The sequence below is a fragment of the Monomorium pharaonis genome, chromosome 5, assembly GCF_013373865.1.
Source record: "Monomorium pharaonis isolate MP-MQ-018 chromosome 5, ASM1337386v2, whole genome shotgun sequence".
NCBI lineage: Eukaryota > Metazoa > Arthropoda > Insecta > Hymenoptera > Formicidae > Monomorium > Monomorium pharaonis.
The window spans coordinates 14,376,674-14,489,675 of record NC_050471.1 but is presented as its reverse complement, the minus strand read 5'-3'; the positions used below and the strand labels follow the sequence as shown (position 1 = coordinate 14,489,675).

Here is a 113,002-nt window from a genome sequence, read left to right as displayed (position 1 = left end):
GCTCCTTTAAAAATTTTGGCTTAGACTATTATTTACTAAATTTTTAATAAATAAAGTTGATCAATCAAACGGCGCGCGGCCGGCATACGCAGCAGCGTAGCGTGCCATGTGGCTCCACGGGCTCTCCACGCGCTTGTTACACATTCTCTTACTTAAAACTTTATTTTTATTTTTTATATTAATGAATAAATAAATAAATTTAAATTAATAAATAAATAGAGAAATAAATAACTAAGTAAACTAATAAGTAAATAGATAAAAATAAATAAAATTAGAAATTGTTTCAATAATTTATTATTTTTTATTTTTAGTTGTTAATTATTTATTTGTGTACTTGTATTTATTTAATTATTTAAAATATTTATTTGATTTAATTACTTAATTCTCATAGTTGATTTGGCAGCAATAGACAAAATTAACTACGGAGAGTGTGTTATACAAAGGTATAAAAAAAATTGTTGATAAAAAGTATTAAAATAAATTGTTAGTAAACAATTTGTTTAAACAATTTTTTAAAGAATTATTTCAGCATGTGTTTTTTTTAATTATTAGAGTGATTTTTTGTAGCAAAGGAGCTATCAATTTTTACTTAAAAACAGTTTTAAAAAGAATATTTAAACAATTTCTTAAATAATTTCTTAATATCGATATGCATCATGCGTTCCTTATGCAATTTTTCCCGTAGAATTCGGTGCTATTATTTTAAATTCAATTAATAAAAATAATTCGTATTCTACCATTTTTTATTTTTTTCTTATTATTTGAAAACATTTTTTAAAGAGGAGAGGAAGGAGTAAAATAAATTAAAATTTTTTTTTATTTAAAAGTAAAACATTTTTACGTAAATTGCGGCTAAGATTTGTTCCACGTTTTAGGTTTTTGTGGCCCTAAAAACACATGCTGAAATAATTCTTTAAAAAATTGTTTAAACAAATTGTTTACTAACAATTTATTTTAATACTTTTTATCAACAATTTTTTTTATACCTTTGTATAACACACTCTCTGTAGTTAATTTTGTCTATCGTTGTTAAGTCAACTATGAGAATTAAGTAATTGAATCAAATAAATATTTTAAATAATTAAATAAATACAAGTACACAAATAAATAATTAACAACTAAAAATAAAAAATAATAAGGAATTGAAATAATTTTTAATTTAATTTATTTTTATTTATTTACTTATTAGTTTACTTAGTTATTTATTTCTTTATTTATTTATTAATTTAAGTTTATTTATTTAATTATTCATTAATATAAAAAATAAAAATAAAGCTTTAAGTAACGGAATGTGTAATAAGCGCGTGGAGAGCCCGTAGAGCCACATGGCACGCTACGCTGCTGCGTATGCCGGCCGCGCGCCGTCTGATTGATCAACTTTATTTATTAATAATTCAGTAAATAATAGTCTAAGCCAAAATTTTTAAAGAAACTTTTAGTTTAAAATTTTATTTTCTTTCACTCTGTAAAATAAAAATTATTCATTCTGGGACACCCGTATAACAAATGATTGTAAAGTTAGATTAGGTTAGGTTAGATTAGGTTAGGTTAGGTTAGGTTCTTTAAGCCTATAGCGTTAAATTAAGGTATATTTATAGAAGGAATTAATACAATAAATCAGCGTTTTCAATTATGCTTTATGTGAATACACAGTACTGCGATAGGAAATAATATTAGACTTTTATAAAAGATTATTCTTAGGTTCTTAAATTTCTTTAAATAACTTATTAATGTAAAGGAGTACCCACAGGATTTGAGTACTTGGTGTCCTTTAGTTGCGATAATTTAGGAATACACAATAATAGGAGTGTAAAATAAGAACTTATTAGTTTAAAGTTTTATTCATAGAATTTTTCTTCCTGATTAATAATTCTATAGTTTTAAGATGTGCGAATAGTCAAAGTTGTGACTAAATTATTAAAATAAGGTACTATACATAAGTTCTGCGTAATAATTCACTAATATAAAGGATTACTCACAGGGTTCGAGTATTTTGAGTTCTTTAGAGTCACCGCACAAGCTTTTTCGTAACACGTTACGTTACGTTAAGTGCTCCATAAACCTAAGTTGTACTTAAAATTAAACTTACATCAACGCACAAAGAAACTTTTAACGTAAGTTCTTAAGTTCTTACGTTAAGGATTTCTTTGTGCGTTGATTTAAGTTAAATTTTAAGTACAACTTAGGTTCGTATGGAGTACTTAACGTAACGTAACGCGTTATGGAAGAGTTTGTGCGGTGGCCCTTAGTCGCGTTAACTTAAGAATACACAATATTATAAGTGTAAATAAGGCCGGTATTCATAGTTGGGACTTATATTTAAGATCATCTTAAGTACTGTCTTAAGATGCCATCAACCAATCACAGAGCCGTATTAGCATCTTAAGACATTGCTTGAGACGATCTTGAAATAAGATTTGACTATGAGTACCGGCCTAAGAATCTATTAGTATAAAATGTTATTCATAGGATTTTCATTCTGACTAATAATCCTATAGCTCTAAGACCCGGTTCCACAACTCACGGTTAACTGCTAACGGAAGATTAAGCGACTACCTATCTTTCTCTATATTATTATCTAAGGAGAGACAGAAAATCTATTAACCTCCCGTTAGCAGTTAACCGTGAGTTGTGGAACCGGGCCTAAGACTTGCGAATGGACAAGGTAGTGAGTTAACTATTAGAATAAGGTGTTATACATAAGTTCTGCGTAGTTTAAGCTCTATTTAATGACGCACATGAACATCCAATAATTAAAGACCTATAATCAAAGATGCGCTAATGGTCCGCCACCATGACTGCTATCCTTTGAGTATATATACATGGAGGAGGAATGCCAGCACTGAAAGTGTGTCCAAGATCTGTGCGAGAGAGAAAGGTACCCAATAAACATTTGGATGACTTTTGGAGGACTTGTAAGTTATCTTTTTTAAGAGCTCTTTAAGATGTCCATAAAGTTGTCAATTTGACATCTTTTTGACGTCTTGCATGCAAAACTTAACTTTTTGATCACCTTTGAAAGATGACTTTTTTGACGTATTAAAAAGTGATCTTTAAAGACATCTTTTGTCTTCAAGTTGTCCAATTACAGAACTTTAAGACATCAATTAGAGAACTTTGCTCACTCGAGTTTTCCGAACGCAGCTCGAGAGAGGGTACTGCACAACATAACCTAGAAAAAATAAGATATAAAACTGCAGTCATCGAGTATTAAGTATCGACAGTCATCGTGTTTATACGTGAGATATTAATTTAATAATATAATTATGTTGAAAAGGAAAGGTGTCGAAGACTGCATGAAAAAACATATCAAAAAGATTAGTAAGTATAATTGTTTAATATTTGCTCTAATGTATGATACGTATCGTGTATATTATATTTTTAATGTAATTTTAATAAATATTTTGTGCATGAATTTTTATTAATATTTTGATACGTACATAATTATCTTTTTAATAAATTATTTATTAACACGTGCATTATTATATGAGGTAAATGTAATTACGTATTTATTTACGTATTCTAACCTGTACACTATACAATTTTGTGTTTATATATATATACATAATTAAATTACATATTAGTTCATAATTACACATTTTTATATTTCAATTTTTTAATTAATTTATTAAACATTTTTTGTAACTTTTACTATAATTGTAATTTACAGTTGAGTATACGTGTATGTAAAAAATTAATAAATCCTCTTCACAACAGATGAAATCACAATTTGTAATGAGTTATTTATTTAAAATATTTAAACGTATTAAATTTTATTTAGAAATTTTAATTATGTTACGTTTTAGGAAGCAAAAATGATTACCGTTGGAGGCGATAATTTCGACAAAGCTATAAAAAAATGATGTCAGTGATTATGACCGATGAGTTAGCAAGTCGATGTACTTGGATTATTAAAAAACCTAACAAAACCAAGATTTCAAATTATAATTTTCCAAACATAATAAGTGGTAAGTTACCTTTAATTTTTAACAAATTTCTTAACCCTAGAATGGCTTACCGAAGTATTTTTGTTATGCAACGCGAATTTGAAAAAAAGTAATTTTTACGATTTTTTCTAATTTTATTTTGTTTAAATTATTTTTTCACATGTTTAATAATAATTAATATTATTGCCGATTACACTATCGTCTTCGCTATGAAAAGACAAAGAAATTCATGTAGCATAATGATGATTTTAGTTTATCTCTTCAATGCATACTACGTTTGGGAATCAACGGGGTACATTTTTAACCCAGTAAAACGTTAATGGTTGAAAAATATAGATATACCATTTTAAGGTTAATTTTGTACACGTGCGTGTGTACATAATAAATTTACATTAATTTATATTATTTTTTTTTAGCTTATATCACGCAAAAGTTTTCTACTATGGATGAAATAGTGAGAAAACGAATACAACTTTGGCTGCAAAAGTATAGTGATCGTATAAGTTATTTTGTTTAATACGCTTATAATTTTCTAAATGTGATGTTTTTGTAATGTGTAGACATAGTAAATATTGAGTATTATACATACAAAAGCGTAACCGCTCACTGAGCTGCTATAAGTAGCAATTGAAGGTGATTTATTGGATTATATCTTCAAAGGTATACCTTTATTACTTATTTATAAATAATTACTTATTTATCAATAAGAACCAGCGACCTACAATTGCTATAATACTATAGCCACTTAGTGAGCGATTATGAATCTGGATGTACTCAATATCAATGAACTAATCATATTTAACGTTATATATGATTTTATATTACTTTATTTTGTTACTTTATTTTTAATATTTTTGAATTTTTGATATTTTGTTTTATATATACAAAAATAATATTTTACTTTAATTAATATATCTATATATATATATATATATATATAAACTTGTAAGAGATATAAACTATGTTTATATAAACTTGTAAAGTGAAACTTTACTCTCACTCTAAAGCAGGCGCGCGCTTGCCCATCGCAATGCTCAGTCCATTCTATATGTCGATGGTCTTTACCAATAATAGGACTATGCGATACTAACTTACTAATATTAAGCATGGTACACAGGTTTGTGGTTGGTTGAGTTCTGCTTTATCTGTGTTATGGATACGTGACTCAGGCTTAGTTTACATCGTGCATTTGATACGCGTATCAGGTACCATATTTGTATCAAATTCGTACTAAATATTTAGTACGCACGATGTAAACGCTGCCGGATCAATTTGGTACGAGCGTATCAAGTAGGAGTATCGTACTAAACTGATACGCGTACCAAGTGATACAAATGTCGATGTAAACGCATAAAACGCATTTTAGAGAGAATTTAGCAATTGAGCATAACCTCAGTGCTAAAATCTAAAAACCGGTGTGAAAATGTCTTAGTAGGAGACATCAACATGAATTAAATTTGTATTATATTTTTCACAGTACATGCCTAGTACATTCGATGTAAACGCGCCCGTACTAAGGCTTTGGTGCGCACCAAACTTAATACGCGTACTAAGGTTTTGACGATGTAAACTAAGCCTCAGGGAGTAATAATATAGTCATACCATCAGGTACGACCGAGATAGTTTTTCCATAAAACAAGACTCCCTATTGCCGGTTAGTGTTTACACGAAATTGGTGTATTCTTGCTATTTCACGGCCCGCAGTGGGGGAGCCACACTTGCTGGACCTGAGGTATTTGATGCTTTAATCATTAAATATTGTGACGTCCCGTCGCCCCAACCCCTCCCCTTTTTCTTTTTTTCCTATTTCTATATTTTTACTTATATTTATCCTCTATTAACCCCATGGCTTTCCCTGATACTTATGCATACCCGCAAAATAAGAATTAAGGTCCATTTGAATGTGACAAAGTACAGACTACTAGAGTAGTATTGAACTGACTCAGCGTAACAATCTGAGCAGACCCCAGACCCTAGATACTTATTCTTAAATCATACTCGGGGAGCCATCTAGCGTACTAGAAGTAAACTAACAAGTGATTCAGTCCTATATTACTGACACCTTTTCAATTTTACTACTCATGCTTATCTTAAAATTCTGAATGACTGCTTTCCGCAATTATGATGGTTATATCAAGATTAATATTGTTTATGAGGAAATCAAAATTATAAATATTTAGTCTCACTTAAAATTTTGTAAACTCGATACCTCCTGAACCAAGATTCCTAAAATTATGGAAACACCACAAACAGAACCAGTACGTCTCGCAGTATCCAAGTATACAAATTTTATTTTAATCTTGAAACTCAAAATTTAGACTTCGAGATTTTCAAAAATCCAGAATAGCCACTAGAAGCGCTCTTAAAACAGAATTTTTGGCGCAACCTAGAATCCGGCACCTTAAACCGTTTCCGAATTATAAGCGATCCAAATTGGGAAACTGCCCCCCCCACAAATGTAAATATGAGCCTTCCTGATGATACTGGTACTGTTCCGCCCTCATTCCGATACCTGATTACGAGATATAATAATTTAAAGGTTTTGCTCGAAAATACATAAGCAAAATATTAATTAACGAATGAAAATCGTTATTAAATAAATTAATTTTACTAATCCTACCAAATTAAAATAACTACTTCAAGGTTTATTATACCAACTTTCGTGAACCTAACTATTAATTATCTAATTGTTTATTGCTAATGAACAATTAAAACTTATAAAAACTAAAGGTACAACTAGTAAAATTAATGACAAATTATTGCGCCGACCATGTGCGAATAAGAATTATGTTTTATTAAATAAGAATTAAATTTTATTAACTAATTATTCCATTAAGCTTTAAAGGGTATTGCACCAGCCTTAAACAATATAAGTCATTGTTATAATCAATCTAACTATGAAACATTGAAATCTTATAAAACTTTATCTCTTTCTGACGTGAAAGGTCTCACTCAAAATAAATCTTGATTAGCTCTATGGTCTATGAATGCAATTATCACAGATATAATTAATTAAATAACAATCACTTTTATTATACTATCCTGCGAATCTTATATTAATACCGAAACTCTACTATAAGTTAAGAACAAATTTTGAGGCTTCTGCAAAATATTCGACAAGGCGTATAAAATTGTTAAGGCGCATACAATTGTGAATATTAATTAAGAATAATTTTAATGGGCCGGAACATTATAATTAATAATGTGTATCGGCACATATTGCTTATAAATCGGCATTACTCTTGAAGCCTGAGAAATAGTAACTATTTGAGAAATCATCCGCGCCAATTTGAAACATGGTCAATCCTAAAATCATATTGAAACAAATTCCATTAATAAGACTCGAGAGAATTAAATAATATTTTCTATTAAAAGGCTTCCAAGAACAAGATGCTGCACCGCGACAGGTGATGCAATCGATGATACATACTTTAACATTGAAAAATCTGACATCGAGACTGTTTAGACTATCTGATAACTTTGATATCGATATGCCGCCGATTTCACCCTACTCATCTATGCATCGGAACTAGGGCAACCGATGCAGGCGCGGGGGCGGGTAATTAATATGCATTATAATATAAAAGACAGTACCTTATCCCGGCGCGACACTCTCCAGTATCGTTACAGTAATATCTCCGTAACAGTCTCAAGTAATCGCGATATTTCGGAAAAGAATTTTGGTGATAGTTCGGAATTCCACAAGGAACAAAGTCTCGGCGATCTGTCGGAATCCGAAAAAGGGAAACAAGGTCTTAGATTGTGGCCCTTGCGGACCCAGAGTCATCCGTAAGTACCAGCAGTCTCATTTAAATTAAAAGTTATTATTGTTAGTGTGACTTTATATTGTCTTGCGAATTTATTGCTCGAACCTCATATGCGATTATATATATATGTGTGTAGAACTTATATCTCAGTGATTGATCAAGTTATCTGTGCAAATCAGAAATAATCTTAAATTTTGTGAAGTTCAGAACCTTTCAACTAGAAGATAGTAATTAATCATGCCCAGCTTGAATTTAACAACGAAACTATTAAGGTATGATTAATTACACACCGTCTAGAATATTCAAATTTTGATAAAATGACCATTAATAGTTAGAGTTAGCAAAATTGACGACTATTAAGTGATATAGTATTATTTTGATATGAACAAGAGAAATAATCAATTCTATACGATCTTGATCGATCATACCCATTATTGTGAATTATTATTTCGTCGCATGCACTTGCGAACTGTCTTGTCGTACGTTCTTGTGAATTTCTTGTTTTGCCCATTATTTGTGAATCTCTATTTCGTTTGTAGACGCTGAACTTTATTATTATTCTGTTATGCATTGAATATTTTAGTGGTCTGTAAATCGTGAATTATTGCTGGTTGTCTTATTATATTAACCTTATCGAGAAGACAAACAATGATGATGAATTAATTATTACTCGTGCGCGATACCTCGTAAAATTATTAATTATCTTGACGATACCAAATTTCTTTGCGAATTATTAATTTAGAGAACCAATCATTTCGGTAATATTAAATATTGTTGTAATTTATGATGTTGAACAATTTCTGTTCCGGAAATTATTGTAAATAATTATGCTAAACGTTTTTATGAAATTATTACTCATCTCGTTAATATATTATATTGAATATTTTCAGAATCTAATTGTTCTAATAATATTGAATATTTTCCCTAAATTAGTACATTAAATATTTCACTGAGTCATTACTCGTCTTATTAATATAGAATATTAAATATTTTCGTGCTTTGGTAGCTCGACCCTATCTTAAACTTATCGTTTAATTACTCTTGCGAACCTATTATTCCTGTAGCATCGAATTTATCCAAATTATTATACCCAAAATATTGTTAAAATTATTGTTACTTAAACAATATTTCCCTGCGAATTACTAGTATGATAATTATCTAAAATTTATTGTAACTTTATAGTATAATTATTATAAATTGTTTAACCTTATTGAATACCATCACAAATAATTATTTTGAATAATTCTTGTGAACCTCTTAATCTCCGTCAAATTAAACGTTGCTCTGATTCTATTTCGTTGAATTATTACTACCGAATATCCCTGTATATCATCATTTAGAATATCATTCCGAATTCAACACATTAATGGCAACACCTTTAACCATTAATTATTCAACGTCTTTTCCGCATCCCTGCCATTATTCAACCTGAGTCCCTCTTAGTCCCCAATAAATTCGTATTGCTTGAATTTTCCTGCAACCTTGTTTGAACGCTCTTTATCATCCGATGTAGATAAACATACCCAATAGCCATACTATTTGTCTTAAAGATTCCGCAACTGTGGTAGTAACGGAAAACAGGCCAACGTCCGAACGCGAGACAAAAAGCCTTGTGTCCGTAGTCTATGCAGGTCCTCAGGTTTGCATGTGCTGAGAGACCCCGGTAGAAACGCATCCGCCTATAACCGAATAGTTGCTTGCGGCAAGCGTAGATCGGCATAGACAAAGTTGTGAATCCTTACTTCTGCTAATAGTATGGGCTTACGCGAATAATAACAACTATTAAGAGCAAGACATAAAAGTCCTTCCGTCTCCTTTCCCTACAAAACACTAAATCATTCAATTTTATCTCTCCTTAGGACAGCAAGCTCATCTATCATCCTAACTTTAGTCAAGACAGGGTAAGGTTTCGACTATCCTTATTCAAATCCAAGTCCATTCACGAAGTTCCTCATTTCTTCATTTATGTAGATGACGCCACCAGCAGACTACACGCGGAGAAGGCGCTTTTTCCGCCGCTACGAGCAATATGTGGGGGCGCGCTCGCGCATTCTACGCCTAATCCGTTCCATCGATTTAGATGTTCCCCACTTATTTAATCTAACTCACCAAGCCGCTCAGATTCAAATAGCGTTAAACTCAAGTACGAGAGCCTGCTTTGGGTTAACCCCCGTGGAGGTGAATGAACGCCAGGCCACCAACCCTCAGCCCCCCAAACCTCAGACGCCAGCACCTCAACAGACGACCTTCCCTTCATCGATTACTCCCCCCTTGAAGCCCTTTCACCCCTAACGCCAAATGACTTCGACGACCTAATAGGCTCCCTTGTAAACCCCGACCCTATCACGGAATAATCATATGAGCATCGCACATGTACCCCTACCCCCCCCCCCCCCCGCTTTTCTTCATTCCCCTTTTATTATAATTTGTTCCCCCTTTGGTAGTAAACAATAAAGAAAGTAGCAGTATAAAACAAGAGTAATTGCCATAAAAGTCATTCTATTCGCCTACGCACTAATCCTCCTATACCGATCCTAGCTCTCGACATCCCGAGGTATTGCCGGCCCAGCAGGTAGCCTCAAAAGCATAGAGAGCGCCACTATTTTCAGCGACTTAGGTACGCCGGAAGTAGGAAGGTCCGTCCTCCGGGACGTGACAATATAAACAATCAAAATGAGTAATATAAAGGCAGACTCCAATGAAGCGGTAAATACCCCTTCCAAATTGAGTGCTCAAAAACACAATCCTAAAAGCAAGAAGGAATTGATACGTGAAGCAATTACTAAACCAACAATAGTCTCTATCGAGAATATAGAAATAGATCCTAAATATAAATATAAGCTAAGAGCGTATGTCGATAAAGACAGAGTTGACGCTCATAAAGATCAAACCGGATATACCTCACCCATTGTTCTTCTTCTCTTCTTCTTCTTTACCCTTTGGATTTCTGTCCCAGCGGGACAGGGGACACAGTACCAGAATTACCAATTTTGTAAGACGATGACCGTTGGGGTAAGTCACGTCTTGAATATTTTACTTTTTCTTCTAAGGATTTTCCTTTTGCTTGGGAGTCCTCTCTCCTCAGTTACATCTGCAAGGTAAGTCCCTTGGCAACAGCTCAACATTAATATTAACTAACTCTATCAAATCTTAATATTACTTGCATCCACAAAGTTGACCATGGCTTTAGCTATATTTTTATTAATAACAGACATTACATATTCAATTGAAAACGGAGTCTGGCACTTATATTTTAAAAGTTTTCCGTATAGAATTCTTCTTGAATCGTTATAATTAGGACATGCCCAAAATAAATGATTAGAGTCTTGGACCTCAAATCCACATTCGTATTCCATTGATTCTCTTAAACCAAATTTCTTTTTGACTGAATTAGTATATGGGTAACCCGTAATCATTCTTATTAATATACACTGTTGTTTTCTAGATAAACCAAATTTGGATATTGTATTGACATTAATATTCACAAAGCCATTCATATAATAATTCCCCGTTCCGATATTAATACTGTTCGTATAATTCGAATTAATTTGTGCGTAACTATTTTTTAATGATGAGACAACTTCAGAGTATGTAATTTGATTATCTACTATTTCACCTATTAAAGCGGCCTCTTTAGCCGCATTATCTGCATTCTCATTTCCAATAATATTTTTATGTGCAGGACACCATGTAAATCTTATTGAGCCCCCCTCCTTAAAGCGCATGATTCTCGCTCTAATTGCTTCAATTGTGGGATTGAGTTTTTTAATTGTGTTTCTATAAATTTCAGAAGACGACCCAATGATATCTAAATTACTCTGGGAATCCGAACAAATATTAATGTGTCTCCACTCGTTTACAGTTGCTAAATCTATTGCTTTTTTAGTGGCTATTGATTCTGCAGAAAAACTACTTGTATATGAGTTAAGCTTATATTTAAAAAATAAATTATAATTATTTATGAATAGACCGCTACCAACTAAGAAGTTCCCATCATTTAACTCCGTACGTGATCCATCTGTATATATTGTTATCTCATCTTCAAATATACAGTTAAGATTGATCAGATTGACAAAGGCATTATTTGGATTATTACATTGTAAAGACAAGTAACCTGTTCTGACATCAACTTCCACTTCTTCTAACTCAGGCTGGAAAGGACAGATATGTATAGGATGAAAATCCCATTTAGCTAAGAATTTTTCAAATGACTTGATCACTGGCCACCTTTTGACTATAAATGGTATATTTCTTTTAGCTATTTGTTTAGTTTGTGTTACTGTATGGAAATTCTTAATTTTATTGATTATGGCGTTACTTTTCAATTGAATTAGTTTACACATATACTTATCTGTTTTAAGACTAATTCTATTCATGAGACATTTCTGATTACTGAATCTCCATGCTACTCTATTCGGGGTCGACCTGGGAAGACCGATGGCTATCTTAAAGGCATTACATAATATTTTATCTAGAACCCTTACATTGGAACAGGCAGCACTAATGAACCACATGCTTCCCCAATCTCTCCAATGCTCCTCCAACTGTGCTCCAATGGTAGCATTTGCGAAACTTAAACTCTGACGCAGATTAATCCCCCAAGAAGAACCAGCTAACCATTTCAAAATGTTATTGTACTTCAACGTTTTAACTCTAAGTGATTGAATATGATTCCTCCATCGCAGACCCTCATCCAGTGTCATTTCTAGGTACTTATAGCTACTTTTTGTAGTTTAAGTGATCTTGTATCTAAAATTAATTCCCCTTCATTTAGAGTTACCCTTTTCCTGTTGAATATAATCGCTTGGGTTTTAGAGATTGATACATCCAATCCTAGGGAATTAAGCCATTTTTCTACATTTAAGAAAGCTGTTGTCAAAGAATTTTTAATTCTATTTATATCACCATCTGTACATAGTATTGCTATATCGTCTGCAAACTGAATTGTTTTACAATTATGAGGAATTTGCCAGAGAATGTCCTTGACATAAATATTGAATAGTACTGGGCTTAGTGCAGAACCCTGAGGTAACCCCCTTTGGATGCATCTATTCGCTATCCAACAGCCTGATTCATAGAAATCCATACTTAGGGTATAATAATTTTTTATCCTCCTATCATTTTCCTTTCTGAGAACGCTTTATAAATCTCCAAATTAACCAATGCCAAACAGTTCTCGCAGGATCTGCCTCTTCTTAGAGAGACTATAAAGAGAGTGAAGCGAATCACCGGAAGTCGCCAGCAGAAAATGGCGACTTTCGGTCTTTTAGTAATGGGCGGGATCTTCAACCACTTAGATGGAGTGGAAATGTAAGACGTCAAATACTGATTACGTCACCGATGAGATTACATTTAGAAGAACCTAAAAATTAGAAAAAAATGTTTACTTGTTTAATCGAAATATTTGAAATAACGGAAAAATTTTGTAAGATATATTTTCTATAATGTTTTATTTACATTAAATGTAAAAAAAAATAAAAAATGTTAACCTATTAAAACAAATATGCGATCTTATTCTAAGATAATACTATTAGTATTTATAATAGCAATTACTTATTTGTAATTACAAAATGATACATTTATTAATTAAAGTCTGTTGATATATTTATTAAATAATATTTTTTGAATGCATTATTTACAATTACGATTAATTAAATATAAGTGGATAAAAAATGATAATTATACGAATTAGATTACAAATGTCAGTAAAAGAATGTTTTATATTTTTATTCTGTATACTTAATATGAAAATATAACTAAATATACATATTTATATTTCCATATACTCATATTTTTTATATATACATATTTATATTTACAAAAGTGAATAATGATAAATTAAATACGTTTTGCTAAAATAATAGAGATATACATAATTAAATAATTGATTAAATTAATAATCGATGTAACTTATGCTAATCAACTTAAAATATCTATAAATATAATTTACTAATAATTTGCAAAAAATATATATTTATACAAAAACATTATTAGGCCACAATGATGTTGGTTAATCAAAGATAATATTTTTGGAAGATCCACACTCAATAAGTTCAATCACTTATTACTGTTCCACTTATTGTTTAAATTGTGTTTGTAGTGAATGCATCAATAATTCTTTCATGAGAATTGTTCCTTTTACCTGAAACAAAAAATATACAATAAAATGAAATAATGTAATGTTATGATAAATCTACTGATTAGAAATGTTAGTAATTAAAATACATAAATAAAATAACATTTTCTTGGAAAGGTTAAATTAAGAAAAAATTAAGAAACATAAGATATTTATTAGTTACCAAATAATAGAGTAAGTTACAAAACGTTAGTTACAAAAATAAAAAACAGACATTTTACGATAGTAATATTATAAATAAATATTAATTTAATAATAAAATACAAATCATTATGTGCAATAAAAACAAAATATAACGTTTACCTTTAATAAGTTTTATATTACTAGGAATATCACATTTAGACATATCACATAAATAATATTATTACTAGTAATACCACAGTTATTGCACATTTGTTTGTAACATATAACATACATTTCTTTTTAATATATGGCTAAAATTAATACAAATATAAAAACTTATTCGATATTATGCATAGCCATTGTTTTACTTCCGTAATGCTTAACTTTTTTAACGCACATTTTTCTTGAATTTATTTTTAATCTAAAGGTTATAAATCTTTTTATAATATAACTTTTTAAATTATGACACGGTGGCACAAAGAAAATAATGTCTTGACACTTTAAAACAAAGAACTGTCTTTTATTTTTACTGCTACAATTTTCAATAAATGCGCGAAATATTTTCTCCATTTCAATAAAAAAGTTATAAGTACGATCATTAACAAAAAAGAGTGTATTGGTTGTATTTGTATAACGTCTCAGAGATGTTAGAACATTGTAATTAGTTAAATTAGTTTTATAAGTGCCTAAAGATGATATGCATTGTTTACATGTTTTTATATTTTTCATCATACTAGAGATTATATAACCGCTTATGTGATGTAAGATATTTAAATCTATATTAGTTAATTGAGCAACATCTCTTTGTACATTTTCATTTTCAATATTGCATAAACTTTTTCTTTTTTTCCTGATTTCTTGAATTGAATTTAAAAAATCAGGTAAAAAATCGCTACCATCATATGAATAATTGCTAGAAGAAACTTCTTTCATATAATGAGAAATAGCGACTAGTCTTAAATTAGTTTTGAATTGTAGAGCATTCAACGTAGAATTTTTTAAACGTAAAACCGAAAATAAATTCTCAATACAATCTTGAGTAAATCGACTTGTTAAAACAAAACAGTAATTTCTTTTTTCAATTAAATAAGTGACTATTTCGATTATTGACATAGTAGATAAAACAATACCTTTCTGAAATGGCTTCCAAGCATTTTTATCGTTAAAATGTATACCTGTCATAAATTCAATAAACTCGTAAAGAAAATCGATTGTTTCGTTAAATTTTTGAACATTTTTTTTACTTATCGCCATAGAAATATTTCTTGAGGTTACAATTTAAAACCATCGAGATATATATGCAGTTAGCCATGCTGTTGTTTTATATTCTGGTTTGGAACATTCTTTACTTAAAAATTCTAAAGCTGTGCTGACTTCGTGGCTTAAGACGTTTGTAGCACTTGAAACGCGCATTTTTTGAAAATGTTTCGATCTATCTAAATAATCATATTTCAATTTCGGTGCTAATAAAAAATGTGTATCTTTTTGTTGATCAAGTAATTCATGAAAATGCTGAGCGTCAGCTTTATTTGAAGGTAAATTGTATTTTTTTACAAAATTGTCTGGAATTGTAATCGTTTTATGATTCAACATACCTTCTTTAAAATTTTTCATTCCATGACAAACGTCATGAAAAAAGTACAAATATTTATTATTGCGAAATGGATGCACGCATTTATTTTGGATTTTGGAATGACGAGAGACATTAATATTAAATGTTTTCCACATAGCTTGGTTTGGAGCTCCCATATCAGAAACAATACCATTAACAAATAAACCAATATTTTCTGCTTTATTTATAATTTCTAGAATTATTAATTTTAATTTACTTCCATCAGTACTGTTTCCTGTAAAATAATATGCAACGATTTGCTTCCAACGATGAGAGATGCCTGCTAACATGAAAACCAGGCCATGTGTAGCAAGCTCTCGACTGTTATGACCAGGTAATGTAATATAGCCAACGTAGTCAGCAACATTAGCATCATATTGAATACCTGAAGTTATGCTTATTTCATCTAAAACAATTAAACAATCTTTATCTTTATCAGATTTAAAAGAATTTACTTTTAATTGTAGGAATTGAAAAATTTCATCTGAAATGCCACTTGTAAATTTCCAACCATCTAACTTTTCAGTTAAGGTTCTTAAGGAAGGTAATGGAAAACCTTGCTTAAGTAATTCACGATAACCAGAATATCCGCATACAAACTTCAATTTGTAACCTTGAATTAGCGCTTTGTCACACCACTTTGGCATTCGTTTTACTTCTCCGAGCATATACCTTATTTGATCAACACTGAAAATTTTAAAATTTGTTATCTTTTCATTAGTACGTACTTGTTGCTCTAATGTTTTTATTTTCCGTTTAAAAGCCATTTCTTTTTGTTTATGTATTCTTTTCATTTGTATTTTAGATTTTTCGCATTTTTTATACAGTTGTTCAAATTTGTTACATTTTGTACATTGGCCTTTAACAATTTTGTCATTTAAAACGTGTGTTTTTAAAATTGAAATGCTTCTTTTTTTTTCACATTTAGAATTTTTTTCATTGCATGTAACGACGGTCGCCGATGTAGAAGTATTTGCCTCTTGTGGAAAATAAGCATTTTCTTCAGTACGTTGAACTACATTTACTGATTCCATCAATGGTTCTACATTTACTGCTTCTGTCATTGGTTCTACTACTGAAGTATTTGCCTCTTGTGGAAAATAAGCATTTTCTTCAGTACGTTGAACTACATTTACTGATTCCATCAATGGTTCTACATTTACTGCTTCTGTCACTGGTTCTACTACTGAAGTATTTGCCTCTTGTGGAAAATAAGCATTTTCTTCAGTACGTTGAACTACATTTACTGATTCCATCAATGGTTCTACATTTACTGCTTCTGTCACTGGTTCTATTACTGAAGTATTTGCTTCTTGTGAAAAATAAACGTTTTATTAATAAATAAACAAAACATACAGTATTATCTTTTGTAAAATTTGTAAAATATTCTAAGGCCAGTATTCATAGTTGGTTCTTATATTTAAGATGTTTATAATCATAAGATGTTCTAAACCAATCACAGAGAACTGTATTAGCATAACTGTTTTAGCATAGGCATTACTTAAGACAGTGCTTGAGCCTAGTTGCCCTTTTCGAGCCGATTCCCGAACGCGCCGCCTCCTATGCCCCCACTACCGCGCGCGGCCTTGACGGCCGAGCCGCCGATCTCGCCCGTACGCTTTGTCTCAGGAGCAGCTATGTATAAGAAATAGTGCCCTGCACCACAAAATTCATTAAAATTACTTTAAGTAAATAATTTTTGTTTTTATAAACAAAAAAGTACTAACTTTTTTATTACTAATTTATTTTATGTAGTACAACAATATGTAAAAACATAATATGTAAATTAGAATTTTGACAATAGTTTTCCACATCACCCGTGAGATACTATTATTGATGCGTTTTTTTTTTAAGTGGTTTCCCCAGTAGGCCTAATCCACTAAAAGATGAAATATAATATACAGCTTGGCAGAAAAACAAAATTTTATTTATTGTAAGATATATAAAAACGACAGGAAAATTAGAAGAATGCCAAGCTATATATTATATTTAATCTTTTAGTGGATTAGGCCTACTGAAAAAACCACTTAAAAAAAAGCATCAATAATAATACCTCACGGGTGATGTGGAAATTAAACTATTGTCAAATTCTAATTTATATATTATGTTTTTACATATTGTTATACTACATATAAAATAAATTAGAAATAAAAGAGTTAGTACTTTTTTGTTTATAAAAACAAAAATTATTTACTTAGAGTAATTTTAATGAATTTTGTGGTGCAGGGCACCATTTCTTATACAGAGCTGCTCCTGAGACAAAGCGTACGGGCGAGATCGGCGGCTCGGCCGTCAAGGCCGCGCGCGGTAGTGGGGGCATAGGAGGCGGCGCGTTCGGGAATCGGCTCGAAAAGGGCAACTAAACTCAAGCACTGACTTAAGATAATCTTGAAATAAAAACAGACTATAAATACATTATATTTTTAATTTAATTATTTTAGTTAATTTTACCTATTTTTTTTTTCTTTTGTATTTTCTGTTGATTCGTTATTTGAATGACAAGGTTTCCAAAAATGGTTGGAATTGCATGTTGTTTTAATTTTTTGGTTCCATCTACTCGTTCTTTCTCAAATGCATCTATTGCAAAATGATACTGAAAAAATAAGATATAAAAATTACTGCATTATTGTAAAATACTGTTAGATTTGAAAACAGCTTAAATATTTTTTAAATAAATTATTTTCTAAACAATAAAATATCCATTATTAATACTTAGACCCGGTTCTACAACTTAATTTAACCGAAGTTTAACTAACTGTATCCAACAGATGAATTTGTTTTATATGAAACAATATCTCCTATTAGATACGGTTAGTTAAACTTCGGTTAAATTAAGTTGTAGAACCGGGCCTTAGTATAACAATATAAAATAATAATAAATAAAATACAAAAAAAACAATAAAGAAAATATATCTTGACTGTTTGAATTAAACATTGAATCAATAAAGCAATCGAACCTTGAATTGATAAATATAAGCCTTAAACGGTCGCAACTGGATCTTTTATGGATTTATTATTTTAGCTTTAGCTTGTAAAATTTATACAAGTATTTTATTCCACATAAAAGATTTAGACGTGACTGTATGATGTTTCTATTTATTAACAATAATTGTACAAAATAAATAATAACACAAATTTGTTATACGTAATATCTCTTATTAATAACGTTACTTTTGGATATATCCCACACAGCACTTTATCCTGAGAATATCCCCAGGTCATCCGGATATCCAATTGGACATATTGTGATCCTATGGATGTCCTACGGCGATGTCCTATAGCGATATTCCTCGGATATCTGGTGGATATCGCGATATCCTGTGCTGTGTGGGATGTATCATTTAATTTGCATTATTTAATTATTATATTACTGCAATTATATTATTTAATAAATTACATATTAAACTAACTTATATACTTTATAAATAACAAATCATAATTAAAACAAATTACCTCACATAATACTGGACGTTTCTTTGAAACCCAGTTTTGTTGCCCAACTTTATTTATCCATACAGCTCTTCGATATGGGTCTGAAGGAAAGCAAAACATTTTTACTCCGTACTCGCTTTTATTTTTGCAGTTGTTTGCTGCGCAACCTGTCATCTAAGTACAAAATAATATATATAATTGATAACACTGTGTAATGTAGATAAGTCTGTATAAAAAAAAGTTTAATGTTATTTAATAATTTTGTACAATATAAAATATTAATGTTTATTTTTTAAACTACAAAAATTATAGTCAGATGAATTACTACGTAATAAAAATTCGTAAATGTATGAATTTATTTAAAATAAAACCAACATTTTAAGGTTAGGATTTTGCGTATACAATGTACAAAACAATGTTCTTTATAATATATTAAATACTAAACTTACCTTATATAATATTTATTTTCTTTTTTGTATATAAATACTGGAGATATTTGAATGTCTTTCACATTATACACTATTATTTATAATTTATATTAATACCGCGGAGACTTTCGTAATTTGACAAGCATTTCACGCTTGCACAACTTGTATTGTATGGATGTGTATATATATGTATATACATATATATATGCATATTCCGGAAGTATTCAGCAGGAAATGGCGGAACCAATCAGAATAGGGAACACGATCCGCTTCACTCTCTTTATAGTCTCTCTACCTCTTCTAAAACCAAACTGACATCTGGGCAATATTCTATTAACTTCAATGAATCTATCGAATCTTTTCAGTAGCAACTTTTCATATATTTTGAGAACATTAGAGGTTAGTGAGATCGGTCTAAAATCATTATTACTTGGTTTCGGAATCAACGTAATGTCTACATTGAGCCATTCTGTTGGAAATGAGCCGTCATCAATTATTCTATTAAATATAAGTAACAAACATTCCATAACCTCTTTTGGAAGGCATTTTAATAATGGATTATTGATCAGGTCAGGACCCGGTGCGCATCTATCTCTAGTCGCAAACACAATTGATTGCATTTCATGAAGTCTTAATGGAAGGTTCCAATCATCTTCATTTTCATTTTCAAAGGCATTGGTTTCCTCGAACCTTTGATGTGTCCAAGGAGGAGTAACCCAGACAACACGCATGTCTAAAAGACATCTTTAAGACGTCTTAAAAGAGACGTCTTTGAGACTTTATTAAAAGACGTCTTTATGATGTCTTAAAATCGTCTTATTTTAGACGTCTCTCTTAAGACGTCTAAAATACGTCTTTTTAAGACATATTCTTTGAGACGCCATTTAGACGTCTTTACGACGTCTGAGAAAAACGTTTTTAAGACGTCGAATGACGCACATAACCAAATCTGCCGTGTGATGCGATCAAGTCGATCGACGTGCTTATCCCGTATCAATTTTTGAACTCTTGCACGTATCGCGTGTGTGTTGGGACGTTTTGTCCCGGTTTGCTGTGTAACGCAGCCGAGTGTGGATACGTTAATACAACACAACTTTTTAACTCTCGTACGTATCGCGTGTGTAGGCTGTTATTGGAAATAATTAACCTTTCTGACAACATTTCTGACAACAGTTTTTGACAATTAATAAACCGGACGATAATAGTGTTGCGCTTAAGTTGCTGTAAAATATGTGACTGAATCCAGTATCTCTGTAAAATTCTGTAATTTCCAATTACGAAAACATGAAATAAAATTGAAATATATAATATAAAATTTTTTATTTATAAAAAAACTTATCTTAATAATAAAATAAAAATAATGAAATATAAATATAAAGTATTTTGTTTAAAATAATAAAAAATAAAAAATAATAAACCTAGCTTTTGGAATCCTTGGTGGAAAAATTTTCTACAAAATTCTAAAAAACTACAAAAATTTACAAAAGTGTGTTTCAAATTTAGCATTTTTCTGTAAAAACTACAAAAAAATGCCAGAATTGGAATACTTTTGTAAATTTTTGTAGTTTTTTAGAATTTTGTAGAAATTTTTTCGCCAGGGATGTCTAAAATAATTTTTATATAAGACGTCTCAAAAACGTCATAAATAAAAAAAATTAGACGTCTTTTAGACGTCTTAAAAACGTCTTAAATCGGGTCATAAGACGTCTTAAAGTCGTCTAAAAGACGTCTTTCTGATAGTTTTATAAGACGTCTTATAGAAATATAAGACGTCTTTTAGACGTCTTTAAGACGTCATAATGTTCTCTGGGAATGTTGTTGATCGTGTTCCAGATCTTTATTTTCTTATATGACTCTGGTGGTTTAATTGGATTAAATGTAGCACTTTTTTTGAAAAGATTAACAGTATTCCAGAAGTTTTTTTATACCCACGTTTGAATTAAGATTATTAACCAAAGTTTTGAAATTCTCACTTTTTCTTCTTCTGATTGTTTTCCTTGTTTCTTCAGCTACTTTTCTATACGTGGCGAGATTAAGCCGCGAATAGTTGTTTTTAAGTAAATTAAATGCTTTCTATTTTCAACAGCCTTCTTGCAGTCATCATCCCACCAGGGTTTATTCCTATTCCTCCTATTAATCTTCTGCTTACTATTCTTAAAGTTGTTTGTTTTTGAGTCAAACGTTTTGATACTACCTTTGCCATCAATGAGTTTGGCACCTGCTCTTAGTGCTTTATTTATAATTTCATTATACCAATGGGTGTATGAATCTTTTCCTGACATCTGAAATTCAGCTATGTTTTTTATGTCTTCTACCATTCCTTCGATCAAGAGGTCCTTATTCATATTTAGGGTGTCAAGTTTTCCTCTAGTTCGGTTACTTACATCAATATCTCTCTTATGTGAATAATTCATATTACCAATTTTGATTTTAAAATTGATCGGCAGATGGTCGCTTCCCATTGGGTCCATATCTGTAGACCACTCAAATATCCGAAGGCTTTCAGAGGCCAGTGTTAAGTCAGGGCAACTAATATAATCAGGATTCGCTGATATTCTTGTGGTTGAACCGTTGTTTATGATGATAAATGGTGAGACATCCACCACCTCTCTCAAGTATCTTCCTACCACATTAACCCCATAAAGGATTATGTGCATTGAAATCACCACATATGCAGAGATTAGAATGGTCAACTGAATTGATTATGCAATTAAAAAGTTCAGTCCACTTGGCCTTATTGGTGTGTATAACAGGAGGTCTATAAAACGATATAATTGTTAATTCTTTATTTTCTTTCCCCTTATTTAATATTGAGATAGCTGTATATTCAAAACCTAATTCCTGAGGGATTAAAATATTATGTTTTTTAACTTCTAAGTTTTTTGATACTAGAATAGTCATTCCACCTCCAATAGCATTATTAGGTCTGTCATTTCTAAAAGTGAAAAAATCAATAAAATCAAACTTATGTTTATCCGAGAGCCAAGTTTCCTGAAGGCATATCACATCAAAATTGCTCACCAGGTTGGAAAATTCAAGCTTTTTGCCAATGATACCCCTACAATTCCACTGTAATACTTTGAAAACGATAAAGAGAAATCAAGTACAGGACATGCCAACAATTAAATAATCAAAAAGAACAGTTACTTGTTATTAAAACCTTCCTGAATTGCATTTATATAATAAATTAGTTCCCTGACTTTGTTTTCATTAGATTGATCCGCATATATTAACTTTGTGATATCATTCATTATTATATTTGTATTTAAGTTTTTATTATATAATGGCTTAGTTTACATCGTCAAAACCTTAGTACGCGTATTAAGTTTGGTGCGCACCAAAGCCTTAGTACGGGCGCGTTTACATCGAATGTACTGTGAAAAATATAATACAAATTTAATTCATGTTGATGTCTCCTACTAAGACATTTTCACACCGGTTTTTAGATTTTAGCACTGAGGTTATGCTCAATTGCTAAATTCTCTCTAAAATGCGTTTTATGCGTTTACATCGACATTTGTATTACTTGGTACGCGTATTAGTTTAGTACGATACTCCTACTTGATACGCTCGTACCAAATTGATCCGGCAGCGTTTACATCGTGCGTACTAAATATTTAGTACGAATTTGATACGAATATGGTACCTGATACGCGTATCAAATGCACGATGTAAACTAAGCCAATGAAGTTTTAGATAAACGAGCTCTGGTGAGATCTTACAAAGACAAAGAACCAAATTTGTCCCTCGATGAGATTGTGGAAATCTTCGACGCTTGCGATCCCCTGCGGGAACTCCACCCTGTGGAAGATTCAACTCTTTTTCTGAGGTCGGATTATCCATATTACTTTCAACTTGCGTTAGGTATGTAATTCCTTCACGTGATTGGATAGGAAGCTCACTACTTTCTTGCATTGGAGATTCAAAGTCTATATGAAAGTGTCGATTAATAATTTTTGACCTTTGTTTAGATCTGCTAATAGGACTTCTGTTCAAATTTGTCAATCCTTTATTTTTCGTTTTACTATCCTTAATCAAGCCATCTGTATGACTCTGAAGAGACCATCCACTATAAGTTAAAGATCTAAAAAGATGCGGTATTTGAGATACATTTGAGATACTTTTGGATTTAATGAGCCTTTTCGCATTATACAGAGTACAATTTGCATATGCCATAACATAATTAATCAGCTGATGATAAGTGAAGGCCATACAGTTCTTATCCAACGAAGAATGCTCTCCTCCGCAATTACTACATTTAGGGTTGATCACGTTACAGCCAATTGAATCGTGCTCCTGGCCACAATATTCACATCTCTTTTTCCCCCTACACGTTCTCGTCGAGTGGCCCCATCTGCTACAATTATTGCATTTTCGTACTTTATTTATGTACGGAAGAATCCTATATCTAACCTTGTATAGATAGACAAACTCCGGAAACAAATCAGTTTCAAAAGTAATTTTCACTGTAGATGAATCTCTAAGTATATTGTCCCTCTTATCCATGTACTTGAGTCTTTCAATATTCCTGATGTTTATTTTACTTTGGTGATTCACATTAAACTCCAAACTTTCATATATGTTTTTTATATCAAAGTCCAAAGAAACATTTCTAATAACTCCAGTACGAAATAACTTGAAATTCGGAATGTATGTCAGCCAGTCCATTGGAAGAAGTTCCTTATTATCCAAAAAGCTATTGGCCTCTTCGTAGGACTTAAAGCTAATACTCACGATATTCTTCCCTTTCTTTCTTATATTCAAAATGTTGTTATATAGTTGTTTCATATTAACCTCGCTGGTTTTATTAAATATCATTTGTCTTATACTCATTGGGTGCAAGTTACCTATGTTTAATCCTGAATTGCCCCTCAGAGTCTCAATGTATATCACATATGGACCAGAGATACATGATGAATATCTATTGTTCCAGGCAGAGTTTATAAAGGCAATTCTGTTCGCTTCCAGATCGTTGTCTTGTGCGGTCAAGATGGGTTCGTTCTCGTTGGAGATTATAACCTCTTGGACTGCAGTGGTCGGAAACTGCTCTGCTTGGTTCTGATTCTGATCCATAGAAGGAGATGGATCCAAAAAGTATGTCTCTTTACTCAGAACATCTCTGGTTGGAGAGCCCTGAGTGCGTTTCTTACTTGATCTACTTTCTTTGTTTGATACAGCTCTAACACTTTTACTCATGCTTACAGAAGAGGATTTGCTGGCGTTTCTGGTTTCTTGTTTCGACATTGCGAACATCAGAGACAATTGGAAGCTTTTTTAAAAACCCAAGACAAATATTCAAGCCTGACTACCCTTGTCAATCCCACTCTTAGTGCCTTTTAGGTTAAATTCTAATTTGAATAAATCACTACATGAAAAAAACAAAAAAAAACACGAGGTATTAACCTAAACTAAATTGAGCAGAAATTACTGCTTCAATGGTATTCAAAATAATACTAAATAAGATTATTATTTGCCATTATCTTCTTTTTTTTAAAAACAGTGTGACAGTTCAGCTCGACTTCAGCCAGGATTTGAGGTTCAAGACTACTAACCCGTCTGAATGAGACAAGCTCTCGCATATATATATGAGCTGTAATCTTATGACATTATAACAAATAGATTGATTCTCCTCCTAATTTAAATTGGTATGCAAAATTATTATGTACAATTGTGAAAAATATAATTAATTTATTCTAAGGACTAGCTTCTCGTATAACGATTATTAACTTATCTGCTAAGAAGATACTTAAACTAAACGAATCAGATTTCCATGACATAAATCACCATAGTTCCAAAAAAAAAATTCCAGTTAATTTACTACCCAAATATACAATATTTATTAAAACTGTTGGATTTTTCTTAGGTAGCAGATAGCACGTCACACTATATTTCCGTGTATATAATTGCTATGTATTTCAAGTAAAAGATTACACGAATCAAAGATAGGTTAACACGCCGCGTGATCCTTCTCGTGCAGGATGGTAGAGCGTACTGACTAGCGACAATGACGACTAGTGACAAAAAACAAAAGGAAGAGAGCGAGTATAGACAGCGCGCTAGTGGTACCCGGTAACAGCCATGAAATAAAACAAAGAAAGAAAAACGCATAAAAGGACGCAGCATATCGCAAACACTGGTACTGAGTTAAGAAAGAGAACGACCTAAATACTTTAATTTTCCAACAAAAACCATAGTTTCTTCAGTGTAACAATCATAGGTCATGGACCTTGTCTCAATATAATGATAGTTAGATATTGAGAGTAAATAAGTCAACAGAGAAACAATCTTATTACAAAACTAACTCTTTTGACCTTTTATTATTCTATATATACTTATTTCCTTTAGTTCAAATAAATCATCTTATTAGATCTCCAAAATGATATATATACTGTTTATCAAAGTATCGAGTGGTGAAATATCTTTTTTTTTAAGTGTTTTAATTACTTATTACATTTAATTAATAGACACTCTTAATATTAAGATTTAAAACAGAATATCACATACATATAAATAAACAATACTGCAAATTCATGTATTGTTCGATACATCACATTAAAGCTATAAATAATAGTATCACAGATTGAGTTATATATATCAGGTACGGTTTCGATCAGGTAGGAAATTGAAATTATATCGAAACAAGTCTCAATTCAATTATCAGTTTAAATGTGTATTTTTTTTTTATTTATTCAATTGTCACTGTTATTCCAAAAAACATATAATGTAAGTGATTGTGACAAATCTACATTAGTTATATGCGAAAAGAGTCATAAAAAATAATATAATATTAAATTTATAAAAAGAGAGAAAAATATTAAATATTGGCAATCCTTTTTTTTTATTTTTTAAATCTTTAAGTGTTTTAATTACTTTTTATATTTATTTAATAAACATTCTTAAAATTAAAGATTTAAGGATTTAAGCAAAATGTCACACACAACCTTAAGCAAAAAATCACATATACATTAATAAATAACACTGCAAATTCACATATTGTTCGATATATCGAATTAAAGCTATTGCATGTATATTAGCATCACAGATCAATTCATATAGATCAGGTACGGTTTCGACCAGGAAGAAAACCGAGCGTATATCAAAGTGAGGCCAAATTCAATTACCAGGTAAAATGTATGCTTTTTTTTTAAGAAAAATTATTATTATTTTTTTTCAATTTGCACTATTATTCCAAATAACATTTGATGCAAGTGATTATAACAAATCTGAGTTCATTATTTTTAAAAACAAAAAGAGTAATATATGATATTAATTTATTTGTGAAAAGCTTGGAATATTCGTTGGATAATATCTGATTCTCTCTGAGCTCAATGTTCAACCTTGGTCACAAATATGAAAATATTTGTACATGTACTTAACATGGAAAGATCACTTCACAACAGTGTGGTTATTTACTATTTATGTTTTCCAAGAGAAGTATGATAATCTATTAAGTACATCACACATACTTTCAACTTAGGAAATTAAATACAGAAAATTTTATAAATTTTATATTTATTTAGACCAGTGCTTGAGTTTAGTTGCCCTTTTCGAGCCGATTCCCGAACGCGCCGCCTCCTATGCCCCCACTACCGCGCGCGGCCTTGACGGCCGAGCCGCCGATCTCGCCCGTACGCTTTGTCTCAGGAGCAGCTCTGTATAAGAAATGGTGCCCTGCACCACAAAATTCATTAAAATTACTCTAAGTAAATAATTTTTGTTTTTATAAACAAAAAAGTACTAACTTTTTTATTTCTAATTTATTTTATATGTAGTATAACAATATGTAAAAACATAATATATAAATTAGAATTTGACAATAGTTTAATTTCCACATCACCCGTGAGGTATTATTATTGATGCTTTTTTTTAAGTGGTTTTTTCAGTAGGCCTAATCCACTAAAAGATTAAATATAATATATAGCTTGGCATTCTTCTAATTTTCCTGTCGTTTTTATATATCTTACAATAAATAAAATTTTGTTTTTCTGCCAAGCTGTATATTATATTTCATCTTTTAGTGGATTAGGCCTACTGGGGAAACCACTTAAAAAAAAAACGCATCAATAATAGTATCTCACGGGTGATGTGGAAAACTATTGTCAAAATTCTAATTTACATATTATGTTTTTACATATTGTTGTACTACATAAAATAAATTAGTAATAAAAAAGTTAGTACTTTTTTGTTTATAAAAACAAAAATTATTTACTTAAAGTAATTTTAATGAATTTTGTGGTGCAGGGCACTATTTCTTATACATAGCTGCTCCTGAGACAAAGCGTACGGGCGAGATCGGCGGCTCGGCCGTCAAGGCCGCGCGCGGTAGTGGGGGCATAGGAGGCGGCGCGTTCGGGAATCGGCTCGAAAAGGGCAACTAGGCTCAAGCACTGATTTAGACATATAGTGAGTGAATACTTCAATATTCTTGAAATTTAAGAGTATATGAAACTATTTGAATTATAATTTTTTTCTTTTTTTTAATTAGCTATACTATTCTTATCAATCACTGATCATAGAAAAAACATTTTTTTTTATTATTTATTATTCTTTTTTTTTAAATTAATCTAACTCAAAATAGAAATATATAGAGTAAGCCAATGTCAACTTGTGTAGATAAGCAAAAGATGAATAGTTCTCTCATCAATACTTTTCATATTTAAAATCAATTATTCAGAGTCTAAAAACTGCTGAGCATGCTACCTTTGGGAACTAATCTTTTCGATTTTAGGTGTGAAGAATCCTTGTTTCGTCCTTTATATGGATTGGATTTTAGTAATAAATTCTTCTCTATATATCTTGTCTCTCAATTTTTGCTTCCTTAAAGATGCTGATGATAAGATTCCTCTCCTCAGAACAGATTTCAAGATATATATTCTCCATGCGGTAGCTTCGTATTTCTATCCATACAAAATGACCGAGAAATTGCGTTTTGGGAGCCTCGCCTGCCTCTCCAATAACAGGCGTTGCAATGGCGGTGATGGATGAGGTATCGCTTAATCCTCAAGTTATGTAAGTACTCGGGCGCCAAAGAAGATCGGATTAATGAAGCCGGAGATCTTAGCTTGAGATATTACCGACTTGTATAATGATATTAACACTTGTAATATATAAATGACTGGAGAGCGAGAGCGGACCACGTCCTTCCAATACGGCAGCCCAGAACGAAGTCCACCTAGAGATACTAAAACAGAGATTCGCCAATGTGTTAACGATTTCTGATTGGCTCCCGTCGCTTGGGGTATAACCGGAAGTATGAGAGAGAAAGATAGATATAACTGACAGAGAAAGCCTAGCCGATCTAACCTGTCACCTGTCACCTGTCACCTGTCAAAAGAAAACAGAGTGTCTACCAAATAGAATATAAAATCAGAGAGAAATCTGAGGTTTCTCTCTGATAAAATAGAAAAAAAAGAAAACCTCGGGTAATTAATTGTATCGTGTTTTATAAAAAGTAATTTATATATAATTTTTATTTTTACTTATATAAAGTGAAAGTATATAAAAGTGTTAACACTTGCGTATTTCCAATGTAATTTCAAAAATAATTTTGTTTAAAATAAAATAGGTGAATGAATCAGAAATGCCTAATAGTTGCTGTGCTGGTTATTGCACTAACACAAATAAAAAAGGTTATCAAATGTGTCGATTTCCAAAAGATTCGGAAAGAAAAAAAGTATGGATCCAGAATATAAACCTTACAGATTGGATTCCAACTTCAAATGCAAGATTATGTGATGTAAGTTATAATCAAAAGCAAACTGTTATACCAAATTGTTTTAATTTGTGCTGAAATAAGTTTTGTAAAAATATTTTAAATTAAAAAAAAAGTTTAAATATACTAAATCGAGACTAAATTGACTCTGAATATGATGAGAAAAATATAATTGCACATTCAAAAAGTTATATATATTGTCTGTGCAGGTCCATTTTGCCTCTGATATGTGGATGATAAGAAAAGATGGCTCACGCAGATTGAAATCTGATGCAATACCAACAATATTCGGTGAGAATTTGTCAACATCTACAACAAGGCAGAACACAATAATCGAAGCTACAGAGACTGATGTGTTTGAAAATATTTCAAATGAAATGGAAGAAAAAATTGAAATCAATGAAGATATTACCGAAGAAGAAAGAAATGTATTAAGCATTTCATCTAATACAACAAGGCAGAACACAATAATCGAAGCTACAGAGACTGATGTGTTTGAAAATATTTCAAATGAAATGGAAGAAAAAATGGAAATCAATGAAGATATTACCGAAAAAGAAAGAAATGTATTAGGCATTTCATCTAATATAACAGAAACTTCAGATCCATATGTTTTAAAACGTTTGGAGCAATTGGAAATGCTTTGGAAAAAAAGTGAACGTTTAAGACTGCAAATGAAGAGAAAATTACAATACGCGAAAAGGAAAATCAAAAGACTTCAAATTGAAGTACATAATAATAAGGTACTTTCTAATATAAATAAGATTTTTAATGAAGATCAGTTAAACTTGTTGTCTGGAAAGTATACAAAAATACCAAAATGGTGCAATAGTACGTTGATAAAAGCTTATAAGTTGAAATTTGCATGTGGCACTGCAGGTTATCAAGAATTGTTAAAAGCAAATTTCCCTCTTCTTTCTATGCGCACTTTAAATAGAAAGTTAGAAAATCTTAAATTCAAAAGTGGGATAATTAATGAAGTTTTTGAATTTATGAAAATAAAAATTTCTGTATTCGAGAAGGAGATTGATAAAGATTGTACATTAGTGCTCGACGAGATGAGCATTACCGCTGGTACTTTTTATGATGCATCAACAAACACGATCATTGGCAACGTTACATTGCCAGATCATGATACAAGTATTATTGCTACTCATGGTCTTGTGTTTATGTTAGCCGAAATTGCTTCAAGATGGAAACAAGTGGTTGCGTATTATTTAACTGGTAATAAAGTAAACGGCGAAAAATTGAAACCTATAATTGAAACAATTATAAAAAAAGCTGAGGAAATTGGTTTAATTGTTCATAATGTCACTTCGGATATGGGACCAAGCAATCGAGCAATGTGGAGAGCGTTTGGAATAGAAGTTTCAAATATTATAATTAAAAATAGTTGTAAGCAACCTTGCTCTAATGATAGGCTTTTGTACTTTTATTCGGACGTACCTCACGCTTTAAAAAATATTAAAACTGGCTTTATAAATAATGAAACCATAACCATTCCAGATTATTTTGTTAATAAGTTAGCATTACCTACAAATGTAGCTAATTCTAGTCATTTAAACGATGTTCTTATAGCTGATAATAATTGTGATATTAAGTTAGCTTTTAAGTTGAAATCTGAATATTTGTCTAGAAATAATCATTTCCAAAAAATGCGAGTGAATACGGCTACAACAGTATTTAGTAATCAAGTAGGAACAGCTCTTGAATTGTTAGCAAACTTAAACGATGCCAGGATAACGACTGCTTGGTTTATTAAATTTATTACTCGATGGTTTCAAATAATGAGCGGAAGAAATTTATATTTAGCTTTAGGATTTAATAACATAGAAAAATTAGAAGAAACAATCGCTTTTCTAAATGAAGTAATTGAACTTTTCAAAGGCTTAAAAGTAGGACAGAAGGGAAATTGGAAACCTTTTCAAACAGCTGTGATAATGTCTACAACGACTGTTCTTCAATTAACTTCATTTTTATTGCGTGATAGAGGTTTTAATTACTTTTTACCTTCGCGTCTTTCGCAAGACTGTATTGAAAACTTATTTTCTGTAATAAGATCAAAAAACGTTATTCCAAATGCATTTCAGTTCAAAAATAATTTAAAATTGATTAGTATTTCTCAATACATGAAGAATATATCCAATAGTAATTATGAAAGTGATGATAGAGAATTTTTTTCTGAGTTTTTAGATATTTTAATAGAAAACAGCAAGTCTGTGAGCAAATCTGAACAAGTACAAGTCTTTTCTAATATGTCACAAAAAATTGTTTTTAATAAATTAGAATTAAACAAAATTTATTATGTTGCCGGATATTTAATAGCGAATATTATGAAAAATCAAAGTGTATGCCAGACTTGTATAAATGCAACAGGATCAATACAGTCAAATAATTATTATTACAGTGCCTTAACACGTTTAAGATGTAAACATATAAATACTTTGTTTTTTGTAAATCCTGTCACGTTTAACTTTTTTCTTCAAATGACAAAAATATTTAAAACTTTTTATCCTCATATTCGAGTACAAAAACATATAAACCTGAAAGAATTCTTTATAAAATTATGTAACCAAAGCACTTTTTTTCTACCTGCATGTCACAATTTAAAAGAAAAAATTATTAAAAGGTTTATAGCATTTAAATTAAAAAATTGTTCGCAAGCAATAACTCCATGTAATAAAAATGCAATATGTGCGAGCAAAAGTATGGTAATGCATGCATATATAAAATAAAATTTTGTTCTTATAGATTTGACCTTTTCTATTCTTATTTTCTGTTATTCCCATGCTACTTTTACTTTTATTGCTTGCATACTTTTTCTGATAAATATTTCTAATGAATTTCAATTTTAAGTACAATCATCATCTGATATACATCCAGCTATTAAAAGAATTCACTTTCATCCTTATAAATAGGATACGAGACACAACTGCAATTAAAATAACAAATTTGGGCCTCGGACAATCAGATCAACACAATATACATTTTCTCAGTCAAGTTATGTATTAAACAAAATTGTACATAAGTAAATAGAAACGACAAGAGATAAATAATAAACAATTGTAAAAATTACATTCAAAAGTTAATTAGAAATAAACAAAATTATTTACATATTTTTTATTACCTAACCTTACATGGGAAAATTAATGAAATATGTGTGTAAACCTTTTTTTTAAATATATTGTGTTTTAATATTCATTTTGTTCGATTATTAAATATTAATAACTACAAATAAAAAAATATATATATATTATATTCTTGCATTTACAATCAAAATAAACCGCCATCGAAAACGTCATATCCGATATCCGGTTTTACCCCAAGACGGCACATTGGCGAATCTCTGTTTTAGTATCTCTAAGTCCACCCATTGTTCTGAGTGAGGAGGATAGTGAAGATAAAGATATAGTTGAGGACCTAACTACTGAAACTCCTAAGAATAAAGGACCCAGAGGCCCCAGGTGGGGCAGTAAAAGTCCATACACCAAAGTAGTTTCATCAAAAGTCCTTAGATGAAAAACTGATCTAAAGAATGAACATTGGGAATATGCTGAAAAAACTTCGGATATTGGCAAAAAGATGAAGAAAGAAAGTCATAGAGAAACTAATGATGAAATCAAGAAAGTCAAACTCAGCAAAAAGAAGAGAGATGAGATTCAAGATAAACTAGCGCAATACCAGGAAATGACTGCCAACCAGTTGGCCGTGGAGGCCTTTCATTTATTTAAAAAAATGGAGGATGCTCGCGCTAGCTCCTCAAATTTACAAGGTCGTATAAGTGGCGAACTAAAAGATAGCATTTTTTATATTAAACATTTAGTTAAAAAACTTGCCATAAGAGCCACGGAAATCGGTGATTTAGACTATTACAAACAGACATACTTAAGACTTACCAAGGAACTTGAGGAAAAGAAGAAGGAGATCTCTACTAGCCAATATCGTAAGAAGAGTAACTCGGATACGATATTTAGAGAAAGGCCGAAAGGAGGCCAGAGAATAGAATCATCGGAAGATGAGCAATCACCTGGTACGTCTGATATAACCAAAGGAGCATCTTCGAGAGATAAGATGATCGTGGCTGATAATATGTATAAACAAAAGAAAGATCATACTGACAAGCGTAAAGTCACCATAAATGAAGAAGCTAATAAGGTAGAAGAAACCAATTATGAGGCTTATCATCTCCCAAGGGAGGAGAATATATGGAGAGAGGTCAAGAGTAAAAAGAAAGATAGGCGGGAAAGAAGGAAATCATTTACGTCGAGTGCGGAGAGTGATTATGAGGCTCTCGTCTCCAACAAGGAAAAAAGAATCCTAAAGTCAAATATAAGAGAAAATAGTAATCTCCCGAGGAAAAGTCCTTCCAAATCTGCGGCGATTACTATTAATTTAGAAGACAACGTCACCTCGTTTGCAAATATTATGAGAAAGGCTAGATCCGAAATCTCACTGGACGAAATTGGGATTAATAATACTAGAGTTAGAAAGTCAGCTACGGGTGGAGTTATTATAGAACTCCCTGATGACGACATGGAAAAAAAAGCAGACCTATTGGCGGCAAAACTCAAGGTCTCACTTAAGGATGACAACGTAATAATAGGCCGCCCGGTTAAGTCTGCCGAAGTAATTATCTATGGCATGGACGATTCTATTACCCCAGAGGAGGTTAAGGACACAATATCTAAGAACTAAAAGAACTAAATGTTCTGCATTAAGCATAAAAGTCGGCGCGATACGATACAACAGAGACGGATTGTGCTCAATATGGGTTAGATGCCCTTTAGAGGCAGCAATCGAATTGGCGCAGGCGAGAAGAATCAGGATGGGAAAATTGATAGAAAAGGAAATTGCTTCCAATGTGGTGAGATTCGTCACAAGATTTATCAGTGCACCAATAAACCTCACTGCCCGCCTTGCGCGGAAAAAGGGCTACAGGCGGATCACAGGGCGGGAGGCGAGGGATGCGTTCCCCACTCCCCGAGAAGGATTTCTTTTAGTAATAAGAGGATCTTATCACCTGGATCTCCTGCGAAAGCAGGGAAGGGGATGAATAATATGGAACCCAGACTAATTAAAAAAGGTAAGAGGATCAAGGTACAGGTAGATGAGGAAGATTCATTGCCTCAGGATACTGCGGATGAGACGCAAATCGAACAAGAGAGGATAATTATGAATGAGGATAACCTAGAGGAGGAATATATACATGACCCTATACAAGAACACATGGATTTATCGAACGAACCTCTCAACCTATCATTGAAATCCAATGATAGTTCAGGGAATAGAGATTCCTTTCTAGATAATACAATTAGAGAGAATATAAATTCTGACAAGTCAATATCTAAAAAAGAAAGAATGGAGCATAGTATCAATAGAACCTCGACGCCAGAGACGTCTATGGGAACAAGTGAGGAACTTAAGGCAAATATGGGAAAAACATCATTGGAGGAAATGAACGAATCAACGGAAGAACCATCGAGGATGACGGAGGACATTCAAATAGTAAATAACATTCAAGAATCTAAGAATTAAAATGTTGCAATTAAATTGCAACCATTCGTTAGCGTCTCAAGATCTGGCATTAAACAAATTAAGAAACTCAGACATAGATGTTTTAGTCCTACTGGAACCTTATAAAATTTTAAATAAAGATAGCTGGTTATATTCTACAGGAGATAAACCAGACGTAGCCATAACCTGGCACGGACCTAAAAATAAAAGTATACAAGGCCAGTTATTGGTTAGGAGTAAGAGTTTTGTAGCGATTAAAATGTTTAAAATTATTATTATAGGCGTTTATTTTTCACCCAATAGAAAACTTACAAAATTTGACAATTTCCTCACAGAGCTATCCACGATCATCAATAGATACAGTAATGAGCCAATTATAATTATAGGGGATTTTAATGCAAGAGCATTGCATTGGGACGTGAATATAAATAATAGAGGGAATCTAATGATCGATTGGTTACACAATCAAGACCTAACCGTGGTTAATACGAATAAAGAATTTATATGTTTACACCCTAGAGGAAATTCAGTTTGTGGACCTAACAATAATCAATAAATTAATTAATGCTGACGACGTATACTGGAAAGTAGACAGAATAGAAGACTTATTGTCTGATCATTGCTACATTTATATTAACGTTATCTTAAGCCAGTTACAACCGGCGAAAATTATAATGGAGGCAAGATAGAGCCTAACCTCGTTAAACAAGGAAGACATGATGGTGGCGGCCTATGTATTGGGATGACCTACCCCGGATTTGGATGGGCCCGCCAGACGTCAAGCCAAAAGAATAGATGGTCTCCTTAAGGCCATTTCAAATAAATCAATGAGAAAGTTTAGTACTTATAACAATAAACTAGTATATTGGTGGTAAGAGGAAATCGCCAGATTGAGAACTAATTGCAACAAGGCATGGAGGAAAGCCACTAGAGCTAAAGGTAAAGTATCGGCGGAACTACAAACCCGGCTTAACAATATTCTAAAAATAGAGAGGAAAACCTTACGAAACGCAATTAAAAAGGCTAAGGACGGGATTCATAGACCGATCTTAAACTCAAGCATTGTCTTAAGTCTAGCTTCGAGCCGACTTGAGACTTACTTAACCAATGAAATAACAGCATTGACGTCTCAAGATCGTGCTTAAGCTGGAACTTGAATAAGGGTGCGTTCCGTTTCTTGCATGAAATGCATGAGTAGCAGGGCAGGGCATGGAGTGTAGAACCCGTTCCGTTTCTTGAATGCACTACATGCGTTTCTGGTAACGGAACAGATTTCATGCAGCTCATTTTGTTTAGATACTTCAAACATGGAGAATCAAGATTTAAGATTGAGCGAATCGGAATTAATTTCTACAATTGCTACAACATTTTCTTTTACGATAAAAGAAGAAGACTCATGCATGTCAAGAAGTAGTAGTAGTGATGAAAGTGATGAACTTTCGAGTGATGAAGAGGAAGATACGGAAATTTTATACGCTATTCTAATGGTGCAAAACACAAGAGGAGTGACTATTCCAACTGAAAAATTATCAGATTATATAGAACGAGTTGTGCCAGGTTATTTACCACAACAATTCAAGGAACACTTTAGGTAAGTTGTATAATGCAATATTATTATTACACAAAAAGATAGTCTTTTTTGTTGATTCAGAGTTCTTCTTTGTCATTAAAATGTTCATTTTTATTACTAGTGTTACTTGAAAAACATGAGTTTTTTTAATCATAAAAAAGAATGTAACAGCAATTATAGAACTTAATTTCGATTTAGTTAATCTTAAATTGTCATGTTTATTATTTGTAGGATGTTTCCTGAAACATACAACATGATATTGCATTTAATCGGACCAGCTTTATCTCAAACGACAATTGGAAGAAAACAAATAGACCCAGGAAAACAACTGTTAATAACATTATGGTTTTTAGCTACACCAGACTCTTATAGGTATTTTTTTATTCTTATAATAATATATAATATTTCTTGTTATTTTTTGATTGTGTCAAATCATATTTATTTTATCTTGACAGATCAATTCATGTTCAATTCGGAGTTGGCAAGGCAACTGCATTCAGAGCAGTAAGACGGATAACGTATGCTTTACATTGTCTCGCACCAAGGTTTATTCAATGGCCAAAAGGTGAAACAGTAAGATGCACAATTAACGAATTTTCAAAAATAAAAAATTTTCCAAATGTAATTGGAGCTCTTGATGGTTCGCACATTAAAATCAGAGCTCCAAAGGAAGATGCTGCTTCATATATATGCAGGAAACAATTTCATGCAATTCATTTGCAAGCTGTGTGTAATGCAAAATGTGTGTTTACTCATTGTTACGCAGGACATGTCGGCTCGGTACATGATGCAAGAGTTTTTAGAAATTCTACCCTTGCTCATTACATTGAGGTTCCAAATGAATATTTTCCGTTTGACACTCATATTGTAGCAGATGCTGCATATCCAATTCATCCGCATGTGATGGTTCCATTTAGAGATAATGGTCATCTCACAATATTTCAAACAAATTACAATACTCGTTTGTCTTCAACTAGGATGGCCATAGAGCGAGCTTTCGGATTACTAAAAGTGCGGTTCCGTATTCTACTAGATTGTTTACCTTTGACTGATGTAAAAAAGATACCGCAAGTTATATTAGCTTGTTGTGTTTTACATAATATCTGTATGCTAAGAAATGACGAGTTTCCAGTTGTGATATATCCAGAAGAAAACGCTGTACCTGATGTAATAAGAGCAGAGGCAGAATTAGGCAACATTAAAAGAAACCGAATTATGTATGATTTAAGAATGTAGCCCGGATTCATAAACATTTTATGCACATTGTAAATGAAATTCAATAAATTTATATCATGAATATATAACACGTGTAATTATAATATAACCTAGATTAGATAAGATAGATAATAGAATAGAAAATAGAATATAAGAATAATAAAATATATGTATATAATAAAACCAATTCATACATAATAATAAAATAGATAATAAAATATAGAACAAGTACAAAGTATAGTGTGTATAGTATATAGTACAATAAGTACATAAGCAAAATTGCATTTTATATCGTAAATACAATTACATTTATAATAATTGAGGAATGTGAAGTAAGATGGTTACATGGATAATTATGAGCATTTTATTCATGTAAAAATGATAGTTTTTTCATAATACAAGTTATGAATAAAATAAAATTACATAAAATGACAAAATCACATCACAAAACATATGAAAATAATATAAATGTTTTATATTTTTTTTAACTTTATAATATCGATTAAGCGGATATCATTGCAAACAGTTTTCGTATTTAAATAAACTAACTTAAAGTTGCAACTTTTACGATACATTTCAAAAATCTAAAACTTAAAGTTTAGAATTCACTTACTTATAAATATTATAACATACATAATTAATATTAGCAAACACAATACAAAATAAAACTTGAGATCAGATAACTTGAATTAAAATTAGCGATTTGGTTTTTTATGCTTATAAAAAAATAAACTTGTTTAAACTTACAACTGTTTCAATCTATTAATACATCTTTGGCATAAAAATAAGAATATTATTTAATATAAATAAACTTAATGAATAATAGCACAAGTAAAACTTGAGATAGCACTTTCATTGTTATAAAATGGTTTTTCTATATTTAAAAAAAAAACAATTTTAATTATATATTTATAACAATTTTAATTATATTATTAAATATATAATCATATATAACTTACAACTTATTTGGATTCGTTCTGTTTCTCTACAAGTTTACCTAAAAGGCAAACCAGAGATTTTTGAATTTCTGTTGTTTCTTTATGCATTTCCTTTTTTTCTTGCCTATAAATTTTCCATCTTTGCTCTTTTTGTTCATCCCTTTCTAATCGTTCTTTTCTTCTTTCTTCTTTTATTTCGTTTCTGTTACTTTTTAAATCCGATATAAAAGATTCCAAGACGACTTCTACTTTCCTTTTCTTAGTTTTTGGTTCAAACGACAAGTTATCTTGCAATTCAGAACTATCCATGGGGGATAAAGAATGAGATGTTGAAGATGTCGACGAAGATGATGATGCACTAGGTGCAATTGGCCCATCACTGCTGGCTGTAGCTGGGGGATTTACCCAACCTTTATTATTAAATAAAGAATCCATTACAGAATAATATGCCCAAGAACTATTATGGTTGCCACTCTTAGCATTGGAATCCTTAATTTTTTTATACGATCTTTTTAAACTCGACATTTTATTTTGTACTTGTACAGCAGAAACATTGTAGTTAGAGTTTTGTAATTCTGAAGCAATCTCTGCCCATATTTTATTATGGCGTTTTAACCCAACAGTGAATTCCTGTTGTCTTTCACGATATAATTCGAAAAAGAGCATAACAGCTTTATCTGGCCAATTAAATGACTCTGTTTCGCCATCATCATCTTTGTCGTCTTTGTTTACGTGACTTTTTAATGATATCGTAGTTTGTACATTCTTCAAATTTTTATTATTAGTATTTATAATTTGTTGGACCGCAGTAGTACTTCTTCTTTCATTTTCTTCATTAATTAATCGTTCAAGTACCTTGTTATCTAAAAAATCAATAAAAAAACAACTATTAAATGTCTTAAAGAAACAAAAACATTTAAATGTATTATAGTAAATGTATCATAGTAAGAATCATAATGATCTTAAAAGCAATTTTCTCTTTTTTTTTAATAGATTAAGAAAACTGGATTTTATTCCTATAAAAAATTTGAAAAGTTATTAGAAGTAGAGAAAAAATATAGATTAAAAAAAGAATTTTCCTTGTCTCTAGAAATTTTATTATAATATTAAAAAAACTTTTATTAAGACATATGTACGTATTCATATTCAGACCTTATATTTTAGCTAGACCTCTTTAAGTTTACCTTTAGATGTTCTACGAATCTTTTCATTGGCTACAAAGTATCTAAAGATGAATTTAAGTAAGACCTTAACTATAAAGCCTGTCTATGAATAGTTGCATTTTTTCTAAATATGTTAAAAAAAAGAACCATTTAATTTTGTTTAATAACAGTACATTATAAGATTGATAAAGATAAAATGCATTTCATTTATAAAAGAAAAACATTAATAATCAATTTACCTCCTTTAATTATTTGCTCATATTCTTCAGTTGAAACAGTTAGTGAATATAATTCTTCATTTTCACCGACAAGAACTGAAATGTCCATTGTATTTACCCTTGAAGTCATCACAGAGAAGTAATTTATCACAATCTACACAATGCATATGAATGTTTTGATTAAATTTAATTTGAGAAAAAATAAAATGTAACCTTAAATTGTAAACCTAGCCCCAAACTTAACTCATTAAATTTTGATAATATACAAATAGAATTTTTACACTTCACGCTTGATAAAAGAATTGTAAAATTTGGATCCTTTCTATCATATATTTGGGAAAAAGTATCAATTATTTACATTTTCGTCTTACCGTTATCTATTTCTTTCGAAGCGGTCTCTATTTTTTGAAATACGTGCTTCAAAAAGCAGTACTGCATGAATTGCATGAACTGCCTCACCTCGCGAGTTGAGGCACTCCATGCAGTCTCATGCACCGGAAGAGGCGGAGCATACGGCTGGGCTATGCACGCATAGAGTGTGCATGAAGAGAAACGGAACGAATTTCCATGCACCTGTGCGCATCATGCAAGAAACGGAACGCACCCTAAGATTCGACTATGAATTCCGGCCTAAGAATCAAGCCTGGATAGAGCTATTAGATTCCTTGAAAATCGACCCATGGGGCCGACCATTCAAGATAGTATTAAATAAGATTAAAGGACTTAAGGCTCCTTTAACACAAACCTTGGACAAAAAGATATTAAAGGTCATTATAACGTATCTGTTTCCGAATGGAAATACAGTAAATGCTCCAGGGCTTCCCCATAATTGGGACGACCCTTACGGAAAAAACACTTTAATTTTGAGAGTTTACACTCAAAATTGAGTGTTAATACTCGATTTTGGGAGTTTACTCTCAAATTTAGGTGTATACGCTCAAATCTTGAGTATTACACTAAAGATTGAGTGTTTATACTCGAACATTGACTGTGTACACCCAATGATTGAGTGTTCATACTAAAGTTTGGATTTAAATACTGAATATTTAAAAGTATACTCTCAACATTTGGATATAACACAATAAATGAGTGTATACTTCCAACATAAAGTGTAAACACTGAAACGTTAGATGTACACTCAACATCTATCGGTTGAAGGTATACACTTAATATTGAGTGTGTACTCTCAAACATTGGATTAGAAAATATTAAATAAAAACAAAAGCAAAAAAAGTTCAACGCTCAACCGAGATTAAAATTAATCTGCATTGGTAAAAATGGACATAAAACGAATATCTAAAATAAACATTCAATTAGAGTGTTCAGCTGGCTTTGAGTATTAATTTGAGTATTACTTTCAACTTGGATGTTTGCCACCTAATTAAGTGTTAATTTCAGTGTTATTCTTAAATTTAGGATTAACATTGAAATTAACACTTAATTAAATGGCGAACATTCAAGTTAAGAGTAATAACACTCTAATTAAAAGTAAATTAAAGAGCGAACACTCAAGTTGAGTGTTTACACTGAATTGAGTGTTTACCCCTTGTCCCAAATTACACTCAACTTGAATATTTTTTTAAGTGTTATTTTTAGTGTTTTTTCCGTAAGGGGATAACCTTGAGATTACTGATGAGGAACTAATAAATGTAGCCAAACATACTAGTAACAAAAAAGCCCCTGGACCAGATGGCATACATGGTTCGATTATAAAAAAGACTCTAATACCTCTATCAGGACATTGGAAAATATGCATCAATGCATACCTGAGGGACGGAATTTTTCCGAATTACTGGAAGAGTGCTATGCTTACCTTGATTAAAAAGCCAGGCAAACCAGATGGTACGCCGTCATCTTATAGACCTATCTGTCTAATCAGCGAAGCTGGCAAGTATCTAGAAAGAATAATTAGTAACAGAATTATCACTTACCTTGAAAAAGCAGGGGAGCTTTCAGACTTCCAATATGGTTTCCCGAAAAGAAGATCCACAATAGACGCTATAGGAAGAGTCAAAAGTATCATAGATGAATACACCTCAGAGGATAAAATAGTATTTATGGTCAGTCTTGATATCTCAAATGTCTTTAATTCTCTCCCTTGGCAGAGGATTCATGAGGCGGCTAAAAACAAAAATCTGCCGACATATTTGCGCAAAATGCTATTCGCATATCTAAGTAATAGAGTACTAACCTACTATAATTCTGACGGAAAGAAAATGGAGAAAAATTTGACATGTGGAGTGCCACAAAGATCTGCATTAGGGCCGGTTCTGTGGATAATGGCTTTCGACAGAGTTCTAAACTTTACCGGAGGGGGTCAGTATCATATGCTTCGCGGATGACACCCTTGTGTTGATTTCAGACACGGATACAAATACTGCCAAACGAAAAGCAGAATTAGCGTTGGATATGGTATACTTAGAAATAACCAGGTTAAGATTGAAGATTGCGACCAATAAGACTGATGTGGTGGTGTTCGCCAAAAAACAGCCGCAGGAATACGTAGGTATAAAGGTTAGGATTGGTAATACATATGTCAAATCTGCTAAATGTATGAAATACCTTGGCATAACAGTAGATTATAATTAATTCTTCGTGGATTATTTCCAATTGGTTCTACCTCGGGCGGAAAGCGGAGTGAGCGATGCCGGCGTTTATACGCAGAGATTGCTCACTCGGTCCTAATGTATAGCGCTCCTATCTGGGGAAGCAAGATATACAAAGACAAAAAGATAAAGCAGGAATTCAGAAGGCTACAGCGTTTACTCGCAGTAAAAGTAGTGGCGGGATACCACACAATAGCGTATGACGCAGCAATAACATTGGCCAGATTACTCCCTGCAGACATACTGGCCAAGAAATTGTGTAGCATATACAATAGAATACAAGCAAATAGAAATATAGACATTGAAATTACTATACTAGGTAAAAAGATGATTAGAGAAGAAGAAAACAAAACAATAGCGGATTGGAAATCTAGGTTAGAAAAACTAGGACCTAATGCTCCTGGGCGAAGGATACGTGAGGCGATTCTACCCAATATTGAACTATGGTATAATAGGGGTGGTGGAGACCAGTTAACCTTCAGGTTAACGCAAGTCCTAACTGGTCATGGTAGCTTCAGCCATTTCTTGTTTAGAATAAATCGCAATGTTTCGCCACATTGTAGGCATTGCGGAGCGGACATAGACGATGCTCACACTCTAACGTCGTGCAATGAGTGGGATGAGCATTGTTCTGAATTAAAAAGGGTAATAGGTGAGGACTTAACCCTCCAAACAGTTATAACGGCCATGTTGACTATTGAGGATGGCTGGAGTGCCATGATCCGTTTCAGCGAAGCGGTAATGTCTAGTAAAGAGGAGGAGAAGAGAGTAAGAGAGAGAGAAAGAAATATGATAATTGTTCGCACGTGCGTAGGGTAAACGCGATCGCACGGGGAGAATTGCAGGGATCCGTCCCGATAGAGACGCGAAGTGAGTGGTCAGGAATGCGGGAGGTTCACGGGAGGTGACAGGAATAAAAAAGAGGCGTTGGTCTCACTCACACTTGATTATTTATTTCACAAACGAACGCTCGAAGCGAGGGGCGAACCGTATCTTTTACAATGTGTCGGATATCTTGATATTGCGCTGCCTAATCGACGCGGAAATCTTGCAGAGCCTCGAGATCGAGGCCCTCGCGAATCCGGAAATCTTGCGCGCGATCCGACGGAGATCTTGTGCGCGAGGCAGAGGACGTTCGCGGGAAAGATACGGTCACCTGCGCACGGACGTAATACACTCACAACATTCACGCGGATATGAAAATTAAGAATTGCTTGGCAGGAGCGGATTAATTAATAATTCACTCGCACTATCACGGCGCGAATGATAGGGAAAAGTGGAAGTGAATCCCCGCAGCTAGGATCGGCGGAAGACGGGAGAGATCTGCTGGACGATCTAATTTCGGTGCCGGGCTGCGAGAGACTGACGAATTATGCATCGTAAAACAATTACGATCGGAGGCGAGAAAAGGGGCGGTAGAGAATCGATATCGAGACTTATTTGGGCATGGATTTGGACGTGCCCTTTTTTGGGCATGTTTATTTGCATAGTTACCGAGATGCATAGTTACCGGCGATGAGAGCAAACGAAAATCGCGCGTGTGAGGAGTTAGTGACAGCGCCGCGTGACTCGGTGCATCGAAGAAATGAACTATAAGAAACTTGATGGCTGTCAGGAGCTCTCACTACTCGCGGATAAAAAAGAACCAATAAAGAGGAAATGCTAAAACTCTAAAATAATTGTTATAGTCTCGAACAATAATGTTAAATAAAACACGTAGATAGGCAAATGTTAATTTGCCATTTTTGTGCAGGGGAGTATGGATCGTTCGTATCTGGGGCTTAGCGCTCTCCCACTCCCGAGCTACCTTAAGGATTGGCTGGTCTCCGTTACCAACACACATAAATATAACAAGATTCTTGTGAGCATCGGAGGGGCGGACTGGACGCGATGGGGCACCATCTTGGTCCCGACCAGCCCTTTGATGACTATTTAAATAGTTGTATATAATGTAAATATACTGATAAGGTAATATAGCGCTTGAAATCCCGTTGCGGTCAGTTAAGAGGAGAATTTGTTCTCCAAGGATCGTTTCTTGGGGGGTTTCTACTGATGAAATGGCCAAAGCCAATGCCAGAGAAACCCCTAAAACAAATCCGAGGTAGAGTAGACGACTGGGTAAGGGTTTTAGTGGGTAGGCTACACCGGCACTGGTTGCGACTGGGAACTGGTGTAGAATACCACACTACCTGGGAGTACGGGCTCCCGGGTGTCTTTTGAAGATTTCCCTCATCCGCGCAAAACAAAAAAAAGGTTAGGTTAGGTTAACCGTCAGCATTTCCCGGGTGTCTTGGGCCTCCTGGTTTCCTTGCCGTGCGGTGATTGGGGTTTCTGTCACGGGCGGTTCGGACTCCTGGATGGCCCTTTATGAAGATTTCCCACTTTTTCGCAAAACAAAAAAAAAGGTTAACCGTCAGCATGAATTCTTCAAACGTGAAATATTTCATGTAAACTTTCAATTTGCTTGAAAATAGTGTCAATTTTCATGGAAATTTTTAACCTTCACGCCAGGTGGTTAAAAGTGAAAAAAATGTAAATACAATATATCTAGTAACTTTAATCTTACTACTAGTTATATGATGGATAAAAAAGTGATGTGTAGAACTAATTAATATAAAAAGATCCAGAGAAATAAGACTTTACTGATAAATGTTTATTGATATTTTATTATGTTGTACGACAGAATGAGTAATTTTCACAGAAATTATAAAGTGAGTTTGAGAATATAACAAATTTGTTAAATTTTAATGTTTTTTCTTAATTTACATGCTTATCAAATTAATTACTCCATTACTATAATTTCTTATTTAACGTCACTGTCAGTATATATCATATTAATTTACCATGCTGAGTGAAAAATTATATTTATGCTATGTTGTATGATTAATTGCAATATACTAATGTAATATAAAAAAATAAAATAATATATAAATAATTATTCATAACAAGATGGCAAAGATACATAATAACAAAATGACAAACATACATTTGTCTTGATGAAAGATTATTGTTAGATTTTTTTTTAAATTAACATTTTAATTTATAATAAAAGTATTTATTACGTAAGACCAATAAGTTAACTTTAATTTACGAAGAAAGTCGGACTTTTTTTGTCAAAAAGTATGCAATAATACATAAATTTCTATTACTTAATTGTACATATATTAAAACATTTTTTCCGGAGTATCGAACGAATTTTGCGTGTTACTATACGTTACCCATATAGCACAGAAACCTTTCAGAGATATTTCAGAAAAGTTTCAAGTGAAAAGTGAAACATTTCAGAATCGTTTCCAAATGTTTCTGAGACAGCTCTGAGACAGCTTTGAGATAGCAAAATGTCCGCAATGCTTGCACTTGAAACATTTTTGAAAGTGTACTGAAAGATTGCTGAAACATATCTGCAACTTTTCTGAAAACATTCAGAAATGTTTCAAGTGCAAGCATCGCGGACATTTTGCTATCTCAGAGCTGTCTCAGAAATATTTTGAAACGTTTCTGAAATGGTTCACTTTTTACTTGAAACATTTCTGAAATATCTCTGAAAGGTTTCTGTGCTATATGAGTACTACACGCAGAAAAAGGATTCGTTACCAAAGCTAAAATTTTTAGCCATGACAGATGTGTCTTTAAGACATAACAATAAATACTACGTAGGCCCTGAGAGCTCACTACGATAGCATAGGTTGATCCGTTTTCTGTCACCGTGCTTTATATAGCTTTTGGAGTGTGAATTGCATTACGAGAAAGGTGCCGCGTGCGTCACCTAGTGACGGTCCGCGAACAATATATGTGCTGGATTATTTCATAAAAAAGTTTTCAAAGATATAACTCGACTGAAAGTTTTCAAGATAACATGTGAATAAGAAAGTGTGAAAGATGTGAAAAATAACTCAACTGAAAAATTTATTAAATTATTTTATGTGAAAGGTTTCAGAAATAACTTTCTTGAAAGTTTTCAAAATTTATATCATGTGAAAGGTTTCGGAAATAACTCAAGTGAAAAGTATGTAAAAATATGTCAAATAAAATGTTTTAGGGATAACTCAACTAAAAGTTTTAAATTTATTGCATGCAAAAGATTTCAGAAAAAACTTTTTTGAAAGTTTGTTAAATTGTTTCATGTGAAAGGTTTCAGAAATAATTAAACGGAAAGGTCTGTAAAAATATTTCATACGAAAGGTTTCAGGGATAACTTGTACTGAAAGTTTTGACAAATTCTTTTCATACCGAAGGTTTCAGAAATATTTTTGTTGAAACATTTTAAATGACATATTACAGAATTCTTTCAGAATTGTTGCACATGAACTGTGAAACCTTTCTGAAAGCTTTGTGAAACAATCTGTGCTATATGGGTAATATCTTTCTTGTTACGCCGAAATTATTTTGATTATTATTTTGATTTTGATCGTTTTGGTTTTAATATTTATTAAAGAATAATAAAAAACGCAGTTGCCATGTTAAACAATACAAATTAATGTCGATCTTTTTATTTTTTACTGATTGAGGTTCAGGGTGCCGTCACATGCGGCGTAACTTGCGTAAGCGTAACCTACATTTTCTAGTAATTTAAAATTTCTAGCATAAAATTTTCGTCGCAGTTACGCCATTCTGAAAATTCGCATTCACATGGAGCGTATTTCGCGGAATTTCGAAAAATGCGTAACTAATATGACCAATTACTGATAAGAATTTCTGTTATACGCTATAACGGAAATATTAAACAAATTTTTTATTAGCTTTCGTAACCTACGCATCTCGAAAGATACGCTTCATTGGGAACCGGTACTGTAAATACGAGTATTTGTGAGAACATAATAGGTTATTATAGAAACAAATTCTGATATAATATTATTCATCATATGGAAAAAATGGAAAAAATGGAAAAAGGAAACACTTCAAAAGCAGAAAATTAGGAAGCGTCAAATACTAAAATTATTTACCATGTGGAAACTGATGACATACAAAGAAAAAGTTTGTCGCAGAATATGGGTACGACCGATATTTACAGAAAGACGAAGGTTGTTACAGGATCATAGTGACAATCTTGTCAAAGAAATGGAATTGGTAGACGAGGAAATGTTCTACAATTATTGCAGAATGTCTGTAGAAATATTTAATCAGTTGTTAAATAATGTTGGGCCACACATTGAAAAACAGTATGTTATTCGAGATCCAATTCCAGCCCGAACACGGCTTTTACTATGCTTGCGTTATTTAGCATCTGGGGATGCTATGGCTTCAATAGCTTATTCTTTTCGAATTGGAATAAACACTGTCTCAAAAATAATTTCTGAGACATGTGAAGAATTATGGAATACTCTCCACGAATCAGTTTTTCTTAAAATAAATAAAAATAATTGGTTGACAATTGCGAATTATTTTGCGACTAAGTGGGATTTTCCGCACTGCATAGGTACGATTGATGGGAAACAAGTACAAATTCAAGTAAGTTGCTATTTAAATAATACATTTAATATTTATATGTAAGATGAAAATAATCATTTTCTGTTTCAGTCACCTCCTCACAACGGCTCAGTTTTTTATAATTATAAGGGAAACCATAGCATTAATTTATTAGCGGTTTGCGATGCTAAATATTGTTTCACGTTAGTTGACATTGGTGCAGAAGGCAGTGATGGTGGGATCTTTGCACATTCAAACTTTGGTCAGCAATTCGATAGAAATGAAATGGATTTACCACAACCAAGACCAATTAAAGCTTCTGGGCTCGCATTACCATTTGTCTTAGTAGCGGATGAAGCATTTGCTTTGACATATTACATGATGCGACCATATCCACGTTTAAATCGCCAAAGAAAGGTATTAAAATACAAAAAATAGGTTTTTATAATATTTGTATGTATTTATGTATTTATTTTAAAGGTATTTAATTACCGCCTTAGTCGAGCACGAAGAATGATCGAAAGTGCGTTTTGCATTTTGACATCGAAATGGCAAATTTATCGTCGACCAATAATCGCATCTGTCTCCACAGCAGTTAAAATTATACAAGCAACCGTGTGCTTACACAACTTCATCATACAAAATGAAAACAAATTGTCACTTTCCAAAAGGCATTATATACGTATGATTAATAAAGAAGTCGTGAATAACGCATTACAAGAAATAAGTAACGCTGGCAGGAATGGCCATACCAGATTTGCCTCTAAAATCAGAGATGACTTTGCTTCGTACTTTGAAAATACCGGGGCAATACCTTGGCACTGGGAAAAGGCTTTGCTCAACGATTTTTAATTAATAAAAATTCAAATTTCTTTAATTTTGAAATATAAGCTCTACGTAATATTTAAATCATGCGTGCTCCAGAAAATTTGTAGTAAAATTTAAGAACCACAAAATAGTAATAAATATTAAGTTTTCCAATGAATATTTTTATACAATCTTATAAAAGAAAAACTAAAATTATTTGTCATGTTAAATAATATCCAATTAATAAAAATATGCACAACAAATAATGTTTTATTTTTATTTAGATTATTTATTAATAATCTTTTAAATCGATTGTGATTTTTTTACATATTCTTGTATTAATAGTATTAGTAACGTAATTTTAAATATTGTATCACAGTCTTTCAATTATTATTTTAAAAAATACATACATTGCGAGTTTCATTTATAAAAATATAAACACTAAAAGTTTAAATATACATAAGTAAGTTTAAGTAAGTTTAAGTTACATAAGTAGGTTTTTATATATTTAAGTTTATTCAAAATATGCGACGTGTAACGCGCTCAGTGAAAAAGCGGCTTAATAGCCTTAATGATTTTATATATCATTTAGATCATTGTTAGTACAACAAGCCTCTTTCTCAGCAAGCAACGTTAAAAACTCTATTTCTAAACGAGCTCTGACTCGATATGGCAACCTTCGCATGCCTTCTCCCAATCGTGCTAAAAAATCATCTAGCGGATCAGTTGTCTGCCCTATTGGTTCTTTCAATGCTTCTATTAAAGCTGTTTGCAAATCATCGCTCTTTTGTTCTAAAACATAATGTATACTTTAAATATATTAATCAAATTGTGTTATGTAGACTGTGTTCCGATATAGTGTACGTAACGAAAACTATAGATTTTCAGTACTGGCAGTAATATCGGAACACAATTTATATTCACGTAAACACATAATATGTAACTACAAGTGTATAATATATAAACATACCCCTTGCCACAAACACAAAATATAAAATATTAAAATAAAAAATTTTAATAGACAACTCTCTGTATGCTTAATCGCACTTTTATTAATTTTGATTCATTATTAGTAAAAGCGACTTGTCGGATTTTTTACTCGCAATAAATAGATTAATAAAATTAAAAATCGCACGGTATAATAGTCATTGAAAGAATAAACTTTTTATAGAGCCTTTATATTTATTGCTATATTAGATCTTTTCAGATAATTTTTAACAAATTAAATCGCGATAACTTACTTTTGATAGGAATTAGCCGACGAGGGGTTATATCTAAATTATCAATATTTTGCAAAGGTCCTGAAAACAAATAATGTTATAACGATACATATTTTAGTAACTAGTAAAGTTATTATTATTAAAAGGAACTGGAAGAACATATTAATAAACTACTAACTTTTCGAATTTGTAGCTGGTATATTATTGAGTGTTGAAGTTTGCGGAGAAACGAGAGTTAATGTGGAAGAAGAAGAAGCATGGGTAGTAGTCTGTGTTGGAGGAGAAATGTCGGACTCCGAAAATGAAGTTACATCATCTTTGTGTTGTTTGGACTTTTCATATATTTCATTTTCAATGACATTGTCCGTTAATGAACTCACAGTCCTGGAATAAATATATTTATTTATACATACAACTTTATATGGTTAACATAAAACAACAATAACAATAACAATAACAATATACACAGTCTGTTTTTATTATATTATTATTTTATATTTAAGTTTATTTTAAGTACAGATATATAACATTTAATATTAAATTAGCATTAAATTTCAAATCACATTAGCATTTTAAGATAAAAAAAACACGCTAAATTTAATTTTATGATGGAAATAGTATAACTAGATTTCAATCTGTTAACTCTTCTAGATGTAAATGAGTTGAACATGAAACAAACTGTCTTTAATATATATTGTCCTTGACAAATTGATTAAAAAAATGTTCAAATTTTGAATTAAAAAAATTACTGTCGCGTCTCACAAATGTCGTTCAAGAAAGTCATGATATCATAAAACCTGAACTTCGATTTTTTTACATTAGCGGCGTCGACTGCTGATCCACTGAGAATGTAACTTTTAATTTTTTTGCGAGCTTTTATATAATTATCTCGCAAGTATTTCCAGCGAACTTTAGCCTCCTCTGAAGTAAGAGCTCCTAACAAATTATAATTGATTCACAATGTAAAATATTCACATATGTATTTATAAATATAAATATAGATATACTCCTAGAATGTTAGAAACCTCCTAGAATGTTAGAAATTTCGATCCACAAAGCATTTTTACGTAATGTACTTCTTTCGGAAGCAGGTATACGGTAGTCATAGAGCGCTTTCCTTGTTTTTACCGCTCCAATTAACAATTCATCTAAGGTATCTTTGCATAACATCTTTCGTAGTTGTTTCCTTTGTGCCTTGGATTAATAAACAAATAATTGGATTATTAAACAAAATACATTTAATTATTATAATACAAAAAATATGCATAAAGAATAAAAAGGAGTATCCCAGATGCCACAGTGTAAAACGGATACCACCAATCAGATTACTGTTTTAGTTAAAGTTAGGGTAAATTTATAGAATTTGATTAGTCAAATGTTGTCATTTTGCTGTCACTTATTCCCTATTAATTTGTGAGCGTCCCAGATGCGCACAGTAATAAACGGACACAGCAGACTGAGTGAAACGGACACAGTAACAAACGGACACAGACCAAATGCGCACAGAGCGAAACGGACACAGTAACAAACGGACATAGACCAAGTGCGCACAGAGCGAAACGGACACAGTGCGAAACGGACACAGACCAAATGCGCACACTGCACGTGCGCACGGACCAAATGCAATCCATGTATATTGCAAGCAGAGTAAAGTCCACATAGGTTAGCGACTTGGACGGGGTGGGTGCGGGAGGGGGGCCGAAGGCCCCCCTTGCACCCTCCCCCCGTGTGTGTGTGTGTGTGCGTGCAAAGCATTCACTGCATCACATGGATTTGCGACTTTCCGTGTATGCATTTGGTCTGTGCGCATGTGCAGTGCGCGCATTTGGTCTGTGTCCGTTTCGCTCTGTGCGCATTTGGTCTGTGTCCGTTTCGCACTGTGTCTGTTTTGCTCTGTGCGCATTTGGTCTGTGTCCGTTTGTTACTGTGTCCGTTTCGCACTGTGTCCGTTTGTTACTGTGTCCGTTTGTTACTGTGTCCGTTTCACTCAGCTTGCTGTATCCGTTTATTACTGTGCGCATCTGGGACTCACTCATTAATTTTATTAAACTAAAGCCAAGGTGTTTCCACAAACTGTCTGTTGTTCTAACATCATGTAAAATTCTTCATTAGAATTCAACAAATTGATGGCAAGTTGTCAACATGTATACACAATTTGCTATTAATGTGACAAGTTTATTATTCCTCATGAAGGTTATTTGCCCTCCTGATGCTAAATTTGTTCACGTTAAATTACAATGACAGCAAATTGTGGGCAAGTTTACACCAATACATACAGTGCATTAGTTTGCCCGATATGTTCAATCTCACTTGGCTATCTGGGCACAGAGTATGATTCTATCTTTGGGTGCTTTTCAACAACGACACAGTATATCATTCTATCTTGGTTGTTTACTGGTATTGAAAGAAGATAGAATGACATTTTGTGACACACTGTGTCGTTGCTGGAAAGCACCCAGCGTCTCCCCGAACCCAGTCTCACTCGAATAAAAGAATGCAGAAAAGAACATACATATCGTAACAACATTATTTTCATCTATGTAAATCTGATCTTCATCCTCTGTATAACACTTAAAGCATTCAAAATTTGTTGTAAATTTAAAAAGCCAACCACAATAACCACATTTGTGCTGAAAGAATTCCAACATGCAATATGAATAATGTATTAAGATAGTATAAAAAAGAAAGGGCATTTTGGTATGCATGTGCAAACTTAATTAGTACTTCCTTAATATTATGTAAATCTGACAAACTGACAATTGTGAAAATCTTATATCTTCCGTTTTATATTTTTTAATTTTTATAATCAAATTTGATATTAAGCCATATGCTTTTTGTATAAATTGTTGATATTAATGACACACATTGTGATTATCACTCTTATCCATGTATCACTAACTTTAGATTCATTCGTGTTGCTTGTGATTTTCCAAATTTCAAAAATTCATGCACAGATAAATATATATAAAGTATTGAAAAAAACAAATTCCAAAAAATAAGCAACACACGCAAGCAAGTCTATTGATATATAGCTATAACTTTAAATTTTGTATCGATATAAGTAATGAATATGGCAGAACGTTATTGCAGTTATAATAAATTTAATATAAATTACTTCTTAACTTACCCTAATTTAATCTTTATTCATTTTTCCTTTTAAAAAATTTATAAATATGTAATATATCAATCTCACTTGTGATTTCACAATGCTGCGGTCTACTCATGGTGGAAGAATACAAGGTGTGCTCTTGCGCATATGGGTCTAATAACCAATAAGAAATGTGCTCCAGATACCGCCATCTTGTCGCGGCAATTTGAATTTGGTATACGTATTATTATTGGTTTAACTTATTTTTGTGTTTAAATTGTGATTGTTTCGTTATTTTTACTATAAGATAATTAAAAAAAAATTACGATATTCTAATTTAATATAAATAATGCGTTTTAAAATGACTTTCTAATTTAATTTTACATAACTTTTGATAAAGTTGGTTTTTTGTTCACACAATTTTTAATGTAATAAAATTAATTCTATAAACTATTAACTATATTTAGTTCAAAATTTTTTAATTTATACTCAATCTTGATATTTAATAATAAAAAGTAGATTAAAATATACATGTAAATTATAAAAAATAATCATAAACTAATAAAAGTACCCAGACAGCACCAGATATCGTACGAATATTATACTCTCATACGTAATGTACTGTGATCATACCGAATATACGTAAAACATTCATATAACGTCTCAGTAGAATGTCATTTTGATATATCCTCAAGATAAACTTAGAATATAGCGACTGAACTTCGCAACTCCTACTGAATATACTGAGATTATATCTAATATACTCAAAACATCCGTAAAATATCCTATGATATATCTCATGTATATCTATCACATATTTCCGTAATATCGAAAGTGAATCATGTCAACGCTATCTATGATCTGTAACGTTACGCATTTTCGTCTGCCGTGTGATGCAGACACGTGGTGAAGTGTAGGGTGTGAACGTGCGAACACGAACTCACGGACAACGTGGTTTTTTCAGGAATTACGCCCAGATAACTCTGGTATGCACATAAGATATAATATAGTAACGTAAACTATAATAATATATATATATATATATATATATATATACATATATTATTTAGGTTATAACCTACAATTATCTGAGCATAATTTCCCAAAGCACCTCAGCGTATTCAACAGATATTACGCTTCATTTCTCGCGATAGCTTCCTGATGTGCAAAATGATTAATTCCTCTTCTTATTTCTTCTTGCTAATTCTGTATGTTTAATTCCTTGTTCCTTATTCCTCTCATTATGCATGAGCCCATATAATGTGAACATACTGTAGACATATTGTGAATATACTGAAGATATACTTTAGACATACGTATAACATTCTTAAGATATATTCGGTATATTCTCATAAACTGCCAGCGAAATTCTATGGGATAAGGCAACGCGGACATAGTACGTTATGAGTATATACTCGCCATATCACAGACGTATCTCTAATATTATACGAATATTGCAATATACTTTTGCAATATCCTATTATCGTTCTCATAATCTACATGTGCTGTCTGGGTAATTAAAAAAAAATAAAATTATCTAATTTTATTTGCGACTTTTTGTAGTAACATTTAATACATTTTTTATTTTAATTTAATTAAGTAAAAATAAATTGTAATAGTAGAATTAAAAATAGTAGAAAAAAGTAAAAATACATTTTACAACAAACAAAATATAAACGAATCTAAATATTTGAATTAAATTTCAAATATTTAGATTCAGAAATAAAATAAACATAAAAATAAAAAGATAAAAGTATTTTATTTCATAAAGAAGTAAAAATTATACAAAATTCAGAGGAATAAATATTCAAACATAATATAAAGGAACTATACAAGTTATACAAAATCTTTGTAAAAATATTCTTATACATATTTCTATGTATTTTATGGTTTATCATTATAAAAGGATTATTTTTTTAAACAAATTACATTTCAAGGTCTGCATTATATTTTTATATTTGTAATTTTTCTCATCTTTTTTTGTTTCCACTTCATAATGCAACCTCACGTGAATAAGAATAACTTGAATTTTAAGATAATGGAATAGAGATTAAACTTACTTCAGCCAGAGGAAAACATATGGCACAATGCTGACGAGATTTAAGAAATATTAAGGCCGAAGGCAGAGAACGAGACGTAGGTGTCGTAGTCGTAGTCGTAGGGTAAGGCAGAAAAAAACGTAAGTCGTAATATACTACTACTCTAGAGTCTAGAATAGTATACTACAACATGTACGACTTACGTTTTTCTCTGCCTTACTCTGCCTTTCTCTGTCCTGGAGATGCGGCAGCATACGTAACATACGCAATTTTATTAATTACGCGACGTGCAACATGTGTGACGTGCAACGTCCGACCATGGGCGGCATGGGCGCAGCCATGCCTGTGACGTTGAAATATGGCCGTACCTGGTACCCTGCGCAGAACTATCCCAAATTCGTCTCAAGAACGAACACACCTTACATTCTTCCACCATGATTTGGTGTAACCCAGCGTAACCAAGTTTGGGCGTAACAACAATAGCGTAGACTCTACTCAGTACGCCGTAGAGAACATAAAAATAACTAGGCGGAAGCGGATGTTCCAATAAGACGATGTCATTGGTCGACGCAAGTTACGCTTACGCAAGTTACGCCGCATGTGACGGCACCCTCACTGGGTGTTTACGATAATGGCTATCCGAGTAATTTTCTCTAGGACCGAAATATATGATAAGCACAGCCATCTACTACCATCATGATTCGTGACAACTCAATGCTGTCTGGTATAGGCTATACCAGAACAGGTTCGTATATTTACGAACCTGTTCCCACACGAAAAAAGGCAGAATATATCCACCTGTCGATTCTCCCCGCGCGCATCGCGATGCACCAAGGCCCCTCCATTGATACAAGCTCTATGACTGCTGCACTAGTGCAATAAGTTATATGGTTTGTTTGCGTCGCCATGCTCCGACATGCTCCTACTTACTCCAACGCATTCTAATAGATTGGCGTCATTAGAATCGACGTATTGGAGTGCGTTGGGGTGAATACCCAGTGAACACAGTAATATAGTAGCAGTGTAACAGCAATGTAACCGAATATAACAGGTTACGTTACTCTGAAATTACACGTAACTTACATGTAAGTTACAATTTCCGACTCAGCAATATAACATGTTATAATTACATGTTATCTAACCGTCACACAACAGTTACAAAGAAAAATAAAATAAAATAAAAATTCATTTTTTTAAAATTATTTTTATCAACAGCACATACTACATTTAAATTAAATTTTTATTAATTAATTAAATTTAAATTATGTAATTTTTTATTTTATTCTTACTTGCCGCTGCTAGATTTGAACTCGGGACCTTAGGATGACGAACCTTGTACTCTACCTGCTACGCCAATTTGACTCATCGATATGGGTACTTGTTATTGTCTACATATACTTATATGTTATAAACTGACGCAACTATATAATTTTTTATAAAAGCAATTAAATTTTGCAAAACATATTAAAAATAAATACCATTAATTTATTTACTTATTAATTTCATTGTTAAATTTATCTTTTTCCATAACCTTAATAATTTGATGGAAATTGCGATCTATTTAGCACTTATCTTTGAAGCGTTTAAATGATTATTAGATGGTTAACTATATAAATCGTAATTCTAAAAAAAATTGAATAGTATACATTTATTATTCTGTTTTTGTTTAGCACATGATGAATTTTGATTTTGTGCATTTTTTGTGCGCAGTAATTGTAGACAAACCGTTATTTTTGAAAACATTATCTTTATAATAATTTTTTTTATTATCAAATAGATCTATCATTCAGGATGTTATAATGTTGTCTAATTTCTGAGTCAACTACGACGCATCGTTTCGTAATAACATTGATACGAACGTGTTATGTTACGATTATACAATTTTTGTTGAATAACTGTAACGCCAAAACGATGTATAACAGTTATATTAGTTGCGTATAACAAATATTACGTAACAGGTTATTTCCATGTCATATAGCACCTACATATCACAAGAATAACAATATCAAATTACATGTAACTTCCATGTTATATTGCCGCTATAAAACGTGTTCACTGGGTAGAAGCATGTTGGGGCATGTGACGCGAACAGAACCATAAGGCCCCCGCACACACTTTTGCATAAGCCCGGATCTACAATAGTGTTGTAAGCCTTATGCCATAAGGAATTAACCAATTATATTCGATTATTCTTCTCATATTCGATTATAATTGGTCAATTTCTTATGGCATAAAGCTTACTACACCTATTGTAGATCTGGCCTAACGCATAACATAAATGCATAAAAAATTTGATTGGTTAGATTTCTTATGCACTTTGCTTATGGACCAATCAATTTACTTAAGTACATACGTTATGCGTTGTGCAAAAGCGTGTGCGGGGGGGCCTATAGTTTTCGATTTGTTGACTCGACCTGACTCCGGGTCAATGGTCTGTTCCTTTTATCTTCATTTCTTGCATAGAGCTTGTATTAAGGCACTATAAAAGTTAGTAGTCAATAATCTTTGGGAGCACCAAACTTTATGCGACAATGAAACAAAGACACAATATTTATGATCTTGAGACTGTAAAGGTTATTGTAATGTATTATATATATAAAACATTATGTTAGTTACTTGCTAGTTTGAAGAAAAATAGCGGACATGAGAATACCTACTTTTCTAGTGCTTTAGTAAGAATACTTACTTTTCTAGTGCTCTACTTGTATTAATGGAGGGGCCATTGCTAAATGCCGGAGTACGCACCAACGTATTCTTAGCAGACAGATAAAAGATTATTAAAAGTTACCTTATCCAATCGTTTGCAAATCATTTGGAAAAAGCTTTTTAGAATTTGGAAAACCATAGAATAATCAGAATTAATTAAAACAATTAATCGTATAGTTAGCAGAAAATGTCTAAAAAATTTTTTTCTTTAATCCAATTGCTCCAGAATTATTTGGAAAAAGTGTCGGTATAATTTTTATTATTTGAAAAACAACTTTATTTTAATAAAAATTAATTAAAAGTCAATATTTAGTTTGTCTGCACTAAAGTTTGCACTATAGTGCAATAAAGTGTATTTTTCTTTACTACAATCCATTTTGCAGTAAAACTTGATCATTCTAATCGTTTCCAAACGATTCCTAAACGGTTAGGGCTCCCGCACAGACTGTTGCATAACGCATAACATAAATGCATAAGAAATTCAGGTAATTATTTATAATTATTATATAGTTTAGACACTCGTATACAAATATCGACGTAGATGTGTTTATTCGATGCGGTTTTGCTTCAAACGAACAAATCTGGTAGAAAAAAGCGTCGCTCTGCCCCGGGAAGCCAAATATTAATTATTATAGTTGAAGAATATTCAGGTTAAAAAATCTGTAATACCGACAAAATGTAATGACATAAACACCTTTCGCGGCCATGTGTGCATGCTCTACGATCATATGTGCATGCTTTGCGGCCATATACGCATGCTCGGCGGTCATGTATGCATGAAATAAAGGCGCGAATTGAAAATGTGTGCGCACTTGTAATGATTTCCTTGTATTCTATTAGTAACTAATAACAAATATACGTGTTAAATCCTTGCATAGGGATCTTGCTAATCTTTTGCGTGGAAAGTCGCAAACCTATGTGGTGTAGAGAATGCTATGCGCCCCCCTACACACACACACAGGGGGGGTGCAAGGGGGGCTTTCGGCCCCCCTCCCGCACCTACCCCGTCTAAGTCGCTAACCCATGTGGACTTTACTTTGCTTGCAATGTACATGGGCAACTCATGTACATGTGTGGGCAAAGTATTCTCTGCACCACATAGGTTTGCGACTTTCCAAGCAAAAGATTAGCAAGATCCCTATGCAAGGATTTAATACGCACATTTATTATTAGTTACAAATAGAATACAAGGAAATCATTACAAGTGCGCATATATTTTAAATTCGCGCCTTTATTTCATACGCACATGGCCGCAAAGACTGTTCATGTCGCTACATTTCGTCGGTATGACAGGTTTCATAACCTGAATATTCGTCAACTTTAACAATTAATATCGGGAGCGTCCCAGATGCGCACAGTAATAAACGGACACAGCAGGCTGAGTGAAATGGACACAGTAACAAACGGACACAGACTGAACAAACACAGTAACAAACGGACACAGTAACAAACGGACACAGACCAAATGCGCACACTGCACATGCGCACGGGCCAAATGCAATCCATGTATATTGCAAGCAGTCTACATAGGTTAGCGACTTGGACGGGGTGGGTGCGGGAGGGGGGCCGAAGGCCCCCTTGCACCCCGCCCCGTGCGCGCGCGCGTGTGTGTGTGTGTGCGTGCTTGCGTGCAAAGCATTCACTGCATCACATGGATTTGCGACTTTCCATGTGTGAATTTGGTCCGTGCGCATGTGCAGTGTACGCATTTGGTCTGTGTCCGTTTGTTACTGTGTCCGTTTGTTACTGTGTCCGTTTATTACTGTGTCCGTTTGGTCTGTATCCGTTTGTTACTGTGTCCGTTTATTACTGTGTCCGTTTGGTCTGTATCCGTTTGTTACTGTGTCCGTTTCATTCAGCCTGCTGTGTCCGTTTATTACTGTGCGCATCTGGGACTCACTCTTAATATCTCGCTTCCCGGGGTAGAGCGACGCTTTTTTCTGCCAGATTCGTTCGTTTGAAAACCGCATCGAATAAGCACAACTATATCAATATTTGAATACGAGTGTCTAAACTAAATAATTACCCGAATTTCTTATGCATTTATGTTATGCAAAAGTCTGTGCGAAAGCCCTAATCGTTTAGGAATCGTTTGGAAACGATTAGAATGATCAAGTTTTACTTCAAAATGGATTGTAGTAAAGAAAAGTACACTTTATTGCACTATAGTGCAGACTTTAGTGCAGACAAATTAAATATTGACTTCCCAGACGGCACCTAAGACTAAAAGATGACGAAAAGTTGACATTTTTAAGTCATCTTTTCGTCAAAGCTAAAAGACGTCAGTAAGACATCTTTTCGGAAAGTTGAAAAAGACAACATAAAACGGATATCTTTTGTCATCTATTTTTTATGTTTTTGGCAAAGTAAAAAAAAATAATAAAAAATATTTTTTACTAATCTGAAATAGGTATTATTTTATATTATTATTTTAAATGTATATTTAACAATAAAATTATTCAAAAAATTAAAAAAATATTCCATCGTGCATGTGCTTACAAAGATAATATAGAATTCACTTGTATCGACCGAGTACTTTGAGCCTGACGATCTGAAGAAAAAGCAAAGTGTAGCAAAAATATTAGTTCTATCTATGGTGTAGTCTAGCGGAGAAACCCTGTCGCGTGGTTACCCTTACGGAAAAAACACTCTAATTTTGAGAGTTTACACTCAAAATTGAGTGTTAATACTCGATTTTGGGACTTTACTCCCAAATTTAGGTGTATACGCTCAAATCTTGAATATTTACACTAAAGATTGAATGTTTATACTCGAACATTAAGTGTGTACACCCAATGATTGAGTGTTTATACCAAAGTTTGGATTTAAATATTGAATATTTGAAAGTATACTCTCAACATTTGGATATGACACTCAATAAATGAGTGTATACTTCCAACATAAAGTGTGAACATTGAAACGTTGGGGATGTACACTCAACATCTATCGGTTGAAGGTATACACTTAATATTGAGTGTGCACTCTCAAACATTGGATTAGAAAATGTTAAATAAAAACAAAAGCAAGAAAAGCAAGTTCAACCGAGATTAAAATTAATCTGCATTGGTAGAAATGGACATAAAACGAATATCTAAAATAAACATTCAATTATAGTGTTCAGCAGGTTTTGAGTATTAATTTGAGTATTACTTTTAACTTGGATGTTTGCCATCTAATTGAGTGTTAATTTCAGTGTTATTCTTAAATTTAGGATTAACATTGAAGTTAATACTCAATTAGATGGCGAACATTCAAGTTGAGAGTAATAACACTCTAATTAAAAGTAAGTCTAATTAAAATTAAAGAGCGTACACTCAAGTTGAGTGTTTATACTGAATTGAGTGTTTACCCTTTGTCCCAAATTATACTCAACTTGAGTATTTTTTTAAGTGTTATTTTTAGTGTTTTTTCCGTAAGGGTAATTTAAGTCTTTCGGGCGCGCGAGTGTTTACGAACATATTTAAAGCCGAACAAATTTTTTAACGTGCTTTTTTTGGTACAATTAGTAATGACATAAATTACTCCGGAGTTTGCGTCGTTATGTGACTTTATTCACTCTGCCATGGGAAACATTGAAACCGTCCACCAGGATCACCCAGCACCCCAGGCCATCGACGTCGGCAGAGGAACACGGGGAAGGCACGGATAAAGTATTCACAACAGCGAGACCCGAGAAAAAGGTGATCCAGGGGAAAACCGTGGTCAGCGTCGTTCTGCAACGCGCACAAGGACGCACGGACGAGGAAGGACGAAAACAGCAGCAGACCCCACCCCCCTAACGCGCCCAAGCAATAAAGCGCATTAAAAATTATATTTTTAGTTTCCGCGTGTTTACCCCTTTATTTTAAGTTAGTTATAAACGCGCGTTCACATTACTTTTTTTCTTTTATAAATACATATATTAATCTTGTTGATATTCTATAGTGTGCTTACATAGTCTTAAATAACACATTTTATAACCTAGTATTTAGAGCAGTGCTCGGAATTAGTTGCACATTTCGCCTCGATTCCTGAGGCACCGCCTGCTATGCCCCTACTACCGCTGTAGGCTCGACGGCCGAGCCGCCGAACGCGCGCGTGGCCTTGTGTCTCAGGAGCGTTCTACGATAGATATGCCTGGTCCATTCGCGTGATTAAAAAATTTTCTTGCGCTGTGAATAATTTTTTTATTTTTACAAACAATTAAAGTTATTAATATTATTTTTACGTTTATAAACATATTTGTATATACATATAATGAGCATAATATAACACAATGTAATAATTTCAATTTTGTCAATTTCCACATCACCCAGGAGGAAAAATATTATTAATAACTTTAATTGTCTGTAAAAATAAAAAAATTATTTACAGCGCAAGAGAATTTTTTAATCACGCGAATGGACCAGGCATATCTATCGTAGAACGCTCCTGAGACACAAGGCCACGCGCGCGTTCGGCGGCTCGGCCGTCGAGCCTACAGCGGTAGTAGGGGCATAGCAGGCGGTGCCTCAGAAATCGAGGCGAAATGTGCAACTAATTCCGAGCACTGATTTAGAGAATGTCTTACTTACCTATAATGGTTATGTTTACGTTAGTAATTATATTGCTATTAATTATTCTTGTCATTATTATAGTTTTCCAAATTATTCATAAAAAGAGTTTGTATTGAGTCCTATTACCTTTTATACTACGTAGTATACCGTTTTATACTACGTGCCCAGTGAACACAGTAATATAGCAGCAGTGTAACAGCAATGTAACCGAATATAACAGGTTACATTACTCTGAAATTACACGTAACTTACATGTAAGTTACAATTTCCGACTCAGCAATATAACATGTTATAATTACATGTTATTTAACCGTTACACAACAGTTACAAAAAAAAATAAAATAAAATAAAAATTTCATTTTTTTAAAATTATTTTTATCAACAGCACATACTACATTTAGAATAAATTTTTATTAATTAATTAAATTTAAATTGTTATTTTTTATTTTATTCTTACTTGCCGCTGCTAGGTTTGAACCCAGGACCTTAGGATTACGAACCTTGTACTCTAGCTGCTACGCCAATTTGACTCATCGATATGGGTACTTGTTATTGTCTACATATACCTATATATAAACTGACGCGACTATATTATTTTTTATAAAAGCAATTAAATTTTTCAAAACATTAAAAATAAATAGCATTAATTTATTTACTTATTAATTTCATTGTTAAATTTATCTTTTTCCATAACCTTAATAATTTGATGGAAATTGCGATCTATTTAGCACTAATCTTTGAAGCGTTCAAATGATTAATTAGATGCCCTAATAGCAAAATGCTAGCAGATAGCGAGCAGATTGGCAGCAAATTCAATCAGATACCCATTGCAGATCCATAGCATTCTGTGTCCGCATTAAGCTCAGGATTTGTCAACAAAGCCTGCTGGTATGGCATGCCAACAGATTGATTGCAGAAACCAAGCAGGATTTGCTGACATAATCCTGACGACAGATTGGCAGCAGAAATCAAACAGAGCCTGCTAACATGCTATGCCAGCAAATTGGTAGCAGAAACCGAGCAGGGTCTGCTGACATAACCTGACAGCAGATTAACAGCAGAAATCAAGCAGATCTAAAAGATTTCTTAAATCGGATATCTTTAAAGTGCAACTAAAGATAAAAAAATAAAATAAAAATTTTATTTTTTTTAAATTATTTTTATTAACAGTACATACTAAATTTAGGACAAATTTTTATTAATTAATTAAATTTAAATTATATTGTTTTATTTTATTCTTACTTGCCGCTGGTAGGTTTTGAACCCGGGACCTTAGGATAACGAACCTTGTACTCTATCTGCTACGCCAATTTGACTCATCGGTATGAGTACTTGTTATTGTCTACATATACCAATATGTTATAAACTGACACAATTATATTATTTTTTATAAAAGCCATTAAATTTTGCAAAACATTAAAAATAAATAGCATTAATTTATTTACTTATTAATTTCATTGTTAAATTTATCTTTTTCCATAATAATTTTATGAAAATTGCGATCTATTTAGCATTAATACTTTGAAGCGTTTAAATGGTTAATTAGATTGTTAACTATATAGATCATATATTCTAAGAAAAATTGAATAGTACATCTATTATCCTGTTTTTGTTCAGTACATGATGAATTTAGATTTTGTGCATTTTTTTGTGCGCAGTAATTGTAGACAAACCGTAATTTTTGAAAACATTATCTTTATGATAATTTTTTTTAATATCAAATAGATTTCTCATTCAGGATATTATAATGTTGTCTGATTTCTGCTACGATGCGCATGGATGGCTCAAAAATCGAACAGCATTGTGTGATATCTTTTATGAGACATTAAGCTGATATCATTTAGCTGATGTCATAAGGATAACATTTTTAAGAAACTTAAATGAAACTCTTCAATAAGATATCTCAAAGACCTCTCTTAGATATCTCTGATAAATGTTACCATTTTGACATCATTTCCAAGATATCTAAATGTTTTCTTTAAAAAGTTCTCTTAAAGTTTTCTGACAAGCGTATTGTCTAGGCTTTTTTAATTTATCTGAAATTCTTTTATCTGTATTATTTTCTATTGGTTGCCGGTATTATACATATACTTTAAACTTATGTATAATACAAGTAACCAATAGGAAATAATATAGATAAAAGATAAATTCAGATAAATTAAAAAAATATAGCTGCCTAATACTTTTGGCCAAGCCTGTATACATACATATATTTCTATATAATTAGGGATCGTAAGGAAGTAAAATTATTATAATTGTCAATACATTTTTAATAAGAGTTTAGGCATCATTTCTGTTATTTCAAATTTACCGTTATCGCGCGGTAGCCCAATATAATAAAGTACCTAATCTTTCAATACAATGTATATATATATATCGGCGAGAGAACAATTAAACTGTTATTAAAAATGTATTGACAATTAATAATAATTTTATTTTCTTACGATCCCTAATATATTAGAAATATATGTATGTATACAGGATTGGCCAAAAGTATTAGACAATGATATAATTTAATTTCTCAATAATTTCTACTGCCGCAACCTTTTTTCTTACGTTTTTTTCTATAGAAACATATTAATGCAAGTTTTAAATTGGTATTTAAATGGCAATTAAGATTATACAACGGATTATATATCAGATTATATAACGGACATACTGTTCGATTTCTGCTGCCGATCTGCCTACAGGTTATGTCAACAGGCTTTGCTCGATTTCTGCTGCCAATCTGCTGTCAGTTATATCAGCAGGTTTTGCTCGATTTCTGCTGCCAATCTGTTGTCAGATTATGTTAGCAAGCTCTGCTTAATTTCTGACAGCAGTTTGCCGACATCGTTGGATATTACAGACTCTGTATAAAATTTGTTGCCATTCTGTCGTCAAAAATTGATAGCATGCTCTGCTTAAAATCTGTTCCTGCAGGCTTGGCTATCTGGGTGGTTAACTATATAGATCATAATTCTAAGAAAAATTGAATGGTATACATTTATTATTCTGTTTTTGTTCAGCACATGATGAATTTCGATTTTGTGCATTTTTTGTGCGCAGTAATTGTAGACAAACCGTTATTTTTGAAAACATTATCTTCATAATAATTTTTTTTATTATTAAATAGATCTGTCATTCAGGATGTTATAATGTCTGATTTCTGAGTCAACTACGACGCATCGTTCCGTAATAACATTGATACGAACGTGTTATATACGATTATACAATTTTTGTTGAATAACTGTAACGCCAAAACGATGTATAACAGCTAGATCACTTGCGTATAACAAATATTACGTAACAGGTTATTTCGATGTCATATAGCACCTACATATCACAAGAATAACAATGTTAAATTACATGTAACTTCCATGTTATATTGCCGCTATAAAATGTGTTCACTGGGTGGTGTAAACCTGTCATTTAAGAATGTTAGAAGCACGACTTGTGTGCTACCATTTAATTTTGGTTAATATAATTATTACTAGATTAAACGCTACATTCCTTATTTCTCATGCCTTTTGCTTATTTGTAGCCGTTACATAAAAATCCATCACTTAATACGTACTCGCATGCATAAAATCGGTTTGCACCTTAAGTGTAATCCGATTGCACTTTAAGTGCAATCTTAATAAAAATAGATATTGGTACTAGGAGTGCCCGGAATGATTCCCGGGGCTCCCTGGCACCATGAAAATCACTCTCCCATTGGACGAACGCCATCGAGTGGGGGAAACCCAGCGTCTAGCGTCGGGCGACAACAAGGTGTCGCGGGATGGCGCGTGCGGACGAGTGGGAGTAACCCCAAGCGATCTCGGCGGCGGCGCACGCAGTAATGCGCGGATTGGCGCGTGCGGACGAAAGGGGGTAACCCCAAGCGATCTCGGCAGCGGCGTGCGCAGCGATGCATCGGGATTGGCGGACGGCGTCGGAGGGGGAAGGACTCGCTCTGCGAGTATAAAGACGTGCGGCGAGAGCTCTCGACAGCTTTCGCGCGTCTGACATCTCAGCGATAACATCACGGAAAGTAGTTGTACAAGTTTCGCGCGTCAGACAAAGGGCGTTTCCGCCGAATGCGAGTAGGCGAGTCGAACGAGCGCGAGTTCCGCGGAATTGTGTTAAGCAGTGATAGCCGCGTTATAAATTAACACTGAGCTTCGAGATCTCCCGCGAACAAGGACAAAGAGATCTCATCCGCCGAATGCGAGTAGGCGTGATACATTCCCGAATTAATAATAGTGCGTTTACACGAATGTGAAGAAGCGACGCGTTCGGGATATTTGTGACAAGGATGCGATGTAATCACATCAAGGTTAAATAAACCAACTGTCTTGTTATTGTTTATACAAAAACGATAAAGTGTTGAATTTCTCATTTACCTGAAATCCAACCTGCGTGCCTGTTCCTGAGACGAGACGGATACCTGGCGAGCTGAGGAGAAGCAGTCCTGATTAACAAACGAGACCGCGGGTAAAATACCCTCTAAAAAATACTTACTTGGCGAAGTTCCCGTGGGACCGACGGCGACCTGGGAAAACATCCTGATGTTGACGGCAGCACCTGAAACAGAAAATAAATCGTGATTAGTGATAGTCATCGATAATAGCGTTGTGTGTTGTGCGACGGCACGTGAAGGCGTTCCATTCTATAGTGTTCGTTCTTCCGGCACATTTAACCCACGTCGAGCTTCCAGAGTTCCAGAGCTGAGCGACAATTCTGGAAGGCGAGACTCTTGGAGGTTATAAAGAGGCTGGCGATTGTGATGACCTGCGTAAAGTCATTGGTGAGTTCTCATTTATTTAGATCGCGACTCGTGCCTATCGGTTATCCGGTCACAACATAACCTCCAAATGACAGGTACGTTTTTTTCTGAATACGCTAATCCACTTTGTTTACTTTCTTGATGGATCAAGCCTTAATTCTTATTCTATCTTTTATCTATTTCTATAATTAGAAATCTAATTCTATAAAGTATCTACCCCTTACGGAAAAAACACTAAAAATAACACTTAAAAAAATACTCAAGTTGAGTGTAATTTGGGACAAGGGGTAAACACTCAACTTGAGTGTTTGCTCTTTAATTTACTTTTAATTAGAGTGTTATTACTCTCAACTTGAATGTTCGCCATCTAATTGAGTATTAACTTCAATGTTAATCCTAAATTTAAGAATAACATTGAAATTAACACTCAATTAGATGGCAAACATCCAAATTGAAAGTAATACTCAAATTAATACTCAAAACCTGCTGAACACTATAATTGAATGTTTATTTTAGATATTCGTTTTATGTCCATTTCTACCAATGCAGATTAATTTTAATCTCGGTTGAACTTGCTTTTCTTGCTTTTGTTTTTATTTAACATTTTCTAATCCAATGTTTGAAAGTGCACACTCAATATTAAGTGTATACCTTCAACCGATAGATGTTGAGTGTACATCCCCAACGTTTCAATGTTCACACTTTATGTTGGAAGTATACATTCATTTATTGAGTGTCATATCCAAATGTTGAGAGTATACTTTCAAATATTCAATATTTAAATCCAAACTTTGGTATAAACACTCAATCATTGGGTGTACACACTTAATGTTCAAGTATAAACACTCAATCTTTAGTGTAAATATTCAAGATTTGAGCGTATACACCTAAATTTGGGAGTAAAGTCCCAAAATCGAGTATTAACACTCAATTTTGAGTGTAAACTCTCAAAATTAGAGTGTTTTTTCCGTAAGGGTACGATAATACACAGTTAAGATTTTACAGAATAATTTACCTACCCAGAGAACATTATGACGTCTTAAAGACGTCTAAAAGACGTCTTATATTTCTATAAGACGTCTTATAAAACTATCAGGAAGACGTCTTTTAGACGTCTTTAAGACGTCTTATGACCCGATTTAAGACGTTTTTAAGACGTCTAAAAGACGTCTAATTTTTTTTATTTATGACGTTTTTGAGACGTCTTATATAAAAATTATTTTAGACATCCCTGGCGAAAAAATTTCTACAAAATTCTAAAAAACTACAAAAATTTACAAAAGTGTTCCAATTCTGGCATTTTTTTGTAGTTTTTACAGAAAAATGCTAAATTTGAAACACACTTTTGTAAATTTTTGTAGTTTTTTAGAATTTTATAGAAAATTTTTCCGCCAAGGATTCCAAAAGCTAGGTTTATTATTTTTTATTTTTTATTATTTTAAACAAAATACTTTATATTTATATTTCATTATTTTTATTTTATTATTAAGATAAGTTTTTTTATAAATAAAAAATTTTATATTATATATTTCAATTTTATTTCATGTTTTCGTGATTGGAAATTACAGAATTTTACAGAGATACTGGATTCAGTCACATATTTTACAGCAACTTTAGCGCAACACTATTATCGTCCGGTTTATTAATTGTCAAAAACTGTTGTCAGAAATGTTGTCAGAAAGGTTAATTATTTCCAATAACAGCCTACACACGCGATACGTACGAGAGTTAAAAAGTTGTGTTGTATTAACGTATCCACACTCGGCTGCGTTACACAGCAAACCGGGACAAAACGTCCTAACACACACGCGATACGTGCAAGAGTTCAAAAATTGATACGGGATAAGCACGTCGATCGACTTGATCGCATCACACGGCAGATTTGGTTATGTGCGTCATTCGACGTCTTAAAAACGTCTTTCTCAGACGTCGTAAAGACGTCTAAATGGCGTCTCAAAGAATATGTCTTAAAAAGACGTATTTTAGACGTCTTAAGAGAGACGTCTAAAATAAGACGATTTTAAGACGTCATAAAGACGTCTTTTGGTAAAGTCTCAAAGACGTCTCTTTTAAGACGTCTTAAAAATGTCTTTTAGACATGCGTGTTGTTTGGGTAAGTAAGTCTGAAAATTGTGTAAATCAATTTCAGAATTTATATAGATGTGTTTTAATGTAATTTAATATGTATTTTAATGTAACTGTTGTAGAATTGGAAGTAATGTTGGAATCGGCACCAGCATGAGCAATATCACGCGTGAGATTTATCAACATCAGGTTTCATGCAAAATCTTCAAAGTTTTCTGAAAGAGGGAGAAACTTACAGATTTAGCAAAGAGGAACAATTTTGTATATGCTGGTACATTTGTTAATTTTTAATTTTTGTTTCAAGACAAAGTAAATAATTATTAAGATATACCTTTTTCAGTATTTTAATAACAGCAGAATATTGCTTAGAAACGACACAGCAATTAGGGGAGAAGAGAAACTTTGTGAAAAGAGATGAATGCTATGCGGATAAGACAAACTTGTTTTAAGAATAAGATATCTTTCACAGGTATATTTTTTGATTTATTATTTTATTAGTGACTTTGTTTTGTTATTGTTACTTAATTTTTATGTTTTTAAAAGAAAATGTGCAAGAAGATTTTTGGACATCGATAAATCAAATATTGGATAGTCTTTATTATAAATCGGAAATTGTAATCACTGCTGTTATGAAACGAAAATTGGATTTAATCTTGGCCTTTCATAATGAACAGAGTCCATTAATGGCGAATGATGTTTTCGATTTGTTGCCTAGTTTTTCATTACACTCTGTGGAAGATTTTCAAAAATTTTCTGATGATTTGAATGGAAATGAAGAATTACGAAAACAATTTGTAAGTTTAAAATTATTTTTATTAATAATGCATGAATACTTCACACTAAATTGAATCCTTCCAAGATTCGATTTTTAATTAAATTAATTTACCTTTTTTAATATCTTTGTTTAATGTTTTCTAAATTATTCTTAGATATTGCTTTCATATATACATTTATAGCACAAAACGTAGAAAGTCATTAGAAATTTTTTACTTCACACATTCAAGTACGTTTAAATACTTTGGAATAAATGGACCACTTTCGCATTTATATATTTGGGCAATGAACATAAAAATAATCATTATTTATTAACAATCAAAGTCCGGAAATATTCAGTTTAGTCCAAAGTACTCGCACAAACATGTTAATATATGAAAATAAAAATATTATTTCGAATATTTCTGTGTTTTGTGCCAAAATTTATAATTTATAAGGTTTTTCTCTCCCCCCCCCTCTCTCTCTCTCTCTCGACAACCAATAAGCTTCGGAGAAAAGCAATGACAAAATTAATAGCGCTTTTTTTTTAAGTAAAAATTAATGTGTTTACTACTGGGAAAATTTCGGAAATCTTAGAATTTTCAATGAATTTCTTTTATATTCATAAAAATCTCTAATTTTATTTAAAATTTTGTATAAAATTTTTGGAAACTCCGATAATTTTCAAATAATTTTTGAATAAAATTTGAATGTACATTCTGATAATATTTTGTATTAATATTATAGCAAAAGAAGATTCGTAATATTGGTGGCAAATCGGCAGAAAATTATTTGTTAGCTGTTTAGTTATAACTCTTACCAATGAACTTGCTAAACACTTAACGTGTGAGTCAACGGCAAACAGAAGGAATTAAGAACACAGCCTTTTCAAATATTATCATAGGTAATTGTGTATATTGATAAAATTTGTTTAACATAAGAAATCATGTTTAAAATATATTTGTCTTGTAATAAAAATTTTTTTCAGGCACTATTTTAAACATATACATTTCTTCAAATTACTTCAGTTTAAAGACAAAATTTACCGAATGGCTACGAAGAGCAGATGATAGATCTCAATTAAAAAAGTTGCAGCAAACATAATTAATTAAGATATCCTACTAGCACATTTTTACGAATGGAGGTTTCGGACAAGGTAAGAGATAAAATATTGTAAAAATAAGTGTTGGTTATTTAACACATTTTGTGATATATTAATATATTTATATGATATTAATTATAATTTCTGTTTATACAGGTTGCTACCATTTCCACAAGTATACTTAATATGTTGCAATTTCGATTGCATATAACTCTAATGAAGAATTCAGAAATATAAGGAAGTATATTCTCTTACGTGTAAGCCTGTAAGCAAACAATGATACATTCACTCGAAAAAAAGCGGTACACCTAAAATTTGTCAAAAAATCACTAAACTTCCAATGACGATAACTACGCAAGTAATAAAAATAGAAAGGTTTCTAAAAAAAAGAAATTAAAGCTTTAAATGTCTACTTTAAGAATTGATTTAGTAAAATTTTGCATAATAATTTTTTTCAAAATAGCGTATGACAAAGCGAGAGCATGCGAAATTGAAAAATATTGGTCCAAGTTTGCGACGATCCATGGCGTGAAGCAAGTATCGCAACTTAATGGGATAAAAAGCATGCGATAGTACAGAGTTTTCCCTTCAAAATGCTTTTTTACTCGTCTCGATACGATGATTTTTCGCTGAGATATACGCATTTAAAGTAAAAAACTGCCTTTTTATTCAAATGCGCATATCTCAGCGAAAAATCATCGTATCGAGACAAGTAAAAAAGCATTTTGAAGGGAAAACTCTGTACTATCGCATGCTTTTTATCCCATTAAGTTGCGATACTTGCCTCATGCCACGGATCGTCGCAAAATTGGACCAATATTTTTCAATTTTGAGTGTTTTTGCTTTGTCATACGCCATTTTGAAAAAACGTATCACACATAACTGTGATATAAAATTTTTTTAAGTGGCAATCCGAATCTTGAAAATGCTTCTTGGAAAACTTTGCTAGCTGTATTAGGTGCTGAGATATTCAATTTTGAATTTTTAACAATGCCCAATTTTAACTATTGCAAATTCCAGGTTTCGCTAACAACTATGGTTAGTCTTTATTTTAAAACTCGAAACCGTCCTCGGATTGTAAGCGTTCGACGTACATGTGCATGTGTGTTGCGTACCTGACTTCCCACGAAATTTTACTACTCTATACTCACATTAACACAAGCAAATCTGAGTAGTTACGCGAACGAAGCTTCCCCATTAGGGAATTTTGATATTCGATTTTACCACGTAAAAAAAATCATTAGGCTGTATCAGTTTTAGGAATTGCGATATCTAATAAAAATAGACGACTTTCATCTGACTATTTCTTATTAAAAGGTTTTACCGTCGGCATTAGCATTACCCAATGTGCACCACGGGGAGGTTACGCGATCGGAATTTGCACATTATGGGGTTCTGAAAGTGCCGTTTTGTGTGTGTGCGTGTGTGGCGGGGAGGTGTTTACCTCAAGGATAAGGACCCCGTGGCTCGTCAGTTCCACGGTATTTTGTGACTCCAAACCTTCCTTGGATGTGTGCGCGCGTGTGTGTGAGCGCGAGGGTGTGTAAGCGTAAGTCTATGCGTGAGAGAGAGAGAGAGAGAGAGAGAGAGAGAGAGAGAGAGAGAGAGAGATTTTTGATTGATTGATTGATCTTTTATTAGCTTTCTCAGCTATTTTTAATACATATATATACAATTTTATGCTACATCATTAAAAACAAACTCTTTTAGCATTCGTTTAAACATTTCTAAACGATTACAATGTTTAACTTCGGGTGGTAATGCGTTATACATTAACACACCCTCATAAAATAAACTTTTTTGCGCGCTTCTTGTTTTTCGAAATTCAATAACAATATCCCCTGTCTGCCTAGTTTCGCGTTCACCCTCTACTATTCTAAGTCTATTACTAAATTGCTCCGGCATCATATTATTTATAATCTTAAAAATAAAAATGCACGTGTTGTAATACAGCCTTTGTCTTATGGTCATAAATTGCAACGCTTGGTGCATACATTTAACTTTGGTACGTCTGTCACATTGCAATATGACTCTCATAGCTCTATTTTGCGCTTTTTGGAGCCTACTTAACTGTGTATCTCCCATATCTAATAGTAGCGTCGCACAATACTTAAAGTGAGGTGCTATTATTGTCTTGTATATCGTACATCTAGTGTAAGCCGAGATAAAGTTCCCTATTCTATTTAAAAAACTTATCTTCTTCCCTATTTTCTTTAGCATGTAATCACAGTGACCGCTAAATCTAAGTCTATCATCAATAATTATACCCAAGTACTTTATTATTTCTACACGCTCAATCTCATTTCCATCCAAACATCTCACAGTAGTATTGCCTCTCAATTCTTTTCTTATCCCTCTAACTAACATATATTTTGTTTTCCTCGAATTCATCTTCAGTTTATTAATATTCATCCATTCCTCTACTACGTTAAATGCAATATTCAATTTCCTCTCTACTTCCGCACTACTCTCACCTGCAGCTTTATTAACGCGTCCGACAAGGCTCCAGACCGAGATTAGACTCGCTTGTTGACAAGCGTTGCCAAGAGCGTGACAATTGACAACGCTCTCCGGAAAAATCAATACATCGATCGGCTTCGGAACAGCTGAGTCGCAGTCGCGGAGTATACCGGGCGACGCTCGTAACAATAGTACTGAGTGAGACTTGGGCGGATAGGAGAGGTTGGGAAAAGGTGAAGGATAGGTTTCCAAAGGGATACGTATGGGAGGCACAGTGGGGAAAGAAAAATTGAGGGGGAGAGCAAAAAAGGGTATGGTAATAGAAATGAGAAAGGGGATAAGGGTAGATAGGGGGAAGCAGGTGGAGATGAAAGGGATTTTGGTAAGGAAAGTATTGCTTGGGGGACGAGTGGTGGAGGGTAATAGGAGTATATGTAAATAAGAATCTAGAAGCAAAAATGGAATCGATGAAAGAGTGGATGGAAAGAGGAGGGGAAGGAGTAAGGTTGATAATAGGGAGGATTTCAATGTGAGAACGGGTAGAGAAGGGGGTAGATATATGGAAGGGGAGGAGAAAAAGGAATCAAGAGATGTTGTGGTGAATGGTAAAAGGAGAAAATTTTGTAGGTTTCTGGGAGAGAGGGAATTTGCAATACTAAATGGGGATGTGAAAGGGGACGAGAAAGGGGAATGGACGCATGCGGGTTGGAAGAGAGGTAATAGATTATGTGATAGGGAACGAGAGAGAAGGGGAGCGTCCCAGATGCGCACAGTAATAAACGGACACAGCAGGCTGAGTGAAACGGACACAGTAACAAACGGACACAGACCAAACGGACACAGTAATAAACGGACACAGTAACAAACGGACTTTATTAAGACGAAACGGGAAATAGCTGAGTTAAAAATGAAATTATTTTTCTACTATGTATTAAATTGAATTAAATTATATATTGAATATATATTACTTTGTGTTAAGAACGAAAAAGAAATACAAAATAAAAATAAATATAAAACTTATTCACAGGTACGTAACTAACAAGGGAACGGGGCTATCCGTTACCGACTTTGATGGGCATTGGATATGTTGTAGAGCATCAAAAAAATTCAGAGACCCGTATTTTTTTATCGGCTTATCTCGAGGTTTAGGGTTTGTTTTAACGCCTATAAAAAACGTATTTTTTCATTTTTAACAAATATTTTCTAAAATATGAGGTATATAAAAAAATATTTTATACAAAAGTTTTATAGTATTTTATAACTCTTTGCAATGATGTATTCAATTCTTTTAAAAATGTCAAATTTTCATTTTTGTTTTTTTCTCGGGTTAAAACAGCCCCTAAAACTTGAGATAAGCTGATAAAAAATACGGGTTTTTTTCTTTTTTGATGCTCTACATTGGGAGTATCCCGTTTGAACATGTAACGATTGGACACCGCTCGATTGGACACGCACGATTAGACATGCACGATTGGACACCGCATTATTGGATACCGCATAGTTGGACACCGCACGATTGGACACCGCATTATTGGACACTGCACGATTGGACACCGCACGATTGGACACCGCATTATTGGACACCGTAAAATTGGACACACACACATTCATGTGTGTGTATGCAGATTTCTAATACAGTTTACATGGGTTAGCGACTTGGACGGGGTGGGTGCGGGAGGAGGGGCCTTCGGCCCCCCTTGCACTTCCCCGTGTGTGTGTGTGTGTGTGTGTGTGTGTGTGTGCGTGCGTGCGAGCATTTTCTGCACCACATGGGTTTGAAACTTTCCACGCAAAACAAGATGCTCCTAAAAATACGTATATAGACATTTAAAATTCAATTTTTTTTCTGGCAAATCAAAGTTTTTTTCTGCCAGATGTTTCTAAGATTAGATAATCTGTCATATGATATATAAATGTTATTCACTAGAAGACTGCGGTGTCCAATCGTGCGGTGTTCAATAATGCGGTGTCCAATCGTGCGTGTCCAATCGTTACGTGTCCAAAAGGAGGTCACCCCTCTACATTGTAGAGTCTACAACATATCCAAGGCCAACAAAATCGGTGAGGAACAGCCCCGACCGTTCTCTTATTGTAAGTACAGATAAACGAAATAATTTTAAGAAATTATAAAGTTAATTATTGAAAATGTGAAAAATATTAATCTCTTCAAACTTAGATTATTTTATATGTATATAAAATTAAAAGATTCAAAAATGTAAAAAAAATGTCAAAATTATCAAAGTTCAATATTTCTTAAAAGCTTTACAAATTTACACATTTTACAAATTTTCTAAAGATATCAAAATTTAAAAACTTTTAACATTATGACCATTTTAAAAATGTTTGCATTTTTTATTTTATTGAGAATTTACACACCAGCTAAATATTAATTTTGAACATTTTTGAAATTTTTTATTTTTATTCTTTTTTGTATTTTAATTCTAATTATATTTGATAAATAATTTTAATTTTAATTTTATTTTAATTAGTTCTTGTAATTTCAAGATAAATATGTTTCAATTATTTACACGTAATGTGTGCCGCTTTGCGGTGCAATGAAAATTTTTTGCAATAGTCAAAAGAAACTTATTATTTTTTTCCTAATTTTTTGTCAATTTAGTGTTGTATCCCTGGTCTCGGGATACAGTGCGGGACCGCTGCCGATGACTCCTCGGGATCAGGTTTCCAAGAGATAACGCCGAGAGTTAATAATAAGAGATATATATTTATTCTTCCTGTACAGTTTTCGTTAGCGAACCCGAAAGATGAGTTACTTCGTCTAGTTTGTAGTTTCGACGAGCGACATATACTCGTCGCTATTATTATTGATTATGAGCCCACTCGTTCTCTTTCCGCGGTCTTTATATACTCAGCCTTTCGGCTTGTTACCAAGGGGTGTCACTCGCGGTCACGGGCCTTTGGCCCGTGCACTAGCTTAGCCAGCAATTGCTAGCTAGGCGCATTCCACCGGAAATCAGGAGATTTCGGGTGGCAAAATGAGTAACCGGATATGTAGCTCGGTGTGATGTCCGGTGTGAAGGCCGGTGCGATGCCCGGTAGCAAGGCCGGACGGTGTCGTCGCGCGAGGTGTCACTCGACACCCTTCTCGTTATTACAAGTAGAGTTTGTGTGAGTGTCGCGCACTCACAACATTAGTAACGTTCTTTTTCGACTGTAAACTGTAAAAAATTTTCAAAGCGATGACACGTATATACTGACTCAATAATTGAAATATGAATATTCTAAAACTAAGAAAACTAATTAAAATTAAATTACAATAAAAATTATTAATCAAATGTAATTTTATAAAATTAAAATGTATAATAGAGAAAAAAATTATAAAAATCCCAAAAGTGTTCAAAATGTTCATTTTACACACACACACACGCGCACGAACGCACGCATGCACGCACGCACACACACACACACACACACACACGTATTGCACGCGCGTGTGATAATCACACCATGAGGGTGACGTGAGCAGCTATAGAAAAGAGAAGGGGAACTATACGAAACTGTGTGAGGGAAGAAAGGAGGAAAAAGAAGGAGTGAGAGACGGAGGTGAAGAGGGCGAGGACGGAGGAGCAGGTGTGGAAAATAGTGAATAAGGAACGGAAAAAGAGGAAAAGGGTGGATGAGTCAATAGACATAGAGGAGTGGAATGGTTATTTTAGGAATTTGTTAAGGGGAGTAGAGGAGAGAGTAAGGACGGAATAAATAGGGGAAAGGGGAGGACGAGGAAGAGAAGATAAACAAGGAGGAGATAAAGAGGATAGTAAGAAGGTTGAAAGAAGGGAAGGCGACAGGAGGGGACAATATACCGAACGAAGTGTGGAAGTATGGAGGAGAGAAATTAGGAGCCAGTCTTTGGAATGTATGTAATAGGATATGGAAAGAAGAGGAATGGCCAGATGGGTGGGAGGAAGGAATAGTAGTTCCCATAGTGAAAAAAGGGGTAGGGGTGAGAGTGGAACAGTATAGAAGAGTAACATTAACCCAAACGGTATATAAGGTGTATACGGCAGAATTTTGGCGGAAAGATTAAGGATAGAGTTAGAAGAAAAGAGTATTTTACCGCAGAGTCAAGCAGGATTTAGGAAGGGTTGGAGTACGATTAATAATATATATGTATTGAATTATTTGATAGACAGGCAAATAGAGAAAAAGGGTGGAAAATTAGTACTTTTATTTATAGATATGAAAGCAGCATTTGATTCGGTAGACAGAGAGGTTTTGGTAACGGCAATAAGAGAAAGAGGGGTTAGGGAGAGATTAGTAAAGAAGTGTGGGGATTTTCTAAGGGAGACAGTAAGTAAAGTGAAGATAGGGAAAATGGAAGGGAAGAAGTTTTGGACGGAAAGGATGGTAAGACAGGGTTGCCTGTTGAGCCCGTGTCTGTTTACCTTGCTGTTGGCGGATTTGGACATAGAATTGGAGAAAGAAGGGTGGGGGGGGGATCGAAGTAGGAGAGAAGAAAATATACTCACTGGCGTACGCAGATGATGTGGTTTTAATAGCAAAAGATGAAGAGAAGATGAGAAGAATGATGGGTAAATTGGAGAGCTATTTAGATAGGAAGAAGTTAGAGGTAAATACAGGAAAAACCAAATGAGATGTAAAAGGGGTGAGGGCAGAAAGAAGAAGGTTAGTTGGTGATGGAAAGGGAAGAAGATAGAGGAGGTAAAAAGTTTTAAGTATTTGGGGTATACATTGTTAGCAAATGGGAGGCAAAATGGACACGTAGAAGAAAGGGTAAGAAAGAGTGCCGCGATTTTAGGACAAGTATGGGGGATAGGGAAGACGAGATTTGGAAGGGACTGGGGAAGAAGACTTTGGGTATTTGATAGGTTGGTATGGTCAGTGGTGAACTATGAGGTTGAAATATAGGGGTGAAAGAAGAGAAAAGGGGTAGAAAGTTTACAGAAGAGATATTTGAGATGGGTGTTAGGAGTGTTCCAGGTTATATGTTAAGAGAAGAGCTACAAAGGGATAGTTCAGAGGGAAGGGCGGGGATGAGAGCTTGGGGATATGAAAAGAAATTGGAGGAGGGCGGAGGAAGGGAGTTAGCAAGGAGATGCTGGGAGGAAATAAAGAGGAAGGCAAAGGAGGGTAAGAAAGGGTCAGGGTAAGAAGAGGAAAGGTGTAATTTTTATGAGGAAAAGGGGTGGAAAGTGGAAAAGGTAGAGAAGCTGAGAGAGGGAGATGGGATAAGAGGAGATTTGGTGAAAAGGGAAAGAGATAAACAGAGGAGGGAGAGATGAGAAAGAATCAGAGAGTCAAGATATAATAGGTGGTACGGGAGAGTAAAGGGTGAGAGGGTTCCGGAATATTTGAAAAAGAATTGGGAGGAGAAAGGATGGCAAAGGGTGGCAAGGTATAGATTGGGGGGAGCTATTAGAGGGGGAAGGTATTGGGAGAAGGAGGGAAGGATTTGTAGGCTGTGTGGGTGGGAGGAGTCTTGGGAGCATGTATGGGAGGAATGCGTAGACTGGGGGACACAGAAAGGATGGCAAGAGATGGTGGAAGAAATATTGGGAGAAAAGGGGGAGGCAGAGTGGTGGATAAAAAGGTTGGATAGACTTAGGGACGATAGGAGGGGGGATGAGGAGGGAGAGGGAAGGGGCGGGGAAAAAGAGAAGGAAGAATGCATGTGGACGAATGAATGTGAAGGAAAAAGAGTAAATGGAATAAAGAGCGGAAGCGGAGGTCCACGTGTGAATGAATGGTGTGAATGCTCTTTCTCTCTTTCTCATTGAATGCGAGTGGTTGTGAGCGGCGAAATTTAGTGTTAAGTTAATTATAAGAAAAAGGCTGTAAGCAAAGCGGGGTCTGCCCCGCAAGGGAAAAGCAATAAAGCTTATTATTATTATTAATTAATATTTATTTAATATTAATTTAACATTTTAATGAAACGTTTAAAATAATATTTACATAACCTTTATTTAATATTTATGTAATATTTAATATTTATTTAAACCTTAAAAAAAATATTTAAAAAATATTTTTTAAATATTTATTTAATATTAATTTAATATTTATATTACAACTAGCTTTGCCCTGCCACGCTTTGCTGTAGCTTTTTTAAATTTTGTACATTTTTTTGTTGGTCGCTTATTAGATTGTAATACTCTTTGTTAATCATAACTTTTTTTTATTGCTTAATTTTCTTTTTTTTTCGTACAGTATTTTTCCTCTTCTTTCTTTCCTTCAATACAATCATTCCTTTTTTTGTTCTAATTCCTCTTGTTCTTTTTTTTTCGTCGCCGTTGCTTCCTTCTGCGCCTTTGGCCTCTTTCTTCGGGGGGATTCGGGGAGGGGGGTTTTCTCCCATGGACCCATCGCTTCCTACACTTATGAAACAACCTGTTTTTCTAAAAATCGAAAAAAAGGCTGCCAAAAAAAATAAAGCTGCCATTATTACGGCATTACTATATACAGGCTGTACCAAAGAAGGAAATATGATTCCCCATAACGTCCATCACTTTTGAAACAACCATATTTCCAAAATTTAAAATTCGAAATAAAAGCTGCAAAATATATATATAATTACCCTCAAATGACATTTACAAAAAAGGTCGTAAGATTCACCAAATTTACGGCCCGCATTTTTGAAACAACCAGTATATCTAAAATCAGACCATAAGAACACAACAGAAGTCGAACGCAACGTTGTGTCAAAATTCCCCCCAATCGGTAAATAACTTTCGGGGATCTTAGCCAACTAACATACATTTACATTTTTATTTATATAGATAATTAATTATTTGAACTAATAATATAGGACATATATTTATATAATATTTAATTAATAATTTTTAATATTAATTTAAGATTTTAATAAATTGTTTAAAATAATATTTACGTAACACTTATTTTATGTTTCTGTAATAATTACTTCACTTTTAAAAAGTTGTTTAAAATATTTAAATTATGATTGGGAAGCTTCACTAATTATTAGCGTAAATCAAGTGTAAAGAGGAAGTAAAACTATGTAATAAAAGAGTCACAAAAGCGTATAAATAAAACCTCTGAGGCATAGATTGAAACATCCGAAGAAACAAAGAAAGTGGAGATTAAGACAACATTGCACTTATTGAAACAATTTGGCGTATTAACAATACTCAAAAATTATAAGAAATAACATCTATTTTTTATTTTTTTAAGAACAGAGCAAAAATAGATTTTTTCATACTATTTCGAATATGTAAAAATTAGTAAAAAATTATAATAATTTATATTTATTTATAAAAATATAAGTTAACTATTTGTTTCATCCTTCTGACAACATCTATTGAAATAATCTATAACAAATATGGATGCATTAACATAAAGTATTCATGGATCATCACGAAGCATTAGGATGCGTACGATCTTCAAAGTCAAGCAACGTCGGGAGTGGTTGACACTTGGATGGATGACTGTTTTTTCAGGCGCAGAAATTAAACATGTTCTAACAGGTACTGAAACATGTATAGTCTTCTTTCCTTTACAAAATTATCGTAGAAATTTATTAGATTGGTGAGGTTACGTTGAATTTATCAAAATTATATAATAATGCAATCAATTTTTTGCTTTTGTTATAAATATGTTTAGTAAATATTAAAAAAATCATTTACCAATGTCAAAAAAACATTTTCTTAAATTTTAAAACAAGTATTTATTAAATGTTAAAAAAATATTTGACCAAACATTTAAAAAAACGTTTTTTTAATTAAAAAAAGGAACTTATCTCATTATTTTTAACGTTTTTAGAAATGTTTTTTAAATATTATTAAAAACATTTTTTAAATATTGTTTTGCTGATTGGGCTTTTATAACAAATAATGATTAAGAATCGAGAAATTCGATTTCTAATAAAAAATGAGAAAAAATATCGGGCAATAATAAATATTTGCACGATGTGTACTTTTTCGTTAATTAACAATATATGTACACATCGTTGCTCAACGGAAACCGCGAGAAAGTGGTGGTCTCTTCCGCCAGGCGGAAATATAAAAAATTATTTTCTTATATATTATGTTTTATAAAAATATTATATAATATAGTATAAAGAACAATTTTTTACATTTCCAGAGAATGTATAAATAAATGAATGAGCGAATGAATGAATGAATGATGAATGAATGAATGAATGAATGATTGAATGAATGTATGAACATTCATGTAGATAAAACAGAGGATAGAACAGAGAATACAATAGAGAATAGAATAGAAAATAGAATAGAGGATAGAACAAAGATAGAATTATGACAGACATGAGAGGATAGATATAAAATACAGAAATATATAAAGTCTAGAACATGCATAGAAAAAGTAATTAATAAATATCGAAAAAGCACATATTTTACTTAATATAATAATAAATAATAATGGTGTGTGTATGTGTGTGTGTGTGTGTGTAAAACATTTTACACAAATATATAAATTGTCAACTATAGTTTGTTACTAAAATATAAAACACAAATATAAATAATTTTATGGAAAAACAAAAGGATAAAATTTAATTTTATATCACTTATCGCTTATAATAAGAATAATGTAAAATCTTTCCCATACATTTTTACCATGGTAATTGTTTGAAACAAATTATATATCAATTTTTATTTCGTCCAAAAAAATTTTTTATCTAAGATGTTTTCTATTTTAAATCACATTATTATAAATTAAATAATGTTAAACAATTTTTTGAGAAGTATTTTACACGTAAGTTTTGGTTTAAAAACGCTATTTAATATTGTAAACTAATATTTTTAATTAATTTTGTTCACTACTTTTAAACGTTATTTTGAGTACCAAGTAAAAAGAGAATTATTTTGCTCATTATCCAAAATTATTCCCAACAATTTATTAAATTTTTCAACATTATTTAATAAGTTCTAATAATTATTCACATCTTAACAAAATAAAATTTTTGGCAAAAATATATTGTAATTATATGACAGTATTTCTTGAGGAGGAATAATGGCGTCGGTGAGAACGGGTGTGAATTTGGAAGCTCCGAAGTAAGGAGTAGTGAAGTGATAATGGAGGTGAGAGGGAGAGTAGGAAAGTGAAAATTCGGGTAGAAGAGGACGAGTGGTGGTCGGGTGATTGGAGGGAAGCCGGAGGACGACGGAAAAGGAAAGATATGAAAAGATATCGTGATGGAGTTTTGGAGATGAGAAGAACGAATGTGGAGTGAAGTAGCCGTGGAGAAGAAGAGGACAGTGAGAGGGCGCTGAGAAGAAAGGAAAAGTCGGTTGGCAGGAGATGAAGACGGGAACGAGGAAGATGACGAGGAGAGGAGAGATGGCGCGGATGGAGAGGATGGTGGAAAACGGGTTGGCAGAAGTGAGGCGGCAGACGGTAGCGAGCTTTGGGAACGCAGATTCTCACAGCACGTGGTCCGTCGAAAGGAGAAGATAGCCGACGCAGAAACAGTAATAGCAGAGTGAGAGAAAGCAGATGAGGTGAAAATAGAGACAGAGATGAAATTTAATAATGAGGAGAAGAGAATGGGATAATGAAGGAGACGGAAAAGGACAGAGTGAGGGAAGAAAGTGCGGTCGAGAGGAGAATAGAAGAGACTGGAAGAGAATTAAGAAAACAGAGTGAAAATGCCAAAAGGGCTGAAAGAGGTTAGGAAAAGATTTAGAAGTCTGGAGGCGAGACTGGAGAGGTGGCAGACGGGAGAAGAGGACTTGGATCCAGACGAGGAAGAAAGGTATGGAGAAGCGGCCAGGGAGAAAGAAGAGGAAGCAGAAGGAAAGAAAAAGACGGTCGGATGGAGACAAGCGGAGAAGAGGCTGAAAGGGAACAAGGAGCAAAAAAGTCGGGGTAGAGAGGGAGCGGAGTGGAGGGACGATGGAGACTGGTGGGGGGGAGGAAGCAGAGACAAGGAGGAGAAGAAAAGGATGGAAGAGAGAGCGGAGAGGGTAGAAGAGGTAGAAGAAGTTATGGGGCAGGTGGACTTCCGCTTCGTTTACAATTGTGATTGTCTTGTTATTGTATATTTCGTTCCTGTTTTGTATTATATATTTTATATATGTTATATCTTTATATGTATGGCTGATATGTAGAGGAGTATGAATGTACAGATAAACGGCTTGCTAGTGAAAGAGAAGAACGGTCAAGCAGATGGAAGAGAGAGGAGCCGAGGAGATCAGAGAAGGAGAAAGAGAGACAAGAAGAGGAGTTTAAGAAGAGCAGGAGAGTGAAAAGAGCAGAGAAGAGCGTAAAGAGTCGGGGGGGCTCAACAGCACGGAAAGTGGAGAGATGACGGAAAGACGGCAAGTTGGGAAGAATAAGAGGTGGAAGGAGAATAATAATTTAATTGATTGTCTTAGGAGGAGAAGCAGGAAAGAAGGAGAGACGGCGAAAAAGCATGAGGGGAAAGAGACGAAGAGGCGGAGAGAGCAGAGGAAGACAGGAGAAAGAGGAGAGGAGGAGAGGCCCCTTGATGAAAAACGGAAAGAGGAAATCAAGGAGGAGAGTGGAAGGAGGAGAGCAGAGATGAAGAGAGAGGAATGGAAGAAGGACAATGAAGAAGGGGCAAAAGAGAGGAGAGAGTGGGATTAGGGGGTGGGGAAAAGGGGATAAGGGCGTGCGAGGGGAGTGGGGGTGTTAGAATGTAAGGGTCGCAAATGGCCAGGTCGGTTTGGGAGTAGAGAGGATACAACTGTGAACGGTTCGGGAACGCTCCGTGGAAAAAGCGCCTTGTAACCCCATATTGGGACACAATAAAGTCTATCTATCTATCTATCTATCTATGACAGTATTTCTTCCTGGAAATATATATTTATAAATACATTTATATCTTTTTATTTTTTTGTCATGTAATTAAACAATTTTAAAGTTAACTCTATATTTTATTTATTTACTCATTTGTTTATCTTTTTAGAAAAATATTCAATTAAATTCCATTTAATAATCGCTGAACAAAGAATTACTCAATCGGATTTTACATATTGTGTACTTAAGTATTGTGTATATATAAGTATATATACAATATAAGTCTACATTGCACATATATTTTGATTGCATTGTTATTCGGTCCACTTGAATAAATTAAATATTTTATTGTAAATTCTAGTTTCCATATTTGATTAATGATGTTTTTTCTTGAAAACGATAGAGGAGGTGAATTCTCTACTAAGTGCGATTGAGGAGTGTACTTGGTATATACTGTTCTTCTTATAATTTTCTTCTTTATATTCTTATATTTAAATTTTTCTTATTCTTCTTTTCTTTTCGTTTCTTCTTTTTCTTCTCTTTTGTTTCTTTTTTCTTTTTTCTTCTTCTTTTTTTCTATTTCAATTCTGGCGCTGTAGTCTAGAACATAATTCAGGAACACATTTTTTCCATATTATACGTGAACGTGTCCATTAAGAATTATTGGGTACATCATTAGTCATAGACGATGATTGTTGCCATCGCAAACTTGGTTAATAGCTATGTCCAAAGCCATAACCAGAAGAATACAGGTGAAGACTTGCAATTTTTAAGATCAGTCACGCTGTGTTCTTTTTGTTCTTCGTGTTCACAGCACGATGTGAATGTTAATTTCCTTATTTTGTTTTATCTGCTTTTACAATTAATCCATTTTTGAAATATTCAAAGTTTTTTTATTTCTGCACAATATACGGTTTTTATAATTTGTAGAGGTTGCCGTAATCGTACATTTGTTAAGTAGACAAATTATTTATTAATACCGCAAAAATGTCCAAACTTGGAGGTCATGCTACTTTTAGTGTAAATTATTCTTAGCATATCCACATATTTGCGTCGAAAGCTTGAACTCTGCCGATAAAGAGTAAGTTGCTTTTAGTAGAAACCACTTTTTTTAGTGGATAAGAAGCATTTTTTACTTCTGCACAACATACGGCTTCCATAATTTGTAAGTTGCAGTAATCATATATTTTTTAAGCAGACAGATGATTCATCAGCTGAATATGTTTATATTATCTATTATGGTTAAGTGCCAAGTTGACTGGTTGGAGAATTATTTTTACAATGCAGGATATATAATGCACTTATATGGCAATTCAAATATATTGTATATGTACATACATATATGTATACAAACATACATATATAAGCAAAGTGTAAAATCCGATCAACCAATTTTTTTTTAAATATACATTACATAATGTTTATGCTTGTAATGTATTACTTGTACATACTGATTAAAATGTAGAATTAATTATTTAAAATTGTATTTGCAAAATTATTAGTATTATTATTTAAAAATGTATTATAAGTTTTTTTATAAACTATTTAACTTGTTTATAATTACAATGTAATTTGCAAAAAATTTTAATCTAACTTAAAAAATATTTGTTAGCTTACATAACAAATTATTTTATGTTACATTTTTATTCAAGAAAAATAATTTAACAAAAAACAAAATAATTCATTGTTTAAAAAAATATTTATAAGTAATAACAATTTAATGTGCAAAATCTATTTTTGAAATATTGAAAAGTATTTCAAAACGAATTGCCTTTAAAATGTTCTTAAACAATTGTTTTACATTATTTTGTTCAGAAAATTACAATTTGTAATACAATATTTATTTTAGCAAAATTAAAAACATCTTATTTTATTTTAGTATATTAACCATTACTTTTATTATTTCATTAGTCTCATTTTTTATTATTACATTAAGTAAAACATGGACTCTCTAAAGTTCTTGGAATACAATTTCACTCACAATTATTTAAGTTGCACTTAAAACAACAGCAATAACAGTACTATTATGTATAATACTATTATATGTATACAATGCATACACGTAAATATAAAATATAATATGCAAAAAAATTATTATAAATATATCTGCTTAAAAATACTTCAATACGACAAAATTATCGACGCGTAGTTTATGTGAACTAAGAATATTAAATTAATATAAAAATTATATTCAGAACCATTTGTCGCAGACAGTATAGGCAACTCAACATTATTGATGTTTAAAACATTTATTGGTCGAAGAATTAATTCACTATTATTTTAATCTACAGATGTAAGAATTAAATTATTTTCTATTTTTTAAATTCCACTTCTTTATTTTTTAAATGAAATTGTAATCCAAGAAATTTAAAGAGAAAGAGCGAACAAATAGAATATGTAAATATAATAATATAGGCATTCGGAATGTCACAGCAGAGATCAGGACCCTGTGATTCGTCACTTCCATAGTATTTATAGACTCCAAACCTTCTCTGTCTGTGTGTGTGTGTGTGTATGTGTGTGTGTGTCATACATAATATAAAATCAGCATATATTTTTTAAAACGGATTGTGCAGTTAATAATATAAACAAACTAAATTTTCTGTTTTTATTAATAAAACTTCTGACATCACAAATACTAAATGGATGACCTTTTTTGCTAGATATGTAGATTCCGAAACTTTAGATCTCTGTTTACAATTAGTAAAATTAATTAACATTGATGCAAGAGATTGTAGTGCAGATAAGTTATTTAATGCATTTCAATATGTAATGTGTAATCTTGAAATTTCTTTTGTAAATATTCTTGCCCTGTCATGCGATAACGCGTTTGTCATGAAAATATTCATCTTTTAAAACAAAATTAAAAAAAAAATGTAAAAATTTATTAACACTTTCGTGTCCTTGCCATTCCGTTGCATTGGTTGCACGCGCTGCATGTACGCAAATACCTGATTTTGTTGATGAATTTTAAAGAAAAATTGCAAATTTTATTAACAGTAGTCCAAAACGTACAGCCATTTTTAATGAATTTTGCAAGTGTTTCCAAGAAACAAATCGTAAAATTTGAAAAATGTGTGAAACTTGATGGCTTTCACATTATTCATGCGTAGAAAGAGTTCTGAATTTTGGGATACAATAAAACATTTCCTTAATGAAACAGTTGTAAGTGAAAAAACGCAGTTTGCGGAATATATATTGCCATTGATGTAAAATGTTGGCATAAAAGCATACTTTTTATTTTTTTAATACGTTTTAAATTTATTTAATTCTTTCAATGCTTTTTTCCAAGCGACTGAAACAAGAATTCATTTATTACATTCTAAATCTGTCAGATTTTTTAAACAAATTTGTCAAAATTTTTTAAAATCAGAATTATTGGAACATATACTCACAAATATTTCATTTCATGAAAAGGATAATCATAAATCTCTTCACGACATTACGTTAGAATTAGAATGCGAAGAATATCTGGATAAATTGAAACAAGGGCATGAAAATGTTATAACAATTATAAGACAAAATTGTTTAAAATTTTATGTAACTGCTGCCGAGGAAATTAGACAAAGATTAATAACATATTTCTAAACAAAGTGCAAGTTTTCCAACTAAAAGTTGCTCTTTTTGATAATAATGGAGAAATATCATTTAATGATGTTTTATTTTTCGCGGAAACTCTAACAATAAGTGACTTTGATGAAACCGGTTTAAAAGAAGAATGGTTTGCATTGCATACCGATTACACGATTGAACAAACGTAAGCTCTTGCATCAATGAATTTTGATAATATGTGAAAAAAAATTTTAACGCGTAAATATAATAATATCCTTAAATATCCGAATTTAAAATTATTGGTAAATGCAATTAAATCACTTCCCCATTCTAATGCGGATTCTGAGATAATATTTTCAATTTATCTGACATAAAAAATAAAAAACTATTTTTCGTTGACCTGTATTTTTTATATTTGTTTCTTTTCTACTTAAAAAATTTTACAAACCTTATCTGTATCTGTATATCTGTATGTTTATGTGTTTGTGTGTGTCACAGCACAGATCAGGACCCTGTAATTCGTCACTTCCACAGTATTTAACGACTTTAAACCTTCTCTGTCTGTCTGTGTGTGTGTGTGTGTGTGCGCGCGTGTGTGTGCGCGCGCGCATGCATGCGTGCGTGCGTGTGTGTGTGTAGGAGGGGTGTATGTGCGTGCAGAAAATCTGAAATATTTACATTAACAAATAATGTTTAAACAACGGAAAAAAAAGAGAGATGAAAGAAAAGAAGAGAGGGAGAGAGAGAGAAAGAGAGAGGAAGGGGTATTTTTTAAACATTATTATTTATGTATACATATAATAAAAATAATAACATTAAAAAAATAACACATTATTTTTTAAACACGTGTTATTTTTTGAACATTATTATTGCGTATTATTAGACAAAAAGGGAACAATATCTAATTCGGCTGGATATAGTGTTAGACTGTTTTTTTACCTTTTAGATGATACAGCATATAGTGTGCTTGCTGCATAAGTGCCAAATGTTTTTGTGTTATAGTCATATTTAATGCTGTTTCCCTCTTCTTCTTCAACGTTGATTTGAAAACGCACATGGCATTTATACAGGTCGACGAAAGACTTTCTTTTTTATTTTTTATATCAGATAAAATGGAAAAGATTTTCTCAGAATCCGCATTAGAATGGGGAAGTGATCTAATTGCATTTATCAATAATTTTAAATTTAAATATTTAAGGATACTGTATTTACGCGTTAAAATTTCTTTCCACATATTATCGAAATTCATTGATGCAAGAAGTGGCACTCACTTGGACACGGTTCAAGTGGACATAGTGCATTTGGACACGGTGCTTTTGGAAACGATATTTTGCGCACGGTTAAAATGACCACGGTGCATTTGCACACGGTGCATTTGGACACAAAAGAAATTTTATTAAAAATGTACACCAGTTATATGCACACGTAAAATTTGACCACCGGATATTTGCACACGAAAAAATAACCACCGTTCACTTGGACAAATAAAAGTTGCACACCATTCATTTGCACACCGCTTACTTGCACATCATTCACTTGCATACCGTTCACTTGCCCACCACTCATTGGCCCACCAAGAAATTCGCACCGATCATTTGCACACGGAAAGATGCACACCAATCATTTGCACACGGAAAGATGAGTACTGATCATTTGCACAAGGAAAGATGCGCACTGATAATTTGCACACGGAAAGATGCACACTGATCATTTACACATGCAAAGATGCACACCGATCATATGCACACCGTTCATTTGGACACGGTGATTTGGACACCGTTTATTTGCACACCGCTCAGTTGCACATCGTTCAATTGCACACCATTTAAATCGCAAACCCATATGGTGCAGTGAATGCTTTACACGCACGCACGCACGCACGCACCCACGCACGCACGCACGCACGCACGCACGCACGCACGCACGCACGCACGCACGCACGCACGCACGCACGCACGCACGGGGGGGTGCAAGGGAGGCCTTAGGCCCTTCTCCCGCACCTACCCCGGCCAAGTCGCTAACCCATGTACACATTACAACGCAGCCATAATGTATGAATATTTAATCTGCGTTTGATTGAACGTTGTGCAATTGAACGGTGTGCAACTGAGCGGTGTGCAAATAAACGGTGTCCAAAAGCACCGTGTTTAAATGAACGGTGTGCAAATGATCGATGTGCATCTTTTGGTGTGCAAATGATCAGTGCGCATCTTTCCGTGTGCAAATAATCAGTGCGCATCTTTCCGTATGCAAATAATTGGTGCGCATGTTTCCGTGTGTAAATAATCGGTGTGCATCTTTCTGTGTGCAAATGATCGGTGCGCATTTCTTGGTGTGCAAATGAATAGTGGGCAAGTGAAAGGTGTATAAGTGAGCGGTGTGCAAATAAATGATGTGCAACTTTTACGTGTCCAAGTGAACGGTGAACATTTTTTCGTGTGCAAATATCCAGTGGTCAAATTTTGTGTATGCATATAACTGGTGTACATTTTTAATAAAATTTCTTTTGTGTCCAAATGCACAGTGTGCAAATGCACCGTGTGCAAATGCACCGTGGCCATTTGAACCGTGCGCAAGATATCGTGTCCAAAAGCACCGTGTCCATTTGAACCGTGTGCAAGTGCACCGCTCCCGATGCAAGAGCTTGCGTTTGTTCAATCGTGTAATCGGTATGCAAAGCGAACCATTCTTCCTTTAAACCGGTTTCATCGAAATTACTTATTGTTAAAGTTTTCGCGACAAATAAAACATCATTAAGTGATATTTCTCTATTGTTATCAAAAAGAGCAACTTTTGGTTGGAAAACTTGCAATTTGTTTAAAAATATGTTATTAACGGGTAATCTCCGTCTAATTTCCTCAACAGCAGTTACATAAAATTTTAAACAATTTTGTCTTATAATTATTATAACATTTTCATGTCCTTCTTTTATTAATTTATCCAGATATTTTTCGTATTCTAATCCTAACGTAATGTCGCAAAGAGATTTATGAATATCCTTTTTATGAAATGAAATATTTGTGAGTATATGTTCCAATAATTCTGATTTAATAAATTTTTGACAAATTTGTTCAAGTAATGTGACAGATTTAGAATGTAATAAATGAATTCTTGTTTCAATCGCTTGGAAAAAGCATTGAAAAAATTAAATAAATTTAAAACATATTTAAAAAATAAAAAATATGCTTTTACGTCTACATTTTGCATCAATGACAATATATATTCCGAGAAATACATTTTTCCACTCACAACTATTTTATTAAGAAAATGTTTTATTGTATCCTAAGATTCAAGAACTCTTTCTACGTATGAATGATGTGAAAGTCATCGAGTCTCACACATTTTAAAAATTTTACGATTTGTTTTTTGGAAACACTCGCAAAATTTATTAAAAATGGCTGTACGCTTTGGACTACTGTTAATAAAATTTGCAATTTTTCTCAAGAATTCATCACAAAAATCAGGTATTTGTGTACATGCAGCGCGTGCAACCAATGCAACGGAATGGCAAGGACATAAAAGTGTTAATAAATTTTTGCAGTTTTTTTCTAATTTTGTTTTAAAAGATGAATATTTTCCCGTTATGACAGACGCGTTATCGCATGACAGAGCGAGAGTATTTGCAAAGGGAATTTCAAGAGTATACATTACAAATTAAAAAGCATTAAATAACTTATCTGCACTACAATATCTTGCATCAATGTTAATTAATTTTATTAATTGTAAACAAAGATCTGAATTTCGGAATCTACATATCTAGCAAAAAGCGTCATCCATTTAGTATTTGTAATGTCAGAAGTTTCATCAATAAAAACAAAATTTATTTTTTTTTATGTCGCTAACTGCACGTTCCGTCTCTACAAGACCCAAAACATTCGAAACAATTTGTGTACATTTCATTCGACGCATATCATGTTTTTCAAGACATTAGGATCTTGCCCAACATCTTGAAAAAGACTGAGAATCTCTTTTGCAGTTTGATGAGAAATATTCTTTTCAGTTGTTAATGCTGTGTACCTTATTTTGGTGATTTTTTTTTTACTCATCAAATGTCAAAAGAGATTCATCAGTTTGCGTTCAAATTATCATCCGATTTGTTCGCTTTTATATCGCTTTCTCGGTATTTATTCTTGTGTATATTGGATTCTGCGTGTCGCTGTATTTCGATTAAACCGCCAATCATTTTTCTATCACAGACGGAGCAGTAAAATGTAAGTTTATCGTTTGCTACTTCACGTAACCAAAATTTGAACTCTTTTATTTCCAGCCATTGTGGCCTAAATTGTTTGTGAAATTGAGTTTTATTACAATTTGTTACATTACTAATGCACGGAGTAATAATTCTGTTTTCTTTATTATTATTTCTGTGACACGCAGAATCCATGTCTGGAAACACGTGATGAACAAGAAAAGTTTTTATGACATACGTTACAATAAAATAACGTGCTATCATGTGATACTTCTCGTATCCAATCTTTGAAACGATTATCATCAAGCCAAGCTTTACAAAATTTTCGCTTGACTTCTTTTTTCATGTCATCACGTGTTTCCATATTAAATAAAAAGGAAATAGTACAGTAAAAACAAAAAATAATAGAAAAAAAATAAAACAAAGATAGAAATTGGCGAAACAGGTTAGAGAATAAATACGAATAAAAGATGTACAGAATAATTAAAAAATAGTAGACAAAAAAAAGAAGAAAAGAACCGGCTCGGACGTCGCCCTGTCCCCCCCACCAGAGGGGGGGGCGCGACGGTGCCCGCACCGCCGAGGTGGGCGTTCTCCCGGATGGACGTAGACGCGCTCCGCACCGCCATACTATTGGCGGACTGAGCGGAGGGGTGAGACAACAACGAGGACCACGCACCTACCCCCAGCAGAGAGGAGGTGGCGGAGCGGGCGCAAAGCCCCCTGTGCTCAGGCTCAGGCTAGACCTGTGGGAGGTCTGCGACCGCGCCATTCCCCGCGTCCGCGGTCTCCCCCAACGGCGGCGCGTCGCCGCCTATTGGTGGAACCGGGAAATCGCCGGCCTCAGGACGGAGGCGATGGCGGCTCGGCGGGTCGTATAAAGGGCCCGCGGGCGGTGGGGGCCGGACTCCGTGCAGGAGGAGCTGGCGGCCCTCGCCGCGTATAGGCGAGTGCAGGCGGCGTTAGGCGCCGCAATCAGAGAGGCCAAAACCAGGGCCTGGAAGGAGATGCTTTACTCTCTCGACGAGGACCCCTGGGGGCGTCCGTACAGGGCGGCAATGAGAAAACTGCGGCCCAGGGCGCCCCCGATCGCCGAGTCACTCGACCCGCAATTTGTGGGGCACGTGGTCCGGACCCTCTTCCCGACGGGAGAGGACCGCCCACCCTCCCCCCTGTCCCTCCGCAACCTGCGGAGGACGAGGTGGAGTGGGGGGGAGGAGCTAAGAGTCGGTGGGGAAGAGCTGACTCGGGCGGTCAAGAGGATGGGAGCCGGGCGCAAAGCCCCCGGCTCCGACGGGGTCTCGGGAAGTGTCCTGGCTTTGGCCATAGAAGGGGGTTGGGCCGTGCGCGTGAGGCGGCTGTTCAGCGACTGTCTCCGCGCCGGCCACTTCACCCCCGATCTGGAAGAAAGCCAAATTGGTCCTCCTTCCTAAAGAGGGCAAGGACGGCGGAACTCCCTCCGCCTATAGGCCGATATGCCTGCTGGACGAGGTGGGCAAGCTCATGGAGCGAATCATCGCCCAGCGCCTCGTCCGGCACCTGGCCGGGGATGGTCCACAGCTCTACGAGGAGCAATACAAATTCCGGTGGGGCCGATCGACGATGGACGCGATCAAGCGCGTCAAGGCCCTCTCGGACCGAATCGTGAAGCGGGGCGGGATGAGAATGGCGGTTGCTTTGGATATAAGCAACGCATTCAACACCCTGCCCTACGCGCGGATATGCGGGGCCCGCGTATCTGCGCCGTGTCGTGGTGGACTATCTCCGGGATAAGACGCTGGCCTACCGAGACCGTGATGGGGTCTCGGTGCGGAGGGAGGTGTATTGCGGAGTTCCGCAGGGGTCAGTCTTGGGCCCCTACTGTGGAACCTCGCGTACGACGCCGTCCTCCGGACTGCCCTTCCCCCGGCAGCCACGTCGTCTGCTACGCGGACGACACGCTGGTGCTGTCAAGGAGTGCAGACTGGGGGGAAGCGAGAGGAGTGGCCGAGCAGGCCACGGAACGGGTCATGCGTACGATCGAGGGCATGGGCCTGAGGGTGGTCCTCAAAAAGACGGAGGCCCTGTATCTCTACAGGGCCGGCCGGGGGATGAGACCCCTGCCCGCAGCCCGTGTCCTCGTGAGGAACACCCCCGTACGGGCACCAGCATCAGGTATCTGGGCCTCGTCCTGGACGGAACTTGGAGCTTCGGCGAGCACTTTCGGTCGCTGGCCCCGAGACTGGAGAGGGAGCGTCCCGCTTGCCCACGTCAATATTGGCCACGTCAATATTGACCACGTCAATATTGACCACGTCAATATTGGCCACGTCATTATTGACCACGATCCCGATTGACCACGGGGTGGATTGGCCACGTCATTATTGGCCACGCGTCATTATTGACCACGTCAATATTGGCCACATCAATATTGGCCACGCGTGTTATTGCCCACGTCAATATTGGCCACGCGTCATTATTGCCCATGTCATTATTTTCCACGCGTCATTATTGGCCACGTTAATATTGGCCACGCGTGATATTACCCATGTCAATATTGGCCACGCGTCAATATTGACCACGTCATTATTGCCCACGCGTCATTATTGCCCACGTCACTATTGCCCACGCGTCACTATTGCCCACGTTATTATTGTATATGGGTTTGCGACTTGGACGGGGTGGGTGCGGGAGGGGGGCCGAAGGCCCCCCTTGCACTCCCCCCATGTGTGTGTGCAAAGCATTTTTCTGCACCACATGGGTTTGCAATTTTCCACGCTAAGCAAAGAAATTGATTAATATTGACGTGGGCAATAATGACGCGTGGGCAATAATGACGCGTGGGCAATAATGACGTGGTCAATATTGACGCGTGGCCAATATTGACGTGGGCAATCGGAACCGTGGCCAATATTGACGTGGCCAAACGGGTGCCACTCTGCTGAAAGAGATTGCGTACGGACAAAAGAGAAAATCGCAATAGAGGGAAAGTGCGAGCACCGCGGCGATGGCTGCAGTGGCGGCGGCCGCGGACCCCGATTTCCCCTCTACCGGTCACGGACCCGAAAATCCCGCGTCAGCAATTCCAGCGCCGCAAGACCCCCCAATCCGCGTGACGTCATGTCCCCGCGCGCCTACGAGTTTCCCCGCACACCCGCTCCCCCCTCGGAGCACCTGAGTTAAAACGCTTCTAGTATCAACTACTTGTGTGTGTCCACACTTTGTAATGTACCACATGAATTTACGACTTTTTACGCGTAACGAGGTCCACCCACTCCCTCCTCCCCCCTGTTTACATTCGACTACATTTAGTGAACACTACATGCCTATAAATTTCATTGAAAATTTTGCACGAATTTATTTGTCTGATTGACACTGTGTTCGTTTGTTACTGTGTCCATTTTATTCAGCCTGTTGTGTCCATTTTGATCTGTACGCATGGGGCTCAATCGCGCTATTGGGATGTGCGCTATCGGGCTGTGCGCTATCGCACCGTGCGCTAACGGCACCCTCTCTGTTCCAGCGATTATGTTTGTGGAAAAATTGATTTTCCATTGCAAATTAAATTTTTTATTCTAGTTGTATTTTTGAGAAAGCCAACCCGAAAATAAGAAGTTGAGTGATTTAGACTTACTACTTGTTGAGTTGGTGGGAGTTTTGTAAGTTCGGAGTCTCAGAAAAATTCGGAGTCGATGTTGATGACGTTCGGGTCATCAGACTCAGAGTTGATGTGAATGGAGATCTAGTCGCCAGGCTCGAAGCCGGTGCAAAGTTGAGTGGGTTGAAGTTTACTCACTTGAGTTCACTAAACTCGATTAAATCTCAACTGTGCACTGTTACAAATATCGAAAACTTCGACTCGGCAAGATGCGGAGTTACGCGGACCGGTTTTGTCTCTCGGTACAAAATAGAAAAAAAAAAGCTTCTTGTACTTTGTGGGTCGCAGTTTTATACAGTGTTTCCTTGAGATGGAAGACGGATGTGGGTGAACGGATGTGCTTTTTGTTTTTGGATTGGTAGTTTCATCCAGCGTTAACAAATTCTAGGCTTGTCTATTGGAAGTTATTTCGTTTAGACGACCTACTATTGGCACATCATCTTCTCGTCTCCGCCCGAATTACTCTGGTTTTTTAGTACAAAAAAGAGAGTTTAAATTTTCGGTTTTTTTATCTAAAAGGACGGACAGAAAGAAGGGAAAAAAAAGGGATTATGTTCTTTTTGTAAACTGTTTGTAAAGAGTCGTATTTTTAGTCGTTATTTGAGCGCGGACCGCGTTTGTGTATTGTGTAACGGTTCACCTTTCCCGATCGCCTCGGACAGGCTCGCCGGATGCCAGGATTCGGGAGAAGGGGGAAAATCAACTTGCGTATACCGATATCAAATTAACAGTCCTTTATTATAAAGCTTATTCTATGTACATACTTAGCCTACGGGTAATCTTATGCTCGATGCATACTTTAACCTACGGAGAGATATTTACAATATATTGTAACGCGCGCGCTCGCGGAAAAGGAATAAGACACACACTCTTTTAACTAAAAGAATCGAACAGCTTTATTGCAATTATCACAAAGCGTCTGTACAAGTTCGAGGTCGCTCTCAGACTGTTTTATTCCTTGTTTATCCCCGTTGCCCCGGCTTTTGACAGCTGACCGCCGCCGCCGATCGATATTCCCGATCCGACAGCTGACTCTCGATCGCAGAGTATACCGGGCAGCGCACGTAACAATATATATACAGGCTAGTTTAACGGTATCCGGACGGGAGCTTATGCGCAGCACCGTAGTACGCGATCGCGGTCGCGGGGTTTGCGGATTTCAGGTAGCCGAAAGCCGGCGTGCGCCAGGCGGCGGAACGGTCTGATGACCTGCTCCGTCGGCGGAGTCAAGGAAGCCGAAGGCCGGCGCACAGTGATGCCAAACGCCTAAATTTTTCGACATGGTTTAAAAAATCTCAAAGACTCGACTGATACGCATACAATTTGGTACATAAAGGTTTTCGGGGTTGCTAATTTTGAATTTGGTATCAAAATTAAAAAAAACAAAATGGCGGATTGAATATAGCGGACAAAAATTCAAAAAGTACATGAATATTGACTTCTATTTGTAAGTTTTTTTAGTAATATTTTAATCAGTCTCATGGAAAATAGTATAATAATTCTAGGCACATATTCTCAAAATTTCCTAGAGTGAAACATTACTCTAAAAAAGTAAAAATTGGACATACTAAGTTTGAGTGATTTGTCACTCTAATTAGAGTTCGAATGACAAAATATGACGAGATATGTTCGAATGACAAAATATTTGATTTAAAAAAATACAAGAAGGCTTTTATAAGATTATATTTATTTTTTTACCAAAATATAACAAAATTTAATTTTTAAATTTGATTTAAAAAAAACGCTAAATGATGCTAAAGAAGAGACAAAGTGGAAATTAAAGTACTCATCTTAAAGAATGAAATTTCACTTGAAACAACTGCAGCCAAGTGCAACTTTTAAAAAAATTCACTTTTATAAGTGCTCTATTCATGTACGAGTTTGGCTCGCGAGTCCGCCTCGACAAGTTTGATTTGCGAGTGAGATTGTAATGTTTGTCACAACTAAAGCTGCCAGACTTGCCGGGTTGCCCCTCTATTTTCCCTCTATAATGTTACGTGTTAAAGTGCACGGACCCCCAAAGTAGACATATATCTTAATTTATATTAATTTACATAATGTCAATTTTTTAAAAGTTGCACTCGGCTGCAGTTGTTTCAAGTAAAATTTTGTTCTTTAGGATGAGTACTTTAATTTCCACTTTGTCTCTTTTTTAGCATCATTTAGCGTTTTTTTAAAATCAAATTTAAAAATTAAATTTTTTTATATTTTGGTAAAAAAATAAATATAATCTTATAAAAGCCTTCTTGTACTTTTTTAAATCAAATATTTTGTCATTCGAACATATCTCGTCATATTTTGTCATTCGAACTCTAATTAGAGTGACAAATCACTCAAACTTAGATATGTCCAATTTTTACTCTTTTAGAGTAATGTTTCACTCTAGGAAATTTAGAGAATATGTGCCTAGAATTATTATACTATTTTCCATAAGACTGATTAAAATATTACTTAAAAAACTTACAAATAGAAGTCAATATTCATGTACTTTTTGAATTTTTGTTCGCTATATTCAATCCGCCATTTTGTTTTTTTAATTTTGATACCAAATTCAAAATTAGCAACCCCGAAAACCTTTATGTACCAAATTGTATGCGCATCAGTCGAGTCTTTGAGATTTTTCAAACCATGTCCAAGAATTTAGGCGTTTGGCATCACTGTGCGGCGTGCTCCAGACGGCGAGACGGTCTAGTGACCGGCCTCGTCGGCGAGAACTAGGAGGCCGAAAGCCGGCGTGCGCCAGGCGGCGGAACGGTCTGATGACCTGCTCCGTCGGCGGGAACCAGGAAGTCGAAAGCCGGCGTGCGCCAGGCGGCAGAGCGGTCTGATGACCAGCCCTGTCGACGAGGAATGGTGCTCGATCCCGATCGAGCTCGGTTTTTATACCCGTCGGGGCGATCCCCACGCGCTCCCAGCAGCGTGGTGGGATCGATTCCCGACGGGGATACTAGACTTTCGGGAGGGGCGTCGAGTCCCGTGTAGTGGGGCGGATGATCGGCTCCGGGACTTAGTGACAATCGTCACAATTGAATAATGAATTTTATAGTTTCCGGCGATGAGTCTAATTCCTTCGAGTTTCAATATTTCCCTTTTTTTTAATTTTAGCGTCGGGCACCGATCCAGGGCATGGTTTGAACATGGTTTGGTAATAAAGATAGTTGTTATTTTTTATTTTAAACTCAACATTGCCCCAGACTTCTGAAGAAATTAAATCATATCTGACGGTCACTTTTCGAAAATTGTGTGTGTGTGTGTGTGTATGTGTGTGTGTGTGCGCGCGCGCGAGCGCGAAGCATTCTCGGCACCACATGGGTTTGCGGCTTTCCACGCAAAATAAGAGTGGCATCCGTTTGGCCACGTCATTATTGGCCACGCGTGGCCAATATTGACGTGAGCAATATCACGCGTGGCCAATATTAACGTGGCCAATAATGACGCGTGGCCAATAATGACGCGTGGCCAATAATGACGCGTGGCCAATAATGACGCGTGGGCAATAATGACGTGGGCAATAATGACGCGTGGGCAATAATGACGTGGGCAATAATGACGCGTGGCCAATATTGACGTAGCCATTATTAACGTGGGCAATATCACGCGTGGCCAATATTGACGTGGCCAATCCACCCCGTGGTCAATCGGGATCGTGGTCAATAATAATGTGGCCAATATTGACGTGGTCAATATTGACGTGGTCAATCGGGACCGTGGCCAATATTGACGTGGGCAAACGGGACGCTCCCCAAAATAAAATACTCGTAAAAATACATATATAAACGTTTAAAATTCAAATTTTTTTCTGGCAAAGCAATGCTTTTTTGCCAGATGTTTCTAGGTTAGATGATCTGCCATATGATATATTAATGTGTTATGAGTGACACATTCATAACGATAAATAAGGTGTCAGTAGCACGATGACGTAAGTCGGTCAGCTGCAGCAGTCAGCATCGAGCGCATCGCGCGAGGTTTCACGCAATCCGCTCGACAATTAGCGCAATGCTCCTTAGACAGCACTTGCTGTCTAAGCAATAATTTGGAATACTGACCAATTTACGCCCACACGCAATCCTCCCCTTTTTTCGATCCAACTACCGAATTATCGGATTTAAAAACCGGTGAAAGAAGGTGAGGAACGGGTCAATCCGAAGTAGACAAACTAAGACAACACACGACACTCTGCTTTGCGGGGTCGTGTATCGCCGATATAACTCATTGTAAATACACAACCACGACACTCTGCTTTGCGGGGTCGTGGACAACGAGCTCATAGACGCGATACTCTGCCTTGCGGGGTCGCGATCTATTTACTGTAACAAATACAAGAATAAAAGTGTTCAATACAAATAACGGTGTAAGTGACGAAATACCTTCCTCGCGAGATCTCTGGCAGCGATCCCAAATCGTACTCACAACGAGGGGCACAACAAATGTTTTTCACTAGAAAACTTTGCATCATCCAATGCGGTGTCCAATCGTGTGGTGTCCAATCGTGTGTGTCCAATCGTTACGTGTCAAAAGGTCACCCGGTCCCAGCGGAGGTCCCGGATAGAATGCTCGCTAGCCGGCAGGGAAGTGTTCAACAAGCACAGGCTCCGGTGATCGACGGGTACGTTACATAGGAGGGTGTCGGAGTTAAAGGTACGCTTGCGCAGAAGAAATCCGCTCACCGTGCACAGTAACGTGAGCTCCGTTGAAAGCGTTGCGCATCTGCCAAGCCAGAGGCCCCAAACAGAATATTGTCCATGTAAGTGACGTGCTGAAGGGCTTCAATGGCCCTGGGGAAGTTCGCTCCCTCGTCGATTGCCAATTGTCTTAGGATGCGAATTGCCAAGTAAGGAACGCTGCTGAGCCCGTACATCATCGTGTTGAGCTGGAACTCGATTAGTTGTCCTTCTTCCTTAGAAACCGCTTAAAGTCTCGATCGTCGGGATGCACCAGGATTTACCTGTACATCTTCTCGATGTTGAAGATTATCGCAAAGCGATGCCGATGCCATCGAGTCAGCACGTCGGTAAAGAGTGGCAAATTAGGACCGAAGCGGAGGCATTCATTCAGAGAGATTCCAACGTGAGTGTGCATCAAACCGTTGAACACTACTTGGATTTTATCGCCGGCCCTCTACTTCTTCCAGACGCCGTAATGCAGCAGGTAGCAGGCTGTCTGGGATGGGGTCTCCACTAATGCCACCGGCAACATTTGACCTAAAGAGGTGTTCGCGGAGGAAATCGTCGTAGCGGTCTCGTAGACTGGCGTCCTGCGTGAAACAGCGCTTCATCACGTTCAATATTCGCGTGGCGGCGAGGCGGATAGAAGCGAAATCCGGAAGGTGGCTGACAGACGCACCTGGTAGCGGCCGTCAGCAGCGCGCAAGTGCGTGCGCACGAAATGATTCTCGCATATTTGCTCGGCCGTGAGAGGTGGCAGCACGCGATGGCTCCTCTTGTTCCAAAAATTGGCGCACCAAGGGAGTTGGCTCGTTGACGGGCAAACACTGCAGAAACAAAGCAACGGAGGCAACATCGGAGGTGTCTGCAGCGCCAAGGATAATCCAGCCGAACGACGTGTACGTAGGTATCGGCGCCGAGTAGCAATTCGACGGAGTCCTGGCTGCAAATTCAGGATCCGTCAGTTTTAGGCCGTCCAGATGCGGCCAAGTACACGAGATTCGATCGATCGAAGTACCATAGATTCTCAATCGCGGGAAAACAAGGACCGTAATCTCCAGCGCCTTTCCGCGATACGAGCGACAAAGCAATCCATTCCCGCGAGACACCCGTTTGGTGGCTACCAATACCAAAGATCGCCATTGAGGTGGGAGTGTACGAAAGGCAAAGACGTTGCGCCAGCGACTCCGCGATCATGCAAGTTTCGGACTCCGGGTCGATCAGGACTCTCACGGGGTGGCGAGTATCGGTGCGATCAGATAGGAAGACGTGTGCGGTAGCAAAGAGCATTAGAGCACTTTTCACGGGTAGAGCGACATGGATGGTGGCGGCAGGAGACGGAGCAGCGATCACGAGCGCGGTCATCGCAAATGCGTCGTGCAACGTAGTGTTGTGTTGTGCCGAGCACTTATCGCAGTTTTTGATCGAGGGACAATCGCTTACCTGATGGCGACCGAGGCAATTCCAGCAGAGTCGGTGAGCATTTACCTGGTTCCGACGCTTTCGTGCGGTTTACTGCTTGTACTGTTCACAGGTCATGATAAAGTGCTCTCCTTTGCAGAATGGATGACTTTGGGACTCAATCCTAAATTTGCGGGAAACGTTCGAACGAGACTGCTTGGCCTGCTTCTTAGAGGATTTCCTGGAGTTCACTTCCGCTTTCGTGATGCGGAACACCTCCCGCGTCACCAGCTGCTTATGCAGGAAGTCGTGGAGGTCCTTGTAAGAAGGCGGCACAGCGGAACGCCCCAAAAACGTTTCCCACGCCAATCGGGTCTGAGAGTCAAGCAGCTCCACCACGTGATGCACGAACAGGTCGTTGTAATTGGAGATAGGGCGACCAATGCCCTCCAGTAGTGGACATTACTCCATGGAAGATGGTGCGGAGGTCATCGACCGAGTCGGATTTCATTCTAGGTAACGAGTGAAAGTTGTAAGGTAAGCGCGCACCAGAAGCCTCTTGTTCTCGTAGTGAGACTTTATGATTTTAGGTTGCGTGCGATCTTCGAAGTCAAGCAACGTTAATGGCGGTTCAGGGTTGGATGGGTGACTGCAGAAGTTAGGCAATGCCAGATGTGACTATTGTATGGTGGGGGTAACGATGCTTGTTGAGAAACAACGTAAATTTATTTTTTTTACATTATAATTGTTATTTCAATATTTTCACAATGCAAGTGCTGCATAAATAGGACACGTACCGACATATTTTTTAAAACGTCAAAATAACGGCGGCTTTTACTACCTGGAATAGTTATAAAAATAACGTTAAAATGTTGTCTTTATTGTGATGTCAACGGTCTGTGACATTAGACCGTCATTTTAACATCATTAAAACGTCAATTAGTGACGTCAATAATAGTCAGGGAATGACCAAAATTTGACGTCAAAATGACTTGTTTGCTACCTAGGAAGGAGATGCGAAAAAGACCCGGCTAGAAAGAAATTCAAGTGAGCGGGACGATGCAATAAAAGCGAAAACTATTATCAAAAAGAATTGATTGTTCTTATTCACAACAACAAGCCTTTACAACCAAATAGATTCACAAAAGGAGTCAATAGCAAATATCGTTGTTCGATGAGATGCGAGGGCGCGTTTCTATTCGCGATAGGCAACGTGTGATCCATATACGGATCGACTTCGTAACGGAATGATTCGTGGCAGTTAACAAGAGTCCTTTGTCCCTCAACATTCTAGAAGACTCTCGATATTATGGCAATAAAGAATTTTACCGCCTAACTGCAAAAATCAATAAGATTCTTCTAAAAGGTTTATGCGAGCCAAATGGTTTCGCGCGGCTGGATACTGAGCGAGCGCAAGGCACGGCGACCTCCGAATCGTCAAAAGCCAGGCAGTCAGCTCACGGCTGGCGAGAACGCGGCCGCTATTTCCGAACATAACCAAAATTAATAATATTAAAATATTTTTTAAAACGTCAAAATAACGGCGGCTTTTACTACCTGGAATAGTTATAAAAATAACGTTAAAATGTTGTCTTTATTGTGATGTCAACGGTCTGTGACATTAGACCGTCATTTTAACATCATTAAAACGTCAATTAGTGACGTCAATAATAGTCAGGGAATGACCAAAATTTGACGTCAAAATGACTTGTTTTGACATAAATAACTTGTAACGAGCCGTTCCTCCGCTGCCGCTAGAACGGAGATAAAACCGTTAGCCCCTACCTTGTGCGTTCCCTCCGCTCTTCTTTGCTTCCCTCGCCACCGAATGGGTATATAAACCATCCATTCGCGATAACAGAGCTTTCCCGGCTTGCGAGGTGAGCAGACCGTACCTCCTGGTGCACTGAACCGGGCTTCCTAGAGCGTGTATTGTACGCCATAACCTCAACCCGTGATCCTTTCCGACACGCAGTGAGTGCCTTCCTGGCCGCGCATTGAGTGGCAGCACACCGACACACTCCGCACCCGAGCTCTCGGCCGCGCGTCGTCCCAGGGACTCCACACTGAGGAGAAATTGGCACCGCGACTTGTCACTCACGCGGGGTGATCAACGATAACGCGACCGATCAGCTGAGACCGGGTAGCATACCGCGCCGCCAATCGCACCGCTGTGTCGTCAGCCAGGTTGGCCACCGTACACCACGTGCCGCTAGTGCCGGGCCTTAAGGCTACATCGCATCATTGCATCGTCGCGACCAATACCGATACCGCCAACCGTCACGAACGCCAATCCGCGCATCGATCGACCAATGCGCGCACCGCCGCCGCCAACCGCGCGCCGACCGACCGACACGGGCACCGCACACACCACTGTAACCAATCCGAGCGCCGCACCGACACCAATCACGCGCAAGCATACGAGCACTGCGACATCGTCGACAGCACTGGATACGAAGGTACCTCGCATAGCGAGACAACACATTGTACATATTAGCATAGGAGTTATTATTCTGCAATAAATCATACTTATACCGAATACGGCCGTTTTCTCACTTATTCGAGCTCGCCGCCCAGACCTTGAAGCCCGCGGTTATCCGTAGCCAATCAGCACACAAGATTTACGGTTACAAACTTACCGAAAATGGCTTTTAAAATCACTATCAGTATATTACCATGTAACGAACCGCGTTCCTAGCGGCTAACAGCGACCGCGCAGCCCGGCCGACCACCCGCCGAACATCGGGCAAGCGTGCCCGCCATAAGAGCTCCACGCCACCGAGATGACGCTCTCCGAGGCATACTTCCTCCCTCCTCTCGAGCCAGCATCCCGATCTGAAGAGATACGTCATCGAGAGGAGGCCGAGGACCGCCAAAGATTCCCGAGCAGCTGCCGGAGACCATCCAGATAGCCAAATAAAGGCAACGTGTTGTCATTTATTCCCTATTAATTTTATCAAACTAAAGCCAAGGTGTTTCCTCAAACTGTCTGTTGTTCTGACATCATATAAAATTCTACATTAGAATTCAACAAACTGACGACAAGTTGTCAACATGCATGCACAATTGCTGTCAATGTGACAAGTTTATTATTCCTCAATGCATGCACTTATAATTTTATAAACTCATGAAGGTTATTTGCTCTCCTGATGTTAACTTCGTTCCACGTTAAATTTTCACGAATAATCTTCACTTTTCGCATTCCGTCCAAATCCGTTCCGACGAGAAGCCAGACCTAGAGCTACGATCCACAGTGGAGTGTTCTCCGTCATAGCCGAGAGTTCTCGGCCTAGCTCAATTCCCTTCCTCCCTTGCTAACAAGCCACGGGGTAGAGCGTGCTCTGTCTCTGCCGAGAGTTCTCGGCCGCTAGTTACCATCCTCGCCTTAGAATCCTCACGGCCCGGTAATCGGCACGGAGTGTTCTCCTCCCCTCTCCGAGCGGGGGCCGACGCCGTTTCCCAAAATCTACCAACGCTCCGCGGAATTACCGAAGCAATTCGGGGAAAAATTCGGAACGCGAGACATCCGCTCCCGCACCGCGCGCCCGCCGATTACCGAACACCCGGGACCGAAACACACCGCTCCCCCGCCGCGCGCCCGCCAGTCACCAAACTCCAGACGTCGAGTTCGAGGCGCGTACCGCCGGCCTCACCGCGCGCTCCACGGACATCCCGCCGAACCGAACAGCTGATCGGCCAACCGTCACGCGCACCGTCGCTGACTATTGTAAATACCGTTGTACATATTGCGAAGCCAAATCATTGTATACTCGTCGCATCGCACAGTGGGCCAGGAGACTAGAAAAAGTGGCCAAAAGCCGATTCCAGAAATAAGATCAGACAAATGTCCTGTCTTAATCTTGATAGTCGAAAGTAGTTATTTTGAAAATTTCATTCGATTTGATCGATTGCATTATATTTGACAACAATATAAACTTTTAAAATCATGGATGCAATCGAAAATTTTACTTTTCAAATATTTTATTAGCATTACTGTATTTGCGTAAACAAAAAATATTTTATTACTTCTCATCCATTATTATATATAGACAAAATCATTATAATGGAGTTCAAAGTAAATAGTGCAAAAATTTAAAAAATGGTATATCTTTATACTCATTTATTATTAAAATTTGATAAGTTGCACATATTTTCAAATTATGGCTCCCCTAAACTCCGCCAGTTATTGACATTAATCGAGTAGTATTAAATTCTTTTAAGTATGTATTTTAAAAATATGGCGCCCACTTTTACCCGTTCTTGCATAATTTGAAGAATTTGATAATAATTCGAGACTGTACGCGCATGTAAGATGTAAAGAATTGATTTTTGTACATTGTGTACTATATCAATATTAATGTTAAAATTAAGTTTAATTCAGAATTGTTGAATAATATGTAATGTATTTTGTAAATTAATGTCAAAATATAAAAATTCAAAATGGCGGAGTCAATATGGCAGATGAGAAATGCAAAAACATGGTAATTTTAATGCAATTTTTTATCAGAGATTTTCAAGGACGCTGATTACGAACATGCTATTCAATTTTTTTAATTTAAAATGGCGAATTCAAAATGGCAGATCAAAAATGCAAAAACTTGTTTTTTGATAAAAATTTTTTTCAAGTATCTTTGAGATTTTTAATTACAAATTTGCTATTCAAATTCTAAATTCAAAATGACGAAATCAAAGTGGCAAAAAAAGTCTATTGTAATATAAATAAATATAAGGGGTCAGATGTCTATAAAAATAGGATATTAAAAACTTATATCAAATATTTTATCAAATTTTCCCGCGATTAGCCTACATAACTAGTTTCTGAGATCTACTACAAAAAGGTTGCAGGACATTATCGGACTCCATTTGTTTATTTTTTTTTATTTAAAAATTAAAAAGCATATTTGTAATCAGCGTCCTCGAAAACTTCTGATAAAAAATTTGCATAAAAATTAACATGTTTTTACATATCTTAATAAAGATGTTGTGTCCGCCATTTTGAATTTTTAGATTTTAAAATCATATTTGTTATTAGCGACCGCCAAAACCCATATATCCAGTTTTATTGAAACAGACCAATTTTTATTAATTTTAGTCGCCATATTGTATCCGCCATTTTGAATTTTTAAATTTTAACATTATATTTGTTATTAGCGACCTCAAAAATTCCTATATATAAAGTTTTATTAAAATCCGACAAAATCTTGACTTTTGGCACTTTTTCTGATCTCCTGGCCCACTGTACACCGTTGTAAATAATCGCGAAATCAATGTAAAATTGTAATAAAATCTTGTGCCGTTAACCGTCACATTTGCTATCTCTGAGCCTTTTTCGCCCTAGACCTTTCCCGACAAGCTAAAGTTCCGCGCGAAAAACAGTCGTTACAGCCATATTACGTTTTCGAGACAATTCTTGCAACGTACTTTAGGTATTCAAATGAATGTTGTATTATATTTATTATTTCTGCTGAATCGGATTCATCGCTTTGTAACGAACCTCCGCCCGCCGGCGACCAGCGACCGTGTACGGCCCGACCGAACATCCGTCAGGCCACGATACGGGCACCGGCCCGTCATAAAATATCACATCGCGTCGAGGCGAAAATCACCTCCGCAAGTCGCGCGATTCCCCACCGATCTCCCGACCGTCGGAGATCGAGTACGAGAGAAGCCTAAGACTCCCGAGAGTGGCCGACCCTCCACCCGGACGGGTATAAAAGGCCATCCCGGTGGAGGCAGCTTCACTTCTTCTCTTGAAACGATCTCAGCGAGATACGACAAGACAAGAGGCTTCCTAAAACCTGCGACCAGAGATTAGAGTGGAGAGTTCTCCGCTTTAGCCGAGTGTGGGGCCAGTGCACTAAGGGTGGAGAGTTCTCCGCCTTTGCCGAGATCTCTCGGCCACTGGCTCGCTCCGCTCCTAGCCGCAACGATCTAAGCAAAAAGGGGGTCAAGTGTTCTTGGTCTCCTCCGAGCGCTCTCGGATCTAGATCCAAGCCGATCTAGGAATCACCACCTCGTCTAAATTTAAAACTCGCGACCGCCCCCCGCGCCGCGCAAACCCCGCCGCACCGAACTATCAGCACGGCGAAAATGCCGCTCACTACACCGCGCTAATCCCCGCGCCCACCGACTCCGAAAATCTTCACCGCAGGACGCCCGCCGCCGTTTCACCGCGAACCCCGCGCCCGCCATCGAACATCGCACGCGACTTACGCAAAACACATGATCGGCGCGTATACAACACGCGGTACATCTTGTAAATAGTGTAAATAATTAAATATATCTTACTGTTTCGCATCACAAGTTGCATTGTCTATTGTCTCGGACCTTTTCTTTCCATATCCCGGCGAGCTAATCCGCATGGAAATAAGGTCGTTACAGCTTAATTCCTTGTTAAATTTTTCAAAAATTAGATTTAAATACGTTTTAATCAAAAGCTGTTTGTTTCTTTCTATATTTTGGATTGATTTGTTGGAATGTAGCACTGCCAGGACTGAAAGTAGCATTCTGTTTTTACATCTTATTTTTAGCAATGTGCTCATAAAAACAAAATGCTGCTACTAGCATGCTTTATGACGTAACGCTTACAGCGCTGTAAATTTTGGAACACAGTCTTTATGTTACTTTTCTTACTATTTCTTAACTACTTCTAAATTCTCTTTCTCTTTCTTCTTCCCTCCCTCCCACCTTTCTCTCTCTCCTTCCCTCCCTCCCTCCCGCCTTTCTCACTCCTTCCCTCCCTTCTACCTCTCTCTCTCTCTCTCTCTCTCTCTCTCTCTCTCTCTCTCTCTCTCTCATCAAGCTTAAACTGAACGGCACTCTTCGCAGCGTCGGGACTTCGCTCTGGAACTTCCTCTCCTCTACCATCAGAGACTCTGATTCGCTAAAGTCCTTCAAACGGAAGCGTCCCAGATGCGCACAGTAATAAACGGACACAGCAGGCTGAGTGAAACGGACACAATAACAAACGGACACAGTGCGAAACGGACACAGACCAAATGTGCACAGACCAAACGGACAAAGTAACAAACGGACACAGACCAAACGGACACAGTAACAGACACAGTAACAAACGGACACAGACCAAATGCGCACAGACCAAACAGACACAGTAATAAACGGACACAGACCAAATGCGCACAAACTTACCACATGAGTTGTAACTTCTCAGGACACCCCTACCGACGGGGTTGGTGCGGGAGAGGGAGGGCAAACCCCCCTCGCACACCCCTTGTGTGTGTGTGTGTGTGTGTGTATGTGCAAAGCATTCTCTGCACCACATGGGTTTGCGACTGGGTCCGTTTCGCACTCTGTCCGTTTATTACTGTGTCCGTTTGGTCTGTGCGCATTTGGTCTGTGTCCGTTTGGTCTGTGCGCATTTGGTCTGTGTCCGTTTGGTTTGTGCGCATTTGGTCTGTGTCCGTTTGTTACTGTGTCCGTTTCGTCTGTGCGCATTTGGTCTGTGTCCGTTTGTTACTGTGTCCGTTTATTACTGTGTCCATTTGTTACTGTGTCCGTTTATTACTGTGTCCGTTTGGTCTGTGCGCATTTGATTTGTGTCCGTTTGTTACTGTGTCCCTTTGTTACTGTGTCCGTTTGTTACTATGTCCGTTTGGTCTGTGCGCATTTGGTCTGTGTCCGTTTGTTACTGTGTCCGTTTATTACTGTGTCCGTTTCGTCTGTGCGCATTTGGTCTGTGTCCGTTTGTTACTGTGTCCGTTTATTACTGTGTCCATTTGTTACTGTGTCCGTTTATTACTGTGTCCGTTTGGTCTGTGCGCATTTGATTTGTGTCCGTTTGTTACTGTGTCCGTTTATTACTGTGTCCCTTTGTTACTGTGTCCGTTTGTTACTGTGTCCGTTTGGTCTGTGCGCATTTGGTCTGTGTCCGTTTCACTCAACCTGCTGTGTCCGTTTATTACTGTGCGCATCTGGGACTCACTCCTTCAAACGCGTGTTCTTCGATCATCTGCGGTTGCGTGAATCTGTGTAATTCGGGGTCATCGTCGTCTGTTCCACCAATCTCCCCTCTCGCGCGTGTACATTTTTTCAATTTCTCAATTTCTTAATTATCTACTGCGCGATTCATATAGCGTCCTGCATCTCCGATCTCGTTCGGTGTTGCATATGTTACTCTATTCATACTGCGTTGACTTGTATCGTCTCATGATAAACTCAGTTCTTTATACTGTTCTTTCGATTCGCTGTTACTGTTCGATCCGATATGTACGTTACTTTCGTTATTTCAATCATTTTATTTATTTCGTTTATTTTGTCATTTTGTTATTTCTATGTTATTCCACTGCTCAATTTTGTTCTGTATCTTTGTACGTTCTTAGAGGGCTTACCCTAAAACGCTTCTCTCTCTTTGTTCACGTAAGTATGATTAGACGTATTTGTCTGCTGCTCTGCATTATTCTGCTTTTTCTGCCGCTTTTTGCCCTCCGGGACGTCTTTGCTTGCAAGATTTCTAGCGTTGAAGCTAAGCTAGAAGATGTCTCCCTTGGGATCGCGGCTGTCGGGGTCCTCCCTTGAGGCCGGTTTGCAGCGTGTTCTATCGAGCATCTCCGACCTTACTACCCGTCTGGGAGGCCTCTCGACCAGGGCCAATGCATTTGCCAATTCCATCCAACGTATTACGGATTGGGGCTCTCGAGTCTGCTCCTGCGCCTTGTGCCGCGGATCACCCCGCGGCGTCTAACCTCACCGCCCGAAATCTCTGGAGCGGGACAGGCTCTTCTCGAAGCTCATTCTTTTCGGCGTCAGGGAACTTCCCGGTGAGGATCCTTTCACGGTGGCTGCCGATGTCGCAGCGGCCCTTAGCGTCGCAGTCTCCTGTTTCCGGATTCCGGGGAGGGGCAATCGTCCGCGTCTCCTCATTGTTCGTCTTTCTTTCAATCGCATCAGGAATCCATGGATCGACGGTAAGAGAACCCGGGGGGCCGTCGACGGTGTCTGATTCGCTTGCGGGTTTTCGGATTGAGGTAAACGAGACTTCCGCCTTCCGTCAGACGCACTCTCGTGGAGGCGAAGCAGGCGGTCGGGGAGATGCGCCTGTCCCATGCTTGGGTCAGAAACGGCCTTGTTCGTGTGAGGGTTCGGCCCTCCGACTCACCGATCGCGTTTCGACATCTCAACCACCTTCGCGACGTTCTCGCCGGGGCCATCGGGCCCATTGCTCCCCCCGCCTCCGCGACCTCTTCCGACGTGCAGTTGCCGTCACCGTCCCCTGCCCGCCGTCGGCACTGGCGTCCGAAACCCGCTCTTCCCCCGCGGCTCTTCCCCGGCGCCTCGCGTCCGCCGTCAACGCTTTCCGCGTCCGCCGAGTCGACTGCATCCTCTCTGCCGGTTAACGCCCCAGCCCGACGCGATCGCGATGCCGTCCCCAAGCACCCGTCCCGGAGAAGGGCTTGTCCCTGCGACCTGCCCCCCCTCCCGCCGCGGACACCTGCGTATCTGCCACGTAAACTGCCAGTCCCTCCTTTCTCATTTTGATAAATTCTCCCTTTTTTTTTCTTCGAAAATTTTTTGACATTATAGCCATGTCTAAAACATGGCTGAAGCCGCATGTGCCTGACAATGTGATCCGCCTCGACGGGTATCGTCTAATTAGATTGGACAGGGAGGGTAGGTGTGGGGAAGGAATTGGCGTCTACGTGCGTACTAACTTTAACATCCGCGTCCTGGCCTCGTCCCCTGGCCTCTACTGCGCACAGCCTGAATTCCTGCTGCTGAGTGTATCCTGCGGGGATTGCGCTTCTTTTCTTCTCGCTGTCGTCTGCCGCCTGCCTAAGCTGGGCCAGTGACAAACCGCTTCCTTTCCTTTCGGCCCACGATCCTATCGAGGTCTCTCTTCACTTACTTATTTACCGCAACTCTCCCCGCCTCTTGACCATTCGCGATCACTCCTGGTTTGATCCTGAGTTTTTCCTAAACTCATTGTCTCTCAACTGGTCCTCAACTGACAATCATTGACAATCTTCCTAGCCTGAATAATAGAATCGATCAGTTCACCAAACTTCTCCTTGAAACTCGCAACCTTCACGCTCCCCTCCGCTTTTTTAAGGCAAAAACACCGCCCGCCCCCTGGATCAACTCCTCCATCCACGCTCTTATGCGCAGGAGACGCCGCTAGACATACTTTTCTCTCCCGCCCTTCTCCCTCGAGCCGTGAGGACTTCGTTGCTCTTCGCAACATTGTCAGCCGTCTCATCGTCTCGACCAAAAACAGTTACCTGGCAAGGCGCATAGCGGCCTCATCTGGCCCCTCTCGCCTTTGGTCGGAACTTCGATCCTTGGTCATCGTCAGGAGTAAATCCTTCACCCTTCATCCTGAGTTTTCGTCTAACAGCCTCAATTTTTTCTTCTCTACGACACATGTTTCCGTTCCTTCCTCTTCTTCCCTCCTTTCACCTATACCCCACTAGCCTCCTACACTCTTCCTAGCCTCCCTCTCCCTCTCATGTCTCTTTCTCTGAGTCTAATTTCTTCTACTTTTTCTACATCACTCCTGATGACCTGCATAGGGCTTCGGTGAAATGCCGTTCGAACGCTGCTGGTCCGGATGATGTAACTCGCAACCTTCTCCTTGACAGTTTTCCAATTACCTTCTTCATCATCCTAGATCTTCTTAACCTCTTATTGGACTCCTCCTGCTTCCCCTCCCTTTGGAAACGTTCTCACATCATCCTTCTTCCCAAGACCAAACATTCCTCGTCTCCCGCTGACTTCCGACTCATTTCCTTACTCTGTTTCCTTTCTAAGATCCTTGAGCGTATTGTATACTATCCGCCTACCTACATCTCCACTGCTCCCTAGATTCTTACCAGACCGGATTCCGTTGCGGCAGCAGCACCCAGACGGCGCTCATCAGACAGCTCGACGACGTTAAGCTGGCTAGGATGGTCACGCTCCTCATCCTATTTAATTTTTCCAAAGCCTTCGATACGGTACAGCATGATCTGCGCTGCTTTCGCGCCATGGACTGTCGGGCGCTGCATTGCGGTGGTTCGATTCATACCTTTCTAGTAGGTCTGAGCGTGTGAGAGGATCTAACAATTTCTCGTCATGGCTGCCTGTTTCTTCAGGCGTACCTCGGGGCTCGGTTCTAGGCCTGCTCTTATTCTCTATTTTCATTGATGACCTTCGCTTTTCCATCGTGCACAGCAAACACCTATACTGCGTCTCGCGACGAGCACCCGTGCGGTCTGTTATTCTCACGCGCCTGTATTTTCCCTATAAACTTTTATATCTCTATGTATTGCGTGCTTTTTGTTATCTTTTTATGTCATTTTAATCTGCGTCATACCTGCTATCTTACTGTCTTTGCAAGCTTTTTCTCTATACTTATGTACTGTGCTCTTTTTACACTGTTATTCTCTGCGTTTTGTCAGCCGTTCTGTTCTCTATCTACAAACTGTGCTGTATCTTCACCCATGCGCGCACGCCGCATGCATGGGCTTTCGTATTGCCTCGTTTTTCTTCTCAGACTCTTATTCGTACTTTATGACATGC

General features: G+C 35.7%; 6 protein-coding genes and 2 long non-coding RNA genes across 15 annotated transcripts; 4 read left to right on the top strand and 4 right to left on the bottom strand.

Moving 5' to 3' along the window:
• Positions 1–5,399: 5,399 nt before the first annotated feature.
• On the top strand, positions 5,400–37,542 carry LOC118644136 (putative nuclease HARBI1). Of its 6 annotated transcripts, XM_036286897.1 has the most exons (6): positions 27,843–28,867; positions 29,011–29,181; positions 29,367–29,900; positions 35,968–36,262; positions 36,473–36,613; positions 36,697–37,542. In XM_036286897.1, exons 4-6 carry the CDS (start codon positions 35,979–35,981, stop codon positions 37,475–37,477), a joined length of 1,206 nt encoding a protein of 401 aa, XP_036142790.1. In that variant the 5' UTR covers positions 27,843–28,867; positions 29,011–29,181; positions 29,367–29,900; positions 35,968–35,978; the 3' UTR covers positions 37,478–37,542. The 6 variants fall into 6 exon arrangements, 5 of the variants coding, with proteins under 5 accessions (XP_036142788.1, XP_036142790.1, XP_036142791.1 ...); XM_036286895.1 differs by lacking the exons at positions 27,843–28,867; positions 29,011–29,181; positions 29,367–29,900 and adding exons at positions 5,405–7,506; positions 7,595–7,736; XM_036286898.1 differs by lacking the exon at positions 29,011–29,181 and having other exon boundaries at positions 27,843–28,896; positions 29,477–29,900.
• LOC118645566 lies at positions 9,574–16,375 on the bottom strand. Its single transcript, XM_036286894.1, has 2 exons — positions 16,314–16,375; positions 9,574–13,856 (listed from the first exon to the last, which is right to left on the bottom strand). Exon 2 carries the CDS (start codon positions 12,415–12,417, stop codon positions 10,858–10,860), a length of 1,560 nt encoding a protein of 519 aa, XP_036142787.1. The 5' UTR covers positions 12,418–13,856; positions 16,314–16,375; the 3' UTR covers positions 9,574–10,857.
• Positions 16,493–20,284, bottom strand: LOC118645567. 2 transcript variants are annotated; one of them, XR_004963278.1, is made up of 5 exons: positions 19,467–20,284; positions 19,039–19,191; positions 18,543–18,908; positions 18,037–18,178; positions 16,493–16,897 (listed from the first exon to the last, which is right to left on the bottom strand). It is a non-coding gene; the product is annotated as an uncharacterized LOC118645567 (long non-coding RNA). The 2 variants fall into 2 exon arrangements; XR_004963279.1 differs by having other exon boundaries at positions 18,543–18,677.
• On the top strand, positions 23,064–24,834 carry LOC118645568. Its single transcript, XR_004963280.1, has 2 exons — positions 23,064–23,309; positions 24,379–24,834. It is a non-coding gene; the product is annotated as an uncharacterized LOC118645568 (long non-coding RNA).
• A 260-nt stretch (positions 37,543–37,802) lies between the features above and the next one.
• Positions 37,803–40,663, bottom strand: LOC118645727 (glutamic acid-rich protein-like). 2 transcript variants are annotated; one of them, XM_036287425.1, is made up of 4 exons: positions 40,147–40,663; positions 39,797–39,929; positions 38,416–39,257; positions 37,803–38,330 (listed from the first exon to the last, which is right to left on the bottom strand). In XM_036287425.1, exons 2-3 carry the CDS (start codon positions 39,903–39,905, stop codon positions 38,419–38,421), a joined length of 948 nt encoding a protein of 315 aa, XP_036143318.1. In that variant the 5' UTR covers positions 39,906–39,929; positions 40,147–40,663; the 3' UTR covers positions 37,803–38,330; positions 38,416–38,418. The 2 variants fall into 2 exon arrangements, with proteins under 2 accessions (XP_036143318.1, XP_036143317.1); XM_036287424.1 differs by having other exon boundaries at positions 37,803–39,257.
• LOC118645759 lies at positions 40,255–44,601 on the top strand. Its single transcript, XM_036287466.1, has 7 exons — positions 40,255–40,578; positions 41,401–41,835; positions 41,881–42,091; positions 42,138–42,299; positions 42,440–43,149; positions 44,135–44,242; positions 44,359–44,601. The coding sequence occupies exons 1-7, from the start codon at positions 40,255–40,257 to the stop codon at positions 44,599–44,601; spliced, it is 2,193 nt and encodes a 730-aa protein (XP_036143359.1).
• Positions 44,602–45,495: 894 nt separating this feature from the next.
• On the top strand, positions 45,496–48,740 carry LOC114255099 (putative nuclease HARBI1). The gene is made up of 3 exons (XM_036287582.1): positions 45,496–47,829; positions 47,899–48,204; positions 48,268–48,740. Exons 1-3 carry the CDS (start codon positions 47,326–47,328, stop codon positions 48,637–48,639), a joined length of 1,182 nt encoding a protein of 393 aa, XP_036143475.1. The 5' UTR covers positions 45,496–47,325; the 3' UTR covers positions 48,640–48,740.
• Positions 48,741–48,999: 259 nt separating this feature from the next.
• LOC114255100 lies at positions 49,000–104,464 on the bottom strand. The gene is made up of 6 exons (XM_036286540.1): positions 103,274–104,464; positions 66,668–66,730; positions 66,550–66,601; positions 49,993–50,198; positions 49,836–49,895; positions 49,000–49,386 (listed from the first exon to the last, which is right to left on the bottom strand). The coding sequence occupies exons 1-6, from the start codon at positions 103,335–103,337 to the stop codon at positions 49,172–49,174; spliced, it is 660 nt and encodes a 219-aa protein (XP_036142433.1). The 5' UTR covers positions 103,338–104,464; the 3' UTR covers positions 49,000–49,171.
• Positions 104,465–113,002: the final 8,538 nt, after the last annotated feature.

What these genes read in the sequence shown, in the direction of transcription:
- LOC118644136 (XM_036286895.1), top strand. An exon ending in TTGCGGACCCAGAGTCATCC is followed by an intron (nt 7,737 to 35,967) that starts GTAAGTACCAGC and finishes CATTTTGTTTAG; the next exon opens with ATACTTCAAACATGGAGAAT. An exon ending in GCTACACCAGACTCTTATAG is followed by an intron (nt 36,614 to 36,696) that starts GTATTTTTTTAT and finishes TTATCTTGACAG; the next exon opens with ATCAATTCATGTTCAATTCG.
- LOC118645566 (XM_036286894.1), bottom strand. Translation starts at nt 12,417, where the DNA reads ATGACACTGGATGAGGGTCTGCGATGGAGGAATCATATTCAATCACTT.
- LOC118645727 (XM_036287424.1), bottom strand. Translation starts at nt 39,905, where the DNA reads ATGACTTCAAGGGTAAATACAATGGACATTTCAGTTCTTGTCGGTGAA. An exon ending in TGAGCAAATAATTAAAGGAG is followed by an intron (nt 39,258 to 39,796) that starts GTAAATTGATTA and finishes TTGATTTTTTAG; the next exon opens with ATAACAAGGTACTTGAACGA.
- LOC118645759 (XM_036287466.1), top strand. Translation starts at nt 40,255, where the DNA reads ATGCAGTCTCATGCACCGGAAGAGGCGGAGCATACGGCTGGGCTATGC. An exon ending in AGGTATAAAGGTTAGGATTG is followed by an intron (nt 42,300 to 42,439) that starts GTAATACATATG and finishes GTTTATACGCAG; the next exon opens with AGATTGCTCACTCGGTCCTA. An exon ending in GTAAAGAGGAGGAGAAGAGA is followed by an intron (nt 43,150 to 44,134) that starts GTAAGAGAGAGA and finishes ATTTTTGTGCAG; the next exon opens with GGGAGTATGGATCGTTCGTA.
- LOC114255099 (XM_036287582.1), top strand. Translation starts at nt 47,326, where the DNA reads ATGTGGAAACTGATGACATACAAAGAAAAAGTTTGTCGCAGAATATGG. An exon ending in GGAAACAAGTACAAATTCAA is followed by an intron (nt 47,830 to 47,898) that starts GTAAGTTGCTAT and finishes TTTCTGTTTCAG; the next exon opens with TCACCTCCTCACAACGGCTC. An exon ending in GTTTAAATCGCCAAAGAAAG is followed by an intron (nt 48,205 to 48,267) that starts GTATTAAAATAC and finishes TTTATTTTAAAG; the next exon opens with GTATTTAATTACCGCCTTAG.
- LOC114255100 (XM_036286540.1), bottom strand. Translation starts at nt 103,337, where the DNA reads ATGGATGGTTTATATACCCATTCGGTGGCGAGGGAAGCAAAGAAGAGC. An exon ending in TCCCACGGGAACTTCGCCAA is followed by an intron (nt 66,602 to 66,667) that starts GTAAGTATTTTT and finishes GCTTCTCCTCAG; the next exon opens with CTCGCCAGGTATCCGTCTCG. An exon ending in GCACGCAGGTTGGATTTCAG is followed by an intron (nt 50,199 to 66,549) that starts GTAAATGAGAAA and finishes TATTTATTCCAG; the next exon opens with GACTGTGAGTTCATTAACGG.